Raw genomic sequence first — 121,896 nt, 5'->3', positions numbered from 1 at the left:
TTAAGGTTAGGTTTATGACATTTCACATTCGGTTGGTAGATATTGGTAGATTTTTGATTGAATTCACAAGGTCTTTGAGCAAGATGGGAATGTTTGATTGAGTGATTTGGTTTATTATACTTCAAATTTCAGCCACTTCTGGCTAATCGCGAAGATGAGGATGAGTGATGGTATGTTGAAATTGATGAAGGGACACTTACAAATAACACCCATGCCCAGGCCGGGATTCGAACCAGGGACCTCTGGCGTCGTAGAACGATATGTTAATCACTCCGCCACGGGGGCTGGCGAGGTGGGAATGTGTTTTGGATTTTCTTTGTATATGCGAAAATATTTAACTGTGACGCGCACATGCTTTTGCTTACATTAAAGGTCATCTTTTCACGAAAACGAGGAATTGACAAGTCACCTTAAAACATGCATGTATATGCATTTAATACTACTAAATACGAAAAGAAACCTTGGCCGGCTCTTCAAATTATCCACCGAAGATTGAAAAGAGAAATAAAACAACTTTCGAGAGTTTGGCTTTTCCTTGCTTGCTCTGAGATCTGAAGGATTTCGGTTTTGTATATATAATGATAGTATTTTCAGTGCTTGAAGAACGTCGTTAGGCACATATAATTATGTTAGAAATAAATACTTTGTCAAATGTTTTACAAACATTCCAAACTTAGATCTCTTACGAGTTGATTGGGAACCATCTCAACTCAATATTTTTTTTAAAAAATACAACACCCTATAGATGTCTGAGGAAATACCGAATACATGGCTTCTAAAAGGCATTGGATGTGGTACACATCTGCCATAAATTATTTAAAGATATTTTTATGCTTAGCTATGGGACTTTAAAATTAAAATGAACTGAACTGATGTGGACTCTATAAGTATGATATATTCAATAATATGGTTTCTATATCCAGTTGGTGACAGACGATTTATTCCTGGTTGGGATGGCTGAAGATAGAGGAGAGGGGGAATCCTCCTCAGTCCCTTTAATCTCACACTGCATTAAAAATCAATAGCTGTATCTTTGTTCGCAAGTTTCACATTTCGAACTCCTGATATTCCGTTTCGTTAAATTCAAAACGAGCCCATGAACAAGGTCCAGAGCTTTATATTTTTCGGGATTGTTATCTGGTTAAAATCTGTTTTTTAAATGACAATAAATACTAAGGAAAACAAAGAAATAAAAATTATTTATGCCAATTTTGAATTTAAAAAAAAAACAACAGGAAATTCGTGTGCTTTTCTAAAATGGAATATTTCCGATGCCTTCACATTATACCTATAGGTACTACGTTTGAATTAGTACTATATGCGTAGTATATATATATGCGCGCGCGCGCGCGCGTGTATATATATATATATATATATATATGAGGATGAATTTTGTACCCCCCAAATGAAAAACGTTCCTGCGCCACTGTCTATTTCGTTCTTTCTTACTTCCTCTGTTTCTATGTCTCTTTCGTTCTTTCTTTACAATAATAATAATAACCTGTTGTTTTTCAATCGTATAAATATTGCACCCCTCATTGGGAGGTCAGCACTCGATACGCACCCCTACATAGATTCAAATCCTGACGCCAATAGCTTCCTAACACCCCTGATTTTTTTCTGCAATCTCCCTTTCCCCTTTAGATCTTGCGCTAAGAACAAAGTTGAAAATTTTGTATAAATCCCTGGTTAAGCCAAAGACTCCGGCACGGGAGCCAAGAGGGAGAGTGTTGGTGATCACTTCACCTGCACAATCATACGCACGTTCTGGGTAAATATAGCCGTCGTAAGTTTGCCACATTCCTCGTGGAGAAGCTTATGGAATGACGCATGGAACCGAGGGACTTTCCCGAAAAATAGCTTCTAACGTGCGATATGCCTCTGGAAAACGGGAGAACGTTATCTAAATATATATAACTATCTGTGACTAATCTTTTCACTATATGTTTGATTTGTAGATATTTTACCCTCCATAAAAAATAGAAAGGGAGAGACTATAAATATTTCGGTACAGGCTTGGAAAGAAAGGGAAACGATGGATACATAAAAAGAATCTTCTCTTGCTAGTGTTCGTTCTGAAATCGTTCCCAACCTGGAAAAGAAAATACGTACTGTCATATTTAACTTGTTATTCATAAATATTTTTCGTTATTAATATTTAAGTACTTACTCATAATTTTTGAAGTGGAGAAAGTAATAATTTATTGTACTGCTATGGTCTAATTAATCTCTGTAAAAAGAAATGAAATCGTGAAACTGTAAGCTATACGAGATTGAGTTTTACTTTTCAATGTTATTAGTGCATTGACACAATTAGAAATTATTTCTATTAGGTAGGCCATAAGAGCAATGTGCACAAGGAAAAATTCGGTAGTAGTTTTGATAGGGTTATAATCTTCATAAACGGTGTGCGTTATTTACATTGATACAATTATATCTGTTATTGTATTGTTATTTCTGCACTGGCGGTTTCAAACTCTTAATGTATACACATCTCGATTTCGACCCATTATTTCGCCCTTGTTTGAAATTATCAGAAAACCAGTCTCATAGGTGACGCCTTCGGGAAGGGTCTGATTGATTTGGTTTATTTTACTTCGCTTTTCTGCCACTTTTGACTAATCGCGACGATGAGGATGAGTGATGATCTTCATAACTGAAGAGCAGTCTGCCACAAAAATCCCAGAGAAATCTCCATCTACAATATGTGCCAATTGAAGATATACATTACAAGCCAGGGTTATTAAAGGTCCAAGAATTGTAAATAAATCAAATTCCGGTCCAAGAGTAAAAATCAGCACCTGGACCGTAAAGAACATTTTTTACGGATCAATTTAAATACAGCACAGTAACCTTCTTTCCAGCTGAATATAAATTCTGTCCAGGAACCTTTATTCTGGATCAATTTAAATACGCTCCAGGAACCTTTTTTTTCCGGATCAATTTAAATACGGTCCCTTTTTCAATGAAACAATACGCAACTTGGACCGAATTTAAATTGTGCGAGAAAAATTGTTCTGGTCGTGCAGCACCCATTAGAATTTATGGGTTGCTGAGCCTTTAACAACTCTGTTACAAGCAGTGGCGTGAGCAGAATGTTTAATAAGATAAATGCAAATTATGGGAAAGGAGAGGTTAATCCTATATTTTGCAAGATTATGATTCCCAACAATCAACCCTCCCCTCCTCCACCCTCCGCACGCCACTGTATAAGAATTATTACAGTGTAAAATATTTCTTACACATACACAGAAATGTTTCAGAGAGTCAACACTTTTTTTTTCATCCAAATAGCTGTCTTGTTCCTGGAAGTTAAACATTGTAGGATTGAAACAAAGTTACATACACTAGGCTTTTATTAGGCTAGAGCACGTAAGTACCTTTGCCGAGTGTAAAAACCCTGCAGATGTCAAGACAATGGACAGAAGTATTTCTGAAAATAAAAGTAAATTTTCATCCCTGACAGGGATGCTTTCACAACCTCCACCCAGAAAAATAGGATGGGGCGGGTTTTTTTTATCAAAGGGGGGCTTAGGATAGGGGATGATACAATCCTAATGTGATAATTCTTCCCATTGGAGAGGAGAAAAACTCCCAATCTATGAAATACGACATTCAGCCACGCGAAAGGGAAATTCCCGTTTCAACTTCGAGTATAAAAGCAATCCCCGCCCTCCCGTGCGTACGTTTCTGTATCTTGTCCTTTCTCCATTTCGCTTATCAGTTGCTCGTAAAGCAGTGGTCATAAAAGTTCCTTTCTTAAGGTACTCTAATAGAAGAATATGGAAGAATTAGACTTTGAAACAGGAGAAGGTAAGGAACTAAGGTGCATTTAATTTTTATTGTGTGCGGTCCTTGTCGAGACTCGAGAGCCCCTGTACCTCTGCTGGAGCACCACCAAGTTTTCTGAAACCGCGGAAAATATGCGAACTACAGGCTTCCTCCTAACTTTAACTAGCGACACTAGCGCCACTGCTCCCGCGCCAGCGTTTCAGGTGTGCTGGTGGATCTAGAATATGTGCGATGAAAATCAAACATAAATGTAAACTCGGAGAATAACATTTCTCCCAAGCAAGGGACCGGGAATGGAATTCTTCTATTTTCACCTTATGCGCAGAAATATCCAGCCACGACTCTGCACGCCTGAGCCACCTTAAAAAATCCCACTCCATTCTAGGATCCACGGTGGGTCAGTCGATAGGGCGTCTAACTGCCACTCAGGAGACCGAGGTTATTTTTCCGAGGTATCCCTACATAAAGCAGCTCTGGGGTACATCCAGCCTCGAGTAACTGGTTACATGGGCCCTGCAGCAACACTGGTGTGTCAGTAGGGCTTCTAACTGTCACCCAGGAGACCAAGGTTCTCTTTCGGAGTTATTCCTACATAAAGCGGCTCTGGAGTTCATCCAGCCTCGAGTAAATGGGTACCTGGGCCATGTGGCAACACTGATGTGTAAAGACGACCAGAGCGTGGTACTGATCACACCACCTCCAAAATGACAGAGACCCATGCCATGACCGAGATGGTTGTGTTGAATTGTGGATAATGGATATACTCGCGTCGTCTGCTTTATAATGTCCAGGATTCGGTGATTCTGGTGTCGGCGGCTGCTGACATCTCGGCGTTGGTAAAAATGCTACCTTAAGTAGTATGTATTTCACCCGTATTTCATAATTAGTCATCATTTTAAAAACATCACTTGAGATGAGGACGAACGAGCCATGAATGCAACTGTTCTTCCACGACCCACGACCTATGTCCACGACGCATTGCGCAGCGCAGTGAAAAGTAAACTGTGAATGATGAAAGTCGTCGTAATCTGTGGTTGTCGTCGGCACGCGAAACAAAAGTACACGTATTAGAAAGACGTCTGCTAGATTACACGTGTTGATATACTATTTTTGTGTGAAACTATTGAATGCTAGGAACCACCTTTTCAGAATCGAAGTGTTGGCAGTGAGACATAATAATTTATGTTCGTTGAAGACGTGAAATATTTGCATGACAAAGAAATTGTACGGATTACATCATTTTTGTCAAAAGCAAGATATTCCTTCCCAAGTGCTTGTTTTATTTTGGGTGTAATTTGTTAATACTGTCATTGCAGTTCTAAAAATGCCAGAAGTAGATGCAGAACTCGGGAAACTCTCTATAGGTAAATTTTATCTCTCGTTATACCCTCAGAAGTTTGGTTAAATACATATGCAATTTAATTCCGTGCATATTCAAGAATTGTAGAGAAGTGTCGGATAATAATAATGTATTGTGATAAAAGTTTAATACCGGTAATGCATGAATGAAAAGTATTTTCATAATGCCGAAAAATCTGCACCTTGAGATGCCTTGCTCGTTTTTAAAGCCACTGGTGTTGAACAGACGAGAGCATTAGTAGCTAGCACTGCCAAAAGTTAGGGTGCATAAATTCAAGGAGCTAGTTATGGTCCAATGTGTTTTTCAGTCTTAACAGTTTTATTTCACAAATTCATTTCAGGTTGTTCAGATATCATGCTTTCATTTGTCACTTTAAATATTGCCAGATGTTTGTCTTCTTTGGAACATAGTCAATGGTGTGTCCAAAAGGAATTGGTGGGTGTCATAACTCCCCCTTTAACCTTGCATTTCTGAGACGATGTAACTCCCATGCGAAAATACTGGGCATGGTACTGGACGGAGAGGTCTTTTTTTTTTCTCTCACTTCTCAGTGTCTTCTTTTAATTAATTTTCTGTAGTTTCTTGAATGCTTATGTTGTCTATTTATCCACTGGACTTTTTCATCTTAAATTTTTGTCTCTAATATTTTAGATTCATACTGTACACATTATTTTTATTTTGCATTTGTTAGGTGAGTTGTACACGTCGGAGAAGAATGGAAGTGATGAAGCTGGGGATGGAACAGAATCCAAACCATTCAAGACAATCCTGCAGGCCATGAGGCATGCAGGAAAAGAGCCTTTTCCAACCATCTTTGTTGACAGTAAAGAGGGAGGAAAGGTAAATAAAAGGAACGAGTTTACAATACCGGACCACTCTCCAATTGCTATGAAATTTCGCCTACTCACTAATTGAGACCTCCTAATCACGAATCTGCATTTAAAATTACAATTTCCATGCTTGGCTGTCAAGTATGGAAATGTAGAGAAAAACGAAATAAACTATGTTTTCCTAAGGTAACGTAACCCTACCGTAAGAACAGCAGGACCACGGAAGACTGCATTTTCCCAACATGAAAAAATCAGCGTGCAATATACTGTTGCCAAACGTACCTAGTGAAACGAGTCCACATTCCTAAATAATAATTTTTCATTGTATTTATGCTAATGGAACCTAACCTGGAAGGCGTTTCTCGAACACAAGGTAGGAAAACTGTTGTGCGTGTCTCCCGCCATTCTTCCATACTGAACACAATGTAACTGAGAACACAACGGTGGATACAGCTTAACGAATTGCATCTCACTTATTGCACAACACTTGACCAAACTTGTGTTCTGACGTCAAGGCAGAAAGCTTTTCAATTTTATTGTGTTTAGTTCTCTTCAGTGGCGGCTGGCAGCTAGTATGATGGGTAGCGCCAACGTGATCAAGAAATCGAAAAATTTTCACTAGCTTATGTCATAGAAATCTAATAAAAGAGGTAATTTTAATGGGATGAGTGAACACTCGCAAAGAACACTGATGGCCAGGCCAAGATTCGAAGCCGCAATCCCAGGTATCATAGCATGCTATGCGGAGGTCAGCCAGAGTTTCTATTAAATAAATGCAACTATTAAAATTTCGATTCCTGTCACCATTTTTTTTATATTTTTGGTACTAGTTTACTATCCTTTGGACACATTTATTTATTTTTACAGAAGAAACTACTTACCGTAATAAGTTCCTGTAGCATTGTCGAACATCGGGAAAGTGTTTTGTGTGATGTGGGAATGTTTCATAGCTGAAATTCATGTTGTTCGTTGAAAATTATTTCTCCGACGGAGAATAGCTAGCCCCACGAACCATTGGCGCGTGGATAGGTTAGTTCTGTTAGGTTAGGAAACATAGTTAAAATTTGGTGTCGTGTTAGTATCAGGATCTAGAAATTGGAAATAATTGCGAACCATTGGCACGTGGTTAGGTTAGTTCTGTTAGGTTAGGAAACATAGTACAAATTTCATCAAAACAACGTTGATACACCTTTAGGAATGTTCCGCGAAGCAGATACGTAAGTACAAATGTCAAAAATTGACGAAATGAAAAAATTAGAGGTGTCCGAAGGATAGTAAATTTTTACCGATATTTTTAAATAGAATTGATGTTTAAATCTGGCGTGGGACAGCCAAGTTGTTTAACTTTTAATTTAATGTCATATAGTTCCTTGGAAAACTGTGTATGTAATAGTGCTCTAATCTGACTCATCTTTACTAACTACCCTTCCTTTCACACACAATCCAACACTTTCACTTCACTAAAAAGAAAAACACTGAACAATTAGAAACACTGAGTCGATCATGGTATTCTCGCCTTGCTTTGTTTATAATTTGCAACCCCAGCATGCCAGACGGTACATCAACAATCGGTGTTACTAACTAAAATATGATTATCTGCTAAATGAACTGTGGATCTACAATTTTTAGAATTCAATGCAAGAAATTGAATTATATCTCCAAGTGAAATTCTTATACTGATAGATTTTCCGTGTGATTTTTTACGAATATTAAAGTAAAAAATCCCCTGGTGATGCGAATTCCCTTTGATATTTAGGCAATTCTTCTGCACTTACAGTAAATGTCTTCAATTTTTTCAATGTTGACTATGCTGGCCCAGAGCAAGTGAGAGAACAGCTGGGGATGCGATGCAGGAATTGAGGCGGCCGTAAGCTCGAACGCTTATGAGATTCGAATCTCCTTGTTCTTAAATGTATTAATTTAACTATATTTTGGCAAAGCAAGTGCTGTTTCTTTTTCCGAGTGTAGAGCCATGGCACGGCGGCTCTCCCCTTAGAGCTGCCGCTGGTTCTCTTAGCATAAATAAAAATTTTCGTTGTATTTATGCTAATGGAACCTAACCTAACCTTGTAGGCATTCCCCGTCGGAACACAGGAAAACTGTTGTGCGAAAGAAACATGGTTGTCAATTGCTTTGTATGGAGAATCATCGTGGTATTTAACGAGGTTATTCTACAACTTCTACACATTTTACTATTTCCATGCTTGACCGCCAATTATTAGATGCAGTTTCGTGATTAGGACTTAGTGAGTAAGCGAAATTTCGTAGAAATTGGAGAGTGGTCTGGTATTGTAAACTTGTGCCAAATAAAATATCAAGGGGTAAGAGTTTTGATTTTTTTTATGATTTTTTCAAATTCTCCTAGCAGAAATACTAATTATCGTAGAATTTTGGAAATCATTGTCACATGAAATTTGAACCTTCCTTAAAGTAATGAGTGCTGTTTGGATTTGAAAAATTTATTTAATGTTGAAATAACCAACTTAAAAATTACCTTATGCAAGCATGCATGCTTTACATGGACAAGGTATTCTCAATTGACAAGTGACTAAGTATCGTAGACTAGTGGGAGTGAATGTAGAAGTAAATTGGATGGAACCTTAGTAGAATCTCTGACCTTCCTAACCCAAACACGAAAGCATATATTGAACACAATCTTAAGAAATTGCTAAAACTCTGCAGTATGTGTTAACAGATGTAAATTGAAATCTAAGCATGTAAAATTTGGAATTGTAGCATGATGTAATCAAAATAAAACAAAAGGAACTTGGCCCTATCGCGGAGTTCTATCTATCAACTTTTGGTGTAACATGAGATTGTGATCAGCAAGAAGAAAGTGGTGAGAAGACAGACTTTTTACCAGTGTTTGAATTATTATTTTTTCTTTGAAATTGAAGGGGGTTCCATCCATTGATGGATTCAAATGTAAATAGGAAATGTACTTTACTATTGGTAGTACTCTAGAAGAAAACATCTTTCCAGAGCATGCCCTCTTCCATTACAGGCTCCCCTGAATTGTGTTACACTCTTTTCCGTTGCATTTTGCAACTGGTGTGTCGCCTATTTTCTGATTATACAACACATTTACATGTTTTTATAGAATCAATGGTAAAATTTCGATCTCCGGGAAACATATTTCTTCAATTTTACAGGAGAAAGTACTTACGGAACTGAGTTTCTGTACACTTTTGAAAGGTTGTAGAAGTGCTTTCTCCCATCGTTCAATTAGTTTGGCCGGCAAATCATGTATTTTTCTAGATTAATGTCTCTCCGATACACAAAAGCTGTTGCCTCTATTTCCTTACACTACATAAATCGGATGTTGCATGCATTTTATGACATAACCTACGTAAATGTGCATGATTTTTAACGTAATGTAACCATTTTTTAAACTATGTTAACCTAACGTAACTAACCTAACTGACGAAAGTAGTTATTTTTCGGTTAGGAAGGTTGGAAACACTGCATACCCACTGCTGATAGAAACGCTAGTCAAGATTTGCCCACCATATTGTGTGTAACGCAAGGGAAAAAGGAACTAACAATAATTACTCGATATGTGCAAAATTGAGATTATTTTCGTGAAAAAAGTGAAATACCACCTTCAAGAATCTTTAGCAATGCATAATAGGTAAGTACAAATGTGAAAAATAACAAAATAAACGAATTTGAGACGTTTCCCGGAGATCGGAATTTTAATGAATCAATATTTAATTTAACATATGTTCCTGAAACAGTTCAACCATTTTTATTTTCTTATTTTTCAAGGATTGAATCTTAAAAAGTAAAAAAAGTCCTACAAAGATATGGGTTATTTCATTCTGTAAGGTTAGCATAGTTTTTTTTTTTTTAATGTAGTATTTTTTGTATTTCTCGATAAGAAGCTCAGTAGATGCTAACAGTCCCACACTTGCCACATATGTTATCAAGGGTTGTTCTGATAACATTCGAAAATATAAAATGGTGTGAACATGTTAACATTACAAAATCTACCAGCAAGATCTCGTACAAACGTGACTGATATTTATAAGGAGGGGCTGGCATCCTCACTGCTAATTTTAATTTGCATCCTGGTTCTTACTATATTCTTTATGAATAATTTCCTACTATTTGGAACAATACTTCCCAAAGAGACCCAGGGTAGGCCTAGACAGTTTTCGTTCTCTTGTCAGTAAAAATCCATCGGTACTTTAGTATTATACGGACTACCTCATTGCATTGCTCAATTGATTTGTTGCTTTGTGTAATCGTTCATTATTATAAGTACCTAACCTAATCAAATACAGTGTTCCTATACCACGTTTGTTATTACCTGTCCTGTTTCCCGTGCTAGCTATCGCTCGACAGTTTCGGTGCTAATGAGAAACGAGGAAAAAATCGTCTGCTGGGCAGCGAGGAGCGAATGGAAGCCAGAAGAGAGGCGCTTACGTAGACGCTGTTGTGACGTTGCATATTTTAATTGGCTGCCTGGCTTTGACTTTCCCCAGCACGGAGAAAAGCCAGCGACCAGCTAGCGCGGGAACTGGGACAGGTTGTAACAAACGTGGTATATGTCCATAAGTGTTTCTTTTGCTTCCCCAGAAAACAGGTAGTCCGTATAATACTAAAGTATCAACCTATCTTTGGTTATACAAGGGAGAGTCAAATGAAAACCTTTAAGGTCTGAGAAAAACTACAGGACAGACTGTAATCAGCTCAAATTTACAGATCCCACTTTGAACTGTAGGTCCAGTCCCGATTAGGCATACTGTGCATAAAGTGGACTTAAAACACCAACTCAATCAATCAAAATTACAAGAGGCATTGACTGTTACTTACAAAATGACATTAAGGCTGCAACACTATTCAAGTGAGGGTCACAACACCATTTTTTCATTTTAAAGATGGTGCCTCCTGCATATACATGCACCAGCGAATAACAGTGTTTTCCTTCCCTCTGGAAGCCTAAAATGTAGACATTCTACAGCAAATTGAAATTCAATGTCTATGCATGCCACACCAGCAAGTTTACATATAGAGGAGGAAGTTCGACAATAGCCTCAGTCCACATGCATATGGGTGGTTAGACCTTCGTGGTGGCTCATAAGTGACTGCACATACATTCCAAACTAACTCAGACTTGAAAATATATGTGGATCAGCAATGAGTCTATGCTAAAATGCAGAAGTCTACTAGATAAAAAAAAAAACAGAAAGCAAATTAAGGTTTTCACTTGACTGTCCCTCACATAAGCACATAATAAACTTAAGTTTGTAGTCTAGTGCAAGTATAGTGATGGAATTATCAAGCAATATTACTTGTCCAACCCGACTCACCATAAAGTTTCATATGTGTTGTCATAAGTATGACGTTAAATTTTTCCTGTCAGCAATATGATGTTGCTGCAAAGTCTCAGCTGAAGAAGATTTACAAGATATGGCAGCGAGAGCAGTACAAGAGTGCGGACAAAGCCAAGAAGGAGGGGGAAGATGCCGAAAAGAGATCTCGCAACTTGGAAGAAGCGAAGAAGGTGACGATCACTGAAGATTCTAGCCTACCAAAGGCTAAGCTGATCAAAATATACGAGACCAAGGATCACAGGGACCAGAGAGTGAAGCTTTTCGGATGGGTTCACAGATTGAGGCGGCAAGGTAAGTTAGAATGAACAGCAGGTCTTGTTTGTTTATTTTTAATTTTCATAACAGTTGAAAAAAAACATGTGTTCAGCAAGTACATTAGTGAAGTGATAGCTTTCTCTGTGATTATTTTGTGCTAGTGGTTAGAAGCAACTTCCAATTGCTGGGTGCTTTGTGCTAGTCCTGTGAGGTTGTTCGTAATATTTACACATTTTAGGTGGGTTAGGTTGCATTTTTCACCTTCTTTCTGTGCATGTACAGAATATTTGTAATAAAAAGGCTTCAAGCAGCTGCAACTATCTACTTTTCTTAAAGTAATTACTTTAAAATGTATAGTTTCTGTACTGCACAAATTCCCAAATTATGTTCTCAAAGCTTGTCAGTTATTTACTGCTAAATTTGTACAGGTATTGGACAAAATAATGGAAACACCTGTGGAAGTCGGAACATCATGCATTAATACAGAGTTGGGCCACCTTTAGCATGCAATACAACTTGGATTCGGGACGGAATAGACCGATACATGTCCTGAATGGTGGTGAGTGGAATTTGAAACCATTCTTCATGCAGCACAACCTCCAGCTCAGGTAGAGACGAAGGAGGTGGAAATCGACGCCGAACCCTGGATTCAAAAACACCTCACAGAGGCTCGATGATATTCAGGTCTAGAGACTGAGGGGGCCAGGGAAGATGTTGAACCTCATCAGCATGCTCTGGAAACCACTGTTGAACAGTGCCAGCAGTATGATCCTGGAAGATGGCATTCTGGTTTGGAAATAAGGTTCGCACCATTAGGTGGATCTGGTTACCCAAGAGTTCTCTATACACTGCTTATGAGACCCGACTGTGTAATGTGATAAGGGGGCTGCCCAATACCATGATATAATGTCCCAGACCATAATAAAGCTGCCACCATGTTTGACAGTCGGGCGGTGACAGTCCACATCGTATGCTGCCGAGGGTGTTTGCCATACAAACATGCGTCCAGTATTGGGGAAGAGGGTAAAGGTTGACTAGTCTGAACAAACAACATGTTTCCAGTCCTCCAACATCCAAGTTTTGTGGTCATTGCATCATGCACGTCACCTTCGAGCACTCGTCTCAGTTATTAGGGACTTGGCAATAGCAACATGTCCATGGATACCCATTTGATGCAGTTCCCGCCTCACTGTTTTGCATAGCACGGTGTGTTTAGGTACTGATTAAGTTCTGTAGTCACTTTGGCATCCATTGTTTTCTTCTGCAACATCACAATACGCTTCAAGGCCCGGAGGTTCCTTTTCTGTAGCTTCGTCTTTCAACCACTATTGTGCGTAGCAGACCCTGTTTCACCGTGCACTGTGTATGCGGTCATGACTTTCGAGACCGTGCCTCGTGTTACACCGCATAACTTCGCTGTTTTGCTCACAGATGCTTCAGTGAAACGGGTACCAACAATGCAACCTCTTTCAAACTCCATCAGGTCGGCTATACTGGTCACTCACTACACCTGAACAACGTGCACTACCACACTGCCTCACTCTACTGTCAGTGCACAGTCCATACTACCTGCAACAAACAAGAGAAGGTTGATTTCAGCCGTGTATTAGTATTTCCAGGCACATTGAAAATATGTCCCACTTCTGACTCGTGTTTCCATTATTTTGTCCAATACCTGTATCTTACATTGTCTCCTCTCTCTCACATTTGTATAAATCATCCTGCATACACTGTGTATGCTTGTGTCTTATGTTTCGAACTGTACACATTTCTTCATGCTTCAGGAATAGTTTACTGGTGTTGTTACAGTGGCAATGGCTAATATTAAACGTATTTCTCACGTAAATTAATCTGAAAAAATCACGTTACCACTGTAGCACACCTGACAACAAATTTATGTATGAAATTTATTCAGTTACATGTTTTGTGTTGAGTTTATTGTTCTTATCAACAAACAGTTAATAAAGAAATATGTATTTGAGACCGTTTCTTTTGTGGTTAACATCAGTTTCTTAAATGTAAATGGATAAGTGTGCTTTGGTTTCATAAAAGCTGTTTTGTGGGTTTTGAAATTCCATGTTCTAAATTTGAAAATATACATTTTTATTGTTCCAGGAAAAGCATTGATGTTCATCACATTGAGGGATGGCACCGACTTCTTGCAATGTGTACTGAATGACATTCTGTGTCAGACTTACAATGCCCTTGTCTTGTCAACAGAATCATCAGTGTTGCTATATGGAACCCTTAAGAAACTTCCAGAAGGAAAAGTTGTAAGTATAATTGTTGTACATCTGCTATATTATGGCAGTGTATATTTTGTCCCACTTTGGAACGTTTTCAATTGTATAAAAGGAGCTTTTAAAAAAGGGAGATGTATTGTCGCCCATTTTCTTCATACAGTGCTGTAATTCTTGATGAGCCTTGGCCAGCTTTGTAATCTTATGTCACTGAGTCCTATCTTCCGCTTGCTTACTCCAATTTGAACTTTATTCTCATTTCAGTCGAGATGCAATTAGTTTCCATGTGTTATTCTGTCGTCAGGTCTTTCAATGTGACCAATACAGGATATCTTTTAGGATTTTATTTGCCCATATATTCTTTTCTTTATCAACAGTCAAGTTTTCTAGGTCATAATTTATTGAAACTCATCAAAAATTAGGATTGAACCAATACCAATACTCTCACCAATTCCCACCGATTCCGATGGTTGTAAATTGTAACAAACATTGTTCAAAATATTTATTAATATTAGTGGGTGAGTATTTCACTCCAATAAGCATAAATTTACCAGAAGTTTGCTTTAAAATATTCAAAAATTAAATCAGAATATATACCTCTTATATAAATACAAAATACAGTTTTTTCATATAATATTGGTACAAAATCACTGGAAACTGAATTTTGTAAAACTTTCAGGGCAATTAAAAGTCCACGCAATTTTTGCAATCAAAATTCTGGAGAAGTATCAGCCAGTATTGGTAAATAAAATCCAACCGATACTTTCCAATACAGATACGAGGAGTATTAGGAAAGGTAAGTATCGAAAGGGTGTAAAAAAGAAAGTAAAATAGTTTCGTACCTTTTTTTATTTGCATTGCATTCTACAGACCTTAAACTATTTTTCTACGTAGTTTTCACCATTGTTCAAGCATTTGTCATAGCATGGCACTAGTTTTTGTACGCCATCATCATAGAATGTTCCCGCCTGTGATGAAAACCTTCCATGCACTGCTGCTTCGACATTAGATATTCTAGGCGATGTCACAATTTCGTAGATGACTGTTCCATTGAAAGCCACGATATTACTTCACAGGTTCCCATTCCTACATACAGAATGTGAAGGCATGTGAAATATTCCATTTTAGAACAGCACACACGAATTTCCTGTTATTTAATGCTAAATTTGAACAAATAATTTTTGTTTTTGTTTTTCTTAGAATTTATGATAATTTAAGTTCAGATAATAATTCCGAAACATATAAAAGCTCTGGACCTTGTTCTTGGCTCATTTTGAATTTAATAGAACGGAAAATCAGTAGTTCGAAATGTGAAAATTGCAAACAAAGATACATCTATTCATTTTAATGCAGGTTGCGATTTAAAGGGTGTGAGGAAGACCCCCCCCCCTATCTTGAGTCATTCCAACCAGGAATGATTATCTCCCACCTACTGGATATAGAAACCATATTATTAAATATATCATACTTATAGAGTTCCACTTCACTTCAGGTCATTTTAATGTCCCATGCCTACATATAAAAATATATTTTAAAAATTCATGGTAAAGCATTTATTTGTAATATAATTAGCTGTACCTAATGACACTGTTCAAGCACTGAAAGTACTATTATTACACATACAAAGACGAAATCCTACAGATCTCAGAGCAAGCAAGGAAACCCATACGCTCGATCTTCTCATTCTCCTTTTCTCTCATTTATCTCTCTCTCTCTCTCTCTCTCTCTCCATTCATTCATTCCTCTCTCTCTCTCTTTCTTTCTGGAAAGTTTCCTTCATTTCAATCTTTGGTGGACAATATGAAGAGCCAGCCAAGGTTTCTTTTCATATGTAGTGGTATTAAATGTAGAATGTAGGTACATGCTTGTGTTTTAGGGTGACATGCCAATTCTTGGTCCTCCGTGGCGGAGTGGTTAGCATAGCGCGCGCTACGATGACAGAGGTCCCGGGCTTGAATCCCGGCCTGGACATGGGTGTTATTTGTGAGTGTCCCTTCATTAATTACATCATAATCATCAGTTATCCTCATCTTCGTAATTAGCCAAAGTGGCAGAAATGCGAAGTAAAATAAACCAAATCAGTGAATCAAATATTCCCATCTCATTCAGACCTTGTGAATCCAATCCAAAATCAACTGAATGTGAAAGCGGGTCAATGCAATAAACCTAACTTTAACTGATTAGAGAAATCATTTAGAAGTTTTAAACCTACTTTTCCTTTCAATAAATAGACCCCCAGTGCATTGATTTCATGCAGAAAAATTTGCAAGAAGTTGGATCAAGTCTTAAGCATCACAGTGCCCTTTACAAGCAAATTGGCAAACCATAGAACCTGCAGTGATTCTCATTTCTCTCGTACATTCATTTGATTTTCTTACAGTTTGACTTTAGGGTTTAACTTAAAATGGCATTGTGTTTGTTTTTCATTGTATATCAAATTAGAATTTAAGCAATTAGTGTCTAATTCTAAGTATACATAATACATAGGTAAAAATAAGTCCTCCTCCCTCTGATAAAATCACAAATCGCACTGTTTTAATGTGTAGGAAGCATTTCATTTCACATAGGAATGATATCGCGATGAGACGAGTCCAGAATTGTCACAGCCTCGTTTCGTCTCTTGTGTGGTGAGGTCCTTCTCGTTCTTGTTTGTGCTTATTCTTGTCTCGGTTTCGGATCAGAAGTTTTTAAAACTTTTTCTAGATTCACTTCATGCTCAGTTAGGCTAATCGGGACTGGATCTACAGTTTAAAGTGGAATCCAAAGCACTGTGCATGTGGGACCCCTTAATTACAAGGCGAGGTGTCTCGTCCTGACCCACGAAGTGTTTAGCATAATCAACATGTACATTGTTTCACCACGCTCACAACTTACAATATCTCATTAAAGCAAAAATTAGTTGATAACGTTTTTCTGCTTTACATCTTGTTTCGACACTGCGAACCATCGAAATACGGAATTTTATCCTGAATAGATTAAAATGGCAGCACAGGCTTGCAATTGTCACTACTGGATTTACTTTCCAATTACAATAAATAAAATACACGGCTAATTTGAAAAATAAATTAGATATACACTTGGTGTGTGTGAAAAAGAGATAGCATTTTAAATTTATTTTAAGCAATTTCTTCAAACATGATAACCAGAGTTTCCAACGAGATCGTCTCTTACATCAAGTATCCTAACTAACTAACTAACTAACTAACTCTCTAGCCTTCTTAAACCCAAAGGTTCATGGCTGCAGCAACACATGCCTTCCATCTGTCCCTATCTTGAGCAAGATCTATATACTCTTTTCCATCCCTACCGATTTCCTTTAGGTCTATCTCAACGTTGTCCCTCCATCTTCGTCTTGGCCTTCCTACAGGTCTCTTACCATCAGGTTTCCCAACAAGAATCCTGTAAACTCCTCTTTCCTCTCCCATTCGTGCCACATGGCCTGCCCACCTAAGTCTTCTTGATTTAAATATTCTAATAATATCTGGACATGAATACAAATTATGTAGTTCTAAATTGTGTAACCTTCTCCACTCACCCGTCTCCTCATCCCTTTTAGGTCCAAAGATTTTCCTAAGGATCTTATTTTCAAATACTCTCAATTTATGTTCCTCTTTCAATGTAAGGGACCAAGTTTCACACCCATATAATACTACAGGCAAAATTACGGTTGTGTATATTTTAACTTTTAGTTTCTTAGATATTAAACGAGAAGACAAAAGTTTATGAAGAGAGAAGTAACATGCATTTCCTGAATTAAGCCTGCTTTTTATTTCCTCTTTAATATAATTTTCACTTGTTAATATTACTCCTAAGTATTTGAATTTGGAAACTGGTTCAAACGAGTTGTTATCAATAATTAGATTTTGATTATTACCTAACACTTGGTTTCAGCCTGTAAGCATATATTTAGTTTTCTCTTTGTAATCTTCCAAACCTATCTCTTTAGCAGTTTTGAAAAATATTCTAGCATTATTCTTAATTGTATTTACATCATCCCCTAATATGTCTACATCATCTTGCTTTTATTTTGCAGGGATTTATTTCATTCTCGTCTTGAAATTTCAGAGAAAGCAGATTTTTCTTGTCTTAGTAACATCTGTATTTTCAACAAATCTCTTATTAATACAAGGCATATGGCTTTAAGTATAGTTTTCCGAATATCCTCTTATAAAGTTATGAAAATTATGAGTGAGGTATAGGAGTAGATTGTACCCCCCCCCCCCCCCCCCCAAGTTGATCAGTTGTATCTAGTCTCGTTTGTGTAAGTATTTCGTTTCGGAAAATTCCATTTGAAAAATTCAAAAGAAAAGGAGGCCAGTCGTATACTCTTCTGACTAAGATTTATATCTTATCTTCGAATAGACGCGACAGTTTCTTAAGAAAAGTGTACCCCCCTTAAGCAAAAGAGCATTCGCTTGGAGAGTGATTTTCTGAGTAGGCTAAACTTTACCTGATTCCACTGTTCCACGCACATCTTAAACAATTTTCATCTCCTTAAAGAAGTTTCCAAGAACACAGGTCAATGAACTAAATCATAGCAAGCACAATGTAGTAGAATAAATTTACAATAGTTTGAATTTCTGTTGTAAGGAAGATATTGGTTATGAGTCGTAAACAATTTAAACTTTTTTTATTGAGCTAATTGAAAATAGGTTATTTTAACAGTAGCACTTTGCGTCTGTCAAATTATCTAAGGAGGTACAGGGGGTACAATTAGATTTACGGATTTAGGGGGTACAGTACCCCCTTCACAAATTTAGGGGGGTACAATGTACCCCTGTACCTCCCCGTTCCTGCGCCACTGAACATTTCAAACTTCAGAAAACAATAAAGAAAAAACATGACCTCCTCCCAAGCATGCCTGTGTCTTACTAATGAATGAAGGACGTCAGCGAGAACTCACACGGTTGCGACTGCAGCGCTACAGCGTCAATATTTGCAAAGTGTACTTGCTTTACGAATACAAAAAAAGGTAAAGTACTCCCCTGTGATTAGCACCATGCCATGAAGGCATATAGGGGGTTGGGGGTAACGCCCCACACTTTCTTCATCCAGTTGTGAGTGAGGGTGATGTGATCAGCATCACGCCCCTTACCACCTTTACCCCCCCCCCAGGATTTCCCTCAGGTACCCATGTTATTCGACGCTGGGTGGGCACCGGGCTGCTTCCAACGTTAGAAAAGTCCTAGATTCAAACCGGCCGGGGATTGAACCTGGGACCATTAGCATGGTAGTCAGATGCGTTACCGACTGAGCCACCGTGGCCACTTCACGAATATACCTCTTACATTTGAGTAAACAAAATACATATGGTGGAATTCTCCAGTGTGTATGAATTACATTTAGCTGTTTTTTAGGTGTAATGCCCGTTTTCTTTTCTTCAAGGCACCAGGTGGTCATGAACTTCAAGTGGATTATTGGGAGGTGGTAGGCTTAGCACCTCCAGGAGGAGCAGATACTATTCTCAATGAAGAAGCCTTGCCAGACGTGCAGCTTGATAACAGACACATCATGATTAGAGGTGAAAACGTAAGTGCTCACATTTTGTACCTAGTAGATCTTTGGATATTACAGTTTGTCTGTTTATTTGGGTTGTAAGTCCACTTTATGCATAGATAAGCTAATCGGGACTCGACCTACAGTTTAAAGTGGGATCCGAACCACTATGTGCCTCCACCAGGTATCTAATGCAAGACCCCTTGATTATGCAATGATGCCATTAGGCAGGCTGCAGATATTACAGTTGGTGTGTAGTAGAATGTTCTTGTGAGTTTTTGTTATATTATTATTGGTTATTTTAAACTGTGTTTTTAGCAATATCAGCCAACATGATTGTCGGACTTGGATCGAAATTACTGCAGTTTAATAAAACACTGATTGACTCTCATAACTTTATACACATAGAGTATAATTGGGACTAGAACTAGAGTTTTGAAGTGAGGTCCAAACCACTGTATGCCTCCACTGGTTATCGAACATGGGACGTTCCGATTGCAAGGTGATGATGTTACCACTAGGCCATCAGGGAGGTCTTGTGGTTGAGTGGTAACACCTTTGCCTTGTAATCAATATCCAGTGGAGGTACATGGTGGTTTTGATGATGTATAAAATTGTAGGTCCAATCCCGATTAACCTGTGTGTGCATAAAATGGACTTACACCAAACATGAACAAACTCTATTTCTAAAATGTGTCTTAAGGCGAAGAGGGACAATTACGCACCAGGCATGCATTTATTTCAATATCGTCGGAATGAGCAATGCTACTACAAAGATCTCCGCCAGAAATGAAGAGTATGAATTTCTCCCCAAGTGGAAGTGGTTTCCTAAGTTCATTATTAAGCCTTATACGATTTTTGAAAAATATGATGAATTAGTATTTACCGAATCCCATGTATTCCTTATGGGACATCAACTTCAACTTACGACTCATCAGATGGGAGTTTCGACTTTTCCTACTACTATGACATAGTTCAACGTGTCCTTTTTCCGTCCATGTACTTTTCTACGTCATTGGATGTTTGATATTCCCGAGAGAACGAATAAAATAATGGTCCCATAAGCCTAGTGCATTTCTCCTTGTCTCCTACGGCCATCCTGGCAGTGTTGCCAAACCTGATGTGCATAATAGAGCTAAATTTCACCATTAATATAGCTAAAGAGGACTTTCAAGGAGCTAGATTAACGAAGGCTGCATAAAGTGCCTACTAGGGTAATTTTAGTTGTCAGAGGGGTGGGGGTGCTGCTATTACCGTTAGCTTTAAAGTGATGGCAATTTATTCTTAGTTTTCACCGCCTAGATTTGGCGGTATCACCCATCTCAATAATCCAATGATGTTAATATAAAATCGAAAATAAAGGGTTCCAGGATAACAAAATTGTCATCATCTTAGCCACAGCGCTATATATAAAAATACATGGGGAGGAAAGAAGAGGTGGGTGATGCAGCCTATAGCTATACGAATATCACGTTACGTGCAAAATGTATACTCATGGCAAAAGTTGGTATTTATGGGCCGGAGCCGGTGGTGGCATCATAGTGGGGCAGAGGGCGGGTGCCACAGTTCACAGTCAAACGAGTGCACGAAAGAGCCAGATCTGGCTCCAAAAGAGCGATGTTGGCAACAGTGATCAGCAGCTGCCCCAGCGAGAAAGACTAGGGGAAATTGTCCCTCCTCGCCTTAATTATGTGTAAACAGCTGTATGAGTTATTAATCTTGCAGGGATAACAAAAACTACTACCCATCATTTGTATGCATTTCAAATATTCCAGAAAAGCTCAGTGTTGCCGTTCTCAATTGAAACCTAACAGTTGCGAGAAGTTTTCCATAGAGAGTGGACCCACCTAGGTATAAGTTCATTCAACTGAATGTGAAATCTTAAGCATCGTTTAATGATCTTGTAAAATAATTGAAGAGCAGTAATTTATAGACTGATCTTAGGAAGTTAGATGATAAACTGATTTGTTGCAAATTCTGGACTACAAAATTATAAAAGTATGCTATTTAATGTTGTGCTGAATTGGGAAACTTTCTTTTGTAATAATGGCAAAGTATTGTATGTTTACCGAGTGTTGTAATTTTTTTCCTTCAGACATCGAAAATCCTTAAGATGCGTTCCATAGTAATGCAGGCATTCAGAGATCATTACTTCAGCCGAGGTTACTGTGAAGTTTCCCCTCCAACCCTTGTGCAGACACAAGTAGAAGGTGGTTCCACATTGTTTAAACTGGATTATTTTGGGTAAGTACAGGGTTTCTTTATTTGCCCTAATTGGAATTGGACATATGTTTATAATTTTAATCCCTTCCTTATCTATTGAACCAATAGTTTGCAAGATTGCCTTTGCATAAGTTTTTCTCTCAGTTGTGACATATTGCAATGATTCAGATTCCACTTTCCACTAAATCGAATGGTCTATTTATGTTTGTAGGGTAGAACTTAACAAACGTTTACTTAGTCAAGAATGTTCCTTTGAGTATATCTCTCAATTTCACCTAATTATTCTTTCTTATTGTTGAAATTAACCAAAGTGGCAGAAAAGTGAGGCCAAGCAAGGATAGTAAATATAAAATTTCATTCTTATTTTGAAATATTCAAAAAGAAGCTCTAAACAAAATATTTATTTGATACATTGGATGCGTTATTGCACTGTAATTGAAAAAAGAGGAGCTAATTAATGTTTTTTTTTCATGTAAAAGAAAATAATAATTATTAGTGTTAGAAAAAGCTTTAAGTTATTAACTTGTAGCTCTTGTTGACCTAACGTATGGATGAGAAGTATAAAAATACATCTGCTATAACATCTTGTAGTTTCAGTAGTAACAGCAACTTTTCCTCCCAGATTAATGTGTTTTGATATAGTGTTTCACGTAGATATGACCTTGAGCAATAACCATTGCAAGGATTTTTAAATGTAGCTACAGTATATCGTATTAACGAGTTTCTCATTTCTTCTTTTTATCTTTAAACCAGAGAGGAAGCTTTCTTGACACAGAGTTCTCAGCTGTACCTCGAGACATGCCTGCCCTCTATGGGGGATGTTTTCTGCATTGCACAAAGTTACCGAGCAGAGCAGAGCCGAACCAGGAGACATCTTGCAGAGTAAGATATTGCCTTTTTTGCTTATTATTGCAATGTTCTGTTATACAGTACATCTTCATTTATCTGCACACTAAAAAAAAAAAAGCAAGATTCAGTGTAAGCAATTTCTTCAATTGTACATTGGATCTAGATGTGTTTTAGTTTTTTAACAGAGTACAGGTATAGTACTGTAATTTAGGCACATACTGTACATATATTACGAGTGTTTTGTTGTACTGTATACGTATGTAGTACTGTGTACTGTATGTATAAAATAAACCTGTTACTGTACATGCTTTTCTTTGTTAAAAAACACATGTTTGATTATCTGGATAACCTTCGGTCCCAATTAATGCGGATAAACTGCGTTCTACTGTACTTTGTATTGGGTCATATTAATAAAAATAAGTCTGTGCTTGTAAAGTGAACACGTGCTCCATTTTCATATAAAATCCTTTCCTGACATAGTTTCTAACTTGGTGACTTCTGACATATACATCAACAATTTTATGACCTGGGGTGCCTCCCCAATGGTGTAGTGGTAGCATTGTTGCCTTGTTATCAAGGGGTCTTGGGTTCGATATGCAGTGGAGGCACATGGTGGTTCGGATCACACTTTAAACTGTAGGTCCAGTCCCGATAAGCCGTACTGTTCATAAAGTGGACTTGAAACACCAACTCAATCAATCAATTTTTTGGCCTGGTGATATGCAAGCACATGTGCACACTTGCATGCATGTGTGTCTGGCAGGTATTACTCTGCTATAACCAGGTTTCTGACATTTATATTCATACGACCCATTATCTGGTTGATTCTGCTAAAATTTACTGATCAGTAACTAATATTATAACCACCTGTCTTATCACATGCCTGACAAAGCCATCAGACAGGTGGTGCTATTGATCACGAACAAAAAGTGCACGGAAAAATGAAACTTGAACACATTAGAATGAATTATCTGGTGAATGCAATAGCTTTTACTTTAGAAAAAGAAACTGCACATGGAGAAATTTGTTTTCAAAACCAGACTACATGGTTTATACCTTGTATGTATAAAAATATAACGGCAAAATTATGCACTCAATGAAGTTATTTTTAGAAATATCAGATTGGTAAAGGACTGGCAATTTTATGAATACATACCTTGATTGGCAAGTACCAACAGGCTACTAATTACTTTGTGCCATCCTTAATGACAGGAAAGCGACATAGTATTTAAATGTATTTCTTATTGCCAGATACACCCACGTGGAAGCAGAGTGCCCATTCATCTCATACAATGATCTGCTGGACAGGCTAGAAGACTTGGTCTGTGATGTGGTCGAGAGGGTCCTTGCCTCACCCTATGGCTACCTTGTTCGTGAGCTAAACCCTGTAAGTTCATCTGCTGCATATAAAAGGAATTATAATGTACTTCTGGGGGATGATGTGAATACAATTAAGAATAATGCTAAAATATATTTCAAAACTGCTAAAGAGATAGGTTTTGAAGTTAACAAAGAGAAAACTAAATATATGCTTACAGGCCGAAACCAAGTGTTAGGTAATAATCAAAATCTAATTATTGATAACTCGTTTGAACCAGTTTCCAAATTCAAATACTTAGGAGTAATATTAACAAATGAAAATTATATTAAAGAGGAAATAAAGAGTAGGCTTAATTCAGGAAATGCATGTTACTTCTCTCTTCATAAACTTTTGTCTTCTCGTTTAATATCTAAGAAACTAAAAGTTAAAATATACACAACCGTAATTTTGCCTGTAGTATTATATGGGTGTGAAACTTGGTCCCTTACATTGAAAGAGGAACATAAATTGAGAGTATTTGAAAAGAAGATCCTTAGGAAAATCTTTGGACCTAAAAGGGATGAGGAGACGGGTGAGTGGAGAAGGTTACATAATTTAGAACTACATAATTTGTATTCATGTCCAGATATTATTAGAATAATTAAATCAAGAAGACTTAGGTGGGCAGGCCATGTGGCACGAATGGGAGAGGAAAGAGGAGTTTACAGGATTCTTGTTGGGAAACCTGATGGTAAGAGACCTGTAGGAAGGCCAAGACGAAGATGGAGGGACAACGTTGAGATGGACCTAAGGGAAATCGGTAGGGCTGGAAAAGAGTATATAGATCTTGCTCAAGATAGGGAAAGATGGAAGGCCTGTGTTGCTGCAGCCATGAACCTTCGGGTTTAAGAAGGCTAGAGAGTGAGTTAGTTAGTTAGTTTTGTATGGCCCTGCTAGGTTGATCCGGGCATAGCAAGAATTTGATAGTTATTGCAGAAAGAAATTATTTTTCAGTCATAAAACTTGTATTATATACATATGCTAGTTTGCCGAAGACTTAGTTGTAAGTAGAATCCAACCACTGAACATCCACAGAGAATTCCATGCAGTACACATGGTCTTATTTACAATTCAGGCATGTTAGAATGTGCTCTTTACATCAGGGAACTTTCAAAGTATATCATGACTTTGTTTTGAAACAATGGTATTGAAACAATGGTAAATAAGAGAAGACAGTCTTGTATGATTCTTTCATGCGGTATGGATGTTTACACTTTCTAGTATAAGGGAAAATAGCATTTTGGATGTTAAGTATAAGTGTGATGTTTAAAATATTCACTCTAATTTTGATAGCAGGTGCTAAATTAAGCTTTATTCATTTTTATCAGGACTTCCAGCAACCTAAGAAGCCATTCAAGAGGATGAACTACACGCAAGCAATAGAATACCTAAGAGAGCACAAAATCACCAAAGATGATGGCAGCTTCTATGAGTTTGGTGAGGTATGTATAGAGGCACATAATTTTAGTAAATAAAGCAAAATGTCTGGAAAAAAATCATTTTTGGACTCAAAACCCTGGAAATGTCAGGGAATTTCATAATGAAAAAATCGTAGCAACCCTGATTTTGAAATAATATAAATAAATATGCAAGGGTTCAACCAGTACCCATATAAATACAGATGCTCTTAACCAGGGCTTGAAAATTGTAACAATGAAAAGTTGTTGAAAATATTGATTATAAACATCAATTTACCAGAGTTTTGATTTAAAATATTCAAAAGTTACATCAGAATATACGTTATCACAAAATACCATTTTTTCACATAATATTGGTTCAAAATCAATGGTAGCTTTGAAATTTGTTTAACTTCCAGCAGACTCTACAAAAATGTCGTGCGACATTTTTGCGGACCCCGTGAATGATCAAAATGGTTGAAAAGTATTGGCTGGTATTGGTAAATAAAATCCAACCTATAATTTCCAATAGTGATATATAAGCAATGACTCAGCCCTAACATGTGCATCTTACACAAAACATGTTCAGTATAGGCTTCTGGCCATGATTAGAAATTCCATCCATGTAGAGAAAATGGGAGTGTATCATGATGATGTTGGAATTACACAAGGCCAAGAAATCTACTAAATTAAATCAGCTAGCGTACGTGACTAAATGGGGCATTCCAGCATTACATGTGTGACATTTTACACAAAATGTAAGTCTAGATATGAGATTGGATCAAAATATCCATAATGAACTGATTTCATAGATTTATTATGTGCTTTGTGGTGTCGGCTAACAAATGAAAAAAACTTGAGTATGATGGCAGAGGTTGAATGTATGAAAAGCATTAACAAAAGTGGGTTTTTTACATGTGTGATGTAGCAAATTTTGACTTCGTCTATGTAGGCTGCAGATGCTAGTAATTTTTATTTGTGAAATGTGTAAATCACGTGCATTCACATCTGAACATTAATGCAAATTAAAAATAATAATATAATTTCCATATTAATTCATTTTATTTACATGGAGTAGGACCACTTTTCGTGGAGTGCCCCAAATATGTTTGTAATGCCATTATAGGTTACAATAATATAATTTTATTAGACTAGTAAGTTATTATGGTTGAAAGATGTGGTTGATTACATGCAGTTTGCAGAAAACTCAAAATATCACACCAGAGGATGATGCAGGAGTAGGGTGTAAGCAGGGTGGTATAAATGTATAGGTTGTGTAACATTTGTTGGTTATTTCAAACACCTTTCTTCCAGGACATCCCAGAGATGCCCGAGAGGAAGATGACCGACCAGATCAATGAACCTATCATGTTGTGCCGGTTCCCTGTTGAGATTAAGTCTTTTTACATGTCTCGCTGCCCAGAAGATAGAAGGCTAACTGAATCTGTGAGTAGATTGTTGCCTTGCAGTGCAATGATTTAATTGTTATGTAGATCGGAGATGACATACAAACTGTAGGGTTGTCCAATGAGATTGAAACTGTAGTGGGGCATTTACTGAAGTGGAATGAAGGTTGGGAACTGTCAGTGGTATAGGGGTTGGGTGGGTAAGTAAGGAAAGTTAGTGGCATTATTTAGTTATAGTATAGTTGATAGATAGTCAGGTAGTATGTTGGCCGTCATGGCCAATCACATTGGAATAATAGGTAAATAAGCCACTATTTGGAAGCAGCCATTAACATGTGTGCTATGGATATTTGACAAGTGAAATTCAGGCTGCAGATTAAGGTAATTGAATTTTTCCCCAGGTAAAAGCATCCTAACATATTGCCAGTGGTCAAAATTTTGTAGCTGTACCTGTAGCAATGCTACATTTTTAAAATTGTAGCGGTAGCGAAGCTACAAAATTCCTGTAGTTGTAGGGAGAATTTCGCTACAGCTACATTTTTTCTCAGCTATTTCAGGTGAATTTTGAATGTGGCAACAGCACCAGAAAAAATCGACAATAAACCTTCATTTTGCAGGAGGTTCATAAAGACAGTCTGTTACATGGACATACAGATTATCTAGATTGTAGATTATAGATACCTGCGTAATTTATTTAATTAGTATCTGAATAATTCAGATATCCAGATAACTGACATATATGAATATATTCTTGCTAACGGCTACGTCTTTTTAGCTGCATCGCTATTTTGGGGAGAAACATGCCTCGTTTGCTGCACCACTGGAAAAAAGCACCTCGTTTGCGTCACCCCCGGAACAAATCCTGTGGATATTCATGGTGTAAGAGACACCAAAATGTCATTAATTGCTGTGTAAGACACAGCTTGCAGTGCAAAAACGAGCGATGGAATTTCCACTGCACTGACAAGGGAATAGTGCCAGCAATAAATGGCTCAGCACGTTAACAGCATTGATCATCGTCAGTATATAGGATCTCACCAGCAAGAAATTATTGTTACAAGAATGATAGAGTTTCTGGAATTACAATTATTTTCGCGATAGTATTTGTTCACAAATTTTAAAATTACAATATGTTTAGAACACTCAGGTTTACACGACAGTTTCCTCAATAATTATCATATTGCAAAAAGTATGTTATTGACTTTCCTGCAGAAAGGACAATTTTCTTTAGTTAATATACATAGTTTTCAAATTTAGTATTTCTCCTACTTTTGCGTCACTTTTCTGTAACTTTTGCTAATCATGACATCATCATCATCCTTCGCTGTTTCCTGCCTCTGGCTGGGTCGGCATAGAAGTCAAGCCTCTCCATCTTTTCCTGGTCTTCCACCACCCCTCTTTTTCCACGTGTTCCAATCTTGTCCTCTTCTCCTAACACTCTCCACTATCTGCTCTTTCCACCGACATCTTGGTCTCCCACTTGGCCTTATTCCCACTCCTTGTTCATTGTAAGCTCTTACTGGCAGTCTTTATCTGGCACCCATCCTCTTTCAAACCATCTCATCTGTGCCTGATCTATCATGTCCTGAAGCTTCACCACACCCACTGTCTGTCGGATCTCATCATTCCTTTTCTATCCCTTCTAGTCTTCCCCAATATACTCCTTAAAAAAATCATCTCCACTGCCTGCATCTTTCTTTGTCTCTCTCTGTCATTGTCCAAGTCTCTGCTCCGTACGTAATTATTGGCATATAGTATGTGTTATACTGGGTGATTTTTTTAACCTGAATCATTTGAATATCTTGAAAAAAAATCATCCTACAAAAAAATGTTCGGAATAAAAAGTTGATAGTTTGGAAGGGGAAGTTTAGTGGTGCAACAAAAGAACACCCCTCCCCCTCTTGTAGGTGGGGCAGGGGGCAACTTTGAAATTTCAAATAGAAACCCCTATTTTTTATTACAGATTCGGATTTTACGGAAAAAAATACATAAGTTTTGTCTGAAACATTTTTTTCGATTTTTGATAGATGGCGCTATAATCGACAAATTTTCATTTTTTGAATGTTTACACTTTAAAACCAATGTATTTCGTTTCGCAATTCATTTAAATTCAAAAAATAAAACATTTTTGTTCCAGGACTTGAAATTGTTGTAAAACAAATTCCTTTGTTTAGGTTTAACACTTCCTTCAGTAGTAAATTGATTGACTGTACGTTGAAACGAAGCGAAAGAACGCACCCTGCCTGGAAAATGCTCAGCATAAACAACGACAGCTTGACGGAGATTCCTACTAGATTCTCCATACACGAGAACCATTTCAATTTTCTATTCTACAGTTAATACATCCATTGATATTAAAAAGTATCAACAGCTTAGTCAAATTAATCACTCGGAGCATTCTTGTGATCTAAAAAACAATGATTTAACAGGAAAAGTCTAAAAAGGAACTGTTTCTTGACATTGTTTAATTTTTTAATTTTATTTTTCTGTTGTAGCTTTGTTAAGCATCTTTGACACAACAATAAAAAAAAATTAAACAAATATTGAATCTAACTTTTAAATGTTGTAAATAGGCGAATTACCAGCTTAATGAAATCTCAAAAGATTTGTCAAGAATTAGTACAAAGTTCGTGCACGAGAATGTTTTATTTTTTGAATTGCGAAATGAAATACATTGGTTTTAAAGTCTAAACATTCAAGAAATGAAAATTTGTCGATTATAGCGCCATCTATCAAAAATCGAAAAAAATGTTTCAGACAAAACTTATGTATTTTTTTCCGTAAAATCCGAATCTGTAATAAAAAATAGGGGTTTCTATTTGAAATTTCAAAGTTGCCCCCCCCCCGCCCCACCTACAAGTGGGGGAGGGGGTGTTCTTTTGTTGCACCACTAAACTTCCCCCTCCAAACTATCAACTTTTTATTTCGAACATTTTTTTGTAGGATGATTTTTTTTCAAGATATTCAATTGATTCAGGTTAAAAAAATCCGGTATATTACCTTCTTGCATTTCATAGGTACATCCCTGTTCCATATTAATCTTCGAACGCATCAATATAGTCCACCACCCATTTGTCCTCTTCTGTTTACCTCCTCATCTATTCTTCCACTTCGCTCAATCATGACAATGAGGATGAATGGTTTATTTAATTATTCTCTTATCTATAGTCGCTTTCTGCCACTTTCGGCTAATTGTGAGAACGAGGAAGAATGATGAATGATCAGCAGTGTGGGGGATTGAGGAGCAGGAGGATCTCATCCTCCCAACTTGGCATCTTTCCTAGTTTTTGTTTCGAGTCCATTTTATGAATAGATAAGCTGATTGAGACTGGATCCTAACCACTATGTGCCTCCACTGGGTATTGAACCTGGGGCCCTTTTGTAGTAAAGGGCTCCAGGTACTTTTCATTCAAAATGCTGACTTGATATTAGTCTATAAAAAATGAAATATTTATTCTCAAGAAAAATATGTTGATGTGAACATAAATACGTAATCCTACCAAATTTTATTTGTGTATAGTTGTAATAATTAATTTCGGTAACACCCTAATTGCAATATTCATATATCAAATTTGAATTGATATGCCACTTGCATAGGTATGGTATTCTCAAAAACTATAGTAAAAATAAGTAACTGAAGTAACACTGCTATCAAAATTATCGAATGACTGGAATCATGATAATAAATAACAGAATCTATTTACCAGTAGTAGGGGATTTTTTTTAATACCCATATGGTTATTTTCATTTTTTTTATGCAGAAGTAGCGAGTAGCGAACAGGAGTAGCGTAGCGAGCTACTTTTTGGAAAATGTAGCTGTAGCTGTAGCGAAGCTACATTTTGGAAGAGTAGATGTAGCTGTAGCAAAGCTACTTTTAAAATGTAGCATTCTGATCACTGCATATTGCAAGTGAAATTTGAGGTATGGCAGGTTTGCTTGGTTCAAGTTTTCAGCAGCTGGACTGCAGTTTGATGACCCTCCTATCCATTAGATGCCATTGACGTAGATGCAACATTTTATTATTGTCTAAAACTAATACAATTGTTTGCACAACAGCCTTTGAGGGCCACTAGTCACAGTCTGTTCTCAACATCTAGGGCCCGGGACTTTATGTCCTCTAAAACTGTAAAATACGTATGTAATTATGTCATATAAATTGGAAAATGTCATGAAAAATTACAAATATGTCAGGAAAATGTAGAAATATTCCCAGTAAAGTAAAAATTATGTACAACAATACTCTCGAATTTCTCCCATACCCGATAGAGTAGAGTAGGGGCGGGGCTGTAATGTACTGAATGTTATTTTTACTTTTGACTGATTTTTGTGAAAAGTGAAAAAGGCAAAGAAATGAGAACGAAACTTCTTTACTTCTCGTGCAACACATGAGAGGGAACATTTTTCCTCAATGATGTTTGCATGGCTATCAATTGTCGGCGGGATAAAAAAAGTGGGGTATTATTGTTCTGTACTAAGAAAAGACTGCCCCTTTCTTCCTCCGTAATTTCCATATCCTGCCATCGACAATATGGACCATCCATTGTGCTAAAGCTACGAACAAAAAATTATGAAATAACCGATTAAGTGCGAGAGAATTACGAAATTATACAGAAATAGGTCTTATTACAACAAAATTAAAGAAATGTGTTGTAAAAACGCAAAATTGGTAAAATATGATTTATCAAGTTTGTCTATTTCGGCTGATTTTCATTATATATTAGATCCGAAGCCAAATGAAAAATATGTTATAACAAAGTCCCGGGCCCTAGTTATGTATGTATGAAGTTTGTAAAAAGTCAGTGAAGTCTGCTGCTTATTTTCAAGTAGCTTCCACCCGGGATCAACCCCAGGACCACTTGCACCAATTGTAAGTTCTAACCATTTGGCTAATTGGGAACTCTGTTCTTATTGTCTGGTGTTTATTGCCTTGACCTTTTTGTGAACAAATTCGGCTCTGGGATTTGCACCACAGACATGTGATCCTCAGTACACAATAGGTATTGCCCAATATTGACATATTGATTTATTGGCAAAATGATTGAAAATTTTTCCATAATGTCTATAGATGTTTCCTTCTAATGCTGTCAGGAGGTGAATAGACCATTCGTAATTTTACATCACATTGACAGACTTTGCACATTGATCAATCCCTAGTACCATAAATAACTAATATTTGTATTGCTACAGTGTACTGGTATCATCTAAATTATATTGTTATTCCTGGTAATGATAGTAATAATCAGTTGTCTATACCTTCACTGGATATTATGTAATCAACACCATATTCTAGTAACTTTTTGCTCCATTTAAATGTATGTATGCATGCAGGGCCATAGGAACTTAGGCAAACACGAGGAACTCCTCAACTCCATGGATCTGACAATGTTTTTTTGGACAATCACCTATACGGAAATGTAAAAATTATAATTCTTTTGCAGGTGGATGTATTGTTGCCAGGAGTGGGAGAGATTATTGGAGGGTCTATGCGTATTTGGGATCATGATGAGCTTCTAGCTGGATACAAGAGAGAGAAGATTGATCCAACTCCATATTATTGGTACACAGATCAGGTGAGACTTGTTTTTTTTACATGTACTGATATTATTTCTGCTGCAGAAGGGCAATAGTATGGATTAGGCAAAACAATTTATTTGTAAACGAAAGTTTGAATTTAATCACGGTACTTTTCTAGAACCTGCAGAAATACCACATGATGCTTTTGCAGTCAAATTGTCCTGGAAATCATGCAAAGTTTTGAACTTCCAATTCATTTTTACACTAGTTTGTGTTTGGGGGTCTGGTCTTGAAAGCCACAAAACAGTGATGTAGACTTGGGCTAAGAATTGGGGAGGGGAGGGGGAAGTAGATTCTGTGACAGCTATTTCAATATTCTGAGGATTTTTTTTTTTTGTAAATATTCCAAAGTAAATTGATGGGGTATAATTCCAACACAATCTTAACATATTGACTAAGCCACTGAAGTGAAGTTTAGACATGTACTCGTTTTAATTACTCACTCAGCTTTCACCACACCACATGGCTTTTTTTCCCCCCAAGAGTTAAGACAAGAATACAGTGGAACCCAGATTTTACATTTTCCCACATTATACACTCAATCTTGATGGTATGTAACATAATGTTATAAAATTTTCCTCAAATTTACATTATCCCCACTTTTCAAGTTTTTTCAGCTTGAACCCTTAAAAACGTAAAATGGAGGTTTCACTGTAGTCACAATTTAAAACATATGGAAGTAAGTTGGGTAAGAAAGAAAGGTAAAAAACTGCTTCCTATTCCTTAGGCAGGAACACAATGCATTTTTTTTACTCAGCTTACCTTCGTATGTTTTAAACTTTGATTATTGTTGTCTTAACTCCTGAAGAAGCAACATGATATGGTGAAAGCTTGAATAACTAAAACAAGTACAGTGGTTATAAGTATTACCTTGCAGGTTGTCCATCACCATGTTCATTCTCTTTGTTTTACGCAACGAGAGCTTCAGGAATAAACACAAAATGCCAAACACTTCCGCACCAGTATATAAAAATCTTTATACATATAAATCCTTAAATCCACATAGAATTCAAGAGAAAATTTAAGAAAAATAGTCATGGATAATTTGCCGAGCAATACTTGTACATCCCACTGTAAATGCCTAAATTTGACTTCAGCTACTTGGCATAAGTTATGCCTTATCTATATTGATCCATATTTTGAACAACTTTTAATTGAAGATCTCTGGTGTGAAACATGGTGACGTTTTGGTCATTTCTGAGTTCATTAAGAAAAAGTTATTAGAAGCTATACTGTAGATAAATTGTTTTCATGTTGTGTTTCAGAAGGCTTCACCGAGACAAATTCAAATTTTATGACATGGTAATTTCACTCGAAAATGACTAAAATGTCAGTTAACATATTTTACACCCGAGCCCTTCAATTGTTACATTGTGCAAACGTATGTACCCATGGAAAATGTGTGGGTTGGTATTGGTTCATCAATCCTCTCTAGCCAATGGTCACATATACAGCATAATGTTTGTTTCAGGTGCAACACATTGATTACCCCACCCCTTTTTTTTTTTTCCAGGGTCAGTCAGATGCTGGATGCGGTAACTGTGGTTTAAAATTACTTACTTCTGCTTAATGGTTATATCCTATTAATTTTGAAGACACTGTCATCGAAATTAATAGGATATAACCATTAAATTGTGCAAAGCGAAAATACGAAATTTGAAAATTTTGCGTAATTCAAAGTATGATTACAAAAATTAATAAACTTTTTTGCTGGGCATATGAGAGAACTAAATACAGCCCATTCAATATGTATAGTACATGTAATTTTGCTATAATTTATAAAAATTATTAAAATATCAATGAACAGTCATTCAATGAGTCACCAAAAGCAATAGACTAATAAAGTAATTTTTTCAGCAATTTCTATGGAATTATTATATATTTATGTAAGGGTATGTATTGTTGCATATATACTTCGTGCATTCTGTGGCTTGCACATGCCACGATCATGTATTCACAACATTGAAATCATGTGGTGTTAGTGATCTTTAAGGCTATGTTTTTAATAGTTTTATGTTGTTGGGTTTTCTTTTGAGGTCCTCTTTTATATCCTTCAGTATTATTTCCATTAGAAAGATGCAATACTACGTAAAATTTCATTTGCAAGTGGTTGAGACATACTGTCAATACTTTTCTTATGTTGATATTCTATGGTGTTCATTAATTGGACCTTTTTCTTTTGTAAACGTATTCAAGCCAAATTGATGTGATCTCGTCCAATAATTTTATGGATGACTAGTGTTATTACTTTTGATATTTCTTCTGCATTAGCAATATGAAGCAGTAGAAAAGTTTGAATATCTATTTTCAAAATCATCATGAATATGCATACCATAACCTGAGATAGATGCCAATTTCTTTGGTTTCATAACTACATTCGAGCCATGGTGATATATTTGCCATGGTTAACACAGTTTGAATGAAGCAATCAGAAAGGATCATCAGTGTTGGCTCAAGTAAGAGCATAAAGGGGACAACAAGGCCCAAATAATGAATATCTCCTTAAAACTAAAAAACAGTGGCAGCATGTCTCAGATCACCTGCATTAAAATTTCACATAGCATGAAGGATAATAAAGCAGGACCACATAAGAAAAACTTTCAACATAAAAATCAAGAATAAAATGACCAAGGTTGAGCTGATACTTAAATTGTAACTATTCAGGACGTTTATAAATTTTAATATACGATGTATCTAAATATATCACTTTGGTAGTTACCCATAGAGAGGTAATTCACTCTAATAAGCTTACGGTTAATTTTCTGTGCAGTTTTTGATTGTGATAGATTTCACCATCTGTCTGGTAGCTTTGTCAGGCATGTACTGTCAAAGCTACCAGACAGATTCTCCACATGATATTTTGACAGACACCCAGCCGGAAAATATCGGCTAGTGTAGGTGACTTAATTCCAACAAATAATTTCTGGTATCAGCGTCAGTTCAGCCCTAATATAAGATCTGTTAAACACATAATTAGCATACAAATTTTAAGTGGACATTATCTATTGTCTAGAGCACCTCTTCTGTCATATTGAGGTGAACAAATTTATTTTTGCCAATGGTGGGAATTGAACCCAGGACAGATCTGTGATTTTACTCTAGATCCGGTGCACTATAAGTAATTACTTCTTGGATTCTCCCAGCAGCGATTTACTCTGTTGTGAATACTCAGTGCCCTCATAATAAAATTTGTCCTGCTACCTCAGATACATCAACCAATATGAACACAGAATGAATATTATGGAGACAAAAACGTACTTTGGTAGAAGTCAGTCCACAGAAAAGGACTGAGACTGGTGTGTATTTAGTTGTTTCTCTCATATGCTCAACAAAAGTGTTTTCTTTATTAATTTTTGTAAACGTACCTTTTTGCCTACATCTTATCTTTCTGGTCAGATCCTTGGAATAAAAGTTGCCAATGTGTTGCACCAAACCAGAAGTCACATTAGTTATTGTCCTCCCAGTACCTTTTCACCATCTTAAACTTGCACAAGGTATGTATGTCCTGTGGAAATAATTATGTAAAATTTAAATACTGTAATATTTGTTGATGAGTGACAGCCCTTTTCTTTCTCTCCAGCGTAAATTTGGAACCTGTCCCCATGGAGGTTATGGTTTAGGTTTGGAACGGTTCCTGTGCTGGCTGCTGAACAGATACCATATCCGTGAAGTATGTTTGTACCCAAGATTTCTAGAAAGGTGCAGGCCTTAATTGCCAGGAGGGAAATTTCACCTATTCAAGCTCCTCAGTTTATTTACAATTACCACCAATGGTATTTATTCCAATTGCTTCTAGTAGTGATTTACATTACGAGAAAATGATAAGGTTATGCAATATGTTAATTTTTGTTAATGTCTAATTTGACAAAGCAAAGTAATAAAAAGATATCAATCATTTGTTTCATTTTTAAATATGCAGTATGCATTGTGATACTGAAGTCTTACTTATATTGTATTAATCACCACAAATACATAAATAAAAATTCTCAACTTTCCTTTAAAAAAAACAAAACATTTTATTTGATAAACCTATTGCTGTACCTCACATACAATCCAGTTACTATTTAATCAAGGTTGGTTTAGATCAGTTTTCGGCACAGCTCAGAAAAAAATCTCAAAACTCTTTGTGTAAGGTAAGGATGTGTTTTTAATTTTTGGATAATTTGTACAGGGTTATTCAAAAAGAATTCCCTGGTTTCATGATTTTACTGTGGGAAACTTAGGGAACGTGGTGTTCATCTGTGCCTGATATCCACAATTTTCTTCCCTCTGCATAGTTCTGCTGCACACCACTAGGACCGTACAATGGAATATCACAGCACCTGGAGAGAAGTCTATGCAGCAATTGCAAGCGGTATGGCTTCAGCTCTAGACTTGCTAGATTTGTTGATTTCCGAGCGCTTTGTTGGAAAACTTCGCAGACCTAATCCACAGTCTTGTTTGATGACAGCCCGTAGGCACGAATTGTTTGTCCTATTTATGAGTGAGTCTCCATTGGTGGCTCTTTCTGAAATTTCATCCTCCACTGCCATTGTAGACTTTGTTTCATGGAAATGCAGGACACCAAATGCCTTCTCTCCAGATGCCACCATATTGCATTGCACACCCCTAGCAGTGAAGTATGGAACTAGCGGTGTTCAGAAGTATTTGAATAAAAACTTGAACCTGAGGCACAGATGTACATGCATATATTGACAATATGTTTCCCACAATAAAATCATGAAACCAGGGATTTTTTTATCTTTTTGTAAATAACCAGGGACTTTATAAGGAGAAAAAGTACAAATTCTGAAACTTGCAAGGATGAAATGTTATGTAGGAGTCCGTGTTTTCAAAACATGCATGCCTATTCATAATTATAATATTTGTGAGTAATTTACATCGCATATTTATATACCATAAGGTGAAGTGTGAAATTGATTTAGCGAAGTTTGTGCCTTTTCCTCTTTTGAATGGCTCTGAGCAGGCCCGATACCATAGTGGCACCTTGTAATCAATGGTGCCCAGATTCAGCACTAGAAGATGAAGATTAGTGATCCGGATTGCATTTTAAACCGTAGGATGACTTGTTTCGTGACCAGGGTGGAATAACAAATATCCGAAGCTACCTTGTACTCTCTCACCAATAAATCTGCAATTCAAAAACACCCTACGTCCCCTCCCCATTCTCGACAGAGTACAATGACGATATCAGCAAACTGGTATCATGCTATGATAAGTGCTTGAATGGGTTGGCGAATATGTGGAAAATTAGAGTAAGGTATGCAGTTTCTGTACCATAATTTTGTCGTTTGTGTTTTACACTAAAACGTTCTTTTTTTTTCTTTCTGGATGACCCTCACATCAGCCATAAGTGCAACCAGAGCCCACATTCTACCTCTGTTTTCGACAAGCCTAGTGAAAGAACCACATTTTTCTGTACGATGGGATGCATAAGTATTGCTTGGCAAATTGTCGATTATTATTTTAGTTAATTTTCCTCTTGTATCCTACATGTATTTAACAATTAGCTTTTATGTATGCGGGTATATAGGTTGTCAGCAGCCTGTTTGGCATTTTGTTTCAATTCTTGAAGCTCTCATTGCTTAAAATCAATAGAACAAACATGATGATGGACAATTTGCTGGGTAATACTTATGCATCCTACTGTGCAAAATATATCTTTGATCTGAACCTGGCAACTTTGCAGGTTAAACTTTCACTTCTGTTTCTCATTCGTAGTCATGGAAAATTTAATTTTTCCAGTGTCTGGTGAGTGTTTCCTATGTCCTCCTTATTTGTTATATATACACCTAGTTTTACCATAAATACTGTCCCAACGTTTGAGGATGACCGTACTTCCACCCGTACAAGCGAGAGACGGCAAGAGCGGTCGCGTGAGTCATTGCTTGTTGAGCTGGTCAAGTGGAAAGGTGTCTGTTGTTAAGTGTTGAAGATGGAATGGGGTGAGTATGAAAATCGTGTGGCCTTGGTAGCATTGCACAAGGTAGGCAAATCACCAGGGGAGATTTTCAAAACCCTCCAGAAGCTGAAAATCTCCAAGAAATTTGTGTACCGCACTATCCAGCACTTTGTTCAGACTGGTACTGTTAAAGATCGCCCACGGCAAGGAAGACCATGCACAGTACGAACACCAGAACTTGTGAAAGCAGTGGCGGCACGAGTGCAACGAAATCCTGTACGGAAACGGTCAGTGATGGCTCGTGAGCTAAAGATTTCAAAAATGTCGATATCTCGTACGTTACGCAGTGATCTGGGACTCCATGCCTACAAACAACGCAAAGGACATCTCTTGACAAGTGAATTGAAGCTCCAGAGGCTCCGAAAATCAAAGCGGTTACTTCAGCATTACGTGGCAAATGGGCACCGTCGAATCCTTTTCACTGATGAAAAAATTTTTAGTGTTGAGGAGACTTTCAATGCCCAAAATGACAGGGTGTATGCCACATCCTCTTGGGAAGCTGCTGACAAGGCCCCCAGGATCCAGAGGGGTCACCATCCTGCATCAGTCATGGTGTGGTGGGGTGGGAGCTACGAGGGCACAACGGATCTCCATTTTTGTGAAAAGGGGGTCAAAACTTCAGCCAAAGTGTACCAGCAGACAGTGCTTGAGAAACTATGCAAGAACCTTACCGACACCATCTTCCATGGAGAGAACTGGAGCTTCCAGCAGGACTCAGCCCCAGCACACAAAGCACGCACCACCCAGCAGTGGTTGGAGGCAAATGTTCCCGACTTCATTTCCACGTCAGATTGGCCCTCTGCCAGTCCAGACTTAAACCCTTTGGACTACAAATTGTGGTCCAAGCTTCGGGAGATGGCTTGCAAGAAGAGACATCCCAATATTGACAGTTTAAAGCGGTCTCTTCAGAAGGCAGCTGCGGAGTTTCCACTTGATGTGTTGCGTAATTCCATTGATGAGTGGCCACGAAGACTTCAGAAGTGTGTCAGTGCTAAAGGTGGCCATTTCGAATAATTATTTGTGATTTTGGTTCATAATGCGTCCATGCACCCCATGTTATTCTGATATTAAAATATCTCGCACCATTTTGTGTCTATTTACTTACAACTTTGGGACAGTATTTATGGTAAGACTAGGTAATTTGTACATAACATTTCATCGTTGCAAGTAGGAAACCCTGGGAGCAGCAAGGGATAAAAAATCATAGGCTATATATATACAAGCCAAACCGACAATACATGCATTGCTTGGGAAAAGAAAGAATAGAATAGGTACTCTGTGTTTTTTTTTTTTTTTTTTTTTTTTTTTTTTTTTTTTTTTTTTTCCTCTCCTCCTAAATCTGGACAGAACATCAAACAGAACTTGTTCCTGCAAGTTGACACAAAGTTTGGAATCTTGTGATTATATGCATATACAAACTAATATATTTTCCAAACACTACCGCTATATACATAAATACACTTTTAAAAGAAGTTACAAATTGTATACTGAACATAATTCATGATGTATCGAACAACATACACATTGTCTTCACATAACTGACCCTCCATTATTCAGTAAGCAAGCATTTCAATGTAATACAATAGTCACTGCAAAATATGATCTGCATGTCCGTGTGTTCTTACTTACGGGGCTAGTCCCCTTGTAGTTAAGTGTCGACGTGCTCTCCAGAGCTACCCCTTTCCTTTTACAACGTTCCTCTCGCCTAACAAGCGAGTGGCTAAAGGCTGTCATAGCCTATCTACGATCCCCGCTCTTAGACTTTATACGTGGTGGAGGTGCGGGGCAACAAGGGAAACAATTAAACTATAAAGGGGGGGGGGAGTCGGTGGCGTAAATACGAATAATAAAAATAAAAGGGGTCTAAAATAAATCCAAAACACAGGGGCAATAAGGTGATATGGATGTTCCTGCACAACGGCGTAAATGCTATGGGTAATTAGAGTCGTTGCGATTAGGCAAAGGCATCGGTGTAAACGACGCTTGATGAAGGGAATGGGACCTGTTGTAGATCCCCGTACGGGCGAGCGAAGGAAATATAAGGCCGGAAGCCCGGAATCGTGAGGTTCCGGCAAAACAACTGATGCTGGGGCGAAATAAGAATGTCTATTTAAAAAATAAATAACTGACCGTAGGAAAATGAACGATATGTGTAAAATAGATAATGTTCAGGCCTGCCTTCACTAAGTAAGCGACGAAGATATTTTTGTTCCGTTCAAGTAAGAGGAACTGGGGCTTTAGCGCCCGACTTATCAGAATGGCGTTATTTTTCTTCGTATTATTCTTAAGTATGTTTTTCCCGCAAGTGCAAGCCTTAACTTTTAAAGAATTCATTCGTCAAGCCTTTACATACCCCTATTTGTTTGGTACGTTTGTTATCATTGCTCTCTTGGCCATTTGTTTGTTTTTAGTGCTTAGTTGCCTGTGTCACCGTTGCTCTGGCCGACGACCCGTTCAAGTTCAATCGCAGAACGTGGATGACATCAGCATGACCGATCTCGGAGGCGAATGTAGCTTTCATAGTTTACACGTATATGAAAATGCAGGTTTTACCGCTTCAACGGCGACACTCCACGAAGACACGTCCCCGCATGGGCAAAATCCCCCAGTCTTGGAAATTATAAGTCCGCCCCCAATCTTACGTCAGTACGATGACGTAAGGCCCCCAGTCATGGTTCCGCCCTTGCCGCTCCCTGTCAGCGAACTCTCTCCCGTCAGTTTACTTGTGGAGCCCGCAGTCTGTAGTTCGCACCAGGCTCCACCCGCCTCCGTCGAGGTGTCCCGCACACAGGCGCGTGACCTGTCCGCTGATCGGCCGTTACCCCGTCCCCGAAGTAGAGATGGGCCGATAGCCTTTATTGCCCACTCCTCGTATGATGACTTGTCTTTCTTTTAAATCGTTTTTCGGGTCCAGAGTTGATCTGGGATGGCTTATTTTCTCCCACCAGGAATGGTGCCCTAAACGTGCATTGAACGCCGACTAGCATTTTGTTTATTTTCCTCGTCCCCAGCCTGGTAATCTGGAGGCACCTCGATTGAAATCCACGCCGCGAGCGCCGCCGTCAGCTCGCTCTAACAACGGCTCATTTTGTTAAATGTACGGTTGATTGTTGCCTACGTCATAAGGCAAACCAGAGGCGACGGGTCTGGCGCGCAACCTTTTCCGCGCAGTTAACGTCTACCGGCCAATCCCCCCCTTTTGGCGTCTCGCTTCCCGCACGGAAAAACCTCTCGCGAGGTGCCCGCGATGTCTTGCTCGGATTTTGTTGTGCGCTGCAGAAAACTTATAACTGCCCTTTGCTCGGAGAGGCATCCGTTCAGGGTTGCCAGGCTCCATTTTTTTTTTTAACGTACAGAGTATCAGTCGCCTTTCCTGTGGTCTGGGATTTCTCTCCGCTCGCGACTTCGTGCACCCGGAATCCGACTGTGCACCCTCCGTGGCGCAGCCCCCCCCCCCCCACAGGCACCTGCTCGGTGATCTGTCCTTCGCGACCGTGATATCTTTCTCTCTTTCTAGCGCGGTTTCTTTATCGCCAAAGTTAGTGTTGCCAGCCATCCCGTTCTAATTCTAGAAACACCCACGAGCTTTCCACGCCAAGGACCCAACTTCGCTCGAGACGAGTTGAACGAAATGTCGCATGCAGCATTCTGGACTTCGGACCTCGCATGCGCCTGAGAAACTCACGTTCCGCTTAGGTTCCGGAATTCCGGACTCAAATTACGACCAACAGAGCCGAGTATCCTTTTGACAGCCTGCATTCTGTACCCGGGTTCCGTAATAGCACTCACCGCAAACCAGGGGACAATTTCCTATCCGTTCACTTTCTAAGAACCGAGGTTTTTCAATACAATACAAAGTTATGGAAGCGGATATTTCACATTGGATTTTTTAACGTTTATCTCGTGGAATGAGGCTATGCTTCGAACATTTCATTCTAAGGTTACAGCATCCCTTTGGTTGTTTTTTTCCTTGACAGTTGACAGCCGTTTATTCAATTGATCCGTGCCGATATATTTATTTCACTTTTTTTTGTTGTTTGAATAGCATTCTTGATACAGGGATTAGATTTTACGGGCTCAGCCATTTCCCTTCCGAAGTTTCTTACCTTAATCCCAGGGAATTAGCGTTTGGGGTAATCCTTTTGGGGACAGTCACAACTGTTCCCTTGGCTAGCCACGACGAAATAACCCGCCCTTCGGCGGTACCGTTTACATTATGTTTCAGTTATTTATAACTTCCACACTCCCTTCTAGTGGCAAGCAGCCAATTATTTTACGTATTTTAATTCTCGCCACATTAAATTTACTACCTGTAATTTATTAATTCAACTTCTCCTTTCAAGTCAGCCACAATAAAATCTCGCATTTTTAAACCAATGTCAACGCACATTATTCCCCCGGAGTTTTTACAAAGTACGGCCCTTATGAACGTTAACCATATTTTCCCTTGTTTATTTTGTACGCCCCCCCCCCTCAATGGCAAAACGTCGCTTGTAACGTCCCCTTGGTACCCCGACGAACCCTTAAAATATTTGCCTTCTTTTACACCGTTGTGAGGGGCAATATCTAGCAGCCGTACCCTCTTACAGCTGCTTTAAATAAACCTTGAACCTGAGGCACAGATGTACATGCATATATTGACAATATGTTTCCCACAATAAAATCATGAAACCAGGGATTTTTTTATCTTTTTGTAAATAACCAGGGACTTTATAAGGAGAAAAAGTACAAATTCTGAAACTTGCAAGGATGAAATGTTATGTAGGAGTCCGTGTTTTCAAAACATGCATGCCTATTCATAATTATAATATTTGTGAGTAATTTACATCGCATATTTATATACCATAAGGTGAAGTGTGAAATTGATTTAGCGAAGTTTGTGCCTTTTCCTCTTTTGAATGGCTCTGAGCAGGCCCGATACCATAGTGGCACCTTGTAATCAATGGTGCCCAGATTCAGCACTAGAAGATGAAGATTAGTGATCCGGATTGCATTTTAAACCGTAGGATGACTTGTTTCGTGACCAGGGTGGAATAACAAATATCCGAAGCTACCTTGTACTCTCTCACCAATAAATCTGCAATTCAAAAACACCCTACGTCCCCTCCCCATTCTCGACAGAGTACAATGACGATATCAGCAAACTGGTATCATGCTATGATAAGTGCTTGAATGGGTTGGCGAATATGTGGAAAATTAGAGTAAGGTATGCAGTTTCTGTACCATAATTTTGTCGTTTGTGTTTTACACTAAAACGTTCTTTTTTTTTCTTTCTGGATGACCCTCACATCAGCCATAAGTGCAACCAGAGCCCACATTCTACCTCTGTTTTCGACAAGCCTAGTGAAAGAACCACATTTTTCTGTACGATGGGATGCATAAGTATTGCTTGGCAAATTGTCGATTATTATTTTAGTTAATTTTCCTCTTGTATCCTACATGTATTTAACAATTAGCTTTTATGTATGCGGGTATATAGGTTGTCAGCAGCCTGTTTGGCATTTTGTTTCAATTCTTGAAGCTCTCATTGCTTAAAATCAATAGAACAAACATGATGATGGACAATTTGCTGGGTAATACTTATGCATCCTACTGTGCAAAATATATCTTTGATCTGAACCTGGCAACTTTGCAGGTTAAACTTTCACTTCTGTTTCTCATTCGTAGTCATGGAAAATTTAATTTTTCCAGTGTCTGGTGAGTGTTTCCTATGTCCTCCTTATTTGTTATATATACACCTAGTTTTACCATAAATACTGTCCCAACGTTTGAGGATGACCGTACTTCCACCCGTACAAGCGAGAGACGGCAAGAGCGGTCGCGTGAGTCATTGCTTGTTGAGCTGGTCAAGTGGAAAGGTGTCTGTTGTTAAGTGTTGAAGATGGAATGGGGTGAGTATGAAAATCGTGTGGCCTTGGTAGCATTGCACAAGGTAGGCAAATCACCAGGGGAGATTTTCAAAACCCTCCAGAAGCTGAAAATCTCCAAGAAATTTGTGTACCGCACTATCCAGCACTTTGTTCAGACTGGTACTGTTAAAGATCGCCCACGGCAAGGAAGACCATGCACAGTACGAACACCAGAACTTGTGAAAGCAGTGGCGGCACGAGTGCAACGAAATCCTGTACGGAAACGGTCAGTGATGGCTCGTGAGCTAAAGATTTCAAAAATGTCGATATCTCGTACGTTACGCAGTGATCTGGGACTCCATGCCTACAAACAACGCAAAGGACATCTCTTGACAAGTGAATTGAAGCTCCAGAGGCTCCGAAAATCAAAGCGGTTACTTCAGCATTACGTGGCAAATGGGCACCGTCGAATCCTTTTCACTGATGAAAAAATTTTTAGTGTTGAGGAGACTTTCAATGCCCAAAATGACAGGGTGTATGCCACATCCTCTTGGGAAGCTGCTGACAAGGCCCCCAGGATCCAGAGGGGTCACCATCCTGCATCAGTCATGGTGTGGTGGGGTGGGAGCTACGAGGGCACAACGGATCTCCATTTTTGTGAAAAGGGGGTCAAAACTTCAGCCAAAGTGTACCAGCAGACAGTGCTTGAGAAACTATGCAAGAACCTTACCGACACCATCTTCCATGGAGAGAACTGGAGCTTCCAGCAGGACTCAGCCCCAGCACACAAAGCACGCACCACCCAGCAGTGGTTGGAGGCAAATGTTCCCGACTTCATTTCCACGTCAGATTGGCCCTCTGCCAGTCCAGACTTAAACCCTTTGGACTACAAATTGTGGTCCAAGCTTCGGGAGATGGCTTGCAAGAAGAGACATCCCAATATTGACAGTTTAAAGCGGTCTCTTCAGAAGGCAGCTGCGGAGTTTCCACTTGATGTGTTGCGTAATTCCATTGATGAGTGGCCACGAAGACTTCAGAAGTGTGTCAGTGCTAAAGGTGGCCATTTCGAATAATTATTTGTGATTTTGGTTCATAATGCGTCCATGCACCCCATGTTATTCTGATATTAAAATATCTCGCACCATTTTGTGTCTATTTACTTACAACTTTGGGACAGTATTTATGGTAAGACTAGGTAATTTGTACATAACATTTCATCGTTGCAAGTAGGAAACCCTGGGAGCAGCAAGGGATAAAAAATCATAGGCTATATATATACAAGCCAAACCGACAATACATGCATTGCTTGGGAAAAGAAAGAATAGAATAGGTACTCTGTTTTTTTTTTTTTTTTTTTTTTTTTTTTTTTTTTTTTTTTTTTTTTTTTCCCTCTCCTCCTAAATCTGGACAGAACATCAAACAGAACTTGTTCCTGCAAGTTGACACAAAGTTTGGAATCTTGTGATTATATGCATATACAAACTAATATATTTTCCAAACACTACCGCTATATACATAAATACACTTTTAAAAGAAGTTACAAATTGTATACTGAACATAATTCATGATGTATCGAACAACATACACATTGTCTTCACATAACTGACCCTCCATTATTCAGTAAGCAAGCATTTCAATGTAATACAATAGTCACTGCAAAATATGATCTGCATGAGAATGATGACATGTAATTGTCACCTTTTTAATTGCTGAGAATAATGGCACAAAATTAAGTTTTTCTTCAGTTAGAGAAAGGAAGTTCATTTTAATGGGAGCCGATTCTCAAAAGAACTTTTTAATAACTGGCTAACGATCCCTTAATGATAGTATCACACTGTTGACGTATAACAGAAGTTGCAAAGCAACAAAGTACAGGATCTGTCCTTGTAAATATTAGTTGGTTTCTAGAGCTTCAAATAAAAAGAAAATAAAACACAACTCTGCTTACTTTACTGTCAATAGCTAACACACTTACACAAGTTAATCACATTGCGATGACCTTTGGATTCGGGAGGAAAGATGGTCTTTTGCTCGGTGGCATCGGTCTTGCTGGCTGAGGCACTGACAGTAGGCCTGGACCTAGAGATTTCAATGGAGCACGAGCGCCATTTCCTTTTCCCTGCTGCTTGAACTTGTCTTTCTGTGAACTATCAGATTCAATCATCAGTCTGCGTTATAAATTAAATCTACTAGATATGGAAAAAAACTTATTTAAAATGCATGAATGTTTACTAAAGTTGACACATCTGACCCTTAAAATCTCTCATAAACAACATTTTTGTATCATATATTTATTTTTGGCATCCCATGTAGCCAAATGGTTAGCGCTCTCCCCTTTGGTGCAAGTTGTCCTGGTGGGAGCCCCAAAATTTTGGTATTGACCCAACATCATGAGAACAATTAGGGAGCTACTTGAAAAGAAGACATAATGGACTCTGGTCTCGAAAGCCAGTAAGCAGCAACAATGGACTCGATATGTTGACACCTCAGCAGCACCCAATGGAAAAGCTCCTCTGACACCCTGGCCCTTGGGAGGGCTCTTGCATCATGGAGTTTAGTTCAAGAGTTTACTTTTGGCATGCCAGAAATGGAATAGTGTTTGCAATAAATATTCGTAAATATTTTGATTGCATTACTAGTGTCTAGGGATGAGACAAATTAAGCAGTACTCTGATATAGGCAAATTGGTATATTAGTTTACCAGAAAAAATACTGGTCCAATTTATAGTGTGTCACTTTGTGCTTTCAAATCTGACCCACTTTATTCCGTTCTTGTTTATACTGTATGAATAGCTGCTTCTGTACACATATTAGTACCTCACAATATTTATAATGCAAAAGTAGAATTCTTATAACATTTTTGTCTTTAGCATGCTGAAACGTGCAATGAATTTCTATTAAATAAAAACATTTTTCAGAATTTGTAGATTTCATACTACGTCACATGCACAAGATCAATCTACACCACGATCTATGTAGGAAACTAGTTACAAAATGATTTCACATGCACACACTAAAACAAATACAACAGGAGCTACTTACGTTCCCTGTGGTTTCCTTCCGGAAGATTTTGCCCTTTTTGCAGGCCTTTTGCCAGCAAACTTTCCTTTCCTTTTGAATTTTCTGCCAGAGTTTTCATTCTGCTGGAAGTATGGAGATTCATTCGAGTGTCCGTCTACAGTGGAGAGCCATTCTGATGTGGAGTTATTATCTGGCTCATTATCTTCCAGTTCTTCACATAACACTAGAAGGAAGATAGGAATGTACTCTATGAAAGAAAGTGTATAATGCAAAAGCATTTCAAGTATCCACCAAAATACTTAAGAAGAAATAGCATATTATTGTGGCCTAAGAAAAAATAGCATATTATTGTGGCCTATTATGCTTTGATATCGTGCAATTTTACTCTACAAGCAATTCTATTTTCTACTCCTTCATATTTAAGTCATTCTCTTTGCAGATGAGCAGCATATTTACTTTTGTCCTCATTATTAGAAAACAAAACTTATGAATGGATCTAAAAATATTTAAAGTGACTTATATTAAACTGCCATTGTAAGGTTGCAATGTATGTACTTATTAGCCAACATTGTCATGCACCTAGCTGAAAAAGAGATATCGTATTTACGCATGTATAGTGTGCATGCGTATATAATGCGCACCCTGTTTTTTGATGGGTAAAAGTTACAAAAAATTATATCTCGTATATAATGCACAGTACAATCCAGTTTCAAGAAATGGCTTTCTTAGTTATAGGTCATAAAGCTGTTGCTATGCTGGTCAAGAGTGAATAACGTCATACCTATTCAATGAGTCTCCTGTTGCTATGTGGACCAAGAGAAAAATATCCTCTTGTGTAAACAATGTCTCCAACCCATACCACCTCCCCCCTCTCCCTCCACTGTGTTTATCATCCCAAAGCTTTCACTCTTTAACCACCTTATTTATTATGTAATAGTAGGAAGTGAGATCAAAATTATGTTATGGATTTGCAGTGCTTAGGAAGTTATTTTCTATTATTTCTCGCCCAACAAATCCTGCTGATATGCATCCCATGTGACGGAAGGTGCATGCTCGAATTCCACCAGAGTTGCACTGCTTTTCTTGATGTCTCAGAACATTACATTACAAAGTGAAAAATCGTGTGAAATGGCCTTCAAACTTTTATCCGTGGTTTTGCTCATTCCTTCTTTACTTTTCCTAAAAGAACTTCAAAATATATATACTTTTTACGTGACTAATGTAACATTTATACGAGGCACATTCAGGACCTTCAAACTAGCAGTTAGCAGCACAAGATTTTGTCCATTAAGGAATTTATACTCCATATATATATTATTATTTGACCAGTAATACATTTTAATTATTGTTTTCTTTTTCCTTATGTTTTCTTTCATCCAAAGCACCATAGACATCAGAACGTTCTTTCATTTTGTGATGAACTTATTTCAACCGCATTCCACATTAGTGTTGTTATCTTGAATGGAATACTGTTACCATATTCAGAAACTCCAGGATTTAAGCTTTCCAACGATATGTAACATGATAGGGTTCCGTAAACATGAAAAATCAATGCAAGTGTCCCAAAATCATGGAAGACCCTGTACGGTTTCATGTTGGCTGTCTGAATTATTGTGTGCATTATATGCACCACAGATTTTGGGAGCAAAAATTTTGGAGAAAAGTGTGCATTATACATGAGTAAATACGCTACTTCACACTCCAGAACTGCAATACATGTGATATGGAAGGTACGTGGATGACACAATAGTCATTTAAAAGAAGGCAGAAGAACACAACCTTCTAGTGAACAAACTAAATAGCATCCATCCCAGGCTCAACTTCACCGTAGAACAAGAGGAACATGGTAAGATCAACTTCCTGGACATCACAATCAGCCGTGCACTCAACAAATTCATAACCACTGTATACAGAAAACCAAATGTAGGCAACCAGTACATACACGCTCTCTCTAGCCATCCCCCCAAACAAAAAGCTAACGTGTGGCTGAACTTTTATCAGAGCCTTCTTCTACTGCTGCAGAGAAGAGGATCTATGAGAAGAGATAGCCACCATCACTGAAATAGCCCTGAAACATGACTACACAGAAGCACAACTTTCCACTTGGTGCAGTAAAGCGGAAATACAGGTCAGGCACCCTAACCAGCCACAATCAACCCACCCACAAGCAACCTCCAACAACCAATATAAATGGTTTGCCTTCCCCTACCATCCACCACATCCAACCGCATATCCAAAGCCCTTCTCCCATATGGCATCAAAGTAGCGCACAAACCCAATGCCAAAATAGCTGATAAACTAAACAAACACGAACGGTACTTCCTCTCCCCCTTGATAACCCAGGTGTATATGATGCAGAGTGCGAGTGCAAGGCACATTACATTGGCAGATCCATCAGATCTGTCAATGAAAGAATCCAACATCACCTAACGGATGCAAAAAAAAGCCCAACCCACTACTGGTCTTGCCAAACACATCAAATACCATAGCCATAAAATTCAAAAGGTACAAGTCAAACACATTGCTCACACACTCGTAGACACCAAAATCAAGGAAACGCATGCCATAATGCACTTCCCGCACGAGCTGAACATCGATAGCAGTCAGGCACACCACACTTTGATTCTTCTATTACAACAGTTAACACCGGGAAATAACAGCAGACATGGGTGCAGACGCACAGTTAACAACAGCGCACCTAGCGGCAGCCGGAGAACTACGAACAAAAGACGCATGCCAAGCAACAGTACAGCAAGTTCCAATGAGGATGGTGGCAGTGGCCACTGAAATTATTAGAACAAAGAAGAAAAAACAGTTTCGTGGATAAAGTGAGTACTAGTTTTTCCATATTTGTATGTACTTAGTTCTAATATTTGCTAATTTTATTTAAGGAATTTCTAAATTGTTAAAATATCTCAATATTGTTCTGCCAAAATACATTCAGATCTACCCAAATATTTTTAATTAGTACTGAAAGCTTTTTCAAAATTGCTGCTCCATAAATTTTGCTTATATTGAAATTAATTTTAATTGAATTCAAAGTGTATGGTTCTGAACATCAGAACATAAATATTGGACTGCAATAACATAATGCTAATATTACCAGAATTTGACATAATTAAAGCATAGTTTGTGTCTTATGATAACACGAATGTCATAAATATTATAATATTTATATCTTACACTTATTTGTGTTATTTGTCTTTCTGGCACAAACTACGCACAAATTTCCAACTGTTTCAGTCTTGATCTGGGAGATAACAAATTCTGATGGTGGCCTGGTCACAGGTTTTGATTTGATTTTGAATTTAAAATTTTGGGAGCGTCAGCACTTAGGCTATTTTGCTCCCGTCACATTAAACGGGGGCCAGCCCCTTATCATTACAAATAACAACTCTAGCGTTGCATAACTAAAAATGTTAAAATGTTCTGACTTCTGTTAAAAGCTGAGGCCGTAAACGGGCACTCAGCACACACAAGGACAACAAACAGGACAACACACACAAAATTATACTGGCCATAGTGCCAGTCGCCAGAGCCTCGTTAGTCTTTAGTCCAGGGTGCACTACGTGGAAGTGAGGTTGACTTTTGGGTGCCTATGTGGAAGGTCACCCCTTACACCCCGCCTGGTCACAGGTGTTAGTTTCGTTATTTCTTCTTTGCCTCCCCATTCCTTTCAATTGTTTCTACTTCTTTAAGATTTAAAGCATAATACACAACACATGCTAACAAAGTACAATAAAAGGTAAAACTGTCCTAGGCACACCATAAAATATGATCTTGAATATTAAATTCAGTTTGCTTCATCAGAGGTGATGTAAAGAGGCAGTAGATAGAGTACTTCGAAGATAAAAATGGTAGGAACCTAAGAATGGGTATCCAAAAAAAATGTAAAATGCTCTCCTGTGCTTAGCACCACGCAATGAAGGCATATAGGGTATCCAAAGGAAGGGTAAAACTGCCTTTATATTGTTTTTCTTTCTTTTATTGTAATATATTCATAGAATTAATCTAGATATATTATTAAAATATATTAAAAACTTACGTTTTGTGAGTATCTATACTGCTTCTGCTACGTTTCGGGATGCAACTGCTCCCTTCTTCAGGCTGTTCACTTTTTGTTATAGATAAAGGAGAATATAGGAGGAAATTGGATGAATGTTTTGACAACAACGATTTCAAGATTGTAGATTCGAACCCGATAAAAAGAGTAAGACGAGAAATTAATAAAGGCATAGAAACCAGTATAACAATAGCAAGAGTAGAAAAGAAAAAGTTAAAAGAGGGGTGTAAAAAGGGGGAAATCCCAACCGCTTTCGGAATTCCAAAAACACATAAAGAAGGGATTCCTCTTAGACCTATCATTCCTATGTATAGCCACCCGGGTTACGGGCTTGCTAAAACCCTAGTTAAAAGGATTAAAAGAGTGGGGGAAAAAACAGAATTTAGTATTAAGAACTCCTTGGACGTCAAAGAAGAGATTGAAAAATTAGAAATTAGTAACTCTGATCGCGTGGTGAGCTTTGACGTCGTAAATTTATACCCCAGTGTTCCTAGAGAAAAAGCTGCTGACGCATTGCAAAGATGGTTGATGAGTAGAGGTATAGATGTTGTCGAGGCATGGGAATATGTTAGATGGTTTAACCTGTGTACGGGGTTTAACTATTTTTGGGGAAACGGGAAAATGTACATTCAAAAAGAAGGGCTAGCAATGGGAAACCCAGTCTCAGGAATCGTCTCCAGTATATTTATGCATTTTATCGAAAAGATAGCACTTAGCCTAATAAATAGGGGAATTAAGTTTCACGGCAGATACGTAGACGACATCCTTGTCATTGGAGAGGAGGAGGAAGTAGATAAACTATTCGTAAATTTAGGGGAGCAAGAGGAAAGAATAAAATTTACTAAAGAGGAGATGGGTGACCGTAAGATTAATTTCTTAGACCTGGCAATTCGTTTAGAAGGAAAGAAAATTTACACAGGGGTTCATCATAAGGCATTATCGGGAGATCTATACATCAACAAAGAATCGGCCCACGCCAACAGAACAAAGAATAACGTATTTCCAAAACTTCTTCTTACGAGCTCACAGATTATGTAACAACCAAGCAGATTTGCGTAAAGAGATAGAATGGGTAATGAAAATAGGAAAGAGGAACGGGTACAGAGAAGAAGAGTTAAAGGGGAATTTAGGTAAATCTAAAGTCACATACGGGAAAGAATTAGAAAGGAATAAAAAGAAGAAAGACAATAAAGGAAAAAAAGAAGAAGTTAGGGACGAAGAGGGGGAATATAAATATGTAGGCATTCCATACTTTCCCGGAATATCAGAAAAAATTGAAAGACTTGTAAGAGGGTATGGTGTAAGATGTGGGATGCGAGCTCCAAAAACTTTGGAAAAGCATTTCACCGGGTATAAGAAAGATGTAAAAGAGGAAGAAATAAATGAGGGAGGGATGAAGGGGGTGTACGGAATAGTTTGCCAATGCGGGAAGGAATATGTGGGTCAAACAGGAAGAAGCATGAATGTACGGTGGGGAGAGCATGACAAAGATATAAGGGAGGGGGTTCCCAAAACGGGGCTCTCCGAACATATCCTTGACGAAGGCCACATTATCGCCAAACGGAAAGTGCTTAGGGAAGAAGAAAAACCTATAAGAAGGAATGTATATGAAGGGTCATATATTTGTAAGGGAAGAGAGAATAAATTAAACAGAGACGATGGGAATATCGATGAGATGTGGGGGAAAATGTTCAAAAAGTGGGATGGGAAGGAATACGTAAAAATAGGTTTTAACGTAACCCCGGAAGTAGCACACCAAGCTCAAATGGAAGAGGAATTCTCACTTGACTTTGAGTGAACTGGAAAGGAGGGGGAGAGGGGGGGAAAGACTGGAGGGGAAGGAGAGGGGAGGCGCCTCACGCTCTACGAGGAAAACTTGAAGTATTGCAATTGCAGCACACGCGGGCCGTGGCTATTTAGTTTTAAAGTTTTAACGTTCCAAGGAGCAGTTTTAATCAGGAAAACAGCATGGTAAAATGGACGCACACCCGTTATGGGTGTTAAGTATGTACTGTTTAACCACACACACTTAACCAATCCCATATCCTATACCTAATAAAAGGTCGACGTGGTTATGAATTGAGTATAACCTAAAAGTGAACAGCCTGAAGAAGGGAGCAGTTGCATCCCGAAACGTAGCAGAAGCAGTATAGATACTCGCAAAACGTAAGTTTTTAATATATTTTAATATTATAATTGTGAGTAATTTGCACAACTTTCATCATGAATTAATCTAGAGTTTCAATATTTTTATATACTTCATACTTGATACGATATCCAAACTCCATTACATTGTTGATGATTATTTGCCAGGGGTACATCAGAATAATTCCACTGATAATCATACACTTTTGGCTTGCTTATATTTACCAAACACATACCTAGTTTTTCTGCTGCATACTGCTGCGTGACATCTAGGAGAGCCCTTCCATATTTATCAAAGTTAGCTCTTGTCACGTGAGGAATCTTCAGCATCTCCTCTACTGTTACAGGCATCTCACGAGACATAGCCCGCAGAGCCTATTAAAAAAAAAGTACATTTTAAAGGAATTAGAAGGAGCAGAATTGTAGATTCTGTAGAATTGAAAGCAGCCGGGATAAATTTTACAAAGGACAAACCAAGAGGACTATAAAAGTAAGAACAAATGGTCAATAACCTTTCCATATGTTTGTTCGAAAGTTATACTAGTAGTGGTATTGGTGGTATTATTGGCGCAACAAAAGTACGAACCCCCTCAAGCAGATTTGGCCACACTTAAAACAGGCTCAACATGCCCATATGAGCTTTTTGCTCAAGTGTGGAATCTTGTCTAATCCAAGATTTTTGTAAAAATGCCCTCGGGAATTTCCCGAGAAAGTACGAACCCCCCTCAGATTGATTTGCCTACACTTAAAACAGGCACTTCTGTGAGATTGTTGTCCATAAATTTGTTAAAAATATGCCCCTCTTCATATTTTTTTTGCCCACACCTAAAACTACGCAAACGTATTAACACACACCTACACCCACCCACACCCACCCACACATATTTACTTCCGGTTCACTTCCGGTCCACTTCCGGTCTACTTCCGGTCCACTTCCGGTCCACTTCCGGTCCACTTCCGGTCCAGCACAGCTCTGTTAGAGATAGGGATATTGAGTATTGATTTAATTATATTATTATTGAAACATCTAGAAATTATACTTCAAACAAATCTCATCTAACAATTCCATAACAGAGCATATAGGTATAAATATTATTTCATTTAATTCTTCACATTTATATCCATAACATCTCTGTGTCTGTGGTACAGCACAGCTCTGTTAGAGATAGGGATATTGAGTATCTAGAAATTATTCTTCACAAACAAATCTCATCTAACAGTTCCATGCTCAGCTCTGTATCTGTGTGGGGATTTGTACCTAATAACATCAAAACAACACAGCTCTGTTAGTTCAATTCTTCACATCCATATCCATAACATCCACAACAGTTCCATGCTCAGCTCTGTGTCTATGTAGAGCAGGAAATATTAAGTATAAATTAAAAAATTATTTCATTCTTCACAAACAAATCTCATCTAACAGTTCCATAACAGTTCCATGCTCAGCTCTGTGTCTGTGTGAGGCAAGCACAGCTCTGTTACATGATAGGAATATTAAGTATAGATTTAAATTTCATTCTTCACAAACAAATCTCATCTAACAGTTCCATAACAGTTCCATGCTCAGCTCTGTGTCTGTGTGAGGCAAGCACAGCTCTGTTAAATATAGGAATATTAAGTATAGATTTAAATTTCATTCTTCACAAACAAATCTCATCTAACAATTCCATAAGAGTTTCATGCTCAGCTCTGTGTCTGTGTGGGATTTGTACAGCAACATAGTTTTGTTAGAGACAGAGTAGATGGGTATAAATATTATTTCATTCAATTTTTCACCTCCATATCCATAACAGCTCTGTGTTTATAATAGATCTTCACATCTAACAATTCCCATAACAGTTTCATGCTCAGCAAGGCTTTGTGTCTGTGTAGATAGGGATATTAATATTACATTCCTTCATAATAGTTCCTGTGTCTGTGTGGGATTTGTACAGAGCACAGCTCTGAGATAGGGATTAATAGTTAGGGTATAATTAATTCTTTACATCTATTGAGTGTCTAGATGTTATTTCATCCCTATGCCATGACAGTTTCAACTCTGTATTTGTATGGAATTTAGAACTTGTCTGAAAAGTGGCAATCAATGCCCATTGTTTCTATATAAACGTTTCAACGTATGTTCAACATAAGTGGCAATCAATGCCTATTGTTTCTATATAAACGTTTCAACGTATGTACAACATGTTGAACATACGTTGAAACGTTTATATAGAAACAATAGGCATTGATTGCCACTTATGTTGAACATACGTTGAAACGTTTATATAGAAACAATGGGCATTGATTGCCACTTTTCAGACACGTTCTAAATTCCATACAAATACAGAGTTGAAACTGTCATGGCATAGGGATGAAATAACATCTAGACACTCAATAGATGTAAAGAATTAATTATACCCTAACTATTAATCCCTATCTCAGAGCTGTGCTCTGTACAAATCCCACACAGACACAGGAACTATTATGAAGGAATGTAATATTAATATCCCTATCTACACAGACACAAAGCCTTGCTGAGCATGAAACTGTTATGGGAATTGTTAGATGTGAAGATCTATTATAAACACAGAGCTGTTATGGATATGGAGGTGAAAAATTGAATGAAATAATATTTATACCCATCTACTCTGTCTCTAACAAAGCTATGTTGCTGTACAAATCCCACACAGACACAGAGCTGAGCATGAAACTCTTATGGAATTGTTAGATGAGATTTGTTTGTGAAGAATGAAATTTAAATCTATACTTAATATTCCTATATTTAACAGAGCTGTGCTTGCCTCACACAGACACAGAGCTGAGCATGGAACTGTTATGGAACTGTTAGATGAGATTTGTTTGTGAAGAATGAAATTTAAATCTATACTTAATATTCCTATCATGTAACAGAGCTGTGCTTGCCTCACACAGACACAGAGCTGAGCATGGAACTGTTATGGAACTGTTAGATGAGATTTGTTTGTGAAGAATGAAATAATTTTTTAATTTATACTTAATATTTCCTGCTCTACATAGACACAGAGCTGAGCATGGAACTGTTGTGGATGTTATGGATATGGATGTGAAGAATTGAACTAACAGAGCTGTGTTGTTTTGATGTTATTAGGTACAAATCCCCACACAGATACAGAGCTGAGCATGGAACTGTTAGATGAGATTTGTTTGTGAAGAATAATTTCTAGATACTCAATATCCCTATCTCTAACAGAGCTGTGCTGTACCACAGACACAGAGATGTTATGGATATAAATGTGAAGAATTAAATGAAATAATATTTATACCTATATGCTCTGTCTCTAACAGAGCTGTGCTGTAGGTACAAATCCTCGCACAGACACAGAGCTGAGCATGGAACTGTTATGGAATTGTTAGATGAGATTTGTTTGAAGTATAATTTCTAGATGTTTCAATAATAATATAATTAAATCAATACTCAATATCCCTATCTCTAACAGAGCTGTGCTGGACCGGAAGTAGGCAAACCGGAAGTGAACCGGAAGTAGACCGGAAGTAGACCGGAAGTGAACCGGAAGTGGACCGGAAGTGGACCGGAAGTGGACCGGAAGTAAATATGCGTGGGTGGGTGTGGGTGGGTGTAGGTGGGTATAGCCTAGTTTTAAGTATGGCCCAAGAGGGGCATATTTTTAACAAATTTATGGACAACAATCTTACAGAAGTGCCTTTTGTAAGTGTAGACAAATCAATCTGAGGGGGGTTCGTACTTTCTCATGGAATCCATGAGGGCATTTTTTTACAAAAATCTTGGATTAGACAAGATTCCACACTTGAGCAAAAAGCTCATATGGGCATGTTGAGCCTGTTTTAAGTGTAGCCAAATCTGCTTGAGGGGGTTCGTACTTTCTCGGGTTTATAATATTGTAAATACCACTACTTATACTTTATTTATTTCAGCTTGTAACATCATTAATACATTAATATCAAATATGAGGGAAGGAGCATATTAAACAGTGCTCTATTGGTATCGGCTGATGTAGGTATATCAGTGTATAGGTAAAATTATTGATAATTTCACCAAACTGATGTTTCTATAAATAGCTGTTAACTAGGTACAAAATTCTACCAATTTGTTATTATTTTAATGAAAAATAATGGTTTAACTTATACTGTATACCCCTGTTTTGTAAAGTAAATGTCAAAATTCTCAGTTTCTTTTTCTAAGGCACAACTTATTGCAATCACCTCATTACATCCATTTCATTTCCCAAAATATGAATGTTAATTAAGTTTGTGAATCAACCATTTGAGTTCTTCATGGAATATTTGTAATTTTATTTTGAATTGGCAGACTCTTGGTTATTGTATGACTGTTATCTATACTGGCAAAAATTTCATATCAACCCAGACATCCCTATTAAATATTCCATAATACCTTTTTACAATCAGTAAATTTCTTTTCATCAACCCCCCCCTCCCCCCTACACACAACAATAAATTTTTCAAATGTCCTAATATTATTACAATCCCATCTTTTGCAACTCCTGTTTTAAGAAATTTTTTTTCCTTTCCTTTTTTTAACTGTATCATAATTGTACACTAACCTCGACATTCATTATGCTTGCACTGCTAACCCCAAGTGAGGTAGCAATAGATCGGCACACATTGTGAAGGTCATTGTAACAACGTTCCTGCAAGTCCTGAATGCCTGGTAATGATGCATTTCCTTCAAGCACTGGGGTCTTTGAATTCGAATCTTGGTTTCTGGTTGAGGATGCCTTCACAGGAAACCGTATCTGAAAGAATGACGAGATGTTATTATTTTATGCTGAAGTATGCCAGCTATTATGCTTATTGTAGCATGAAAATATTGGTCACTGATAGTGGCTATGTCAAACACTATTCTCACATAGAGCCATTAAACAAAAAAGTGAAAATTCTAAAAGTTCCACCTCTATTTGTAAGTAATAATATATAGCACAACATGAGTAACATTTCGCAGCTTCTCGAAATATAAAAGCTGTGGCAATTCAATCTGGAAAGCAGGTAAAATTGACAATGAAACAGTTGCAACTGCAAAAACTGCCTGTTTGGCCAAGAAACTCACATAAAGTCATATAATGGAATTTATACAAAAAATGTCCACATGCAGTACCTATTTTTCCAAAATGGCAAATTCTTCGAGGGTGTGTTCTTTCAGAAACAATTATTCTGAGATTTAAGAAGCTGGAGGGTAAAAATAGATAACTGGAAGAAATAAAAATTTGCTGATTGGGGCACACACAAGATAAAAATAAAATATGGCAGAATGATGGCTTCGGACAAAAAAATTGGTCAAATTAAAGACTTTCTTAAGACATCAATATATGCAAGAAATTTTCATGAGATCTTCAGGACTTGAAACCAAGATCATGTAACATAACATTCAAGTAGTGAAAAAATAACTTGCTGTTGCTAACTTTCATCTCTAGTGGTGAAATTCCATTAATACTCTTATTAATATTTCTTTAGTATAAAATTTACATTACCTTTTGAAGGTAAAGAAGAGCAAAATTTAACTATGTTACGTACCCAATAGGATCAAGTAATGTGAATAGTTTGCCAACGACGAATAGAGATGGCAGCACCAGGCGTGCAAGGTTAAGAATTGGCATAATATATATGAATAATTTTGTAAATAAGAACTAAGCAAATTGGAAAGATGAAAAACAATAGAATATATTATAAGACAAAGAATAAATATGAAAGAAGTAAATTAATATATATCTTATAAATCAAATCAATGATCACATGTAAGTTAATATGAAAATTAAGGAAGTCAAAGCACTGATACAAGTTTGTGTCTTTGAACAGATATTGCATCTGTCTGATGGATTTATCATTCACATAGGGGAAATTTTGTTTACATCAGTGGCGAGCGCGTTCTGATCGACGCCCCACAGCACTTTTTGGTTGCGCGGTTTAACCGTAGCACCTACTTGGATGCGCGTGTAAATCGTTTGCCCCAAGTATACACTCTGTTGTACCTAGTTAGTGGTGGCGCGTTCCAATTGCAGCCCCAAGGGAGGATATTAGTATTATTCCCAAAGCTTAAAGAAAAAATTTGGAAAAGGATAAAGGAATTAGTTAAATAGTCAAAACCTAAATAAATTGAAATCCAGAGGGAAGTTTACAAAGAAGACAAGAAGGAAGTCCAGATCCAGAACGACCATTAAAAGGGAAGTCCAGATCCTTCATATTGAGAAAGAAGTCCAGATCCAGACCATCCATTGAGAGGGAAGTCCAGATTCTCCATATTGAGAAGGAAGTCCAGATCCATACCGTCCATTGAGAAGGAAGTTCCGATCCAGACCGTCCATTGAGAAGGAAGTCCCGATCCAGATCTGCCCATTACGAAGGAAGTACAAATAGAAGAATATCCAAATAGAGAAAATAAATAATAAAAAGAATATTGAGATGAAAAATAACCGTCAAACGAGAAAATTATAGAAGAATGTAGCTTATCATGTAAATATTCTTACTCCATGTATCCTGTGTTTAAATAATATATTCGTTTAAACGTCTCCATTGGAAGGCATCCTGTCTGGTTTCGTTGTCTACAAAGAACCCTACCCTGTAGATAAGATAGCTGAGATTTAAGATTAAGGTTTATGTACCTTTGCACCAAATGAAGGTAGCATAAATAAATGGCGACCAACTTTTAGGGCTAGAGAATTAGGAACCAGACAGCGAAGAGAAAAATAATAATTGAAAATGGAGGAAAAGAATAAAGATGGAAATGAGAATGGAGAAGCTACAATGAAGGAAGACGGAGAAAAAAGGGAAACTTTCATTTGTTGCGGAGAGGAAGGAAACAAGGAAGAAATTATTTTCTGTGTCACATGTAAGGAAATGAAACATTGGACGTGCGAAGGAATAAGAAAGGAGAAATACATATCAATAAGTAAAAGGGAAGAAGACTATACATGTAAGGAATGCAAGAAGGAAAAGCTAAAAGAAAAGCAGAAGAAAACAGAAGAAATAAACTTGATGGAAATGTTCCAAAAGCTGTCAATGCAGATAAATGAAAATAACAGAGAACTGAAGAAGATTGAAGAAAGTAATAGGAAGGCGGAAGAGAACAACAGAGAAGTAAAAGAAAAGTTAGAAGAAAATAGTAGAAAATTAGAAACAGTAAGGAATGAAAGCAAGAAAATGTACGAGAAAATAACCGAGACATGTGAAGAAAATAGAAGATCATTGGAAAAGAAGATAGAAGAAACAACACTGCTAATTGAAAACAAAAGCGTGGATATAAATAGGACGATCGAGGAAGAAGTCTCAAAACTTAGAGAGGAGAATATACATAGAACCAACAGTATGGAAAGAAAAATTGTTGAAAATAAATCGCAAATAGAAGCAGTATCTTCTAGAGTAGATGCAAATGAAAGCAAGATAGAAGAAGCAAAGGTCCTAATGGAAGACAGAAGCTGGGAAACACGCAATAGAATGGATAAGGAAGTTCTAAAACTGAGAGAAGTAAGTACGCGGGAACAGCAAGAAGTTCAAGAAAAAACTAGCAGTATGGAGAAGGACATTGCGGAAAATCAAGATAAAATTAATGCAGCAGATAAGAAAGGAAAGGAATTAGACAGAAAATTAAATGGGGCAGTGTCAAAGATAGAGGAGACAGAAAAGAAAGTAGAAGAAGTGGAAAGAAAGTTAGGAAAGCTATTCATCAAAGAAGAAAACATAAATCCTAGGTTTAGAGAAAGTGAAGAAACGAAGGTTAAGAAAGAGCTGAGGGAAGAGAGTTCAAGCGATGAATCGACGACGGAGGAAGAAGAGAAGCATAAGAGATATAGAATAGCGGGAGGTCACAAGAAAAGGAAATGGAAGAATAGCGAAGATGGAAGTAATAATGAAAAGCTCTTAGACATATTGGAAAATGAATTCCCGAGAGACGAGAACTATAGGACCAGGATACCTAGGCCACAAGAATTGCAGCATCTTCCAAAATTCAATGGGAATATATCTGATAAATGTCCCAGAAAGTTTTTAAGGGAACTAACAACAAATGTCAGACTTATGAGGATCCCCGAAGGAATGATTTTAAACGTCATAGAGACATGTTTTAAACAGTCGGCAGCAGGATGGTATCAACTAAATGAGCACAAATTTAGAAATTTTAAGGAGTTCAGCCGAAAATTCCTGAACTACTACTGCAGTGAAGACATAAAGGAAAGGCAGCTAGAAGCATTAAAAAGAAGATATGTAGATTGGTCAAAAGTCGACAGCCTGGAAGAACATACATGGGAGACCCTTAGAAGCTTTAAAAACCTAAAGGAAGGATGCAGTGAAGAGGAGCTGGTTAAACAAGTTGTCCAAACATTACCATTAAGAATACAGAGAGCTATAGCAGCGGTTAAGATAAAAGCAGTTCATGATTTGATTGAATATCTAAGAACCGAAGATGTGCTAACAAAGACTCAGAATTCCTGGAATGATAAGGAAGGAAGATTCTATGGAAAGAGGCAACATTCAGAAGAAGAAGGGCGCTCAAAACCAAAGTTCCGAAAACAGGAATTTGATGTAAGAAGAATAGAAGTTAGAAACCAGAGACCAAGTGCAGAAAGAAGAGACGTAGGAAGAAACAATGGAAGATATGAAAGAAACATAGACTCTGTGGAAGAAAGAGAAAGAAACGATGATAGATATCGAGGAAATTGGAGAAACTTGAGAGGCCGAAATAATTTCCGAAGATACGGAAGAGGAGGAAATCAGCGATGGAGGAACATATATGAACATAACGAAAGAGAATACCGAGTAAGTGTGCCCAATGAAGAAATGGAAAGAAGAAATGCACTTCCGGATGTAGAAAGAGACGAAGCCATAGAATTAGCCAGAAATTATTGTAATGACGCAAGAAGATTCCAAGAGGGAATTACAGCAGATGAAGATTCAAGGAATGCAGAAGAGAATAGAGGGTCAAACATGTAATGCTCTTGCAGCATCTCCCAGGTGTGAGAGCAAAAACAGAGAGAAATGTAAGGCAGGGAGAAATTGTAAATAGAAATGTACATAGTGAAAGAGAAAGCCTTGAGCTATATTTAATAGAAGAGCCGAATTTCAATGACCTGAAGCCAGGGAGAACCTTTTATGTAAAGGCAAAAATTATAGAATTAGAAGTAAAGTGCCTAATAGATTGTGGTAGTGTGGTAGAAGTAATGAGTTATGATTGTTGGAAAAGGATAAAAGGAAAATATCCACAAGCTCGTCAAGATGCATCAGAAAGGGATAAAATAAGATTGGTCATGGCAGCAGGGAAAGAAGAATATAAAATACAAGGAACCGTCGGCGTAATGATGAACCTTCAAGGGCTAAATTTTCCTGTCAGATTCCTCGTAGTAAAAGGTCTAAGAAGTGATATGATATTAGGAATACCATTTTTGGAAAAATATGATGGTCATATTTATATCAAAGATAGAAGATTGAATCTAGAGTCATTGGAAGAAGAAAGACTAGATGTTCCTATGGAAACTGTAAACAACGAAATGGAGAGAAAAGAATGCATTGGCAACCTCAATTTAATGTACGGGCAGATGAAGGCAGTACCAAATTATATATGCGAAGAAATTGAAAGTGAAATGAATAAAGAAAATGATGAATACACTGCATCTGTTGAAGAGATAAAGAATAAGGTTGATGAGTACAAAGATATTTCCAAAGAAGAGAGGAAGCAATTACAAGAAGTTTTGTTAGAGCATAGGAATTTGTTTAGCCAAAAGCCAGGACTCACCAGAGGGTATTCCTACGAAATAGAAGTAGATACAGAAAGACCTATAGTATCTAAACAGTATCCGATACCTTTTGCGAAAAGAAAAGCTGTAGAGGAAGAACTTCAGAAATGGTTAAGATGGGAAATTATAGAAGATTCAAATAGCGTACATGTAAGCCCGATGCATGTAGTTGACAAACCCAATGGAGGAGTTAGACCAGTCTTAGATCTGAGAGAATTAAACAAGCACGTGTTACTTCCAAGAAACCAGGTGGATAAAATAGATGAGATGCTACACTCATTTGCAGGAAGCAGATACTTTACTTCTTTTGATTTGACCCTGGGATACTTTCAAGTTGAGATCGAGAAGAAGTCAAGAAAGTATACAGCATTCAGATATGGCTCAAGATTGTTTCAATTCAGAAGATTGCCATATGGTTTAAATTCATCGGTTTCGGCATTTATGACTGCGTTGAACAAGATATTTGGGATAGAAACTAAGCATTGGTTAGCCATACATGTAGATGACATGTGCATTCACAGTAAAGACTGGGATTCACATATAAGAAGAATAGATTGGGTATTGAACAAATTAGGAAAAGCAGGATTAACCGTAAAACTGGAGAAATGCTCTTTTGTCAGAAAGGAAGTTAAGTTTTTAGGCCATGTTATATCCGGTGGAGAAATTAAGCTATGTACAGATAAGGATGAAGCAATAAGACGTTTCCCTAAGCCAATTACAAAGAAACAAATACAGAGATTTCTTGGAATGTGTAATTGGAGAAGCAAGTTCATTAGAGATTTTGCACAAAAGGCCAGACCATTGTATGAGCTATTAAAGAAAACTAACAAGTGGAATTGGGGAGAAGAAGAAGATAAAGCTTTCGGTGTACTGAAGATCGATCTCATATCATCGCCTGCCATAAGCCAACCGAATTTCGAGAAAACATTTTGCTTGGGAACCGATGCATCTAATATAGGACTAGGGGCGTATCTATTCCAGAAGGACAGCAATGGAGAAGACCAAGTCATCCAGTATGCCAGCCGTTCTCTTAAGACTTTTGAGAAATCCTATACGATAAGTGAACTCGAATGCCTAGCCATCCTATTCGGAATACAAAAGTTCTCACCATACCTCAAAGGAAGGAGATTTAAGGTATTCAGCGATCACAAAAGCTTGGTCTGGCTAAATTCGGCAAAGCAGTGGAATCCTAGACTTACCAGATGGGCCCTGTTAATACAAGAATATAGCTTTGAAGTGATTGATATAAAGGGCAGGGATAATCAAATTGCCGATGCATTAAGCAGAGCTCCAATAAGACCCCAACAAGAACCAGAAGAGATAATCAAATTGTCCATAAATGCGATTGTGGAGGAAGAAATGAAGAATGTAGTAAAAGAAGAATGGATAAAAGAGATGAAAGAAGATGAAGAACTTAGTACTATACTTAAAATATTGGAAGGAGAAACCATTGTTGGAGAAAGGAAGATGAGAAAAGCCAGAATCAAAGGGAATTACAGAATTATAGAAGGCATGATTTTTAAAGTGAACACTGAAAATCCACACCAAGTAAGGTTATGTGTACCCAAAACAATGATCTATAAGATCTTAACAACAGTACATGAAGAGTCAGGACATTTTGGGACAGACAAAACTTTGAGGATGGCACGTCGTTTTTATTTTTGGAAGACTCTGAAAAAGGATGTTGTGGACCATGTTAGAAACTGCGTGGTATGCATACAGACTAAGCCATATAAATGGAAATTAAAAAAGGAAGAATTACACGTTATAGCTCGAAGGCCATTGGATTTAATATCCATAGACTTAATTGGACCACTGCCGAGATCAAGAGGATTCCAATACATCCTTACATGCGTGGACATAAGTAGCAAATTTGTAATGTGTTACAACATAAGAAAAGCAACATCAAAAGAGATAGTTAAATGTTTCGAAGACGGTTTCACTAAACACTATGGAATTCCTAGAAAGGTGTTAACAGATAATGGTACACAGTTTGTATCGGAGTATTTCATGGACTATATGCAATTCAAAGGAGTCAAAGTAATAAATGTAACGCGATACCACCCCAGCTCGAATCCCATAGAACGATACAATGGAGAAATAGTCAGACTGTTAAGAACATACTGCCACGATAACCATACACGATGGTCAACTGTTGTTAATAAAATAACTAAATTGTTAAATAACGCATTGTCAGAAGAAACAGGAAGAAGCCCTGCTGAATTATTTCTCGGATACACGGAGGAACCATATGTGTTTGAAGAATTGGAGTGGCCAGATATGATGGAGCAAAAGAGCGAAATGAAGAAAGTGATATTAGAGCTGTATAAAAAGAGAAATAGAAGAAAGACAAAGGAAGAGAAGAAGGTTAAGAAAATAGATATCAAGAAAGGAGATTTGGTGTTTTGTAAAACACATCCGGTGAGCAAAGCTTCAGAGAAAGCTATCAAAAAGCTATTTTTCATATATGAAGGCCCATATGAAGTGACAAGTACTTTTAGATATACAGTTTTTCTAAAGCACATAAAAACAGATGTAGAAAGGAGAGAGAATTTAGACAACATTAGAAGATATAATTGTACAGAAGAGAAGAAAGAAAGCGTCAAGAAGAAATTATAAAATTGTATATATATAATTTGGAAAAAAATGTATCTGCATATATATATATATATTACGACAATTTTTTTTATGGCAAAGGTGGGGAATATTGTGTTACGTACCCAATAGGATCAAGTAATGTGAATAGTTTGCCAACGACGAATAGAGATGGCAGCACCAGGCATGCAAGGTTAAGAATTGGCATAATATATATGAATAATTTTGTAAATAAGAACTAAGCAAATTGGAAAGATGAAAAACAATAGAATATATTATAAGACAAAGAATAAATATGAAAGAAGTAAATTAATATATATCTTATAAATCAAATCAATGATCACATGTAAGTTAATATGAAAATTAAGGAAGTCAAAGCACTGATACAAGTTTGTGTCTTTGAACAGATATTGCATCTGTCTGATGGATTTATCATTCACATAGGGGAAATTTTGTTTACATCAGTGGCGAGCGCGTTCTGATCGACGCCCCACAGCACTTTTTGGTTGCGCGGTTTAACCGTAGCACCTACTTGGATGCGCGTGTAAATCGTTTGCCCCAAGTATACACTCTGTTGTACCTAGTTAGTGGTGGCGCGTTCCAATTGCAGCCCCAAGGGAGGATATTAGTATTATTCCCAAAGCTTAAAGAAAAAATTTGGAAAAGGATAAAGGAATTAGTTAAATAGTCAAAACCTAAATAAATTGAAATCCAGAGGGAAGTTTACAAAGAAGACAAGAAGGAAGTCCAGATCCAGAACGACCATTAAAAGGGAAGTCCAGATCCTTCATATTGAGAAAGAAGTCCAGATCCAGACCGTCCATTGAGAGGGAAGTCCAGATTCTCCATATTGAGAAGGAAGTCCAGATCCATACCGTCCATTGAGAAGGAAGTTCCGATCCAGACCGTCCATTGAGAAGGAAGTCCCGATCCAGATCTGCCCATTACGAAGGAAGTACAAATAGAAGAATATCCAAATAGAGAAAATAAATAATAAAAAGAATATTGAGATGAAAAATAACCGTCAAACGAGAAAATTATAGAAGAATGTAGCTTATCATGTAAATATTCTTACTCCATGTATCCTGTGTTTAAATAATACAGGGAGGTTATTGCAGCATGCCACCGCAAGAGCTTCGGCCGCTTGCCGGCCCAGTCATGCAACAGGTGCCGGCAAATTGCGTAACAGATAGCCCGTTACACAAACTGCTTGTTTTGTAATGTTTCCACTTTTCACAATTATAGTTACAATTACAACTTAAATAAGCACGTACCTTGTCGTAAGGATGCTGGAAAAGGTGTCCTCTAAAATACAAATATTTCTGGCACTTTATTTTTGACATGTAATCTTTCTTAGACACCGCGAGAGCGCCGGCCGCTTACCGGCCTTGTCATGCATCAGGTGCCGCCAAATTGCGTAACAGATAGTCCGTAACAGAAACCGCTTGTTTTGTAATGTTTCCACTTTTCACAATTACAGTTACAATTACAACCTTATTTCAGACATCTAATCTTTCTTAGACATCTCTACTTTATCCTCGGTTAACAGAAAGGGAAGACAGCATCGCGGCGCATAAAGCAAACCGAAAGTGTAAAATTATATTTAAAACTAATAATAATGATGATCACTAACCTTCTGTGTTATAAATGATGTTGAAAATGACCTCCTTCAACACCAATACATTTCCGGCATCTGCGTATGAAATTCCTCTGAACATCCATAAGCTCCTCAGGTGTGATTCTGGCAATTTCTCTTCTTATATTTTCTTTTAAATCCTCTATTGTACGCGGGTTATTCTGATACACTTTGTTTTTTAATGTTCCCCATAAATAATAATCACAAGGAGTAAGATCGGGGCTACGAGAGGGCCACAACTCAGTACTGATAATTCTGTCCTCAAAAATCTCGGCAATAAAATTAAGTGATTCATAAGCAGTGTGAGCAGTAGCAGAGTCCTGCTGAAAAAATGACTGCTGGCATTCAATGTCCGTTAATTGTTCAAAAAAAGGTTGTAGTATGTCTCTTCGATACCTTTCACCATTGATAGTACCTTCATAAAAAATAGGCCCTATTATTCTGTGCGCATTCAAACCACACCACACACCAATTTTTGCAGGATGGAGCGGAACTTCATGCACAAGGTCAGGTTTTTCTGCGCTCCAATAGCGATTGTTTTGTGAAATAACTCGGCCATTCAATTCGAACCAAGCTTCGTCTGAAAATATGATTAATTCTGGATTTACTCTGCCAGCAACAATATTATCCAGCATCCAGTTACAGAATCGAACTCTAGTCGCGTGATCGCGCGGTTGCAATTCATGAACCACTGTAATTTTGTAGGGTTTTAATCTAAGTAATTTAGTGGCATTTCGTGCTGAGGATTTAGAAATGCCTGTTTCCTGAGCAAGCCGACGGAGGGATTTTTTTGGAGTATGTTCAAGTCGTTCACCAATTTCGTCTAGCTTTTCTTCCGTAAGAACACGTCGTCTGGAAACACGTTTCTTAGGTTCAAGAGATCCTGTCTCTCGTAATCTTTTAACGAGGTTGTAAACAGTATGTCTGTCCGGAACAGGATTGCCAGGAAATTTTCTTGCGAATCGCCTGACTACTTTTCTGCAAGAGTTCGTTTTCACGTAAGTATCGTACATAAAAACTCTTTGTTCAAGACTATATTTGTTTGGCGGCATAACTAATGAATGAATAACAAATAACACGATAAAACACTAGCACTTTAGCACACCAACTCAATAACACAGTATAAACAACACGAGTACTGATAAACGCAAACCGAAGTGAACACGTCTAAACAACTGGTAGCCGACAGCTGTCGCATTCGCGTAGTATCGAGAGGCTTCTCGCGGCTTACCACTACTCCGATAAGCCGCTGACGCTCTTGCGACATCTGAGGAATTTCGCTTCTAGCGTCGGCTCTATAGACACTGGATGGACCAAATTTTGAGGGAAGCACAACAAAAGACTACTCTATGAGGATATGTAATGCTCCTGCCGCAACTTTGAAAAAAAAAAAAATATGGAAATTACGACGTTCAGAAATTTTGCGTAATTACGGGGAAAATAGAACTTTGGGATTTGGCCCCCGTTTCCCCCTGGACTCACAATTGTCGGAATTTACATAAAATGTTGCTTTTTGTTCATTCTTACATTTAGAATTTAAATTTCTTAAAAAGATGCAGTTGTTGAGCAGTTATAGCCTTTTATATTCAGTTTATCCCATAGTAGCAAAAGGGGAAAAGTGCTTATTTCAAATGGCGCTCTCAGAAAGAAAAACGCACACAGTGTATGATCGCTACTTTACTTCAAAAATATTCACACGTTAAAATTAAGTGACACTGTTAAATAATTCGTTTATCTGCGCTTTCGTTTTGCATAATAATGTATACGTAACCTCCCCCCTCGAAAATCTTGGGCACGCCACTGACTCTAGTGTTCAAAAGGATTAATCTTGTGTTATCTGCAAAATAAGAGTCACGGTTTTGTTTATTCGAAGGCAAGACAAGAATGAAAAATTGAATCCTTTATGTTGGATGAGTCGTTGCTGTCAGAAGCGATATGGGCAGAAATAAAGTGCCAGAAATATTTGTATTTTAGAGGACACCTCTTCCAGCATCCTTACGACAAGGTACGTGCTTATTTAAGTTGTAATTGTAACTATAATTGTGAAAAGTGGAAACATTACAAAACAAGCGGTTTGTGTAACGGGCTATCTGTTACGCAATTTGCCGGCACCTGTTGCATGACTGGGCCGGCAAGCGGCCGAAGCTCTTGCGGTGGCATGCTGCAATAACCTCCCTGTATATTCGTTTAAACGTCTCCATTGGAAGGCATCCTGTCTGGTTTCGTTGTCTACAAAGAACCCTACCCTGTAGATAAGATAGCTGAGATTTAAGATTAAGGTTTATGTACCTTTGCACCAAATGAAGGTAGCAACTACTTTTACTTCAATGTCTTGTTTTAACATAAACTATATAAAAACATACTTATATAAGTTATTAATAAAATTACTATTAAAATTGATAATATCAAATAAACATTAAAATAATTAGAGTGGGCTAACTGTATGTTCATAGAACCACTCCTTATAAGCTTATACATCCCAGTCCACCAATCAAGTCACTTCATCCAGAATCATCAGCCCTAATATAAACCCCTCCTACAAAAAATGGATTTTTAATCACCCGCCAGAAGATAAGTAAGGAAGAAATCATATTGATTCAAATATATTATATTATATTGAGAGTATACAATAAAATCAAAAATTGATACCTGAAAGAAATAAAATATTGCTGATTTGGACATGGAGGGGAAAAAAAGATGGCGGAACATATCTCACTGATATGTTTTGGCAAAAATAGCAAATACCAAAATTTTGCAAAAATGCAGTTGTCATCTCTAAGCATTTTAATGATAAATTTAATTATTCAGGACTGAAGAGATACTCAGAAAATGAGAAGAATAAGCTCTCAATACAGGGAATTCTAAGTACATTTCCTACCACAAATAAGAAAAGAAAAATTCCATGTATGTTTACATGTCTGCTAAGATTGTAATTGTAATAAATAGCATGTACATAATGTAATTGTTTCTTCCAATGTTGACAATATTCTTACATAAATATTTTTCTGTATCGAACTTCACTTTCTTGCGTCCACCAGCTGCACGAGATAAATATACATATAAAGTATGAAACTAATAACTTTTTCATCAGTACAACAATGCACATGAAATTGATGAGGTGTTGTGAAGTATAGTAAATTGATATACCAGAAAAGAGACCGTAATTAATTCTTGCACTCACCTTTACGTTTCCATTTAGAAGAGCACCTGCTTTCGGTCCAACTTTCACATATGCAATAGCAATATCATCTCTGGTAACAAACAATTCTTCTCTCAAATACTCTTCAATGGTGAGTTTCCTCATGAGACGCTCCACATCCACTCTCTGCCACTGCTTCCCACGCCCATGCAATGGGTGACGCTGGTGGCCTGGAATATTTATTAATCTCACATCATTCACATTTTTATTACCGTAATTAATAATAATAATTTCTGTCTGATTTCGCAAATAATACCATACTAGCTAAACCAATAAAGCCAGATACTTTTAATGTTTACAATTCGTGTGAAGTATTCAAAATGCTGAGGCATTCATGCCATGACCTAAATTAAGATAATTAGGGCTGACCTGATACCACTTTGAACCGATACTGATGCATGAAAATTGTAACAAAAGTTGTTCAATTATAAGCATCAATTTACATAAGATAATAAAAAATTACATCGGAATATAAAAATACTTGTTATGTAATCACAAATTTAGTTTCTTTCCCACATAATATTGTGCAAAATCAATGGAAACTTTGAATTTTGTGTAACGTCCAGGATAATTAGAGTGCAAAAGCATTTAGTGGCACTTTTGCGGACCCCCACATACAATTAAATAAACACTGAAAAAATATCAACCAGTATCCGTAAATAAAATCCAACCAATATGATACGTCATCATCGGTATCGACTCAGCCCTAAAGAAAGTCTATATGTTTGAAAAATAACATACTACAGTTGAACCAATAGTAATACTCTTGTTAATTTCCAATGATACCACAGGGTGTCTACCCACCGGGAATACCTTGAATTCCAGGAATTATGCATGAAAATTGCAACTTTTATTAATCTAAATCCCATTAAAATTTATATATTTATAAATGCCCTGAGGCATGTTTTTCATAGTTTAGATTTTATTTTTATCGAGGAAGGAAAATAAAGCTGCGTGGGAAATTTGTTTCCTTTGTTAGTATCCTTTGCAGAACAATCTATCTGACAGACAGAAGACTATTGCAAGACAAGATATCTCGAAGTTGATTAGGTAAATTTGAGTTTGAAATTCTTATACAAATAATAATCTATTAGTATATCCCCTAACATTTGGGACTTGTGTTTGTAGATGTATTTTGAGTCTGAGTATGTAAAATGGCAAATGTAAACTCTGCACATTAAATTAAATATTTTAAATGTTTATATACCATTTAATTGATTGAATTCGAATTTTTGGATACATTGGAATCACACAAATCCTTTATATCTATATATATAAAAATGGATGTATGTTTGTATGTGTGTTTGTTCCAGCATAACTCTCGAACGGCTGTAGCAATTTCAACCAAACTTGGTACACATATCACTTGCAATCTTGAAAGAAATATTGTGGGCGTAAGACACCCCTGGCACCTCTAGGGGTGGGGGTGGGTGACATGTAAATATATAATCGAAAACGACCAATATTAGTGTGGAATTCATAGTTTTCGGGGTCACTAAGATGAATAGTGACATTCCCAATGCCGTTCAACTCCAAGACACCCCTAGGGATGGGGGTGGGAAGGAGGTGACATGTAAAAATAATAGCAAACGACTGATATTAGTGTGGAATCTGTAGTTTTCGGGGTTGCTAAGATGAATAGTGACACTCCCAATGCCGTTCAACTGCAAGTTCATCACCTATCGAATTGGGGGTTAGAGGGGGTGAAAGATAAAATGTCAAAAATGACGTAGATTAGTGTCGAATCCATAGTTTTCGGAGTCACTAAGCTAATTGGTGACATTCACTATGACCGAACTTGGTACACAATATGCAAAGAAATACTTTTGATTCATAATTGGGAAATACTGTTGGGGTAAGACACCCCTGGCACCCCTAGGGGTGGGGGTGGGAAGGAGGTGACATGTAAAAATAATAGAAAATGACCGATATTAGTGTGGAATCCATAGTTTGCGGGGTTGCTCAAGATAAATAGTGACATGTAAAACAATCTATATTAGTGTGGAATCCATAGTTTACGGGATCGCTAAGATGAATAATGACACTCCTAATGCCGTTCAATTCCAAGTTCATTTTACACTGTAGTTAGAATTCATTATTTTCCTGTGTAATGGAAGATTGGTATAAATAAATACCCGGGCAATGCCGGTCAATCAGCTAGTTGTTAATATATTTGTGTGTGTATATGAGTGGATTATTAGAATAATTAAATCAAGAAGACTTAGGTGGGCAGGCCATGTGGCACGAATGGGAGAGGAAAGAGGAGTTTACAGGATTCTTGTTGGGAAACCAGATGGTAAGAGACCTGTAGGAAGGCCCAGACGAAGATGGAGGGACAACGTTGAGATGGACCTAAAGGAAATCGGTATGGATGGAAAAGAGTATATAGATCTTGCTCAAGATAGGGACAGATGGAAGGCCTGTGTTGCTGCAGCCATGAACCTTCGGGTTTAAGAAGGCTAGAGAGTTAGTTAGTTAGTTAGTATATGAGTGGGTGGTGAGAGGCGGTAATACATTAAGGTTGAAAGAGAGAAAACACCTGCTTGTACCCTTGAATTTTTGGATACATCATCATCATCCTTCGCCATTTCCTGCCTCTGACTGGGTCGGCAGCAACAATTTGAGATAAGAAAGAAATTTGGATAGTTTGCCTTTAAAACCAGGAATTATACTTGAATTTTATCATGGTCTTATAGTAGTCACCCTGTATTGTATTTGTAACACATTGTATTCACTTACATGAAAGCTCAAATAAGGTTTGTGAAAAAAAAATAAACAAGGGGAACCATAATTCAGAGAAAACTGATGCCCTGTTTTTTATTGAAAGGCACCAGGGCATAAAGTGCATGTCCCTGAATGTATGCAGGAGGAGGCGGGCTCGTCAGGGGGTTCCCCCATTTGAAAGTGGTCACCCTGTACCAATACTTGAACATTGTGTCACTTTCAATTTATCTGCAATATTTATGAATGTTAATCTATATGCATTAGTTTGAACTATACCATATCAAATTTCTTTGGAACAATGGAATGCAATAAACTTATTTCCAGTTTGCAGAAACCTACTTGCATTACAGTAATGAGTGCTTAAAAAAATGTATGAGACAGGATCAGATACAAACAAGCATCTACTACTACCATATGACAAGAAAATCAGAACAAATAATGCAATTTATGAAAAACCCATGGACTCACCTGCATCCATTATCTTCTTTGACTCACTTCCCTTGAACACATCAACAAAATGGAGGAGAGTGAAATTATTGCTCCACCTTGAATTCCCTCCACACAGCTGTTGAACAGCTCTCACTATCTCCTTACAGTCATCTGTTATGTCAATCACTGTGTAATCATCCTGAAAACAGAATGATAAAAACTTATAAGAAAACACTAGACTTACGGTTTTACCAGTAAATCTCTACTAGAGTTCAGTCTGGAAGTACCGGATTTCTAGACAATAGCATCGGGGACCAAGCTCTTGGGATAATGAAATTGCATACTGGAACATATTTATCAAACAATAATCAAAATATAAGGTATGCCCAAATGAAAAGGAGACTACGGTTATATCTAAAGAGTATTATATTACAGAATATTTGCATAATAAGTGAATTACAATTTATGTGTAACATGATACCTACACATAATTGCCATTGATATTGATGCACTGGTCCCAGAGCGTAGAAGGTAGTGGATGGCTTCAGTCTAGAAACTCCTGGGTTGCTTACGGATCCAGTTTTGCAGTGTTCTGCACTTCCTCAACACAGGTGAACCGTTGACCTTTCAGTGATTGTTTTAAGGGGCCGAAGATATGAGAGTCACATGGGGAAATATCGGGGCTATATGGAGGATGTGTGAGGACTTTCTATTGAAATGTTCTCAGCAGGTCGAGGGTCTTCTTGGCCACATGTGGCCTAGCGTTGTCCTGGAACAGCACTATCCCCTTCGAGAGCTTACCTCTGCGCTTGTTTTTGATGGCCTCATTAAGCCTCAGCAACGTGTTGCAGTACCGCCTGCGATAAATTTGCTCGCCTTCTGCGTGAAGAAATTGGATTACAGCTCTCTGCACTGATCTGGAGGAATCCATAATGCACCCGTCCGCGCAAAACCACTCTCGCCAACTGAGGAAACAGCAGGCGAAGTCGTTCGCTACACCTGCAAACTGGGACAAACACCGCGCAATCTATCGGCAATCATATTTACCTTCTTCGATTAGATACAACGCCGCTAAAGCAAGGGTCTCCTTTTCATTTGGGCATACCTTATACATACTCTGTAACTTCAATAAGTACTCCATCAGTATTTGTCGCTAGCTCCATGCTGAAGTGGTTAGCACAGCATGCTATAATGCCAGGTAGAAATGCCAGCCTGGGCATGGGTGTTCAATGTGAGTGTCCCTTATCAATTTCATCATATCACTCATTCTCATTGTCGCGATTAGCCAAAAGTGGCAGAAAAGCGATGCTACATACCAAAAATCAAATCAAAATCAAGTATTGGTTGATATAGGAATATTAGTATATAACTCCTGACAATTTTACCAATTTGATTTTTCTACAAATCCTTTAATGTAATGAAGAATTCTGTCAGATTTTTCAGTGAAAAATGCAGGCTCGACCAGTTCATCCCCTATGTGTGCCGAATTTAATGAAGAATTCTGTCAGTTTGTTATTTTTCTAATTAGCACAAATGCATAATTTATGTATCCAGGATTTATGTAAAGCAAGTGGCTCAGTTCATCCCCTATGTGTGCCGAATTTAATGAAGAATTCTGTCAGTTCGTTATTTTTCTAATTAGCACAAATGCATAATTTATGTATCCAGGATTTATGTAAAGCAAGTGGCTAAAAACACAATTTCTTTTTGTTAAGGCAAAATGCATCACAGTCACCTCGTTCACACATTAACTGATGAATAGAATTAACCATTAAGGTTCTTCATGGAACATATGTAACATTGAATATATCGGAGGTGCTTCCCAACAGCATAGTGCTAATACTGTTGGAGTTCAACCAAGGACTCGATGGGGGGGGGGGGGGCACATTGCAAAGTAGTTTAGACCACACTGTAAACTGTAGGTCCTGTACCAATTAGCATATCTGAGCACGAAATTAACTTAATGCACAGTAAGGCAAATCGGGACTGGACCTACAGTTTAAAGTGGGATCCGAACCACTATGTGCCTCCACCGGGTATTGAACCCGGGACCCCTTGATTACAAGGCGACGACGCTACCACTGCGCCATCAGGGAGGCCCGCACTGTTCATACTGTATTAACAAATGATGCTTTATATTTTACCTTTTGAGAGCAGTTGTCACACATGGTTTCCTTCAGAGCACGACACTGTTCAGGCTGAAATATTTCTCCGAAGTAATTGAGCTGCTGTGTCCGCCTGCAGTCAGTCTTATTCTCACAGAACCTGACCATTCTCCACAGGTTGTCTATGTGCGTCTGCCGAGCTGCAAAATTTTCCCTGTCCACTGCAACAGGAAGTTTATTGATGATAATAATACTAGCATACAGGTATGATTGCTAAATAATTTTTTTTCACTGTTTACAAAAATTATAACAAAAAGCTTCCTATGAGGTACAAAGAGTGTAGTTTCTATGACTTTATAACGTTAAATATGTATTCTTTGAACATATCCTTTTTAACCGATTACAAGCATCTTTCTAACTCTAAATCCAGTGGTTCATCATGATGTTTCTCTCATTATGTACTGATCAGAAAAATAATTGCCAGAAACAATTATTTTAGTATTTTTTTTCTTATTTTACATTGTGTTGCTGCATCTTTAGAATAAATGAGGAATGATGAAACTGATGAAGGGACACCCATGCTAAAGATGGAATTGAAACTTGGAACATTTGGTGGTAATGTGGAAAGAATGAGTCTACTTCTCAACATGCTTGACCAAGGCAACAATCAGTTTTTATATCAACAGATTTATAAACTAAATAAATTATTGTAAGGAAGTATTAATAATGAAGAATTATGTTGGACAATGTCTTACTTCTCATCAAATTTAATCAATTAATATTTTCCCTATGTTTGCAATAGAAAATGGTATAACAACACAATAAAGGTATGTATTAGGAATCATCATCACTCTTCGCAGTTTCCTGCCTCTGGCTGGGTCGGCATAGAATCAAGCCTCTCCATTTTTTTCCTGGTCTTCCACCATTCCTCTCTTTCCACGGTGTTCCAATCTTGTCCTCTTCTCCTAACACACTCCACTATCTGCTCTTTCCACTGACATCTTGGTCTCCGCTTTGGTCTTACTCCCACTTCTTGTGCATTGTAAGCTCTTACTGGCAGTCTTACTGCACACATCCTCTTCATATGTCCAAACCATCTCATCTGAGCCTGATATATTGTGCCCTGAAGCTTCACCACCCCCACTGTCTGTCAGATATCCTAATTCCTTATTCTATCCCTTCTAGTCTTCCCCAATATACTCCTTAAGAATATCATCTCCACTGCCTGCATCTTTCTTTGGTCTCTCTCTCTGTCATTGTCCAAGTCTCTGCTCCAAACGTAATTCATTGGTACATAGTGTGTGTTATATATTACATTCTTGCATTACATACTTGCATCCCTGTACCATATTAATCTTTGAACTCTTTGATAGAGTGTACCACCCATTTGTCCTCTTCTGTTTACCTCCTCATCTATTCTTCCACTTCTCTCAATTATGCTTCCTAGATATTTGAAACTCTCCACTACCTTCAACTCTTCCGTGTACACCTTTATTCTTGGTTCATATCTGGCTCTGTTTCCTGTTGTTGTTAGCACCTCACTCTTTTCTGCACTGAATTTCATTCCTGCTCTTCTAATTTCCTCATTCCAACTATCAAGCTATCTCTGTACTTCTTCTTCCCTGTTTCCCCATATTACTACGTCATCAGCAAACAACAGGGCTTTAATCTCTTCCTCTCCTATCTTCTTCCACACCTCTTCGTTAATTGCATCCACTGTAATCATGAAGAGCAGTGGGGAAGGAGCACTTCCCTGTTCTAGTCCATTACTTATACTGAACCACTCCGTTCTTCCCACTGGTGTCTTCACACAGCTCTGGTTGGCCTTGTATGTGCTCTGTACTCTACACACTATCTCTTCCTCGACTCATTTCTCTCTCAGAGCCTTCCAAATCTTCGTTCTGTCCATGCTATTGTATGCCATTTCTATATCTAGGAATGCCATAATCAAATCATTTCCATACTTGTAGTGCCTTTCTTGTAATTGCCTTATGGTGACTATCAGATCTTCTGTTGATCTGCCTCTTTTAAACTTATATGTTCCTCTCTCATGTTCAGCTCTGTTACTTCCCTTATTCTTTTGTCTTAATATTTTCTCATACACCTTTGCTGAGTGGCACATTAGTATTATTCTTCTGTAGTTTTTACATTCCTTTCTGTCTCCCATCTTGAATATGGAAACTATTAGTTCCTTTGTCCAATCTCTTGGCACTTCTCTCTCTTGACACACTGATTTCATCACACTGCACAGCAATAACTCTGCTCCTAGTATAATTTTCACTGGCATTTCATCTATTCCAGGTGTTCTACGAGGATTGATGGAAAAGTTTCTGCAAACTACCACCAACAGTGGTGCTAGTGTTCCGCTATTATAAAAATTGGAAGAATAGACCTTTCTTATGTTTAAATTATCTTTGATTGTTTGTTTAAGCCTATTCGTTTATTTTTCACAGCAGTTTGAAGAAGTTGTTTCGTGTGAGAAATGGAAATTTCTCATGAACACTTTCGGGCAATGATTTTTTATGATTTCAAATGTAGTTTAATACCGAAACAATGAATCGAGTGACTTCATTTGACTTTTGGGGATGAAGCAGCATCCAATAGGACTATACAATTGGTTTTCCGAAATCCAACGTGGTCGCACATTTCTCAGAGATGAAGTTCGTGAAGGTCGTCCATCCACGTCTGTTGTTGCCAGTAATGTTGATGCTGTGCGTGAAATGATTGAGAGAGATCGGCATGTGACATACCGTGAGATTCAGGCATCCTTGAACATTGACATAAAAGCAATACCTATGATTTTGCATCTGGTATCGAATTTAGTCACTGATCTGTGATCTCAATGATTGTTTCATTCTGGTTGATAATATTCCAGAGCTTGGATATCTGGCAGGATATGCAAAATGTCACATGATACTTTCATAGAGTCTGGAAGTATCCTCAGTCCTTAGGGTGTCTGACTACCATGCGAGAGACCGAAGTTTGATCCCTGGCAGGGCCGGACCGGGATTGTTTTCTACCTGTTCAAGTGGCTCAGGAGCCCACGCAGCATTGTATAAAGTGGATACCTGGAGGAAACTCTGGGGAATAAAGGCAGCCAGGGGTGTGGTGCTGATCACATCACCCCCAACTTAGGCTGTGACCAAGAAAGTGTGGGGCCCTAACTCTACATTTCTTATATGCCTTCATGGCATGGTGCAAAGCACAGGGGAGCACTTTACTTTACTTTTTCAAATGTGAAATTATGAACATTTAAAAATACAATTCTGGCATTGTGGTATAGACTCAGCCCTATATTTTATATGACATAATATCTTTAGTGGAATATTACATTTCTTGTACATGTAATAAAATTTCGAGTTAATGTTATTATTTTTCCTTGTTAGTTCACCTGATAAAGACTGTTTCAAATAGTCAAAATACTGAAATAAAGATATGCAAGAACAAACAGAGGGGTAAGTGTAAAAATCACTATTCATAAAATGTTTGCATAAACTATGTAACAACACAGTCAACTTACAGTCAATCATTCTCTGGATGCGGTGCTTATCTTGATACGAGTAGTACAATATACACGTAGCTTTATCACCATCTCTCCCAGCACGTCCAGACTCCTGGTAGTAGCCTTCGATTGATTTTGGCAAGGAGTAATGGATTACAAACCTCACATCTGGTTTGTCAATGCCCATTCCAAATGCAATTGTTGCACACACTACCTACACAAACAAAACAATTGCTTTAACAACGCTATGGTTCAAAATCAATAGACAAAATTACACAGAAAGCAAGAAACAAACACAGAACTAGAATTGCACAGATTATATTCATAATTTGCAAGCACGGTCTTTAGCAATGAACAATTCAGTTAACTCTTCATGTAATTTTCAATCATTCCTTAAATGGAACTACGAGGGAGAGACAAATGGGAAACATTAAAAGTCCGATAAAAATTATGACTGACTGTATACAGGTCAAATTTACATCAACTGCTACATCAACAAAATTAATGAAACTGTTATCAACTATTATTTAAAACAACCTCAAGGGTGCAACACTGATCAAGTGAGCTTCACAACACCATATATGTCATTTTTAAAGATGGCGCCTCCTTCACACACTTGCACCAGTGAAGAGCAGTGGTTTCTTGCCCTCTGGAAGCCTAAAACTTTTAGAAATTTTCTGGCAAATCAAAATTCAAAATCACTATGCATGATTACCATGCCATTAAGTTTACGAATGGAAGAAGTACGACAATGGCTTTACTTTGCAGACAGATGGCTGGAAAGACCTTTGCAATGGGTCATAAGTGACTGCGCATGCATCCCAAAGATTTTTCTTCCTGATATATACAGGCACTAACTCAAGACTTGAAAATATATGTGGATCAGCAATGGATATATACTAAAATGTAGCAAACTTGTGCAACTCTACATGCAGAAATCTACTAGATAAAAAACAAAAACAAATTAAGGTTTCATTTGACTGTCCCTTGTATAAAGAAGCTGGAAGAATTGTTTACGTAAATGTTAAACTAGTAACATTACTGGCAAATTTACCGATAAACTAATATGCTATTACTGGCCAATAATCAATGTCAGATACTACAACTCTAGCTCTTACAATTACATGTGGTTTCGTCAAACACACTGAAAATTTACATATTTGACCACTAACATGTATTTTTATAAATATTATTGAGAATTCTCCTGTGACTCACTACATGAGCAATCTCTGAAGATTTACTAGGGCTGAGCCGATTGATGCATCAGTATTGATCAATACCAGTAGAATCAGCACCAGAAAATATCAGTTTGATTTTATTTACCATAGTTATTGTTGATTTGCTTTATTTTACTTCGCTTTTTGTGCCACTATTGGCTAATTTTCGAAGATGGGGATGAGTGATGATATGATGAAATTAATGAATGGACACTCACAAACATCCATGCCCAGGCCGGGATTCGAACCCGAGACCCCTAGCATTGTAGCACGATGTGCTAACCACTCTGCCATGGGGGTCGGCTTGTTTACCATAGTGGTCAAAGCTTTTCCAGCATTTTGATCATACCACGCAAGACTTTCATGGAGTCTAATTATTCAGGAAGTTGTGAAAAATTCGAAGTTTCTTTTGATTTTGTAGCAATATTATGGGAAAAAATTGTATTTTTTATATTCCGACGTAAGTTTTGAATATTTTAAAGCAAAACTCTGGTAAATGGAGTGGAATATTAATATTAATCAATATTTTGAACAATTTTTAATTGTTACAATTTTCAAGCATCAGTATTGATGGAAATAGGTAAGGATATCAGTATGGGCATTGGTTGAAAGTGGTATCAGCTCAGTCCTATTTACAAATCAGAAAAGTACTTGCCTAATCAGAAGTCTTACTATACCTTTGCTTTGTCACTGATCCACTCCCCTTGCACAGAACTTCGATCCTTGTCACTCAATCCAGCATGGTAGCTGGCTGCTTTGATCCCAGCTTTCCTCAAATCGTTAGCCACCATGTCACACTCCTTCCTGGACAAGCAATAAACTATGCCAGACTGCCTGGGAAACCGAGCCTTGACAAGAGATATAATATCTTTGGTTATACTCTTCCCCTTCTTGGGATATACTACATACTTCAGATTAGGTCGGTTGAAGCTCGACAGAAACCTGGGGAGGTAATTAAGAATTATAAATGTGCATTCTTAATGAAAGAGTTGTCTGCAAGGTTTTGAAACTATTTAGCCCCTGTTAACAGCGAATGCTTCAAGCATTAACTGATTGTTTTATTTTATCTTGTTTTTTTGCCACTGTTGGCTAATTGCAAAGAGGAGGATGAGTGATGATATGATGAAATTGATTAAGGGACACTCACAAAGAACACCCATACCAGGATTTGAACCCAGGACCCCTGATGTCATAGCACACTATGCTAACCACTCTGCCACAGAGGTTGGCAACAGAATTGGAGCATTTCTGCCTGTGGAGGGGAGGTGGGGAGGAAATTGTCCAAAAAACATAGGAAAGAGAAATACTATTTATAAAATTTACTTTATAAAACCATGGTACATAAATGATACCATCTTCAAATTTTTTAAAAATAATGATAATGATAGAATTATACACCCAATTACAGGCTATTTATAAAACTATCAGATCATCTGTAGAATTGATTGACATTTTAATGATAAACACATATGCCTGTATCTGCCCCATTTTAATTTACTGTAGGCATTCCCTTCATATCTATCACACGTTTTATATTCACTTACAGTTCACAACCATTTTAAAAAAGTGATAGTTATACCTGCCGCAAAATTAGTTTGGTATTGAGAGCTGAAGGAACACGCGTCACGGTGTTGCCATATCATGCGGTACGGTACGCAGTGCAGCCGTCTGACGCTGTGTTGAGGAAAACGTGTTATGAAAAGGAACAACAATGATGAAATGTGTTATTGTTTTTCGAGGAAAACATAATAACAATGATGACAACAATGATGAATGTGTTATTGTTTTCTCTCTTCATTTCCATTCCCTTACAACGAACGAATTAACGAAACGAGCATTTTACAGGTTACCTTTTCAATCCATTCTGAAAATATTGAATATATACACTTTCAATAATCATTTCTTTCCGAAGTCGCCGTTAAAGTCTGCCCATCTTTCAATTATACCGCAACTGAATTGCACAAAGTCCAGTTGGTGAGGCGTCTGACTTTTACGCGGGAGACCCACGGTGGTTTGGGGAACACTTTCAAATATCCTTAGCAGGCCTCCCCGATGGCATAGTGGCAACGTCGTCGCCTTGTAATCAAGGGGTCCCTGGTTCGATACCCGGTAGAGGCACATGGCACAGTAATTCGGATCTTTCTTTAAACTGTAGGTCCAGTCCCGATTAGCCTTCCCGTGCATAAAGTGGACTTAAAAGAACAAATCAATCAATCAAATATCCCTAGCGGCTCCGGAGTCGACTCAGCCCAAATGAGTACCTGGGGCAAACCTGGGGTAAAGGCGGTTGGTGAACTACATCACCGCATCACCTCCATAATATGGCCTAGGTCGAGATCGAGAATGTGTGGAGCACTACCTCCACATCCCCATATGCCTCCATACTTTACTTTATTTTGCGTCCATTAATTTTTTTTGTATGAGAATCCCAGAGATTTTATGACTGTCCTTAAAGATGTTTTCCCACCTTGAAAAAGTCCCGAATCTTTCAACGAAACGTGCAGTTTCCCTACAGTGGGATGAACTTTCCTCCTATAATAAGAGTAAATATGGCGACGAATAGCGTCTTGCTGAAAGGTATCTAAATTTGTCATGCGTTTACCGATATTCCTCTTCTATCCTGGGGTCTCCACTTTTGAAGCCTCGGATTTATTTCTACCACATTATATTCTTCTTCCCCTATGGTAACAATAGTGTTCTTAGACACGCCGACAGCAGCAGCAGTCCTGTCCAGAACTTTATTTACAGAAATGATTGGACCCCCATTGTTTCTCTCTTGCTCAAAATATTTGCGCACAGAACAAACGATCTCCCGCGTTTGGCCTTTGAGAGGAATTCCTCGAGTATTGCCTCCTGTGCTTGACATTCTTCACACAAGCACACGACATACTCAAGCAGAATACAGAAAATTATGTACAAAAAAAAAAACACTAAACAACACGCTATATACAACAGAGAATACTCTAAATTCAATAAACACCAAACAAACAACATGTCCTCTCCCAACAACATGAAAACTGATCGCAGGAAGAATCGCCCGATAAGCGGCAACACCGAGATAAAAGTTTTCTGTTGCTAGGTAACCAGGGCTTGAGTGAAGCACTGGGACAATTTTGATTGGCTCGCATGCCAGCAACCCACCCTCCCACAGTAACGTAGACCCACTTTCTCCACGTGCTTCCCAAGCGTCAATACCAAACTAATTTTGCGGCAGGTATAAGGTTTGAATTTGATATCAGCTAAAACCTTTTTGCAAAATAAACCATTTGTTTTCAAAGACTTACAAAACACATACTTTTGCATTCACTCAGATTGAATTACAGTTAAATGTCTCCAACACGGGGTGCAATTTTTAGAACAAGAAAAGAAAGCAGATGTAAGAAGAAAAAAAAGTAAATCTTACCATTTGGGATTCTTCATTCCCAACTGGTGAAGAATATCAATACGAACTCTGGGTGTTGCTGTAGCAGTAAGTGCTATTGTTGGTACTTTTGGGAACTTCTGACGAAGAACGCACAGTTTCTTGTAATCAGGCCTGTAAATTAACACATCAAACACATTGGAATGTAAATTACTTGCATTATCTCAATAAGTTTACCTTGTGAACTATGTTCTGCACAGTGTCTACTGATTGGCATCTGACTACTGTGTTACATTTAAGAAATCTATCCCCCATTCGAAAAACATTCAAACAATACCCACATTTAAAATTTTGCAAAAAAGCATCATTTGAAAAGTTTCAAAACTGACTGCTTACATGTCATCCAATTTATGGATAATCCTCTTTCCACAAAGTCGGATCTATCATTAAATACAATTAAAATTATAAACCAGCTGTTCTTAACCTTTCATTTACCACACCTCCTTTAAATATCTATTTTTTCAGTAAAGAAAAGACAAAAGCAAAACTAACCTAAAATCATGTCCCCACTGTGAAACACAATGAGCTTCATCAATAACAAAACGAGATATCTTTTCTCTGCTGTAGAGCCCTTCCAAGGTTTCAATAAACTTAGTGCTGGCCATTATTTTCTCAGGTGTAACATACAGCAACCTCAGACCTAAAAAAACAATGAAAAATCAACATTCCATTAGAACTAATATAGGAAAATTTCAATCAAAATATCATTTGTAGGCATTTATTTATCCTTAGTTATACTACGGGCATTGATTTATCACTATTCCAAATACACACACAAATAAAACCTTTTAGACATTGCTTCCAGGGTATTTTATGCATGAAATGAACCTCAGGTAAAAATGTGAATACAGGTATACAAAGAACATTTCACCACAATACAAAAAAAAAATTGTGAAGCCTTGGATTAAAAAAAAATACACATATTTAAGCAAATTATATGATTTTTGATGAATAATTAAAATTGTAATTCACAATAAAATGAATGTCCTAATTATAGGTTTGGAATAGGTGTGTGTTAAGTTACTGTGCACAGTAAAATTTGTTATGCAATATGCAAATAGTAGAAAATGATTTAACCTGTACAGGTATAAAACTAACTATGTTCATTCATTGACTGCATAAGCATACATCAGTTATTTATTTAATGATGTAAGGAAAGTAAAAGTAAGTCTCACTCTCAGTGTTTCACCCTCTTAGAATCAGAAATTTTAGAATGTATAAAAAAAATTGTATGAACAAGATATTAGCAACTTCTTACCTGGCTCTCTCTTCATTAGCTCAGCATAAATACTGTTTTGTTGTTTAGCAGATATCTCTCCTGATAAGTGGGCTGCAGGTATCTGAGGAGGAAAGTCAACACTTGGATGTAAGTAGATGAACTTCAGTGACTAGGTTTTAAACTAGGAGAAATGCCATTGATTTATTTCTTGTTTATGCAACTACACATGGATATTGATAAATTCTTAGTTGTGCTTGTTGGCGATATCTTTGTGACATGACAGAGCAGGAAATTTACATATTCCAATGTACTTACAGATAATTTTTGACAAATTCTGATACAATTAGTTAACAGAAAATACTGTGAAATTTCTCTTTGTGCATTATAAATATCCTTAACTGTTTTACACTGGCACAACCACTTTTCACATGTAAAACATGTCTACAAAAATGTGAAAAAAGTTGTACATACAAGTAGCTGGTAACTAAATCTTGCTGACATTTGTGCAACTTGCCTCCACCAGGAATTGAACAAGGTGCCAGTGTTACCATTACACTATAGGCAGATCCTCTAAAATAGTATCTGTATTCTCCAATCTTTCTCTCTCATGTTGTAGCACATTTGAAATTATGTATTTGGCTAGCAAACCACTCCCTCCAACAAAAGTAAAGGTAGGCTTGGAGTTTATCTATTTCCTATTTGCACATGAATGACTAACAAATAATTCATTGTAGGAAGAGAGTTGCATGGAGTTCTATACTTACATCCAGAGAATTTAGCTTCTGCACCTGGTCCAAAATTAGGGACTTCAAAGGAGAGATCACAATCGTGACTCCCAAAGACAGGAGAGCAGGAAGCTGGTAGCACAGGGACTTCCCTCCTCCAGTTGGCATAAGCACAAAGCAGTCGAGATTCAGAAGAGCAGCATTAATAGCCTGAAGCTGGTTTGGTCGGAACGTGTGTAAACCAAACTTTTGTCGGAAAACCTAAAATAATAATAATAAATACACAATGTATATTAAAATTATGATGATCTCACAAAAAACTAGATGACAGACATATTGCACACAATGCATATTTCGTTTTTGACGAAAACACAAAATGTGGAATATCACATTGTAATGTTATTTTTTTATGTTTCTGAAATGTGAGAGGTGCATTTTTTCTACCCTGCTTTGTCACGAAATAATGTGAAATAGACTTTTAGACGAGAAATTTAGAGTTTACTTACCGACGCAACACATTCTGAAGTAAGAATTATCCTGCAAGTTATGCAATTTGCGGAAAATTGATTAATTCTGCTGTAAATATTTGCAAAAGTGGACCCCTTTGTACAGGAATAAACTTAATATTCTGGTAATGACAAAATGTGCCATTAGAAGGGATATGTTTATTTTGTGTAGGAACTGCAGTTATTAATTAACTCTGATACACTTACTATTCATTTTTCCGCGAAAGTTTTTTCCAGTGATTGATTTCACCACTCGTCTGGTGAAATCACCCTGCGACAAGAAACCAAGCACAGACTCCAAACGTTCGCAAAAAAGCCCGCCTGCGCACACGAGCAAACACCGCCCCGCGAAAGCATACGATAAGATCTGGAACCACCTTGTACAGTGCCAAAACCCCGAGGTGCGGCAACAGAAGGAAACTCTACACCCGCACCAGAACGACAAAAAGTTAAGGTGCTGCGTCAACTAGTGCTGCCACAAGCGCAAGCGGAAGAAGAACGAAGCCACCAGACGAGTGGCGAAATCGATCACTGGAAAAAACTTTCGCGGAAAAATGAATAGTAAGTGTATCAGAGTTAATTACCTATATCCATGTAACCGCCAAACTGATATCTTTAGATGCAATGCAGTTTTAAAATCAAATTTGGGTTATATTCACATTTTTAAAACCAAAATGTCATTTTATAAACCGTACAGTACCACTTTTCCACCACTATAACAGCAAAATTTTTATTTTATTTACCAAAAATATGTGCCTCTATTTTTTCATCATATGAGGAACAAAACTGGTGTTGAACCAATACCATAACTTTAATTAATTCATCAAAATTGTGTGCAAAACATGAAGTTCTTCATGTTGATTATACTGTAATGTCCCTTGATAATTTTACCAATTTGATATTTCTATAATAGCTTTGTAATTGAGTGATGAATTCTGCCATTTTGTTATTCATTACATGAATATAAAGCCAAAATTCACATAACTTGTGTTATTAAAACAATTTACATATTTAGACATTTATTTTACCTCAGGAAAGCTTGCAATATCAGTACATCCATACTTATATACAATAACAAAATGTCAATTGCTAAACTTTACAATATTCATAATCCATATCACTAACATCAATATTAAAAAAATATTGGTTGTTTTATCATGGGTTTGCATTCAATCACAGTTCTATGTGGTACACTACACCTTTTACTACCAGAGAAAAATATTAGTTCATTTCTTCACAGTAACATGCAATTTTATTCTGCAAAACTGTGACCCAATCCTTAAGAAAAAATGTAAAAATTTGGATAAATGAAGTATTGTCATGAACCTACATTTCACATTCTTCGTACAGGGCACTTTGTACTTAGTTCACTGTGGAAATTCTCTGCGGAAGGAAATTGTGTTGTACGAACTAGGCGATAACTCCAAAACAAAATATGGATTTTATGTAAAAGTATTGAAATATTCATTATTCTCATAGAAGTGTCTGGGATGTTTTCTGATCCATTTGCACCATTTCCACATACATCTTCGATCTCTTTCAACAATTTGATGCACAAACATAAGTAGTTTAATGGACGTACAAATGTTGCAAAAGTTAAAGCGAGAATTTTCTGAACAATAAAAACTTTAGACCCGTTTCTCTCATAATTTTGTAAGATGTCACTTGGTTCAGTATGGTTCTACACCATACACATACACATATTGCAATTTTCATAGTAAATTAAGATTATTGAAAGATAAAATATACCTTTAGCATTTCTCTTGTATGGGCATACTTCATCCCATCAAACTCTCCAGTGACTCCATCATTCCTTATGTTTCCATGAAACTTGCCTAACCCTGAAGATGAACTGTTACTTTTAGGTTCATTCTTAGTTTGTTTTTGGGTGCTATACAAGGACGATGTGTAGTTTATGTGTTCATTGTCCTTTGCACGTGCTAAAAAATTGAAGAAAAACTGAGAAATAATGTTACAATGGAAATCATCTACAAACTTGATACAACTACAGTTAGATTTAGAGAAATTATCTTTAAAAAATTCCACAATGAAATAATCCCTTCAAATCCAATCACTCTTAAATTTGAATACCCTTTTCAGGAGTCTAGACATCCCAAGATGATGCAAAAATTTAGAAAAGTAATTTACAATCTATCATTATCCTGTTCCTGCAGTAAGGCAAGGTAGGACTAAAAGGTAATATTCACAAATTGATATTTGTAGGTTCAAATTTTAGGTACCAGAAATACAACATAAAATTCTCTCTTGTAAATCACACATATGTGAATGGTGATATATGGCAGGTGTGCAGGTGAAAATTCTTGAAGATTGCCACAATGGGGGGATGTGATCAATACATATTCTGGTCAGCGGCTGTCAAATCCTCCAGGTGCTCAATGACAAGAGGCTGAGTGGTATTGGTATCGGAAAGTATTGGTTTTATTTTATTTACTGATACTGGCTAATACGTTTCTGGCTTTTTTGTATTCTTTGATACTGTATTTAATTATCCTGGAAATCATGCAAAGTTCAAAATTTCCATTTATTTGGCACCAATATTGTGTGAAAGATTATAATATGATGACATAACAAGTATTTTAATATTCTGCTGAAATTCTTGAATATTTTGAAGCAAAACTGATAAATTGATGCTTATAATATAAATAAATAGTTTGAGCAACTTTTAGCTGTCATGATTTTCAAGTGCCGGTGTCAGTGGGAAGCAGTACAAGTATCAACATCTGTATGGGTATCAAGCTCGATCATTGAACGTTACGGAATTCAAATACAAAAATTTGAAAGTGCTGTTATGAGATTTGTATCAGCATCATAGCTTATCAACTTTAATCTAAAATTAATTTTCCCTCATGCTGTTCCATAATTTCATCATGGCATAAGGTATACAAAGTGCTGGAGCTTCAATTATTCCTGTAGCAAACACTGTATGCCAAAAATTAACTTTTACAAAAACTATGATCCTTATGCAAATATTTGAAGAATTGACATGGTATGGCAACAATATAATTATATTCTAATATTGAAGTAACATTAATTAATTGGTATAATATACTATTCTGAGCTATCCTAATTGTTGAAAAATCCCTGTACTGGTATCATCAGTAATTTTGAAGAATATCAGTACAAAATAATATAACTTAGGGATGGGACCGATTAATTGGTACTCTATCGGTATCGGCCGATATAGGCACATCAGTGTATCGGTTTATCGGTAAAATTACCGATTATTTTAACGATCCGATATATCGATAAATATCTGATAGTTTAGTGCAAAATTCTGCCATTTTTGTTGTAATTTTTATGGATAATATCCATGCCCTACTTTTTTAAAAAGTAAATGTCTAAGTATGCAATTTCTCTTGCACTGCAGTCACTTTGAAACACACATTTTTAAGTAGGTCAATGAACCTTTCAGGTTCTTCCAGGACCATTTCTAATTTTATATCGGATCGGTAGAATATCGGTTATCGGTATCGGTAAATTTTATATCGGTACTTTATCGGTATCGGCCAAAATTTCATATCGTCCCATCCCTAACTTCAATCCAAACGAGAATAGGATGAAGGTACTACTTCTCAGATTATTACAAAATGCTAGTCCAAACCATAAAGGAATTGTTTGAAATTTTATTCAAGGTGTTAGTAAAGGGGAAAGGAAATATCTCTCTCTCACACACACACGCACACAATCTGTATTTACCTATGACATTATTATGAAGTGTTGTTAGACAAAGTGTCTGAAACGTAAATGTGAAGCTGCTAAATGGATCATACCTTTTCCGAGAGGGCTTTGATACTGAATTTCATGTTCTTGAGTTTCTCCATCAATCCATGTTGTTAGGTCATGAGAATTTAGATCCTGACTGTCAACCGTTTCTATATACTGTGTGTTCCACCCTGTTTTGGCACTCCTAAAAGCTAAAGTGACAGCACAATATTATAATATAAAATGTATGTCTACATACTTGTGTGTCAACATACTGTAGTCATTCTGATAGATCAGAAATTCATGCTAGTACCTTCTTTGTGGCTAATGCTTAGAAACTGTATACACTGTTGCACACAATAAATCAGTCTCTTTTCAACCAATTTTAATTATCAACTCTGAAGAAAGCACTGCATGTACACTGCTGAAATAACAGGACAATTACAGTATGTCCACTTTACACGTAAGTAAACCATTAATAATAATAATAGTTTGTTACTTAATGCTGAGTATAGAAATGATCAGATACAGTACCACGTCCAGTATTAAGGGTCTCCCTGTTGGTGCAATGGTAATGCCATCACCTTTTAATCAAGGAGTCCCGGGATCAATACCACATGGTGGTTCAGATCCCATTTTAAACTGTAGGTCCAGTTCTGATTAATCTATCTGTGCATAAAGTGGACTTTAAGCAAACTTTTACAGCAATTGAACAGGATTAACAATTCACCTACTTTTTCTGTTTCTTGTTACATTCGTACAGAGAAACATGAAATCTGCGAGGAAAAAACATTTTTGTAAAGCATATATTTACTGTAATTCAATATAATTACCAATAAAAGAAATCAAGATTATTTTATATTGGTACATTTAATTTTTGATTAAAAAGTATATTTTTTATCATGCTAAATAAAAAAATAAAACACTGAGATTTGAATGTTTTGTTCATAACCCGATTGATTGATTTGTTGTTGTTTTAAGTTCACGTTATGCACAGATAGGCTAATCGGAACTGGACCTACAGTTTAAAGTGAGATCCGAACCACTGTGCCCCCACTGGGTATTGAACCTGGGACCCCTGGATTTCAATGTGATGACATTACCAGTAGCGAAGCGTAGTCTTACGAAGGAGGCAAGCGATGTTCAGTGCAACAAAACAACTAGTACAATGGCATGCCGAAAGGGAGGGAGGGGGGGAGTCAAGGTTTATAGCCTCATTGGCCCGTTCGCTGGATTTGACAAAATATCATAATAAAGTGACGGTACTAAAAATAAACCATGTGATCCGCAAACGTCACATTTATTTTCAAAATTCCAGGTAACGTTATTCATATGGTAGTAAAAGCATGGTAAACCTCTTGCATATGTGTACTTTCCACATACGACTAAAGGTGTACGGAATTTCTTATTTATTTATTAGTACCCACTTTAAACTGTAGGTCCAGTCCCGACTATCCTTATTGTGCATAAAGTGGACTTAAAACACGAACTCAACAACAACAATAAAACTTAAAACATGTTATTCTGTTCACAATGTATACAATTTAATTCTGTGCTGTGTACAAACATCAGTAGATAGTTATTTTTCACATAGCTTTATTTTCACCCCAAGTTCTATTCAAAAGCCGTCAATTTATTGAATGTAGTTGTAAAATTTGAGAAACAGCTCACTTGAATTACTGTGTAAATAATTTGGCAGTTTCAAACACTGGTAGTGGTGAACACTTCTGACGTAATTTGAGCTGGACAGAGCTCAACACAGGGTGTAGACCAAGGTCCATCGAATCTTCCCCCTCCCTGGGGAAACTGTTCACGGGAATGCACATTCCACTTCCTGGAAACCCAAATGCTCGCCCTTTGCCATCTCTCCCCAACTTTCAATGTCAATTATTTACACGTTTTACATTTCGCGAAATCTAAACTAATTTGTAATATAATATGATATATATGGAATTTAGAACAGTGTTAATAACTTCTTTTAGTTTTTTTATGACTTAGAATTATATTCGCGATCTTGTTTAGGTGTTCATGAAGACAAATATTTGTTACTAGTTTTTGGTGGCAATATATCCTTCTGCTTTCGGTTGAGCTCGGCTATTTTCGGAAATCACGCAAGTTGAGGAAGCAGAGGTTTTTGTAGAAGCATTGTGGATGGTTTCCACTCAAATTTCACACTTCGCATGTGACTCCTTCGGGTGTGTTATTCTCCCAAAGAGTGGCTGCAAGCATTGAGCCTGGTGCTTGCTACAGAGCTGCTGAGGGAGTTTGCAGCCATAATTTTTCGCAAAATCGAATGCGATGGAAACTAAATAATGCTAAAACATTAAGTACATTAAATGATATTCGAATAACATAAGCAGTGCTTGCATTGCTTGTACTATATCTTCGACTCTGGACATTACTACCATGTCATTGGGGAGGCTTATACACAGGGTGTATCAGAAGTGATGGTGCAAACTGAAATGGTAAAAAGTACACAATAGTAGAAGCAAAAAAGTCTCAGTAAACATGTGGTCACAAACAGTTTGTTTACAAAACTCCCTTTCTGCAGTGTTCAGTATTAAACAAAGAAACATCGAAGTGCGCAAAGAGACAAGTGTACGATGTGTACAAACAATCAAGTCAGTGTCAGATCGTAACTATACATTCGCAACTATGCGACCCCATGTTTACTGAGACTTTTTTGCTTCTATTATTGTGTACTTTTCACTGTTACCGCTTGCACTTTCACTTCTGATATACCCGGTGGGAACACATGGCCCAGTGGTTTGGATCCCACTTTAAACTGTAATTCCAGTTATTTTAGTCATGTTGACAAGTAATGGATCCCATTGTCGAAAGCTCTATGAGGCTACACACAGGCTATTTACTCAATCAAAGTAAGTACATCCCTCTGGTATCTAAATACAGTGGAACCTCGATTACACATTTTTCAGGATACAGTGACAAATAAACTTATAAAGTGAGAAAATAGAGGAAAATTTGATAACATTTTGCATTATTTAAAATCTGGGGTTCCACTGTGCCTCCGAACAAAATGTAACATTTTCATTACCCAACACAAAAGCTGTATGCTATATATGCATGGCATGATCTGAAGAAAAGGAGGTTAATGCTTTGATGACATGATACTGTTTAAATAACATACTATCAATTACAGCACATTTTCTGATAGGAAATTATTACATTTTCTTAATGACTTGTTTGTTTCCAACAAAACAAGAGTAAGGAATATTGTTTTCCTTGTCACCTAGATGTTCTGAAAATTTGTCTGGTCAAGTATCATTATTGCATAACATTTCCGTGTATTAGTATATTATCTTCAGATCAGCAAGGTGATGCAACAATTGATAGAAACATGTATATATACAAAGATGCATAAATAAATGCCAAAAATATTGATTAATGAATGTGTGTGTATGAACGCTGCAAAATTATGTGCTGAATATTTTTTTTACAACTTATACAATACTTCAAAATAATAAAATAATTTAATTTACATTTAACAGGTGCTCTATTTTATTTCTGGTTAAGTCTCAGCACTCTGTGATTTTGGTTCAAAACCAGGGCAAAAGTCAAGGATAGCTAATGGGGAATTGTTTACTGTTATCCATTTTGAAAAAATTTCCTACACCTTGAAATACTTCTAGATAATTACAAAATTTCTCATGCGTTCATGTTATATAAAAGATAAAATTACAATACAAGAAAAGTTTAAAAGTATGACTTTCGAAGCTCTTACCTTCTTCAGAAGTCTGCTTCTGGTGTAGTGGAAGAGGTTTGATGATCTGTGGTTCTTTGGGGAAAGAAAACTGTTTGGTTTCTTCAGTGGAAATATTTGATGGCACTTGACGAGAGTGTAAATTATGCACGAGAGGTTTTAACTGATTATCACCACTTGTGTTAAAATTGTTTTCTTCTTGACAAAAACTATCGCCTCCAAAAGATGCCTTCTTAAAAGACGTCGATGAGATTGAAGCGTCCAGGTTGAACGATGAATTATTAGGTACTGTGTTCACTGTTTTAGGTTTCTTAAATGTAAACTTTCCACTAGTTTTCATAGCAGATGTAGAAGTGGTCATACTCCGTTCGGGAAGGTTTGTGTTACTTGGCAATGATTTTTGCCTTGTAATTTCTAAATTATCAATCACAGATGCACTATCAGTTGCAGACAATAGAGACACATCTACACTGAAGCTTGTACCATTTCTACTGGTTTCACTATAATCACTACTCGTACATCGTGGAACAGGCTTTGAACGAAACTCAAAGTTTCCTAATGCTTTAGAAGAATCTCCATTTTCACTTGCACAAATGCTATTATTTTCAATGGTAGATACATTTGAGGTGCTCCCTTTGCGTTTCAGTATGGTTTCTGATAAGTGAAGTTTAGCTTTCATCCTGCGATGAAGGTTTTGAAGCTTTTTGAATGCAGCATGGTCGAATCCTGGCAACTTCTCAAGTAGAGAAATTGGTATGGCTTCAAAAGCTAAATATACTCTTTCAAGAATGCAGCACTGGAAATCTTTTAAGGTCTTGATATTGTCTTCAAGCAAAGATTGCTGTGTCTGCAAAGAAAACATTTATACTGTTTTACTAAACTGAAAAAATGTATGGATGGAACAGTTTAATTTAAGTGTAACTATTAGTCTATTTGAAAAATTGCCAACAATTTAACTAATCTAATTAGATCTGAGTCAATACCATTTTGAACCGATACCCATTCTGATACTTTTACCAATTTCCACCGATATCGATGCTTGAAAATTATAATAATTAAAAGTGGTTCAAAATATTGATTAATATTAGTGTGTAAGTATTCCACTCCAATTACATGCTCTTTACTAAGAATTTTGCTTGAAAGTGTTAAAAAATTACACCAGAATATTAAATTACATGTCATCACAAAATCCAAAATAAACTTCAAATTTTGCACAATAACCAGAATGATTGGACTCCATGAAAAGTGTCACACAGTATTTTTCTGGACCCTGTGAAAGACCGAAATGCCAGAAAAGTACCAGATGGTATCAAGCAATACTGATATGTTGGTGTCAGTATTGGTGCAACCCTAGATCTATTTCTATAAGAAGTCTTATTTAGTGCAAAATGCCTTTTCAAAAGTAAATGTCTAATAAGCATTACTATTTTCTATGGCAAAATAATTGGTTACGTATTTTAATTGCAATTCAGTAATGGGTGGATAAAATATTGGTTATTAAAACCCAATGGTGCAACAGTCTGTTTAGGACCAATGGCTGCAAAGCAGATTTTCATTGTGATGCGTGGTCCGACTGTTGTGTCTCATTACCACCCTTTTTCTGGCTTTAGAGACCACAGTCTGCTACCTCAACAACAACATTTAGTAGCTTCCATGGGGAACTGAAGCCAGGACTGCTATTAGACTACGCAGAAACTCATATTATTATGAGTAGCAACAACAAATGCCTTCAATCCCTGAAGATGAGTGTGACTTTAGCTCTCGAAAGCTTGGAACCCTATCAGGAAATCACCTGATTGATATCCCGAGAAAACCTCTTCATCAAATGTCTTAGCAGTTCACTCCTACCATAAAAGATGTTCAACTGTTGATTAATAAGTAATACTAAAATGTTCACAACAACTGAGCAGATCAGAATTATATTTCTATGCAAAAAACATTAGCAAGCATAACTCCGTTACATCTCCCTGATACCTACTTGCATTGTCACTTTCCCCATTGCTGGATGCTCTTCCATTTCCTGCAGCCAATCGTGCATGTCGTCATCAAGATCTAGGAACTTTACATCCTTCAGATCAAAAAACAGCTTATTGTCTGTGGGGAAAAAAATATTATTGTACCTTTTTTTTTTTTCAGAAATGAAAAGTTCCAAAAGTTAAGCTTGGGTTAGTTCAGCTGCATTTTCCACCAATGCTTGTACTCTTCCAGATTCCCATAATATCAATACTCTTCCTGATGCTTGAACAACGTAACAATTTAAAGCTGTTCAGAATATTTATGTATGTAATATAAGTATTACATATGAAATTAGCCGTCATTCAATCACATAATCTGTGCATCATCTTGTAGATCCTGCAAGATACACACACTCTGGAAAACTTATTAGTGGTTAAATTTGAAATTATACTTACATGGAACATTTTAAAATGTCCTGTTTCATTGGGAAAACATCTAATGGTAAAGACAATCCCTGTGCAGTACACCTTACCATGGAGCCACATAGAGGAACTGATAAGCTAAGTTAAAGGTAAAGTTCCCAGTGCCATGAAGGCACATTTAGGTGATGTGGGGGTAGATGTTTTCTTGATCTCGGCCATTTAGGGCCGGCCCAATGGTGGGTTGGTTAGCACATCACACTACGACGCCAGGGGTCCCAGGTTCGAATCCTGACCTGGGTACAGATGTTTGCGAGTGTCAATTCATCAATTTCATCATGTCATCACTCATCCCCATCTTCGCAAATTAACCAAAAGTGTCACAAAAAGCAAAGTAAAATCAATCAATCGGCCATTTAGGAGGTGATGTGACCAGCATCACGCTCCGTGGGATACTGAGCAGTGATTAATTTCCGATTTCAACCATATTGGAGGTGATACCATGAGCACGATGCTAGAGCTGCCATTACCCCCCACCGATTGGAAGCTAGGTAGCCTCAGAACCCCATCATGCATGGATGATGCCAGAAAAGCAACATTAAACTCCATGGTGGGCCTCCCTAATGACAAAGTGGTAATGTCGTCACTTTTTGATCAAGGGGTCCCAGGTTAGATACCAGGTGGATGCACAAAGAGGTTCGGATCCTTCTTTAAACTGTAGGTCCAGTTCCTATTAGCCTACCTGTGCACAAAGTGGACTTAAAACAAAAACTCCAGGTGCAAGAGCCTTTTGAGGACCACGTGGCATTTCACTGGGTGGCGTGCAGTCAGCACATCTGAGTCCTGTCACTGCTGCTTTCTAGAATACTAGTTCACTTAAAAATAAACACACATAATATTTACTTACCACTAGCTTTGACAGGATCCTCTTGAACTTCAGACACAGGAGAGTCTCTTGATTGGTTTGCATTATTTACTGGTTCGTTTTTCTCTTGCAAGCTCTGAACTCCACTAACATTCCACTTCTGACCATCAGACTCATCTAGACCACTCTCTCCCTCAGGCTCCTTATAAAAAGAGTCTTCGAGTACAGGAGATGCTGGCTGGGCCTCCACAGGTTCATAATAATCCTGGAAAATATGTTCCAAACTGTTAATTTCCTGCGAGACGATTTTATAAATACCAAAAACTGTGGTGCGTATTATGCACGGAATAATTCGGACAGCCAACATAAAACCGTAGAAGGTCATTCCATGATTTTGCGATACTTGGATTGTTTATTCATGATTACGGAACCCTATCATGTTATATATCGTTGTAAAGCTTAAATCCTGTAGTTTCTGAATATGGCAACAGTATTCCATTCAAGATAGTGATACTAATGTGAAATGCGGTTGAAATAACTATCACAAAATGAAGGAACATTCTGATTTTTATGGTGCTTTGGATGAAAGAAAAGATAAGGAAAAAGCAAATAATAATTAAAATGTATATATTATAGGGATGGGACCGATTAATCGGTACTCTATCAGTATCGCCTGATATAGGCATATCGGTGTATCGGTATCAGGTTCTTCCAGGACCATTTCTAATTTTATATCGGATCGGTAGAATATCGGTTATCGGTAAATTTTATATCGGTACTTTATTGGTATTGGCCAAAATTTCATATTGTCCCATCCCTAATATATTATATATATGGAGCGTGTAAATGCTTTAATGGAAGAAATCTTGTGCTGCTAACTGCTAATTTAAGGGTCCTGGACCTACCTTGCATAAATGTTATGTTAGTCACGAAAAAGTACATATTTTGAAGTTTTTTTTAAAAAAAGGAAAAAAGGAATGAGCAAAACCTCTTATAAAAGTTTGAAGGCCATTTCCCTCAATATTTTACTTTGTAATTAAACATTACTTGGTCTTGTTCTGCGAGACCAAGAAAAGCAGTGCCATTCTGGCAGAATTCGAGAATGCACCTCCCGTCACATGGGATGCGTATCAGCGGGATTTGTTGGGCAAGAAATAATAGAAAATAACATCCTGAGCACTGCAAATCCATAACATAACTTTGGTCTCGCTGTCTACTATTACAGAATAAATAAGGTGGTTAAAGGGTGAAAGCTTTGGAATGCTAAACACAGTGGAGGGAGAGGGGAGAAGAGGTATGGGTTGGTAACTCATATCATACACAAGTGATATTCTTCTCCTCTTGGTCCACATAGCAACAAGTGATTCATTGAAGAGGTATGATGTCATTCACTCTTGATCAGCAACAATAGCTTTACGACCTACAACTAAGAAAGCCATTTCTTGAAACTGGATTATACTGCACATTATATAGGAGATATAATTGTTTGTCACTTTTCCCTATTAAAAAACAGGGTGTACACACGTAAATATGGTAATCAGCACATGGACAGTGTTCGCGTTACATTAATACACTGGATAGTAGGGGGGATCGAAAAAAGCAAATTTTTTATGATGCTTTTGGGGTAGAGCGGAAAAGTTGCCTCTATACATAAGTAACTTCTCTTCAAAATTTCACCACCCTAGGATAATGTCTTCTGTTCTGGCAAGGGACGTGAAATTTCAAAAATTTAGTAAAATTGGCATTTTTTTTTTTTTTTTTAAATTTTTTCAAATTTCACAGCACTTTGCGGTAGTGTGCAGAAGTTGCACCTATGTATGGTTAATTACAGTGCAAAATTTGGCGCCCCACGGACAATATGTTCTGTTCTGGCAAGGAGCCTGAAATTACCCAAAAATCGACAAATACACTGTTTTTTCATTATACTTTTAGATATAAATATGATTTATTAACAATTATGTTAGCAGCAGATTTTCCAGATTATCATTAACCATTAATTAATGATTATTAATTATTAATCTTTTTTTTGTTACAGGTCGTGAACTGAGCTAGCTGTGAGCAACAAAACATGGCAAAATCTTCAAAATTTTCAAACCGAGGAGCATTAGACTGCCTAATTTTCGGATCACCGACAGATTTTGCTGGGATGCTTCCAACAAAAGAGGATGTTATTAAATGCTGCATTTACGAAAGGTGGCGTCTTGGATCTGAAACAACTGGTAACAAGGAACCCGCATTTTCTTACATCGCAGAGCAAGTTTGTGTAAAGCTGCAAATGCTGTATTCTGATGCTTCCATTCCGACAGTTTCAAAGAAACGTGTCCTTGATATGATTCATGCATATCACAAGAAATATATCGATATCAAGGCTGTTTATAAAAGAATAGAGAAAAGCATTGCAACTAAAGCAAGGGTGGAGAAGTTTAAAGAAGAATCATGCTTTCTTTTTGATATAGCAGCTTGTAAGTGCTCCACGTTTACAGACTGCAATTGCCCGAAGGAATCCAAGGTCCCCTTTAAGGAACAGACATTTCTTGCTGAACAGAGAACAAAGCGCCTAATGTGCATTGGATCGCTCGATTTGCAAGAAACCAAAAAGCTCCAAGCACGTGCTGAAAGGAAGACAAAAAAATTCCTTCGTAGTTCTAAATCTACTGCGTCCTGCTCATCGCAGCCTGATGGTGATGAGCTCTCATCAACATCAACGTTATTAGAAGATGATGAGGCAATGGATGAGGATAAGGAACCTGAACCTGATGACTACGACTACAATCCCGGACCGTCGACTTCATCCTCTTCGCAAATGCGAAAGAAACTTTCAAATACCGCCTTAATAAGCCAAAGATTTGGGGTATCGCTTCAAGCCACGGCTGCCATAGCTTCTAGCGTTCTGCACGACGTAGGCCTAGTCTCTGAATCGGATACATCTTTAGTGATTGATAAGAACAAAATTGCTAGAGAAAGGTATCGAACCATGCAAGAGCTTAAAAGTGAGAGTTCGGACATTGACAATAATAATTTAACAGGTCTTTACTTCGATGGCCGACGTGACAAAACATTGTCAACAGAAAAGGAGGATGATAAATACTACCAAAGAACAATTGTAGAGGAACACTATTCCTTGGTGAAACAACCAGGATCTAGCTACGTTGGTCATGTTACACCAGCTTCAGGATCAAGTCGGGCCATTGCTGAAAGTATTTACGACTATATCACAGCAGAAGTGCCGGAGGTTTAAACCATATTCTTGTTCTAGGGTGTGATGGAACGGTCGTAAATACTGGAGTTCACAATGGGGTACTGCGTCGTCTTGAACTGAAGATCGGGAGAGCTGTGCAATGGGCTGTTTGTCAACTACATTTCAACGAATTGCCTCTCCGCCACTTGTTCGAGTCCCTCGATGGTCCCACCTCCGGACCCAATTCCTACACTGGTTGCATTGGAAAATCTTTGAAGGCGTGTGAGCTGCTTCCAGTGGTAACATTTGAGCCAGTTAACTGCACCTTGCCATCAGATGATATATCCACTTTGAGTAAGGACCAGAAGTATCTGAGGGATATTGCTCTCACCATTAGCTCAGGCATGTGTTCTCCAGGTCTTGCTAAGCACGATCCAGGTCCCCTAAACATGTCCCGCTGGTTGACAACAGCCAACAGGATATTAAGACTGTATGTTTCCACCATGGAACCATCCGACAACTTACGTACCATAGTAGAGTTCGTTATCAGGGTGTATGTGCCATCTTGGTTCCGCATCAAAATCCATCATTCAATTAAGGATGGAGCTCGGCATCTTTACCATTTCATTCAGTCATCCAGATACTTGGATCAAGTTAACCGCAACGTCATCGACCCAGTGATTTCTCGGAATGCTTACTTCGCATCTCCAGAAAACATTCTGCTCGCGATGCTGACTGATAAGAGAACACATATCAGAGCCCTTGGCATTCGAAGAGTCATAAAAGCACGAGAATCATGTGAGACGGTTGGACACGTTGGGATTAGAAAGTTCGATATTCCAAAAATAAACTTCGAAGCAAACGACTATATCGAACTAATTGACTGGTCGTCCAGCGAAGTAACTCCACCACCAATACTGAATGATGTGACTACAGAAGATTTGAAAAGTATGCTGAAAGAACCAATACCAATTGACTGGACTTTTACAAAGTTCCCATGCCACACACAAGCTGTGGAAAGAACAGTAAAATTGGTTACGGAGGCCTCAAAGAAAGTGTGTGGTCATAAAAAACGGGATGGATTTATTCGCTGCACTCTGAAATCGAGAAAGGCCATGCCTGAATTTAGGTGCAAGAGACAGTACAAAACCTAAAGACACATATTTTACATTAATATTACCTACAAAACACACATTTTTGTACTTTTAATTTTGAATACTTATTTCTTAATTCTTATATCTAATAGTATGCGAGTGTATGACAATTCTGGTTTATGTTTAATAAATGTTAGTTAAATAATGAAAAAACAGTGTATTTGTTGATTTTTGGGTAATTTCAGGCTCCTTGCCAGAACAGAACATATTGTCCGTGGGGCGCCAAATTTTGCACTGTAATTAACCATACATAGGTGCAACTTTTGCACACTACCGCAAAGTGCTGTGAAATTTGAAAAAATTTTCAAAAAAATAAAAAAAAAATTGCCGATTTTACTAAATTTTTGAAATTTCACGTCCCTTGCCAGAACAGAAGACATTATCCTAGGGTGGTGAAATTTTGAAGAGAAGTTACTTATGTATAGAGGCAACTTTTCCGCTCTACCCCAAAAGCATCATAAAAAATTTGCTTTTTTCGATACCCCCTACTGGATAGTTGTTAAACATCCATAATTAAGTTCTTAGACATCCAATAAGTGTCAGAAAATCTGTGGCTTTATTGTTGTACTTTAGTTTTTAACAACGACTAGGCTAAATGACATGATGTATAATAAAAGTGAAGCATGTAGGCTCCTCAATATACTAAGTATATTTTAAGTTTACTTATTCTAGCCAACTGCCAACATCCATGGCAAAGTTAACACAGCACGCTATGATGCCAGAGATTCTGGGTTCAAATCCCAGCCTGGGCATAGGTGTTCTTTGTCAGAGTCCCTTCATCAATTTCATCATATGATCACTCATTCTCCTTATCGCAATTAGCCAAACTCTCATATAATGAGCTAATATACGTTACACCATGTATTTTGAAGTAGAAAAACAATAAAAATCACTTTAACCTGGGAAATTCTGATGTACATATTTGTATTTACCTTATTTTACAATGCTTTCCTGTCACTTTTTGCTAGTCGGAATGACGAACATGAATGAAAAGCATATGTAATTCATGAAAAAAAGGTAAAGTGCTCCCCTGTGCTTAGCACCATGCCATGAATGCATATAGGGGGTGTGGGGGTAACGCCCCACAGTTTATTGATCGGGTCATGAGTGCAGATGATGTGATCAGCATCACGCCCCTGACCACCTTTACCCCCAGGTACCCATGTTATTCGATGCTGGGTGGGTGGCGGGGCCGCTTCCGTTAGAAAACTTCCCGGATTTGAACCGGCCGGGGATCGAACCCGGGACCTTTAGCATGGTAGTCAGACACGTTACCGACTGAGCCACTGTGGCCACTATGAATTCATGAAGGGATACTGAAAATGGAGCAACCATACCAGGACTCGAACCTGTGACCATCGGAGGGGAGATCCTTAACTCATTCAACACTCAACCCACTCAGCCACAGAGGAGACAATTCTGAATTTTGTCAAAAACATTTTTTCCCTTACCTCATTATCTTCATCAGCAAACAAGTCTAACGTATCTGCCATAGGAAATTCATTTGTACTAATTTCTAGGTTCACATCCTTCACAGCATCTGAAATTTTGGAATGTATTTTTCAGGTTTAATTGGGTTTTAATTGTGTTATTGTAATAATGTAGTAATCATGTAATTCTATGGTATTTGGTATACAAACTGCAGTAACATATGTATTCAATATTGAGCAAACATAAATACATTGCTGTTCAACACAGGGGTGCCCACGGGGGGGGGGGGGGGTTTGGGTGAGTCTTGGACTCTAGCTCAATATATGCTACTGGTATCTAGGATCGTAGAATAAGGGCTTTGATCTTCTATGTCAATAGGTATACATGATTCTACATTTTCTAAAGAGGTAGAATTCTGTGTTCCTTTTGAACAAGAAACTGACAGTACACGATATATATATTATGATTAACAAAGAGTAGAAAACATACAAACTGATGTCAAAGAAAGAAAGAAAAATGGTAATAAAATTCAGTTGCCCTTATACTACACATGTATATACCAAAACAAAAATGATTGGATGCAGTCATAACTAGTTACTAACATGCATATGAAATAATGTGAAATTTATAATGGGACAATGTATACTGATGTCTTGTTAATAAATAAAAGAAAACTACATACATGTGGAACATTACAGGTTCATTTAAATTATTAACTACAAAATTTCTAACACGTTTTCATACATGTCTTCTCATGACGTATACAATTAAATGGAAACTTTATCTGCAAATTTACTGATATACAGTATCAGTCACTACCAAGAGATTACTGAACCCACATCTTGTTAGTATGTACTCCCTCTGTCCAATAATTATTGTCCGGTACACTTTTGTTTGTTGTCCCATAATAATTGTCCGATATGCAAACCATGGCATTGGTGTATACAGAAGAAGAAAATGAAACATGGGAATATGTCATACAACGTTATTACTCAAGGATCAGTACAAATTGGCCAATCAAGTATCCAAAAGAACCTAAATAAAAAGTTACCATTTTGGCATACCGGACAATAATTATGGGACAGAGGGAGTATCATATTTACCCGTAACATCCCTGTCTGTGTTCAATTCAAAAGCTTCTTCATCTTCATCCTCAGTATCACTCTTAATTATGGCAATAGATTTTCTTCTCCTCCCACGAATAACTGATTCCTCCTCCTCATCATCACTGACAAGTGTAGATGTACCACATGGTTCTCCTTGCTCACCAAAGCTCTTATCAGACTCTCTCCCTAAAATACAGAATGGTTTAATTACTTCAACCAAGTGAATCACAAGGGAATGGGGGGCAGGGAGAAGTCAAAACGTTCAGTTGACAACTAGAAATGGACATAATTCACTTAATTACAGAAAAATAATAAACACCTTATTGTGTAAGTGATGCAGAAATACAAAACTTCATCTATTTACACAATAACATGACAAACACCTTATGTTTATGATAATAACTGTAAAAAAAATGAATCCACCACACTGTTAAAGATTTTGCTTCATTGGGGTGGATAATAGTTAAATCAAAATATAAGAATGACTATGTTTAGTTTTCAGATTTCTTGTTTGGAAACCTGATGGTAAGAAACCAGTAGGAAGGCCAAGACGAAGATGGAGGGCTAACGTTGAGATGGACCTAAAGGAAATCGGTAACGATGGAAGAGATTGGATTCATCTTGCCCAGGATAGGGACAGATGGAAGGCTTGTGTTACTGCAGCCATAAAACTTCGGGTTTAAGAAGGCTAGAGAGTTAGTTAGCAGCTATGTACGTCAGTGTATTAATGGTTTTAAATGTGAAAAAACCAGTTAATAATAAAAATAGTATTAGTATAAATTATTATTTTTTATGATAATGTTATTGTTATGTTGTATAAAATGACTTGACCCCCTCCCACCACACAAATATCATGGTGATGTTCATGACTAGAGGCATGCATATTATGTTTCTGATGAAAACACAAAATTTGAAATAACATGCTATAATGTTGTTTCTGAAAGATGTTAGGTGCATTTTCCTACCCTGTTTTGTCACGAAATGATGCAAAATGAGAAATAGACTCTCAAACATGAAATTTATAGTTTATTTAAAGACACGAGACTTTCTGAAGTTTGAATCATCCTGTGGTATGCAATTCTTGGTAAAGTGATTAATTCTGCTGTAAATATTTCAGAAGCAAAAATGTAGCCCCTTTCTACAGGAATAAACTTAATATTCTGGTAACTACATAAATGTGCTATTAGAAGAGAAATGTTTATTTTGAGTAATAAGTGCAGTTTTAAATCAAATTTAGGATTATATTCACAATTTTAAAACCAAAATGTCATTTTTATATAACACTTTTGATCAGATTTTTCTTTTCTTTTAGTTACTGCTTTTAAACCCAAAATTGACTGTTTTTGTACCACAGTTTTGCTTTTCTATTTACCAAAAATATGTGCTTATATGACTTATATAGCAGTAATGCACATCTGTAATCCATCTCATACTTGAACATCACAGCTTGTGAAGCTGACTTTTCTGATTCAGACATGTCAGTGCTTCTACATAAATTAAATAAATGCTAGGAAAAAAAAGTACTTCACTATTTAAAAGCAAGAAGCAATCTGTTAAATTTAGTACACTTTCTAAATGTTACAAGCCAATAAACCATTATTTTTATCATCTTGCAAATTTGTGTCACTGTATATAAACATTTAGCTGCTTCCACTTCTGAAACATATCAAGATCAAAATATATGAATAATTCTCAAATAATGCATTTGAAAACTGTAGATATATTTATTGCCATTTTTGTAATCAGCCATGGTATTCTCTATCCAAGCATGTAAGCATGGGTTGGTTTTGCTTTGGGAACAAGTAAAATATCAAATTTGTTGTTGAGTGTAACTAATAGAGGTTTATTACCATGCTGCTCTTCCTTAGGTGATATGCTTTTCTTCAGCTTACTTCCACTCAGCACTGGGGATGGTGGGGTTTCGATGCCAACAACTTTTCCTGAAAATAAGCAGCATATAAGTATATGCAGACTGATGAATAAAGTATGCAATAAACAAGAAATAAATAATGATCCAATGTGTTATACTGCTATATTTTCTTCGCCATCACTTATTCTACTACAGGTTGAATTCACTATTTATGCTTAACTGTTTAATGATCCATTTTAATATCTAACATTTTTCAACGCTAGTAAAACAAGAAAATGATGAACAAATCAAAATGTAAAAAAAGTAAATGACTGACTTTTCTGATCACATTATTTCGGATTTAGTTCACACAAACAATAATGCAAATTTTGACAATAGTACCACCTCACCTTAATAAATGCAAACAAAATGAAAATAAATAAGCAATATTCTTAGATGAAAATTAAATTTTTCACTTGTTCCAAGTGCCAAGTTTTCACTCAAATCACAAAAAGAAATTCCCTAACTTTTCTAAGTTATAAAGATATTTTTAAATATATAATACATATCCAGATTAATAGAATATTTTAAGTTACTCTGACTCACTTTACAACATATTTTTAAAGTGGAAATATGAAGTCATAAGAAAAAACGTCTTTTTTACATATTGGCACCTTTGTAGCAAATTAATGTTTAAAAAATACATGAAAAATCTATATTCACTGCAGTTAAAAATATATCAATATTCTGACCTTTCAATTTTTTTTTAACCTTTTTATAAAATTCCCTGATCACCATGACTTAATTAGTAAATTTCAGGATTCACCAGTCAGTGGAAACAATGTAAGTTCCTTTTAAACACATTTTCATTTTTAGGTAAGAAAAAATAATTACCTGTATTCTCATTACAATGAATATGCAGATAAGCTAATGCTTTCAAAATTGTTAATATGAGCCCCGGATACCCATAATGCAGACATTCCTAAAGTGCATTGCTCTATTGTATTACAAAATTAACTTGCAATTTATGTGAACCAATGCATTGTGTTAAATTAATATGGATATCCAATGTGATTAATTTACATTCCTTGCTGACAAATTTTCTCCTACCATTATCTGAAATGTTCTCTATTTCAAAATCACTCAGATCCTCCCAAACTTCAGGGCTTGCAAAAGAAAACTGGATATTTCCTATCTGCGATGGTGTTGAATTGTGGATATTTCCTATCTGTGGCGGTGTTGATTTATGTGTCTGTGGAGGACTGAAAGACAAAAAAGACACGTAAATGCATCATTATTTTTATTTAATTAATGAAAGCAGTTTACACAAAATAACTAGCTAACTCTCTAGCCTTCTTAAACCCGAAGGTTCATGGCTGCAGCAACACAGGCCTTCCATCTTTCCCTATCTTGAGCAAGATCTATATACTCTTTTCCAGCCCTACCGATTTCCCTTAGGTCCATCTCAACGTTGTCCCTGCATCTTCGTCTTGGCCTTCCTACAGGTCTCTTACCATCAGGTTTCCCAACAAGAATCCTGTAAACTCCTATTTCCTCTCCCATTCGTGCCACATGGACTGCCCACCTAAGTCTTCTTGATTTAATTATTCTAATAATATCTGGACATGAATACAAATTATGTAGTTCTAAATTATGTAACCTTCTCCACTCACCTGTCTCCTCATCTCTTTTAGGTCCAAAGATTTTCCTAAGGATCTTATTTTCAAATACTCTCAATTTATGTTCCTCTTTCAATGTAAGGGACCAAGTTTCACATCCATATAATAGTACAGGCAAAATCACTGTTTTGTATATTTTAACTTTTAGTTTCTTAGATATTAAACGAGAAGACAAAAGTTTATGAAGAGAGAAGTAACATGCATTTCCTGAATTAAGCCTACTTTTTATTTCCTCTTTAATATAATTTTCATTTGTTAATATTACTCCTAAGTATTTGAATTTGGAAACTGGTTCAAACGAGTTGTTATCAATAATTAGATTTTGATTATTACCTAACACCTGGTTTCGGCCTGTAAGCATATATTTAGTTTTCTCTTTGTTAACTTCCAAACCTATCTCTGTAGCAGTTTTGAAAAATATTTTAGCATTATTCTTAATTGTATTTATATCATCCTCGAATAAGTCTACATCATCTGCATATGCTAACAACTGAGTAATACCATTTAATTTTAGTCCTTCGTTAGTTTCTTTTACCTTCCTAACAGCATATTCTAAGGCAAAATTAAATAGCAATGGAGATAATGCATCTCCTTGTTTTAACCCATCATGAATTGTAAATTTGTCAGACATATTAATACCCACACGAATTTTTCTTTCTGTTTCACTGGTGCATATTTTTATCATACTAACAAGCTTCTTAGGTATTCCATACTCTACTAATATATTATATAATTTATCTCTTTTGACCGAATCATATGCTTTTTTGAAATCAATGAATAGCTGATGGATATTTTGATTATATTCCCACTTTTTTTCAAGTGTCTGTCTGATGTGAAAAATTTGATCTGTAGTTGATCTGTTACATTTAAATCCACATTGATAATCACCTCTAGCTAACTCTCTAGCTTTCTTACCTTGAAAATACTCATGGATATAACGAAGCTTGTTTGCTGTTGATACTGGAAAAAATTAGTAATTCTAATACTGTAGGAACTATTCAAATACAGCACTGCCTGGGTCTCTCCCAAAGAAAAATGGTAGTGTTGTCACCTTGTAATCAAGGGGTCCCGGATGTGATACCCAGTGGAGGAACATTGCACAGTGGTATGGATCCCACTTTAAACTGTAGGTCCGGTTAGCCCTTCTGTGCATAAAGTGTGCTTAAAACAACAATTCAAACAAACAAATATAGCACCATTTCATAACACCAGCTGTAATACATTTTTCTAAAATTTCTTACAATGCAAGAACTGTAAAACTCAAACACAAATCACACATTCTGATCTATAATACATCATGGAGTGTAGTTTTTGCCATACCTATATGACCCAGCCCCATCCAATTTCCTGCAAATATCACACTGCATAACATCTGAAGTGTTACTTCATGTTGTTACTCATTTCTGTTATCTTAATTAAAATTATTCATAAGGCACCATAAAACAAAGTAAATATTAAAAAATTATGAAGTTTCTTTTGTGAGCAATTATGTTGTGGAAAGAAGGTTGTGCAAATGACTGGTCTCTTAAGTCATTTCTGTCTGAAAACGTAGTGAATATATAGTAACACAGCAATGATAAATTACCTAATGTAATGACCCACTTAAGTATATAGGGGCAGGATTAGGGTAGAAAATAAAAATGGGGTTCAAATATAAATGTAAGCTTTCTTCAGTTGCATGAAATGTAAATATACGAGATATGAAATGTTTTGTAGATGGCCACAGCACTCTATGTTCCAGGAAAAAAGATAAAGGCATTTCAACATATTATGTATGCATTTATTATTTTACATTGCTTGATTTCGATTTACGTCTCTTAACACACACTGCAGAGTTTTAGCGATTATTTACCGCACGTTTCCTTGACACTGGTTTTGCACTTCCATATAATCCTTCCCGCCAAAATGTTCGAACATTTTGTTCAATACATGCTTTTGTAATTAGGTTAGGAGGGTCAGGTTTAGTTCCCTAAGAATTTTAATAATAACCCTAAATGCTTTCGTAGTCAGGTTGTTAGCATAGGTGGTAGTCTGTGTAATGGTTCAAGCATGCAAAAAGGAGTGTTTTACACAAGGTACCTCTAACATCTTATTTTACCCATAAATTACTTTTTCGAAATGAAAACTGTGCTGATTAGTTTCAGGACGTTTCCAAATTACTTCTACATTTATACCCACTATTCTACAATATTTGCTGTTGCGGTACTATTATCGTATGAGGGAAACACCTACAAATCATATATTTCGGACTTCTTTACATTGCTAACGTAATATTTTGGAATGCGGAACATTTCTTACAGTGAAATAATGCATTTCTAACTAAGATAAGGTCTATTTCTTCTATTTACGAGTACTTACTGTTACTTGTTGTTTCGAATCTGTAACACATTATGGCCGTGATAGCGTACTGGTTTAGGGGCCGTTCTGAGAGTGTTTTGTCGATTTATGCAGTGTTGCAACCTCGTTCACCGGAAAATATCTACTTTCGTGCCGGGATTTGAAATTATGCTAATACGTCTCAAACCATTGACGGTAGCCTCACAAACCATTGACGTTAGCCCCACAAACCATTGACGTTAGCTCCAAAAACCCATTTTCCGTAAGGTTAGGTTAAGTTAGGTTAGGCAAGCATAGTTAAAAAAAAAATTAAAAATACTCGACACGTCATGTTCTAGTGAAAACACGGCGAGGCTGAAATACTGGCTACGGGGTTGCATCATCTTAACACACGGAACATTGCACTCTCGTGCAGAAAGCAAATGGCGGGAGCAGAAACAGCATGTTGGACAGAGATTTTCGCAGAAAACAACACACATTCACATTAAAATGGATCAAATCTACATTGAGGAACTTCCACAACTCTAAAGAAAATGATTTCCGTAAGTACTTTCTCCTGTAAATTTGAAGGAAATTTGAAGGAATCAGTTTCCCTCATACGATAATGTTACCGCTGTTGCTTCTATCAATGGAGAATGCCTAGACCATGGAGCACGCATGCTTGTGTAAGGTAATTTTTAAGTTTTCTTTCAAATTCAAACAGTGTTCATTACTTTAAGGAAGCTTTAAATTTTGTGTGACAATGATTGCCAAAATTCTACAATAATTAGTCTTCCTGCTAGAAGAATTTGAAAAAGAAACAACATAAAACGATTGGGTAACACTTTACTATACCTAAGACAGATTTCTTCAAATTTACAGGAGAAAGTACTTACGCAAATCATTTTCTGTAGCGTTGTTGATGTTCGGGAATGTAATTTTGATTCATTTTAATGCGAATGCATGTGGTTTTGTACGAAAATCTATTTCCGACGTGCTATTGCTGCTGCCGCCATTTGCTTCCTGCATGAGAGCACAATACGCTCTCGTATTGTCCGTATATGCTAAATTGAATGAAAGGAGTGCTAATGGAACCAAACCTAACAGGCCTAACCTAACCTAGTAGGCATACCTCATCCCCGTGATGGTTTGTGGGGCTATCGTGAATTTTTGGGCTAACGTCAATGGTTTTTCTGGCTCAAGGAACGATCAACGGTAAGCTCTCGCCATGTTGTGTGTGGAAATAAACAAGAACAGTAAGTACTAGTAAATGTAAGAAATATACATTACTTTCCTAACAAATTCAATTATTTCACCTAAATAAGTGTTCCGGAATGCAGAATAGCACGTTAGCAATGTAAAAAAGTGCGAAAGAAATGATTCCCAGGTGTCTCAGGTATAGTAAAGTAGTACCAACGATTGGAACCACTAACAAGATAAATGCCCACCCACTGGAAAAACACGTATGGACGTATGTGAAGTGGAAAAATAATTTTGCATATAAAAATTTGCAGTAAATAATGTGGGTAAGATTTCAATGTGTTGTTATGGACATGTATAGAATTTGACTCATGTAGAAAATGCATGAATAATGATGGTATCAGGATATCAGAACTTGTTTAACTGGAATAAATTAAAATTCTGGGTACTAATCTGATATTCCCCAGACAGATTTCTTCATTTTTACAGAAGAAACTACTTATGGTAATAAGTTCCTGTAGCATTGTCTAACATCTGGAAGGTGTTTTGTGTGATGTGGGAATGTTTCATAGCGGAAATTCGACCATTGACGCATAGCCCCACGAACCATTTCCGGTAAGGTCAGGTTAGGTAGGGTCACATATAGATTACAATAGTTAAAAATTGGTTTCGAAAAAATATGCGGAGCCCCACACACCATTCTCGCATAGCCCCACGAACCATTGACACATAGCCCCACGAACCATTGACACATAGCCCCACAAACCATTTGCAGAAACGTACATTCTTCAGTTACAAAAACACATTTTTTTTAAAAAAAAAAATTGCAATTACTTTCATCAAAAAACGTGAATGCACCTTCAAGAATGATCCGCGAAGCAGATGGGTAAGTACGAATGTCAAAAATTCACAAAACGAAAAAGTTATAGGTGTCCGGGGACTATCAGATTTTTACCAAATTCTGCAACTATGATGAATTGTCAGGTGAGACTAAAAATTGACATGCCCCACATTGTCAACTGTTCAAACACGGAGCTGTAACTTTTGCATTTACAACATTAAATTCAGCTTCTTGTTTGATTTCGGATTGACCGTGATACCAGAGTACCAACGTAAGAACTGGGGGAATCCACACAACGTGATGTAATATTAAAAAGAACAGCAGAATTAAACATTTCTAGCCTTGAAGGTTGCCTAATCAAAAACAATAGTGTTACAAAAATGGTAAACGTAAGGTTCGCTCATGTATTTAGCCTAATACCTTCGTTATTAAACTACTTACACAGCTGCAATTGGTTTTTCTTTGTGCATAACGTTGCAGACTCCACCATGTCGGTCCAGAATCGGTGTCCTGTTAATGAAATTTGTAATAGCTGATTGTTTCTTCTCAGCTGGTTTAGATAAGCTCAAGGATTTCCTGCTCCGTGCTGGAGTGAAGGCCATCGTTGTCTAATATACAATACATTTATATTTGGTTCTCCATTGCTAACACGTTCAAGTTACAGTTTTCAATATGATACGTCACATATAATTTTTACATCCTCTATTAATCTAATAAACAAATAAAACATTATTAGTTAATTCTGAAACACAATTATTTCACCTCCATCGGTCAAATGGCCGCGCCATTTTCTAATAGCAATACTTAACAATCACCACGCATCAAGTACCGAAATAACACGAATGCAATAAAAAAGGCTTTAACTCACATGATTTATTACATTTAAATTACAAATTGTCACAATAGAGGATTTACATTGAGATTGTTATAAAATATTTATTTCATTGGAGCTTTACTCCTTATTAAACATTTGCATCCTGGTAATTGACAATTTGAGATACATTACTACCATAGTTGTCGCTGGGAGGGTCTCCACACAATAATTATGCTAACTTGTGTTCTGACGTCAGAGGAGAAATACCTACGATGAGGTTAGGTTAGGTTCCATTAGCATAAATACAATGAAAAATTATTATTTGGGCTAAGAAAACTAAACGTAGCTAGCCTAGCCTAACAAAGTAGGCATTTAGCCTAAAATTTAAAAAACCTTCTCCCGTGACGTCAGAACACAAGGTTGCTCAGGTATTGTGCGATAAGTGAGACCAGTCGGTGGGACGTCATTTCTTTAGGAACTGTCCGAAAATGGAGATTAAATAAACATTTTGTGACACATGTCGAATACATCAAACAGAATTAATAAAGTTGATGAAAATGAATAATAAATACTATATGCAGATTCAAAGAGATAAAAAAATTGGACATTAAAGTTACTACGACAAGTTGGCAACACTGATGTTTGGTCTGCAATGGTTCTGTGCTCTGTGACTGGTTCCACTCGAAAATGATCCGCTAGAGGCGCTGGTGTTGACCATGGCGCTTGGTGTTCGACTGCTTATAATGGAAGAAAATGGAGTTTTCGCTGCAACGTCTGATTCTTTTACATGAAACATTTCTATGAATGTGATAATTGCTATGATATTTGGTACAGTGGTCGCGAAAATATTAACGAACATTCTAGACAGTCGACCACGTCCTGTTATCGTCATACTTTCGTTAATAATACGGGAGAAAAAATACGCGTGGAATGTTCTTGGCAACTAAATTTTTGTGTATGAATTAGGTTCATTATTATTATCATCTTCATCATTTCTTTTAAAGATATACACACTGAAGCATTTGTATTTTTGATATTTACTGTCTCTTTTTTCCGCTTTAAACTAATCGCGGCGATGATGATAATGAATGATGATTGCATGAAACGACAAGGGGAACCCCACAAAACTTTCTTAGTGCCATCGACATGAGTGTAAGGCAACTTTCAAACCAATGGGACAAGCGACACGGGATGTTCACACTGTCCCACTAGTGACACACACTTCCAGACTGTAAAATAGCATTCATTGCACATGAGGGTCCAAACAGCAAACGACACGTTCATATGGCGTATTCGCGTGCTACTTGTTACTTCGGTCGGAAAGCTCCTTAAAGGAAGGGTGCTGGGACCGAAGCGACGCGCTACAGGGGTAGTTCCCAACTAAGTGACAAGCGACATGGTGCCTTCAGTCTATTAGCAAGCGTTGCTTGCGAACAACGGATAGGCGACACGATAAACCGCACATTATAACAACAGATCTAGGCGACACGATAAGCCACACATGTCGCTTCTGCGTCGCTCAAACAAGCCATTTCCTCAATAGCTTGCAACATGTTGCCGTGGTTTGTTGTTCGCGCATACGCAATGCAATGAGTGTCTTGCTTTAGTGAGATTGCGCACCAAAGCGACAAGCGGCACGCGACACTTATCGCTTGAGGATTTCACCAACCGAACGCTGGCCTGTGGTTCCCGTCCTGCCGCTACGATGTGAAATGTTGCTCTTGATTGGCTCCTTTCCAAGCAACATGTGTCACTTCGGTATGAAAGTTGCCTTGGACCGAATGACCCGTGTCGCTTTGGTGTGAAATCCTCGTATCGTTTGTCGCGTGTCACTTTGGTGTAAAATCTCCTTGAGGAAACGGTGCAGTCAGAGCTTTTGTCCCTACGGTTCGAAAGGCTGCATTGATTTCCGACTGCTCGCTTTCAAGCGACATTTGTGGTTTGTCGCCTCGGTATGAAATATCTCTCAGGATACTATTTATATTCTAATAACATAGAAAAATAAACTCTAATACACAGTCCAAGACCTGACGTCCGGAATCACCTTGCGATGTTTCTTCTTGTGTTACGCACACATGCTATTTATTTATTTATTCATTTTATTTTACTTTTCTTTCCAAATTAATGCCATTTCGTGACTGCAAATCACTCCACAAATATAACTGTTTCCATCAATTCACTTACCGCCTTTCTAGAGAAACGTTAAGCACTATTCTAAAGGGCTGGCCCAAGTCTTCTATGGCATCTGATTGTTCACTTGGGAAATGATGACGATAAGAAATTATATTCACACGTCTAATTTCTTAAAATTAATCTTATTTGTGTGTGGAAAACTGAATATATGATGGCACTGGATAAAACAAAGTTCTCACACGCTCAAATGATTACGCTCTCGTCTTTGGTTCGATAGGTTCAAAAACCTGCCCGGGTTCGATTCTCGATGGAGGCACATAGTTGTTCGGATCTCACTTTAAACTGTAGGTCCAGTCCCGATTAGCCTTACTGTGCATAAAGTGGACTTAAAACACCAGTTTAATTAATCAATCAATCGAAAGGTTCAATGTTCGATCCCTGGTGGTCAGGCCGGTAGCCAGATTTTGATTTCGGAAGGGGCTTATCCCTTATCGGCAGCCGACATTTAAAGACGAAAAGGTTGGGGGAGGGGTAAATGCGCTGAAGATGAATTTCTTGGTATATTGCAACTTACCATATACAAGATGTTTAATCCTACTAATGAAGTAAATTTAATTGCAACTACACATTATTAAAATCAGATATTTGTAGGATTTCGGGAAAGGACTGCAGCCCCCGAGCCCTTTCCCTGGGTATGTGCCTGCTTGTATTAGTTCCAAAATTTCTGTGCTGTTCCAAAATCGTGAGGACAATTTGGGAAGTACTTGAAAGCGAAATGGAAGCAAATTCTGCTCTCGAAACTATGGGACTCGATGAGATGACCACGCGCAACCGAATGAAAGAACTCTTCGCAGGCCTTGTCCCTTAATTTTAATTTTACTGACTAATTGTAAGTTTTTATGGGCCTCCTCGATGACGCAGTGGTAGCGTCGCCGCCTTGTAATCAAGGGGTCCCGGGTTCGATACCCGATGGAGGCACATAGTGGTTCGGATCCCCGATTGGACTTACTGTGCATACAGTGGACTTAAAACACGAACTCGATAATTGGAAGGTTTTTAGAAGAACTAAACATGGCTTTTCACCCTACTTTTACAGTTTTTCTTCCTAAGAATTCCACTGACGTGAGTATAACACGCTACGAAACCAGAGGTCCAAGGTTCGGACATTGGACAGGTGTGGTTGTATCATGTCTGTCCCATCGACATTCCTTCGGCTCATCATTCATCCTCATCGTCGCATTTAACCCAAGAGGTTGAAAAGCGGCGTAATATAGAAATATATAAATGATTGATTTGGTTTATTTTACTTCGCTTTTCTGTCACTTATTGGCTAGTCGTGAAGATGAAGATGAAAATGAGTGATGTGAAATTGATGAGAAGACCATCATAAAGAACACACACGCTCAGTCCGGGATTCGAACCCAGGACCCCTGGCATCGTAATGCACCTTGTTAACCACTGCACAACAAATAGAAACAGAAAATGCTTGATAAGTTATTAGCTTCTCCATAACTCATGATTATATTATAAGTAATATTCGCTGTATGAATAGGGATTAATTATATTTGTATGTCTAGCCAACCTAGCCACCTAAGCAGCAGCAGCTTCCGCATTTGCAGGTGGAGGCTAAATGAATAAAAATCACAGAAAGTCAGAAAGATATCCAAATTTTGTAACATAATACTTATAGAGCATGCAGACGGCTGTAAAAACAATTGCTACATACCTAGTTTCCTTCCTTAATTGATACGTGGTTTATTATTCATTATACATGAGATCAACCACCCTGGGAGTCGAACTCAGGATCTTGTGTGGTAGTCAGACTCTCTTTTAGAATGCCAATATGTTGGATATTTTGTCTATCCTGATCCATTGTCTCCATAGGAAGACAATCTGGCAGCTTCTCATTCGACATTTAGTAGTGTAATTGGCTATATTATAAACTCGATAAATGGTGAGCCCCCCTCAGGCAGATTTGGCTACACTTAAAACTAACTCAAGATGTGCATATGAGCTTATTGCTCAAGTGTGGTACTCTGTCTAACCCAAGATTTTTGTAAAAATGCCCTCGGGAATTTCCCGTGAAATGATGAGCCCCCTCAGATTGATTTGCCTACACTTACAAAAGCCACATCTGCCAGATTGTTGTCCATAAGCTTGTCAAAAATATGCCCCTCTTGATATTGTTTTGGATACACTTAAAACTAAGCCAAAGAGCCACCCACACCCACCCACACCCACCCACACCCACACATATTTACTTCCGGTCCACTTCCGGTCCACTTGTGGCCTTCTTCTGGTTTATTTCTCTTGCATCATGTTGTGCAACAAATTATTACCCAATATTATGCAACAAATTATAAGGCAAGAGCTCTTGCACAGTGACGTGCGGTGACGTCGACACTTGGGGTAGCAGTCAGTGGCATGCTCAAGGGGAGGGGGGTTGGTGTGGGTAACCCCCCCTTTAGGGCCAGTATTCCTACAAAAAAGGAGAATGTCAATAACAGGAAAAGATTGCAAAATTATGAATGAGTACTAGAAAAAAGTACACGTAACCCCACCCACATTCGAAAGTAAAAAACTATTTGATTGGACTCTAAGCCAGAGATCCTGGGTTCCAATCTCGGATTGGCCATTTGTGTTCTTTGTGTGTGTTCCTTCATCTATTTTGTTGTACCAAAGGTGGCGGAAAAGCGAAGTAAAATGAACCAAATTGAGCAATCAATCAATGATTTGATTTCATTTTTGTTACTTAGCGTCGCTTTTTTGTCACATTTGGTTAATTGCGAAGATACGATGAAATTGATGAAGGGACGAGCACAGGGAACGCCCATGCCTGGGTCGGGGTTCGAACCCGGAAATCCTGGTGTCGTAGCGCGCTATGATAACCAGTCCCCCACGCTTGGTTGATTTGGTGACAGGTAACAAAACACAACACACTTTTTTGTAGTTTCTTCAATGATATTCATTTGACTTTTTGAGTTCTGAGATACATTTTTTATTCCAAATTATTTCATTATTAACTGCAACACATAGGACAAGAATGCGCACTCATCACGGGTTCGAATCCTGGCCTGGATTGTTCATATGAGGTCCCTTAACCAATTTCATCATATTATCACTCAATCCTCATTTTCGCGATAACCAAATGTGGCAGAAAAGCGAAGTAAAATAAACCAAACCAACAACAATATGAACACGCGTTCTCTTGCCCAAATAAATACATCCGTATTTATGACTGTTAGAGACCAAGAGTAGTATATTTAAATAAAACACTACTAAAACGAGAGTCAGATAGAGCCTGAGCATATATTTGTAATTTAATCATTATATATTCCATATTTGTAAAAGAAAAAAGAAAGAAAGCATAACATCATTGTCTGCATATAACACGTTCCCATTTCATAAATAATAAAACTACATCCCATATTATACATACGCACATATTGTACAACGTGTAAAAGGTTGTGTAAATATAGAGAACATAAGTACTGCAGAAAATTTTACCCTGAGTTCTTTACAGGATTTACAAAAAAATCTATGAGAAACCAATCCCCTATCTGTCCTATAGGAGATAGACTGGGGGACCTGAAAGCCTGGGCTTTCAACCATTGCAGCGGGGGGCGAGGGGACAAGAGAGGTAGAGGTAGAAATCTTCCTTTTCCTTGGGCCGGCCGTTTCTACCTGAAAACTGGTCTGGCGCAAGAAGAGCGAGCTAGGGTATCCAGCCAGCTTTGCCCGCGGAGAACACCGATGGACGAGAGGCGCGTGGAAAAGGAAGTGTTGCGTACGAGCTGTGGTGGCTTTAACAAGACAATAAATATTGTGATTTGAATATAATTCGAGATGTGAGATTGATTGATCTATCTCTGCTAGACTAGCTACTCCTCAGTGCACGTCACTGCTCTTGCATCATGTTGTGCAACAAATTATTACCCAATATTATGCAACAAATTATAAGGCAAGAGCTCTTGCATCATGTTGTGCAACAAATTATTACCCAATATTATGCAACAAATTATAAGGCAAGAGCTCTTGCATTACATATCAGTTAGTATTGTAAGAGTGGTTGAAAAGTACAGATGTGTTGTTGCAGTGCTCCTCATATTTTTTAAAAAAAACCAAAAATATAGCAGATTTGTATAAATTGAATTATAGGTTTATTATTCATATCAAACATATTTCTAATATATTGAACAAAAGGTTTATATCTGCCCCAGTTTGTTATACATGACACATGGTATTAGGTTATTGCCTTCCTAGGACATGCCTGTGTAGACATGCATTTGTGGTGGCTTAGTGCTTCTGTACTTATTCTACCTTTGTGCATGTAGGCTATCAGCTTTATACAACCTGTCATAGGTTTATTAAGTATAGAGTTTTGATTTGAACCCCAAGAAATTTTATATAAATACAAAAGCCAAAAATATTAACACACACACACACACACACACACACACACACTAAATATACAAAGCACACTGCTGAACCCAACTGATATTTTTTATTAAGCATAAAGTTTTGATTTGAACCCCAAGAAATATATATAATAAACCAACAACAAAAATGCCAAATCAAAAATATTGTAATCAATGCAATAAGAATATATCCAGCCCCAATTGGGCTAGGCACCAAAAGAATTGTGATCCAGAAAAATGCAGAACACCCACTAAAATATGCCCAAAATGCCATAGAAAATATAGCATGGAATACTTTACATATAAACATATGGGTACTTGTTCTGTACAGTCATCAACATTGCCCCCACAACCATCTACATCTGGTCTGAAAAGGAAGCTTGAAACACCTGTTAATGCTAGACCGGCAAAGCAGCCACGCTATGAACCCATCCATAGCAGTTTTGCTGGCCAACTTAGGGATCACCGTTTTGTATCAGAGCCAAGATGTGACATTAAGAATTTTTTGAACAGTATAAATCCTGATGTGCAGGCAATTCTAAATGCACAAAATGGCTCTTATAAGCTGACCCTCAAATTGTTTACACAATATAAGAAACCAAATGGCACAAAATTTACACAGCCCCACATAACAGAAACTGTAGCTGTATATTCAAATACAAATTCAGACAAAATAATAAGCAGTTTGATAGATCAATTGAATATTAAACACTCTGAATTTGCAGCAAAATAATCAGGATGGAGCCTATGCGGAACTCCACACAAGTTATATATTAATATTTCTGAATTCAGCCCATTACAAGGATCTACATATCTGCCATTACCTGTCAATATTAAAAACAAAAGAGCCGTGGTTAACATAGAAAATAATGATGAGAAATGCTTTCTGTGGTGTATTTTAGCTAATTTGTATCCAGTTTTAAGGAATCCTCAGAGAATAACTTATTATAAACAACATGAAAATGATTTTGATGATGCAATGGAGGGCTTAGAATATCCAATGTCTGTTCAGAATATTGATAAATTTGAAAAAAAGGCCAGGGATATCAATGGTAAACAATTATCTATTAATGTATTTATCTGTTCTACTGGCCGTGGCAATTGCTTGATAGCACCTCTCAGAATCAGTACACTTGATGATGATTCTGCTGTTCCGATTGATCTGCTCTTAATTGAAGGGGATGACACATACCATTACACTCTGATACACAGTCTTGAAGCTTTAGTCAGTAAACAACAAGGCAAATCCAATACAATATTCAAGTTGTGTAGAAGATGTTTAACTGTATTTGATGGTAGAAAAATGGTGAATGGGGTTCGGGAAGTGAATGCAGAAATTGCTAAAAACAAGTTAATTGAGCATCTAAAACACTGTGGCAACCATAAACCTGTTCATATGGTGATGCCTAGTCCAAGTGAAAATGCCAAATTCAAAAAATTTGAAGCCTTGTTGGAACACCCAGCATATATAGTCTGTGATTTTGAATCAAACCTCAAACCCCTTGCATTCTGCAGCCCAGATCCTGATGAATCTTCAATTACATCATACCAGTTACAGGAGCCTTCTAGTTTTTATTATGTTGTTGTACAGGATGGTGGTGTTAGTGAAGAATATTTATACATGGGACCAGATGCCATCAAAAAATTTGCACACAGAATAGAAAATAAATGCCATGACATAGCATCTAATATCTTATTAAAATCAAAACCCATGATGCCTTTAACAGAGGATCAGATTGAAGATTTCAACAATGCAGAAAAATGCCCGGTATGTGATTCTGAATTTTCAGATACAAATATCAAGGTGCATCACCATTCTCATACAGATGGTAAATTCAAAATGGCCCTGTGTAATAGCTGTAATATTAAGATCCAGAGACCATAATTTGTCCCTATATTTTGCCATGGTGCATCCAATTATGATTTTCATCATCTGATCAGGTACGAGGGGTTTGACAAGCAGAATTTAAATATTTTAGCAGAAAATAATGAGAAATATATTGCTATTAGCAAGATAATTAAAGTTAATGGTGTTCCCATTCACATAAGATTTCTTGATTCCTACAGAATTCTGTCCGCAAGCCTGGCTACACTGGCCAGTCAATTATCTGATGATCAATTCAAAATCACATGTGCTTTGTTTCCAAATCAGGACCTGAAATTAATTAGGCGGAAGGGTGTATATCCATATGATTATGTTACAGATTTTTCTAAATTTAATGAGTGTTCTCTGCCACCACAACAAGAGTTCTACAGCAACCTCAGGGCATCTGGAATTACTGATGATGATTATCACCATGCCCAGTTGATGTGGAACAATTTAAAATGCCAGACATTTGGTGATTATCACAAGGCATATTTAAAACTTGATGTCACTCTCTTAGCTGATATACTTCAGGCATTTAGAAAATCTTCCATGGAAAATTATAAGCTGGATCCAATGTATTTCTACAGTGCACCAGACCTAGCATGGTCTGCAATGTTTTTAAATACTAAAATGCAATTGGATGTAATCCAAGATCAAGATATGTATCTGTTTATGGAGCAATGTATAAGAGGAGGCATGGTGCAATGTTCTCAGAGATATGCCAGAGCAAATAACAAGTATATTCTCAATTATGATCCAGCACTGCCATCAAATTATATACTGTATGTAGATGCCAACAGCCTGTATGGTTATGCTATGATGGATAAATTGCCATATGCAGGGCTTGAGTGGGTTGAAGATTTCAATATTGAAGATCTTCATAATTTTGATGACAGTAACTATGGCCTGTTCTTAGAAGTTGATCTGACAATTCCTGATGATTTACACAACAAATTTTCTGATCTGCCTCCAATTCCTGAGGTTGAGTGTTCACCTGGCTCTAAACAGAAGAAGCTAATGATGACTCTAGAGCCAAAACAGGATTATGTCAT

The 121,896-nt window shown here is 37.3% G+C and overlaps 3 protein-coding genes across 7 annotated transcripts; 2 read left to right on the top strand and 1 right to left on the bottom strand.

Moving 5' to 3' along the window:
* Positions 1-3,675: 3,675 nt before the first annotated feature.
* Positions 3,676-35,867, top strand: AsnRS (asparagine--tRNA ligase). 2 transcript variants are annotated; one of them, XM_083140866.1, is made up of 12 exons: positions 3,676-3,813; positions 5,844-5,992; positions 11,351-11,612; positions 13,692-13,849; positions 19,202-19,345; positions 21,408-21,556; positions 22,289-22,417; positions 23,636-23,771; positions 25,073-25,186; positions 26,456-26,587; positions 31,987-32,118; positions 35,703-35,867. In XM_083140866.1, exons 1-12 carry the CDS (start codon positions 3,783-3,785, stop codon positions 35,832-35,834), a joined length of 1,668 nt encoding a protein of 555 aa, XP_082996992.1. In that variant the 5' UTR covers positions 3,676-3,782; the 3' UTR covers positions 35,835-35,867. The 2 variants fall into 2 exon arrangements, with proteins under 2 accessions (XP_082996992.1, XP_082996991.1); XM_083140865.1 differs by lacking the exon at positions 3,676-3,813 and adding an exon at positions 4,821-5,156.
* Blm (Bloom syndrome helicase) lies at positions 31,932-112,395 on the bottom strand. Of its 4 annotated transcripts, none has more exons than XM_083140862.1 (24): positions 112,054-112,395; positions 106,687-106,838; positions 105,578-105,667; positions 103,725-103,913; positions 102,642-102,730; positions 96,901-97,123; positions 95,597-95,712; positions 93,640-94,465; positions 89,966-90,109; positions 87,924-88,114; positions 85,708-85,929; positions 84,983-85,064; positions 84,217-84,364; positions 83,707-83,838; positions 80,981-81,245; positions 79,105-79,300; positions 75,624-75,805; positions 73,519-73,678; positions 70,309-70,496; positions 57,722-57,913; positions 53,399-53,537; positions 46,976-47,177; positions 45,911-46,080; positions 31,932-31,950 (listed from the first exon to the last, which is right to left on the bottom strand). In XM_083140862.1, the coding sequence occupies exons 1-23, from the start codon at positions 112,212-112,214 to the stop codon at positions 45,918-45,920; spliced, it is 4,452 nt and encodes a 1,483-aa protein (XP_082996988.1). In that variant the 5' UTR covers positions 112,215-112,395; the 3' UTR covers positions 31,932-31,950; positions 45,911-45,917. The 4 variants fall into 4 exon arrangements, with proteins under 4 accessions (XP_082996988.1, XP_082996989.1, XP_082996987.1 ...); XM_083140863.1 differs by lacking the exon at positions 31,932-31,950 and adding an exon at positions 35,609-35,627; XM_083140861.1 differs by lacking the exon at positions 31,932-31,950 and having other exon boundaries at positions 45,331-46,080.
* On the top strand, positions 38,058-40,576 carry LOC146003024 (uncharacterized). The gene is made up of 2 exons (XM_083141185.1): positions 38,058-38,636; positions 40,496-40,576. The coding sequence occupies exons 1-2, from the start codon at positions 38,058-38,060 to the stop codon at positions 40,574-40,576; spliced, it is 660 nt and encodes a 219-aa protein (XP_082997311.1).
* Positions 112,396-121,896: the final 9,501 nt, after the last annotated feature.

This window comes from Lepisma saccharinum, chromosome 19 (assembly GCF_977018435.1).
Source record: "Lepisma saccharinum chromosome 19, izLepSacc3.1, whole genome shotgun sequence".
Lineage (NCBI taxonomy): Eukaryota > Metazoa > Arthropoda > Insecta > Zygentoma > Lepismatidae > Lepisma > Lepisma saccharinum.
This window is presented reverse-complemented; position numbering and strand designations above follow the sequence as displayed.

Coding starts and splice junctions, on each gene's coding strand:
- LOC146003024 (XM_083141185.1), top strand. CDS start 38,058: ATGGAATGGGGTGAGTATGAAAATCGTGTGGCCTTGGTAGCATTGCAC. Junction 38,637..40,495: donor ACCATCCTGCATCAGTCATG/GTGTGGTGGGGT, acceptor GTTTGTTTTTAG/TGCTTAGTTGCCTGTGTCAC.
- AsnRS (XM_083140865.1), top strand. CDS start 5,117: ATGCCAGAAGTAGATGCAGAACTCGGGAAACTCTCTATAG. Junction 13,850..19,201: donor AACTTCCAGAAGGAAAAGTT/GTAAGTATAATT, acceptor CTTTTCTTCAAG/GCACCAGGTGGTCATGAACT. Junction 19,346..21,407: donor TCATGATTAGAGGTGAAAAC/GTAAGTGCTCAC, acceptor TTTTTCCTTCAG/ACATCGAAAATCCTTAAGAT.
- Blm (XM_083140862.1), bottom strand. CDS start 112,214: ATGGCCTTCACTCCAGCACGGAGCAGGAAATCCTTGAGCTTATCTAAA. Junction 85,930..87,923: donor ATACAAGAGAAATGCTAAAG/GTATATTTTATC, acceptor TTATTATTTTAG/GTTTTCCGACAAAAGTTTGG. Junction 85,065..85,707: donor AGAAGCTAAATTCTCTGGAT/GTAAGTATAGAA, acceptor TTTCCTCCTCAG/ATACCTGCAGCCCACTTATC.